Source organism: Camelina sativa, chromosome 5 (assembly GCF_030686135.1).
Source record: "Camelina sativa cultivar CO46 ecotype springtype chromosome 5, ASM3068613v1".
In the NCBI taxonomy this organism is placed as follows: domain Eukaryota; kingdom Viridiplantae; phylum Streptophyta; class Magnoliopsida; order Brassicales; family Brassicaceae; genus Camelina; species Camelina sativa.
In genome coordinates, this window is record NC_141884.1 from 26,675,204 (window position 1) to 26,777,397 (window position 102,194).

Here is a 102,194-nt window from a genome sequence, read left to right on the forward strand (position 1 = left end):
GAGTCCTTGGCTGATGGTTGTTTGAGATTCGAAGATGAATCTAGATTGGTGGGGGAGAATTGTAACATCCGTGAACCGAAATCCCGGTTTAGGGGATTGCATCGGTCGATGCATATAGTGCATCGGTCGATGCAGGTTCAATTTTCTGCGTTTTGACTTAAGTTAAACGCTGCGTTTTGGGTTAGGAAACCCTTAAGTCGATTCTTTTGTCTCATTAGTCGACTTTGGCTGCTTTTGAGAGAAACAAAAGAGAGAAAGAGTGTTCTTGGTGTTCTTGGTGATTTATGTGGATTTGTGGCGTTTCCTGGTGAAATCTGAGGCTTAGAACGTTGTTGGCAAAGGTAAGTGCAGGACCATGGCTTATCTAAGCTAGAGATTTCTTTGATCTGCTTGTTATGTGTTGTTAGGCTTGTTAGATCGTTATTCTGGACGTTAGGAAGCTTTCTTGTGGCTTGGGATCGAGTTTTGTGGTTTCAGGAACAAAGAACCGGCGAGAATCTTTGGGGAAACACGATGCTCGACATTGCATCGGTCGATGCACTCTGTGCATCGGTCGATGCACTCTGTGCATCGGTCGATGCAAGTCCGAGGACGGCGCGTGAAACCGTAGGGTTTTCGTGTTATGTCGAGCATGCGTCGGTCGATGCAGTTCGGGTGTTGGTCGATGCATGTGTAACTTGCATCGGTCGATGCATCTCTTGTGTCGGTCGATGCATCCCCAATGTGGTGTCGGTCGATGCATGTTGGTGTCGGTCGATGCAGAGTCCTGGTTTGTTATTGTTGATTGATTGTTTGTTGGTTGATGATTAGAGATGTCTCTATTACTTGTGTGTATAGTCCAGTAGATGGGATGATTGCCTTACTGAGTGTTTATAAAATACTCATGCATTGCCATTTGTGTTTGTGGTGCAGGTAAAGGCAAAGTGTGATCGTGGAATCATGGGCAATGAAGAGGAGGATGTTCTAGTGGTTCGCTTGGTTGTCTGGCTTCTGTTAGGTTGCCAGAGTTGAGTCCTAGAATATTGTTTAGAATTGTTGGTTCTCTGATTTATGCTGTTTGGATCATTAGTTTATGATTGGAATTAATACTGGTTATTACTTTATTGGTTATTGGATATTTATTGGTATTGCTATTTCCGTTGTTGGTTGTGATTGTGGTTAGGTGACTAGTGGGTATGGGACCACTAGTTGTAGTTATTTATTTATTATTATTTATTTAATATTAAAAAAAACAGGTCTGGTCGTTTCAGATACAAAAAGGGTGAGAAAGTCATATATTCCCGCTGCAAATGCACCATCAAGAGTTAAGGTCCGTATCAGAATGCCAACATAGGCCTGATTGGGGAAAATAGAAAGAGGCTATGCAACTTGAGTTGCTCTCCCTCAATAAAAGAAATGTCTTTGGACCTCTTGTCACTGCATCTAAAGATGTCAAACCTGTTGGTTACAAGTGAGTATTTGGGCGAAAGAGAAATGAGAAAGATGAAATCACACGATATAAAGCCCGACTTGTTGCACAAGGTTTTTCTCAAAGACCTGGAGTTGATTATGAAGAAACGTATTCTCCAGTCATGGATGCAATTACATTCAGATACTTAATGAGCCTAACGGCTTCTAAGAATTTAGAAATATACCTTATGGATGTAGTGACAGCATATTTATATAGATCATTGGATAATGATATATACATAAAATCCCAGAAGGATTTAAGATTCCTGAGGCATTAGGCTTTAAATCTAATGAAATTTGTGCGATAAAATTACAGCGATCACTTTGCGGGTTAAAACAATCTGGGCGCATGTGGTATAATCGCTTAAGTGAATACCTATTGGAGAAAGGGTATGTTAATAATGAAATATGCCCATGCGTCTTCATAATGAAATCTCCATCGTGATTTGTGATCATTGTTATATATGTTGATGATCTGAATATAATTGGAACTCAAAAGGAGATTGATGATGCAAGAACTCATATGAAAAAAGAGTTTGAAATGAAAGATCCTGGAAAGAGAAAATTCTGTCTCGGGCTTCAAATAGAGCATTTACAAGATGGAATATTTGTGCATCAATCAAATTATACGAAAAAGATTTTAAAGCGCTTTAATATGGACAAAGCGACTCCTTTGAGTACTCCGATGGTTAATAGATCTCTGAATATCGATAGTGATCCATTCAGACCTTGTGAAAACAACGAGAAAATACTTGGTCGTGAAGTACCTTATATGAGTGCTATCGGTGGACTCATGTATCTTGCAAATTGCACTAGACCGGACATTGCATTTGCTACAAATGTACTTGCAAGATACAACTCATCCCCTACTCGCAGACATTGGATAGGATAAAACATATTCTCCGTTATCTTCAAGGTACTATTGACTTGGGTTAGTCTAGTTGGTCTTGCAGATGCAAGATATTTATCAAATCCACATAAATCCCGATCCCAAACTGGATATGTTTTCACAATTGGAGGAACTGCTATCTCATGGCGCTCATAGAAACAGACTTTGGTCGCCACTTCCTCAAATCATGCAGAAATAATTGCTCTTCATGAAGCATCGAGGGAATGCGTATGGCTCAGATCAATGACTAACCACATACAAGAATCGAGTGGAATATTCACCAGTAAAGAGCCAACAACATTATTTGAAAACAATGCTGCTTGTGTCGCCCAAATCAAAGAAGGTTACATCAAGAGCGACAGAATAAAGCATATACCTCCAAGATTTTTCTCCTACACTCAAGAACTCGAGCAAAAGAAGGAAGTTGATATCCAACATATCTGCTCATGTGGCAATCCAGCAGATCAATTCACAAAGGCGCTTCCAACTAGCACATTGAGAAAGCATATATATTCATAATATTGGAATGCTGCATCTACGAGATCTGTGAAGTTTTTTCGAGGGGGAGTTTACACTACTGTACTCTTTTTCCCTTGTCATGGTTTTTATCCCACTAGGTTTTTCTATAATGAGGTTTTTAATAAGGCAGTGTGTAACCCATCACTAGTGATGGATACTCAAGGGGGAGTGTTGTAAAATATGTGTGTATCCATCATAACATGTGTCCCTCTTTATGCCATAATACTTTGAACACTTGTTCACCACTTGTTCTCAACTTCTCTTTGTCTCCTCCCTCTATAAATAAGAATTATATACAAGAGAAGAAGATATATGAGAAGTCATTTTATCTCTCTAGTTTCTCTTTAGTTCTTTCTCTATCTTCTCTCTAAATCCAAACTTATTTCTCTAGATCATTTCTCCTTTGATTCTTGTTGCCTCCAAACATTTATATAGTTTACAACAGGTTGTATATATTATCTTATAGACTTTTAGTCATTTACTTTCTTTAGATTATTCTAAAGAACTAATGAATTTTTATGGTCATATACTTTGATTTAAACCTCCTCACAGAAGTGATGCCAAATAATATAATAATTTTCAATTTATTCACCAAACAAGGTTGGATGACAGGATTTAAAATATTTCATCATGATATTATATCTAATTTTAATTAGATTTAAATTTGTGATTAAACAAATAAAGTAAATCACAAACATTATAAAAAATCATATAAATTATTGTTAAATAAATAGTAAGCATCATTTATATATATATATATATATATATAATATCTGTCTTTTAAAAAATGATATTTTTCTTTTTTTCACTAAAGATTTTATTATAAAATCTAAAGAATTTTACCCAAGAATATAATTATTTTATCATAATTACTTTATAATAAATTAATAATAAATTATATATTTATCATTTAAAAAAATGAAATTAAAGGAGTATATACAATACAGTGTACACTAACAATTATGCTTGTTTTTTTTTTCTTTTTAAAATCCACGATGAAACTATGGAACCATTAACTTATAATGGAACAAGCAATAATATGACGAGTGTGTATTCCATTACACAAAACGCACAATTTTATTTATTTATTCTAAAAGGTAAAACGATTTTGATGTTTAAATTCAAATTTTTTTTCAAATTTAGAATAATGTTTCAAAGAAGCATTAAATCTACATATTTATAAAAGTATGAAAGAATACTTATCTTTTAGCCGGAGAGATCATTGTAAGAGATCCAAAACAAAGTCGGTGGTGACAATCGCTTATTCGGCTGTCCATATCAAATTTTATCTCGATGAGGATGATGGTTACTCTTCTTTATATAAGATCTTCCGATGAAGTGACTTTAGTGCAGTGGCCAAAGATAAATCCTTAATGCACAAGGTACCATCACACCCGGGATCAAATCCCGTTTCTTACGAATGTAGGGATTAGGCTAATGGGCCGGCCTATTGTGACCCAATAGTTAACAAAAAAAAAAAAAGATCTTCCCCTTCAAAAGATTTAAAATATTTATATTTAGTCAATTACCGATTACGATTGAACACAAAACTTCATGTTTTAGTTAAATCAATTGTAACGAACCAATAATTAATCAAAATACTACTGTACATTCACAGCACACATACACGTGTGTATATATATATATATATATATATTCGTTTTTATTTAAATCAATTGTAACAAACCAAAAATTAATCAAAATACTACTATACATTCACAGCACACATACACGTATATATATATTCGGACACATGTATCCCTATATTAGTAAAAGAGAAGTACAACTTTAATATAGTCTGAAAATGCTCCTCTCGAAATCTAACTGAAGACAATTCATTAGGGCTAAAGCAGACTTTTAAACATGATGGATCGGGTTTAAAATTAGAAATTATCCGGAAATTGTGAATCGGATATCTTAACGGAATTATTGACAGAACTACTAACGCCTTCCGTCATGGAATAATGGGCTATTATGGCCTGCAGAAAAAGGGCTGCAAAATAGGACTTGACTTCGATTAGATTAGTCCTCTGTAGCGTTCCAAGCTTTTATCAAATAAAACAATTAAAGACATTGATTACGGTATTCAATCGTATTATTAAAAATTACTTAATTTACTTTTTTTTTTTTTTGTCGACCACATTTCATTAAAACCCAAACCGGGTAAAGATACAAGTGGTGAACAGAAATCTAACATAAGCCCATCAAACGTCCAACAATATAAGATAAGAAAGAAAAAAATTATTGAGCCTAAAAATGGACACGTGTAATACTACGTGGGTTGCGCAAGTTGAAAGGTGGAAGAGGCATCAAACTCGTCACCGACTCATCATTGACTCGTCACCGACTCGTCTTGGACTCGTCACCGCCATCACCACCATGGCTGACCGTCGATCGAATCCAAATTGGATTTTTTGAAATCAGCTGCTCATCTGAATCACCACCCTAACTCCTTTTGCAGAAATCTCCAGATGTGTATAAACAGAGATCCAAAAACCAACAAGGATTAAGCTCCAGAAAAGATGACAAGAGAAGAGGTTTTTGACTCAGTAACAAAACACGCTCTTCTGAATCTGTCTTCACCAGCCATCAAGTTTCCAAACATCCCGATTCACAAACAAATAAAAGGAACCTTCATTCTAAGCCAATTATGGCACCAATAGGGTATGAAGGATTTATCCTTTCATGCAAGGAAATCGAGCAGTTGATGATCTCTTGAACCTCTAATTTCCACAATCTGCGTTTGTCTCCTTCACTTGAAGAGATTTAGTTACTGCAAAAGGGAAAAGCCAAAACAAAAAAAACATAGCCAAAACGGCTAAGAGAAACTCGTACTAATACGAGAGAAACAATCCAGACTAAGCTGGAAAATATCTTACAACAAAAAACTAGATTAAAATCAAACAGAGTCCGATTTTAATCAGAAGAAAAAACTTTCTCTCTCTGAAAGATACGAGAGAGATAAGAGAGAGAAAGTTTCGGCTTAACACCAATTACTTAATTTACTTAAATTATTTAATTTGACAGATATCAATCTTTTAAAACTATTTCAAATTACTATGAGCCGCATTTTGAGTAATGTATTATATTCCTTAACTACACCTCCACTATATATCGTCATTGTTAAGAATATTCCTAATTCAAAATCTCATTCAACTTCTATCCTTAACTGCACCTCCAATATATATCGTCATTGTATAATACCTACTTAACTACTAAGATCACATTTCAAGAATACCCTAACTTATATTATCAAATCATACCTAATGAAGGATACATGACGACTTCCTGTAAATACGATGATACTAATTGAGGGTTGAATCATCATACCTTCTTCACTTTATCATTTACATATTCTTCCAAGCCTTCCAAGATGGCTGCCGCCATGGTACCTATCACAGATTTACAGTCCATTAAACCATTCAGAACAGGCTGGAGAATCCAAGTGAAAATAATTCACTCTTGAAAGCAATATATTGTCTTCTCCGGAGAGACAATCAAAATGGTTTTAGCGGATATTTCAGTAAGCTTACTGAACTCTTTACTACGTTTTTTTAATTCACATGTACTTTAAATGATTAGTGTTTGGAAGTTTAATACTTTTCCATTATACAATAGGGTACCCTTATTCATGCAACTGTTAAGAAACCACAGTTTAGAAAGTTCCAGAAAATGATTATCCCGGGACAATGGGTAATCATTGAAACATTCACATTGACTAAATCCGCGGGGAAATTCAGAGTTACGAACCATGCTTCATATTTAGCCACAAAGAGCACAAAGGTCGTCTTAGCCACACAAAAAAAACTTTTTCATTAAAAATATGACTAGGATGGAAAAGAAAAAAAATATGAAATATCCAGTACTTAAGGCTTGGTTCGATCTAAACCTTAATTGTGAAGTTGCAACACAAATCACTTTCAAGGAGATACATGGGTTTTTTATTTGGAATCCTAAAGGAAAATGCTTCGAAAGAGGAAAGAGATCATTCAACAGTCGGAGAACAACTTCTATTTCAAGTAAGTTTAATGGTAATTTATGCCTCAAACTTCTGTTCCAATTTCTTAAAGGACAATAAGTGACGAAGATCTGATGATTTATGATGGAGTTATATATCCATTATACAAGGAAGCATGTTTGGCAAGAGGATTGTAGAAAAATGAAGTATTAGTTTTTTAGGTTGATTAATAATTTCTGTTCGTTTCATTTAGTTTCTCTATTCCTATGTTTTGTCATTTCAAGTTTAAAATAAATGATAAAGATTAAGTTTGTATTGATTTAATTATAATTTAAATATATATTCACTAATCTTTCATTATCAAGCAATGAAAGGAAGAAGAAGTATAAGAAAACTATGATTAAGTAGGAAAAGTATGAAAAAGATTACGACATACCTTCAATCTTTTGTCTGCTAAAACTTATGCTCCCTTATCACTAACTATTCAGCCAATAAACGTTATACCATGTCCTGATATTGAGTCAAAATATTCGTATACCTGGTCAGTATATTTCAAATTTTTCTGAATTACATTGGCTAATTCTTTCAATTCAATTTGAAGCAAGACTTGAATGTCTAAGTGTATATTTTTGAGGAATATTTGCACATTAACTAAAGACTTCTATAGTAATGAAGAAATCACAATTCAGAAAGTTGCAATATTAAAACAAAAAAAAAGATTAGAAATTATCTTTCATGTTTCTCGCTTCAAGAACGTTTACTCTATTGTAATAAACTGGGCTGCAGTAAAGTACATCTCATTTGATATCCTGAAGTTAATTGGAAATGAAATTAAGCAATAAGTTTATATTCTTCCAAACAAAACAATCTAAAAGATTTTTTTTAAAACCACTACTTATCTTACGGATAGCATGATGTCTTCATATAGGGATGCTTCGGTTTGATTGTATAGGCTTGCACATGTACTGCCTACAATTTATAATATGTCAAGTCATCATTTAGGTATTGCCAATGATATATACTATTTTTACTAGGATCAACTATGCTTTCAAAAACTGAATTGGATACATAGAACAGTACAGAAAGAGTATAGATAAGTAGAATCGAAAAAAATATAAACAAAATAAATTCGTAATTACTAGCAACTTACCAACCCAATTGAATTGATAAATCGGTTTGCTAAACTCATGGCTCAAAACATAATCATCTTATTGATAGGACCATCAACCCCATAGACACACCGAATTGAGTAGACTAATCGCAGCTTCACTCCTTTTTGGATTTAATAGTTTTCTCTACAAGATTTGGTGGATTGAAGAAGTAACACTACAAGAAAACATGGATTTCCCGACTACAAAAGCAGTCACTAAACAGTCGCAAACTACTTAGTTACGACTGATTGGCGACTGACATACAGAGTCGCTAAATAGTGCGTAACTAAAATAATCAGTCGCCAAATAGTCGACACGGAGCTACTAATTGGCGACTGATAATTATGGTCGTTCTTCCGTCGCCAAACAGTCGCTAAAGTTGCGACTGAATTTGCAAATCTTTAGCGACTGATATGGTTACTCATTTGCGACTGTTTTGGTTATTCTCTTGTGTACGTTTCGGTAACTGTTTTACGACTGTTTAGTTATCATGCTTTTTAAAAAATTCTGGTAAAAACGAATTATTTGATTTTGTAATAACAAAACTGATTATGAAAACTATAACTAAAACATAACAAACATGAAATTAAACAAATACATAAGTTTAATTTTACATCCAAACATAACAAGAGTACAAGTCACAAATATTACAAAAGTTTTCATAATCATAAAGGAAGGAGGGATAGTGAAGGAACCTAACTTTGAACATCAAAAAGGTTTGGGTCATTGGTTTGAGACTCGAGGAAGGCGACATAGTTTTGGTTAGTCTTGAGGAAGCTCACCAAGCGTGAGATCTCTGCTTGTTGCTCAGATGCAACCCGTAAAGCCTCAGCTGCAACCCGTGAAGCCTCTGCGTCATGCTCTGCTTGTAGAGCTGCTTGTTGCTCGATTTTGCGGTTAGCTTCTTCAAGCTGTTGTTGCAGGCTTGTGAAAGTAGAAGACATTTCAGGGAACTTACGCTTGCCGTTGATGAAACTCCCTAGGCTTCCAACCCCAAAGTATATTCCTCTATCATTTATGAAAGTAGACTGCATAACAAAACAGAGAAAAAGTTAACATCATTACTTACCAATGAAAAACTTAAGTAATGATGCATATTAGAAAGAAGCAACATTACCTGAAGAAAGAGCTCATCATCCTCCTCGTGAGATAGCTCCGATCGACGTGATGTACCATCAGCTTGGTTGTCATTGTCCAAAGCAGCCAACTTAGCTTCCCTTTTTTGCTTATATGCCTCATGAACTGCTTGCGCCTTCTTATCCAAAAAAGTCCCATCTTTTTTGGTATGAGTCCTAATGAAAACTTCAGGAATATTTGGCGGTCTTCCCAATTCCACTTCCTGAAAAGTTAGACAATGAAAAAGTTAGATAATGAACCATCTGATGTAACTTATTAAACAATGAAAACGATAACTCACCATCTCTTGTTCGATTTGCAAGTAAGACTTCGGCCCTGATACATGCTTGTGAGGGCCAAGACCATTACGGTCAGACATTCGAGCTGCTGAAGTGGTTGCACTCTTTGCCATGGCTTCTTCTGTGTTCCAATAGTCACACATTTCTTTCCAAAGAGTTTTCTCAATCCAACTCGGTTTTGCTTGATCTCGCTGAGCTGCTGCCTTGGAAACCATGTCTTTCATTCGGTTTTGACAAATGGTATAGAACTTTTCTTGAATGACACTGGTTAGTGAGGGATCCCAGGTGTGTGTTTTCTACAAAATATGACTAGTGTTAGTGATACAAACAATCCAAAAAAAACAAACTATAAATATAGAAATCAAATTGAAAGGAGTAGAAGTTTACCATGAATTCCAAGAAGTAGTTTTCTCTTCTTGCAGTAGAAACACAACCCCAACAGTAATATGGCCCATCAAACTTGTTTGTAAACACTTTTGTAATCTTTCGGGTAATCTTACCGTTGTCCTTACCAAACCTTATAACACAAACAAATCGAAAGTTAAATTATAATCCACAACAAATCTACTAATCTAATCAACAACAAATCGACAACAACAACAAACCTACTAATCTAATCAACAACAAACCTACTAATCTACTCAACAACAAACCTACTAATATAATCAACAACAAATCAACAACAACAAACCTTCTAAACAAACCTTCTAATCCAATGAAACAAACCTACTAAAACAATCTTTTCAATTCTAATCACTCTAATCAATCTAATCTACACAAACAATCCTTACCAAGTAGTTCCACGCTCTAATGTGGGAGAGAGGACAGTGGTGTACAACTCACGGCCTGGCTGGACGAGCATGGCATGTAAAGAAGCGAGTACATCAGCTGGGAGTTGTGATTCCCTTGCACTGTCATCCTCAGAATCAGCTTGGTCTTCTTCTTCCTGATGTGATTTCTGCGCTTGAGAACCGTGGTGCGATCCAGAGCCAGCTTGAGGTTGAGAAGACGGTGGACGATGATTTGAGACGTGAGGAGACTGTCGAGGTAGCGGAGACTGTCGAGGTAGAGTCGAGACCTGAGGAGACTATCGAGGATGATTCGTGACTGAAGGTTGAGGAGACTGTCGAAGTGGACTCGAGAATTCTGGTGGATCCGTCGCAGAGGCGAGAGGCTGAGGAAATGGACGCCTGATTGGAGCTTCGCCGAAAGGGGATGCTCCTAGAAAGCTCCTCGAGTTCTGGAAAAGGTTTGTCGGAGGTGGATAGTCTTCGTAATGAGGCATTGGTCTCGCTGGAGGCTGGAGGATTGGGACATGAATTCCCTGAGAATCAGTCTCTGGGTCTCGCTGGTTTGCCGGCATGAAGGCATATTGGCTGGGAAGAGTCGCGGGTCTTTGATTCGCCGGTTGTGAAGTTCCAGCGGTTGGATTTGAGGGGTTTCCTCTTCCTTCTCCTCTTTTCTTTACTCTGGCCATCAACAACAAAAGAGAAACAAGGACGGGATGAAGATTTAGGGTTCTCAATTGAGAGCAATTGAGATCTAGGGTTTTCTCGGGGAAGAAGAGAAATGAGGGATTAGGGTTTTCTCGGGATGAATATGAGATCGAGTTGGGTTTGGGCCGTTTTCTTACGGACCAAATTTGTTTTAAGGCCCAAACTAAATAAATCGGTCGCTAAATAGTAGCTGCGTAGTCGCAACTTTTGGTGACTGCAAAACCGGTTGCCAAATTAGTCGCAAATTGGTGACTAAAATGCGATATTATAAATTAGTATCCAATTAGCGTCTATTTGACGACTGTTTTGTTTGTGTAGCTATTAAGTAGCAAAACAATCGCAATTCAGTCGCTAAATTTAGCGACTGGGTTTTAAGTCGCAAATTGCAGTAGGCAAATCCATGTTTTCTTGTAGTGTAATGAATTTAATTATACCCTGTTTTCTCTAAAATTGATCGAGTCGAAGATTGAGATGAAAAGATGGATCGAATTCAAGATGGAGATGGAACATGGAATATCTTTTCTTGGGTAGAAGAAACGTCAAAAGAAAGCTTTGATTTTTCAGATATCAAGACAGAGGTTAAAAAAAAACTTACCAAAAAGGCCACCGGAAATCAGATATCTCCAAAAAGTTAATAAGAGACCCAATTGTTTAGGTGTATCAATTTAAAATACAGCCCCCATCAATTACTCAAAAAATTGAATACATTTTTCAGAACCACATTTAAAAGTCATAAAAATTAACTATATATGGTCAGCACATTAGGGAATACATTTCCCATGTATGCGATGCGTAAAAAAAAAATACATATTAGTATTATGTACAAATTAGTATTAATAAACACAAACATAGAAATAATATTTAAGTACTCGTGTTTTGACAACTACGTCTTAGGTAAAATATTATTTCATTCTATTTATATCATATCTTATTATATATTTCACTCACATTTGTTCTTTTTAATTGTATACTATCTTTTTAGAAAAATAGTGTACAAAATCTAAAATACTTAAAAAGAAATTTTTTTTTTTTTTTAAACTGTAGTAACAAATACACGAACATAGACAGTATAATACAAATACTATAACATCTTATATATTGTTATTCCATTTTAACAATACCAATTTATTTTTCCACGCTGTAGCATGAATCCGGTCTTAGTCTGTATACATATAGTGTACATACATAGAAGTTCTCAATTAAACCACGTTACCAAACTGATGTAATATATTATATATGCACCAATTTAGTAAAGAAAAAACAGAATACCAAATCAACGAATAGTATAATAAGGTATGCCTATACATGTATATTAAATAAGCATCATGAATCGATCATATAAAACATAGAAATCGACCCTAACTCATGCAACACAAGTTCGATCAAATCATTACTTATTTGTTATCACTCAAAACAGAAGATTAACTTAGATCTTAGAAGCCAACGATTTACTAAACAACAATATAATGATACCTCCAATTCGTGAGAATATTAAGCAAACCAACATAATGATATCGACCAGCAATAATATAATAATATTCTAGCGAGAACATCGATCCCAGCAAGATAATAAAGTACACAAATCAAATGATATAAGCATGACCGATTGATGAATATAAAGCATAGAGTTACTTATCTCTATAATAAATTTGTTGCTTTGACGTGTTTGGAGGATAAGAACCACGAAAGAACGAAGACACCTCGGTTTTCCTTGTATGTGGCTGGGTTTTTTTTTTTTTTTTTTAAGACGGCTAGGATTAGAGATTCGTGCTGATAACATGTTAAGAACAAAAGTTTAAGGAATTATTCTCTTGTATTATTATCTATCATATGATATAACATATATATAATGATACAACATTAAGATTTTAGGTTATACACTAAGTCTACTAATGTGCTGATAATGGGCATTTACATAATACTCCCTCCGTTTCATAATATAGGATGCTTTAGAGGGTTTTATTTGTTTCATAATATAAGATGTCCTCAACTTTCTAAGCAACTTTTAGATTACTTTTATATTTTCTTATTATTTATTTTATGCAGTCTTATTTATGATTGGTTAAACTTTTTTAAAGTGGTCATTTCTTAATCTGCGTGCTTTCACTCAAAACATCTTATATTTTGAAATGGAGGGAGTATAATATATTTATAACAGAGATTTGGATTTCTGTATTTTTAACTACACAAATCCTCTCGAATATTGCAGACTCCCTAAAAATAATTAAAATCCAAATCCACAAATTATTTTGAATAACAGTGGATTTTAAAATATATTTTTAAATCATCAGTTCAATAACAGTGTATTTTTTAAAAAAAATTAAAATCTATAACTGAATAACATAAAATTTGTGAATTTTATACAAATCAATTAAAATGTCAAGTTGAATAAAACCCCTAAGTTATTCAGTTTGTTTACATACTTGTTCACATTTCACAATTACAGTTGGTTTATAGAAAACACAGTCACCTTAGTACAGTGCTCTAATACAACAACAAAACACATACCTTTCGTCATCTACAGTCTTATTAGATACATAATTAGATACATAATACAATATATATATATATGCAAGCGTAAAAAGCCTATATTATTAGGCAAATAAGGAAAACCTAAGACAATACAATATTTACAAATCCACCCCTTAGTACCCCCTCCCCTCAAGTTGGCGCATGAAGATCGCATATGCCTAACTTGCCACAAAGATACTCAAACGCTTGTGTTCCAAAGGCTTTAGTAAATATATATGTTCTGAATCTTGTCGCATAGACCATTTTTATCAAATCATTCTGAATCTTATCGCGTATGTAATGACAATCACGTTCAATGTGTTTGGTACGCTCGTGAAAGACGGGATTCACTGCAATGTGGAAAGTTGCTTGGTTGTCACAATGTATTTTAAGAGAGCCTACCAACGAGACACCAACCTCGGATAGAAGACTGGAAATCCACTTGAGCTCCAAGGTGGTGAAAGACATAGCCCTATACTCTGTTTCCGCTGGAGATTGAGAGACAACACCTTGTTTCTTGGTCTTCCATGCTATGGGAGAGCCACCCAATAAAACAAAATATCCTAAAAGAGACCGACGTGATATCGGACAAGTAGAAAAATCAGAGTCGTAATATGCAAAGATAGACAAGTCACCATTAGCCGTGAATAAGATCCCTTACCCCAAGTTGTTCTTGAGGTAACAAACAATACGCAACGCAGCCCACCAATATTTCAGCCGAGGCTTATGCAAAAATTGAGCAAGAACGTGTACAACATACATAAGCTTTTGACCGTGTAATCGTTAAATATACCAACCTCCCAACAAAACGCCGATATTGTTCCAGCGTCTCGAAGTACTCCCCCTTATCTTTTTTCGATTCGTGATTTTGAAGCATAGGTGTACAAACTGGTATCCCACTTAATAAACCATACTCGTTAATAATATCTAAGGCATATTTCCACTGAGATATGTAAATTCCCTGAGAAGACCTTGCTACTTGAATTCCCAAGAAAACATTGGCTCAATGTTGGTCAAAGTAGAAAGAATTCCACCAAATCTCACATCATCTGAACCCATCAAAAACTGATGAATACGTTCCTCATATCTATCTTGTTCCAGCTGAGCTGCAAGTTCTCCACACGAACATTTGTGCAAAGGCTTATAAACATCCAATATGTGTGCATCATCCACCATCGATATTGTCGTTCTCAACGTTGGCTCAACTGTATTCATAAGCCACGGTACAATCATTGCATTAACAACCTCCCACTGTTCAATCTCGTCCGTCTTTGCCGGTTTCTCCAAGGTTCCATCAATAAAACCCAACTTTCTCTTGGTATGCAAGGCATTCGGCACATGCTTAGACCAATCTTCATAGTTATCTCCTTTTAATTGGACCGTTGTAATCAAACTTTCTGGCCCTTCCGATGGATGCAAGTACAGCGGCAAGGATGTTGGATTCTCTTGCACCTTCACGATCTCTTTACCCTTTCGTTCACTCATTAAAGTTTTCTCTATCTCAGTCATGATCTAAACCGTTGACACAAACTTTTAGAATTTAGGATCTAGCATGGCTCTGATACCATGTGAAGATGGGAATAGAACGGCCTGAGTTTTTTTAGATACATAATACAATATATATACAAGCGTGAGAGGCCTAGGTGTAACTCCGATTGGAGCTTCCCCTTTCGCGCATTGCATTCACAGCCAAATCTTTCCACTTCTTCAAACTTTCTCAATCAAACCTTAAGAAATGATTTTCAATTCTTGTTACGAATGAAACACAGAGAAGACAAAACCTAGTTGTATTTTCTTCAAGTTGTAACTTTAACTTTTGGGTCAGTTTTCTTCAAAGTGACTGTCATTTTATAAAATTAGTGACGTTTTTGAAGTCATTGAAATTATTAACGATTTCGAAGATTCTCTTATAAAAGATTTTTCTCTTAAGTTTTCAATATTTCGTCAGAAATTGTCGGATGTATATTATATTTTATAAATTTTAACGTAGTTAAATTTATTTTGACATGAATGAAAATTATTACTTATTGTGGCATATAGAAAATTATTAAAATAATATTGGTTTATGTATTTTTTATTTTATTTTATGTAGATTATATCTTAAAAAGTGTACGGTAATTCAAAATTCAAATATTTTCATTAACAATTTATTTTCTATTTTAAAATTTTGCGTAATTACGCAAAGCTTATCTAACTAACTATGTATTTGATGTACTCAAAGAAACAAAAAAAAAAATTGTACAGATAATCGGGTGTGAGAAGGATACGAGGCCATATTCGTCATTTCATAGAGTATGATATTTTCTACAGAAATGAATCAGTTTGTGGTTAACGGCTCTTCTCATGTCCAAATAGTGTAAATAATTTCTTTTGCTTATAATAATTATCTTCCAAGACCTGGATCACCCTTTGGTTTCTCTTCAATCAAAATGGCACATTTCGCTGTGAGACCTAAACTTCTCTCTAGCAACGATGGATTATCCTCGAGAGACCAATTCCGGCAGAGCCTTTTTTACATGGCCGGTGGTGGCTCTCCCTTGGTTCCGGTTCATAATAGGAGCCGATTAAAGTTTGGTGCGAGAATTTTCTCGTCTTACTCTTTTCCTTCTAAGAGAAAGAAAACCAGAGATTTCGATAACACCGAGAAAAATCTTGGTATTGACGAAGACAACGATGAGTGGGATTTTGATGATGGTTTAGAGACTGATGATCTGTCTTGCTTCAGAGGCTTGGTTCTTGACATTTCATACAGGTCTGAATCTTTTGTGTTTGGTTACCGATTACCATCTTATTATGATTTTTTACTTCACTCGATTCTTCGTTTTTTTTGTTATTAATATTGATGATTGAAATTAAAGAAAGCATTAATTAATTCTTGCAAATTTTGAATTATTGGCTGCTTCTAAAATTTGGTAGCTAGGGATTGTGACACTTTTAGGCCGGTAAATGGGGTTAATCTGTTATTTTTTGTCTATCAACTTTGGAGTAATTATCCTTTTATAGGCCGGTAAATGTGGTTTGCTGGAAGCGCGCAATCTGTCTCGAGTACATGGATAAGGTTAGACCAAAAACTTCAAACCCATCTTGATAACTATATATTTTGATACATAAGAATCCTTAATTCAGGTATTTGTATATTCGATACTGCCTTGTCTAGGCCGATGTTCTGGAGTATTATGATCAGACTGTTAGTTCTCCTACTGGTTCATTCTATATACCTGCTGTGTTAAGGGTATGTAGAGTACATGAGTTTAGTTTTTTTTTTTTTAATCTCCTTTTACCAGTTTGAAGCTTGCTTCATTCATCGCTTGGTGCAGGTTCCACATTTGCTTCAGGTTGTCAAAAGAAGAAGAGTGAAAAACTCACTTAGTCGTAAAAGCATTTTACTGCGAGACGATTACACTTGTCAGTGAGTAGTTTGTCTGTGTCCAGTCACAAGACGTACGTTTTCTCTTTTCTGCTGAATCAGACTATTCTTGCTGACAGAAATTTTGTTTGGATATAGATATTGTTCTTCCCGTGAAAACTTGACCATTGATAATGTTATACCAATCTCTCGAGGTGGAGAATGGACTTGGCAAAACCTGGTATGTGGTTGATTCTGCTAACTTAGTAGAATCAATTGCCGATCGATGGGTAAAAATAAACAATTTAATTTGTTAAGGTAACATAGGTAACTGCATGTTCAAGATGCAACTCAAGGAAAGGTCAGAAGACAGTAGAAGAAGCACAGATGAAGTTACTCAAGGTCCCAAAGGTATTTCTCATATATAGTTTCCAATTACCAGTCCATAAGCAACAAAACCTTTGTTTTCGTGTAAATCAAGACATTTTGTTGGTAATGGCAGGAACCAAAAGACTATGACATTGTTGCAATACCATTAACCAATGCAGCTATAAGGATGCTGAGATCGAATAAAGGAATGCCAGAAGAATGGCGTCAGTATCTGGCGAAACCTTTGTCCGAGCCATAGCAGTTTCTCTCTCAGGAATCGAGGAACAAAAAAGGTCGTTCCATCTCGTATATATAGAATCGTGGCTCGATCGCATATGTAGATTCATCTAGCTTAACTTCAAACTGTTCACAGTTTGTCGTGGACTTGTTATATTGTATGTATATATAGTACGTAAATAATGTCAACCATAAACTAACAATCATGATTTGAACTCAGAATTCATGACTTCTGCACGAGGATCTGGTTAACCTCTCTGAACAACTTAATGTATTCGTGTTGCTACTGTCCTAGATAAGCTTTACTCGAATACAGTTGATACAATCCCCACATCACCAACTTTCGAAATTGCTTAAAACGGCACCAATATATCCTAACAATCTCAAAATACGTATACTATTTTGCTTACATTTTTATGGAATTATATTTGTCCACCTATAGAGAATGTAATCTCGAAATACTTATATTTTGTTTTCTTTAATGAGAATCAGGAAAAGTAAGATATCGCACCCTAAACCTCTTTGTGTCTACTAGTCCTACGGAACCAAACTAATCGAAGCATCTCAAGATCGTATCAAATAGTTGCACGTAGAGAGGTCAATGGATACCTAAGCAAACCAAATGGATTGGACGTAAATAACAAAACCATCAAAATTTGATTAAGCAACAATGTTTTAACACAAAAAGAACACCTCAAAACTTTCTCCTTCTCTGGGCACTACTTAACATTTGCCGTTTCATGAGCAGCAAGCCAAGAATCAAACATTATGCACACCTTCGAGAGAGATACCTTTGTGGATCATCTTCATTGTCATGCCAAATTCCCAAAAAGAATATAAGAGATCTAAGAGGAGAAGATGGACTGTAGTGCAAGCTGTTGCTGTGGTTGCAGAGATGACCATGTCGATGCGAGAGCTGATGGAGACAATGTCTGTTGAAGCTGTCTTAAGATATTTATCATCCTGCTCACTGTTTGCTCCGTTGCCAGAGCACCGCCTGCACATAAGACCTACACAAACCAGAATATTTACAAACAAACATACAAAAACTGATATCAATTCATGGTGTTGCAACTTGGTACGGAGTGTAGTTATACCTCAGCAAACACTGCAACTATTTTTGGAAGGTGCTGGTGATTGGGTCCTAATAGATCTGGGTCAGACCTGCACAGGGAGTCCAGGTTTCAATAACAACCCTAAAGTAGTAACACAAAAAAAAAAAAAAACATGTAATTTTACCTCTCCACCATTGAGCAAAGCTGGTCATGGACAATTTTAGCCTCAATTGTATCTCCTTTTATCGGCAAGCAGTTTAACCAGGCAGGAACAATCTGGTAAGAGTGAAAAATCTCTCGTCAAAAGCTATGTTCAATGATAAGCTGTTACACTCATGTTAATTAATCACCAGGCAAAAAAAATGCAAAAACCCATCATAAGCGGGCAAGATTTGACGGAAAGAATAAACATTAGATATCACTGTGAAGAAGAATGTAGTAGAGGAAGCCTAGATATTTTTACCTTTCCAGCATCAATACTGCTTCGGTAGAACTGACATATTTTTCCGAGAGCGGAAACAGCATTATCATAGGCCATGGCATTCTCAGACTGCTGAGCATTAGGATGTCTAATGACAACATCTAATCTGGAGAGTGCCTCTACAGATAAAACATGATATGCATTTACACCAATGTAACAAGAACCTCATAGACATGGAGAAACGGAATCGTATGTATGAAGCTACCTCCAACAAGAGGTCTGAAAACAGAACCGCCGAACTCAGCACAAATTCCAATTCCATACACAGCAGCCTGAATTGAGAAAAAAAAGAAGCTAAATGATCCCGAACTCTGTCAAACTGAAGAAGATTATTGTGGGACATACCTGCCGAACATCAGCATTCTCGTCATTGCATGCTTCCAAAAGAAAAGGAACGAATGTATCATAGTATCTGCATAGCAGTACATATATCAGACAGTTGCTGAAACATCTAATAGTCAGAGAAGAACAGGGAAAAAGATAATAGAACAACATACTTAAGAGCTGCTTCACGACAATGCTCAGCAACATCATCAAATATACAAATAGCTATTCTTCTCTCCTCTGTCGTTCTATCACTACCCTGCATAGAACAAACCATAGAAATTCACAATCACATTTGGTGAACAAATTATAGCACTCGTTCTTCGGTTAATATCTTTTTATAAAAAAAAATGTCCAACAAACATTTAGAGATAGAAAGTCTAGAGAGCATATAGAAAAAACTTACCAACATGGGAGTTATGTAAGATGAAAGCTCATCAAACATGGGCAGGAAAGAGGTCTTGAATGTTTTTATTAACGTACCCAGTAAATCACCAATCTTCACGAAAAGGGAGACAGAGTTAAATCAATATATCCTGGAATCATCTGTTAGAACTGATGCCTTACTAACACAAACAATAAGGCTCATACCTGATCAAAAACTTCTTCTTCTTGTTCATTTTCTTCTTTAAGGATCTCGCTTTCTTCTGCATCAAAGTCCTCTGCCCTAGTTCTCTCTTCTCTCTCTGTCCGTCTGGTTGAACTAGCTATTATTGCCTCCTTAGTCTCATCTACAATGCCCCTTACCTGGCTTTCATCTAGAATGGGTCCAGAAATCTGAAACAATTACTTAGGTTATATTATTTTCTAAAACAAGCTACCATACAATGGAAAAAAAATACTTTCCAAGATTCTATCAATTGAGTGAAGAGGAAAAAGAGAAGAGGGCAATGAATATTCTGTATTTGGAATACATTTGGCCCCTTAGAAAAAGAAAGCAAAGCTGTTCTTCATTTCCACCCTCGTTGGAAGTCCTAATTGAGCTAATTGCTAATGCAAAAAGACAGGGTCAGAAACTACAAGCCTGTACACACTCGTTTAATGACTCCAGCATGCTTGCGCAAATCTCCACCTCAGGCTCCTTTGGTTATGTTGAAGAAAAATGAACAAGTATAATAAATAGGTTATTCTTCATATAAAAACTAAAAGTGAAGACATCATTCTTTAGGCCAAAGCACAATATGTAAAGCCAATTTAACCTTGTGCAAAGCCTCCAACAATGCTGGTATTATATAATCGCTCAAGTGCTTTATATAGGATTCATTACGACCCTGAGATTTCCCTTTCTCCACAGCAAGTTTGGCTGAGCGTAACAGCTCCGGCATACCTAGCCGCCACAAAATTCGATAATGTGACTGAAGCCCTCATTGTAGTAACACAGAGAAGGATAACTGAAACCCAAGAAAACATAGACAACAAAGATGCTCGAGAATCACACCTGATACTGCAGCCTTCCTAACTTCTTCATGGAAATAAAACTTGAGAAGAGGAACTAAAATAGGAGCAACCTGTTTTTCCATAACAGTATAAGAACCATGGAAGCCAATGAAACTCCGTACTATGAAAGTTAGCAAAGTACAGGGGCCATACCTGATCAATCCAAGGGAAAAACCCTTCTTTTAGCTCATCAGCATAGCAACACAGCATGTTACAGGCAGTAGCTTTCTCCTCTAACACACTAGTTTTGATCCCTATCCTCTTGTCACCAAGAGTAATGGTCTCAATGCTGAAATAGGAAATAAAACCACATCAAAGTGAATACCACAAACAGCTATCCAACTCGAGTAAAATTCTTTTAACTGAAAATGCGAACACAGTCAAAAGGTTGCTTGCATACCATATCAAGTTCCATTTACCAAACGTTGACATTTAATCTAAAATGGGCAACGAAACAGGGGAAAAAGGTAGAATGCAAAAAAAGGAAACAAGGAAAGTTCCAGCAGGGATAAAGAGGGAAAATAAAACGAAAAGCTAATGAACTGATAATTGATTAGCAGGTCTGTCAGTTAAATGGATAGAGTGGGTACTTATAACCTTGAAATTAAAAATTATACTTCTGCAACGTCTTCCACAATATATACATATTCTTGAGGTATACAATAGGAAAATATTTCTTAAACAGCACTGGGATGTAACCATGTCATACCTATCATCGTCGTCATCAATATCTGCATCTGAATCTGCAGATGAAATGATAACATCTGGCTTGAGCTGGGCTGATTGAAGCAAAGGGGGCATAACAACACTCATGTAAGGAATAAAATCTTGTCCAAGGCATTTGCAGAGTCTAGCCCAAGCCTGCATATGTATTAATTAGATCAATCAGAACAAATTTCAATTTACGTTCCCTCTAAGCTTCTAATGGATGAACAACAAAAAAAAGATAATAAATATTTAATTCAGGTTTGAAGTTCGGAAACTTGCCTGTAACATGTAGCTTGTCGTTGGATCGTCCGCTTCCAATTGCGAACCTTGTAAGGACATCAGCACGTCCATGACCTTTCCACAAAAAATCAACTTTAAGGCTACTGTTTGATTCGGTAATTACTTCCGGTACTAATAAGATAGGATTGATTTAGGAAGAGACGAAAAGGAATTTCCTTAATGAAAATTAATCGTATTTGTCCAAGTAGTGGAAGTAGAGATCTAAATCACCATTTGGCACAAGGATTTAAAAGAATATGAAACATCCATATTTTTACCTGCTTTGCATCGTCCTTAAATTTTTCCTTTCCAACAGCCATTCCAACCAAACTAATGCACTCCATTGACTTAGCGCGAAGCATACGATTAGCTTTATCATTTGCATTGACCAAGATAGCTTTCAAGTAAGGCATAACAGTATCATAGTACTTTTGGAATAGCTCCTGTTAAAAAACAAGTTAGATCAGTGACCATCAAATTATACTATAAAAAAAACCTTTACGGAGGAGCATATAAACACCTGTGAAGAATCAGCAACTGACGCCAAAGCAGTCAAAGCACCCTCTTGCACCATTTGTTTTTGATTCTGCATTATACCCAGATATAATAAGGTAAGAAAGCTACCTACAAACCCTCATCTAGTAAAGATCTGCACTTTAAAACTGTGAGATGATTTGCCAGTGAAGAAATTGGATTTTAAATATACTAGTTTGATGATTATTAGGTATCCAAAACACTTCAATGACAAATGTAATACTCAAGTATGTAAAAATAGACTTGACGTGAAAAATGTGAGAGAGTTGACAGTCTTCAGAAATGTAAGAAGAAATCTTGGCAAGGCTAAAACAAACTCCAACAAACACTAACCCTTTTGTACTAGTCTATCAGCGTGACCCCATGTTAGGTTTCACATATTTATTAACTTCCAAAAAGTAGTATTTATTCTAGACAAATAAAAATTAGCAATTCGGTTCAAGGAATTTCATCAACGACAAAGAAACACATGAATTAAATGAGCATTTATGACACGTACCTGAAGCAGTACAAGAAGCTTGCTAATAACTCCATCCAGATAAGGGGTTAAAATTTCTGGCGTGCAATTCTCACTGAAGTTAAGAACAGCGGAAGCAGCATGGGCCTGTACCACGAAAGGGATACCTCATTACAGAAACTCACGCTAAAGGATAAGCAGAATGAAAAATGAAAATCAATGAGAATATCCTAGTTTCAATGTTTAAAACAAAAATTATCAGCTTCTACTTCTCAGTCTTGGTAATAAATTTAAATGATGAGCAAGATAAAAGAAATCATGAGCAAGATAGAAAGAAAGCAGGTCAATAAGAAACTTAAACTTTCAGTGCAGGATACATTTTGTAATGATTCTCTTATTTGCTTTTACTTCTAACTTTGGGACACTGGTATGAGATTAAGTGAGACTTTTCAACAACTAAAAGCCCTATTAAAATGCCTAAAAGACAACTAGGTTTGCTTTTGTTAACTTTTGATATCGCTGCTGCATATTTTGAAAATCTAGGTATTAGCTTTTGTTAACCAGAGACAATACATAGTGATGAGTCACATTTTCGCTCACAGAATGGCCAAAGCAGCAATTTACAAAACCAACCTGGACTCGAGGGTTCTGAAAGTCATCCATGGCTCCAACAAGCGCAGGCAGAACAGACTGATTATATTTAGTTTGTAACTCAGGTCCTACATCTGTAGAAAACTGTCCAATTGCATTAATTGCTGCCCATCGGACACGAGGATGGGGATGCTGAAAAGAGTTCAGAACCATAGAAACCACCTGTTCCAGGTTTTTCATCATAACCTACACCGATACCAAGATAATGTCAGAGACGAAAGTCGTTTTCTACATATGAGAGAAATGATAACCACCAGTCAGGTATAAACATAGTTTGTACATCAACAATGAACTCGTTAAAAGTACAAGAAAAAGTACGACGGTGACATTTAAATATAAGAAAAATATAGAAGAGAATACAAAGGAACATTTTGCCAATTACCATAAAATAGAAGGGAAAGGCTAGATATAAGAGATACATTCTCATTTGACACATGTGGAAGTGGAAGGTAGTAGAGGATAAAACAATGTTATTACTAAATCTACCAGTTGTATATTCTCTCCTGAAGAAATTCAACCAAAATCAACAAAGACTACTTTACAGGATAGTATACCACCAAAGTCATTTTGAATAAGGAAGACATTTAAACGAGAAGAGAAACAAGCCTCACCTTTGAGCAACCTTCAGCAATTTGGGCAAGAGCAATGAGAGCAGCATGGTGCTTCTGCCACTCAGAAGCAGCGAAGAAAGCAGAGAAAACTTGAGAGGCAACAGGAAGAATAGTATTCCCACCCAAAGAAATAGCAAGCCTGTCGAGACATTCTTGTGCAAACCCATAGTTAGTGGTCTCGCCAGCATCTTCATCCTCAATCTCGGCAGTGTGCCATGCCGGGTCATCCTCAATGTCCAAAAGCATGTGCATCAACACGCTAAAGAGTTTGGTAATGAAGTGTGGCAATTTCCTAATCATGCCGGGAGCTCTTTCTCGTGCCTCAGCCAATGTAATGACAAATTCTATAGCCAAGTGCCTCGTTCCTTCTTCTAAACTCTCGGCTTCGGCAATCTGAAGCATTGAACCAACAACCTCGAGAAGCTGTCTCCTCAGAAACCTCGGTTCGGTACCAGCCAGTTCAATGAGAAGCTCCAGAGCTTCCTGTGCTGTAGCTTCTTGCCCAGAATTCAATGCCTCAGTCAGAGTCTGCATCATCAAGGGCAACAAATCTTGAAAAATATCCCTATCGGAAGCCTCTGACAAACACTGGATAAAATTAATGGCAGCACCCAAAGCCGCGATTCTAACATGAGCAGATGTGGAGTGTCTTAAAGACTGAGAAAACACAGAATGAAGAGTAGTCAGATGAGGAACCAACGTTTCACCAATGTACTGAGCCAATCTAGAGAAAATCAACAAAGCGTACTCCTGGAGATTCGGATTATCAGCAACAACGCACTGGAACATGAACGGAAGTAACTCCGGCCATCCATTCTCCGGTAAAATCGCAGACGCAAGTTCAGAGATAGTATCGCAAACCTTCTTAGCTATAGATTTAGCAGCACTCTCCTGCTGCAGAGACGCGAGGAGAAGAGACTTGAGAGTCGAACGAGTGGATTCAGCAATACGAGGGTAGATAAAAGCGGAATCGTCTCCACCAGAACGGGTGAGTTGTTTCCGAAGCAAAACAGCGGACATAGCACGAAGCTCGAGATTGGGAGATGATGAGTTGAGAGATTGAACGAGCTTCAAAGCGAGCGAGTCGGGTTGTGTTTGCTTGCAGAGATTGAAGAGAGACTCGGCGTGGGAGCGCTCTTCGTTTGATGAAGACATGAGGTGAGAAATTAGGGTTTCGAAATGGGAAGAATCGGGCCCGAGGATGAAGGACAGTTGAATCTGAGTTTGTTGATCGACCGCCATGGTTGTGCTTGTGCTTGTGCGTTGAGGAGAAACCAATGGCTGCGGCTGCGGCTGCGGCTGCGGCTGCGGGGGGTTTAACGAAACGAAACGAAACGAAACGAAAGGGTTTTGTTTCCGTGGGGGTAGGGGGCAGAGATTATTATTACGAGGGTTGCTTTCTTTATTTCTTTCTTTCTTTCTTTCTCCCCAGTTGTGAGATGTGATTAGATACGGTCCAAATACGCGTCGCAGGCGTTCCTTTTTTTTATGACTAAAGATTTTCTTTTTTGATGCAGATTTTTTAACAAGATGATGGCTTTTCGTAAAGAGTAATTGGCACAAGTGACCAAACAAAATCTTTAATTAAATGACTAACCATATCCTAGAATACTAGATAAGAACTCGCCCGATGTGCGGGTTTAAAGTTTTGTATAATAAAATTAAATATAACAAAAATATATTAAAATTTGTTGTATGGTATTTATAAGTTTTATTTTTGTTATAATATAATGATTTATATCTATTTACAAAGCTTTTATGTATGTTACAATTACCATTAAAACCGTATTTTTTACACCTAAATACATTATATGTTATAAATATATTCTTTACCACACCACCTAGATAATGTTTGTATGAACATATTAAGCCAACTATTATTGGCTCAAAAAACATTTCAAAAAAATATAGATTACATAGTATACTAATCAATGATATATCATCACAATAGTTTATGACCAACCATGGAGAGAACCTTGGCTCCGCTCTCCTCCCTTATGAAGAGAATCTTGCGTCCAACCTCCTCTACTATAGAAATAACTTTGGCCCCACTTTCCTCCCTTGGGGAGATAACCTTGCGTCCAGCCTCTTCCACCATAGAGAGAACCTCGGTTCTGCCTTCCTCATGTGTGGAGACAACATGTTCACGTCTTTTAGCTATCTCAAAATGGCTTGTTCGGACAACCAATGAAACTAAAGACCCTTTTCCCACAAAATCTTTTGATAATAACTAATGTTAAAATTTCCATTGTATTTGTGGAAGTGTCTTTGACACACTATGATGTAGTCTTTGTCTCTGGAACGCCCCGACTGCCACCTTGATTGGTGAGCCCCATGCCGACTCCCAATTCATGGGCCACCTTCCTCAGTGGACCCCACATCTACTCCTGGCCAAACCATATCCGACGGCCGGTTTGTTACGTCCGAGAGGTTTTAAATAATTGTTTACCAATCCTACAAATCGCCATATGATATTTCCCTGTGTTTTGTCCTCACTCGCACAATTCCGACAAATCACTTCTCGAAAGGTCACCCTAGCCAAGCACACTTAACTCTGGACTTCTCTCAGAACCCTTGATCGAAAAGATAAGTGCACTTTGGTGACATAGATTGTCAAATCAATTCTTTTAAACCTATCCGCAAACCAGGGTGTCACAGTCTTCCTACTCTTATGGATCTATCAACAAATAATTTATGTTTTTTCAATCTATCTATCTATGTTTATTGTAACCTTGTGTTTGATTAGCCTATTTTATCTAACCATTAGGTTGATGAGCTTCTACTGCTTATCTCTCTTTTAGGATTGAATGAATGATATTAATTATGTTTGCACAAAAAGGGTCTATGACCACCCAATCAAGGTTGAAAAATTAGAAGAAAATAAATTTGACATAAATAATGAAATAGGAGAAAATTATAGGCACGATAATATATGAATCCCAAATAATTCAAAGGTGATAAGATAAATTACATAATACAATCTAAAAATACTACATTAAATTTTAAAATACATTATTAGAAAAGGAAGACACATATATTAATCTTTTTTTTAGGTCAACATATTAATCTTACCTGTTCCAAACTGAAAAAGGAGAAAGTAGGAAAAAAAATTTGTTTAAAAAAATAAGAAAATTTACCTTTCCATTAAAAAAGTTTTACCAATTGAACAAAGTTGAAAGCAATATTTATGAATAAATTATTTTGTTACATGAAAAATATGAGATCATCTATGTTTATATAGAAGTGAGTATTTACAAAATATAGAATTAATAATTAACTGTATATTTTTCTTAATCCCATTTCTATTTTTTTTTGTAGAATTAATAATTTAAAATTAAAATAAGTAAATAATGTTATAATTTCGAATTTATGAAATATATATATATATATAATCTCCTTATAATTATTTTAATTTTTGTAATTTTTTATAATTATTTTTTATATTATTAATATTGTTTTTAAAAAAAAAATTGTTTTTTTGTAATCTCAAAATCTTAGATTGATATAAACTTGACACATGTCAAAATCTTGTTAATGGCTAATTTTCAAAACCTAACTTTATATAATAAGATTCTACTCTTTCCATGTCATAATAGAAGATGTTTTAGAGGAGATTTTTTTTATTTCATAATTTATAAATATTTTCAAGTTTCTATCCAATTTTTAGATTAATTTACTATTTATATTATGCAGTATTGTTTCTGATTGGTTGAACTTTTTAAATTGTAAAAATGTATCTTTTACAAACAGACTTTCTTTTTGATACATAAAATGTTTACATAATTTTTATAAGATGATGACTCAAAATAATATGAAATCCAATCTTCAATATCATTTTTACTCTCTAACTTATTTATCAAAACATATACATCATTTTAAATTTAATAACTAAAGGTTTTAAAAATGATTATAATTTATAATAATATATGATTTTTTTGCCAACTTTAAATAAAAATCTTATGAACATGTTTATCAATTTTTTTTGAAGTTGAATTGTAGAATTTTCTGAACCAATCGAACTCTTTTTACAAGCTGGTCGAGATGCACTGTTACTTGCTTTTCATCTTAATTTATTCACTCATTTCATTGCTTCTCCCTCTTTATTTCCGACTTAGGGTCTGAATGGTGACTGCGGTCGGGATGACCAAATCCATCAGCGGTTTAATCCATCCAAAAATAGGGCGGACAGTAGACCGCCGCAGATCAATTTTATTTGTACACAAAAATAGTCCGTAATTGATCCGCAGCGGTTTTCTTTTTTTTTTTGGGCCCCAACACTGCGGACTAAACTTGTGAATAGTAAATAAAAAACACTTTAATCCGCTGATGAATTTGTCCATCCTAACCGATGTCACCATTTAAACCTTTAGTTAGATTTGTTTTTAAATTGAGAGACAAAACATGATTATGAGGTTAAATTGTCCGTTGGCATTTTCTGTCTAATCAAAATGATCAATGTCGACTATTTTATCGGTCGTTTTTACCTTTCTACTTATGTTCGCTTCATCGAGATCATACGAGAACCAAGAAGTCAATATTTTAATTGTGAAGTCAAAGAAAACTTAGACATTTAAACGATATTTTGAAAATTGAAGATTTAGATGTCTACAAATCGAGTTAAGGGTTTTTTAAAACTTTTTGTCTATTTAAAATATTTTTGGTAAATTTTTTTTTGTTAAACTTCAACCACAAATAATGTCACACCCATTTCCAACCGTTTAACCGGTTAAATAAATGGCAAACTTATATCCGCAACCACAGCATTTATCTTAATCTCATCATGACTGTTCACTGTTTTTTTTTTTTGACAGCAAGATACAAGATCAGCTCAAACGAGCCAATTGCTAGGAAAAACGTTTACAAAGGTAACTTGATGTGACTCGATTCTAGCACGCTGTGCCAGCTTGTCAGCATTACCATTCTGCGTTCGGGGAACTTGGACTATTGAAAAGGATAAGAACTCCTTCTTGTCTGCCTCAATCTCGTCCAAATATGTCTTGAATGCAGGCCACTCAGACGGCGAAGACACCATCTTCACCAAATCAGAACAATCTGTGAGAAAAACAACATTCTCATTATCCGCACCGATCATGCAACACATTGTCCAAATTAAAGCTTCGTGGAGAGGTGACAGGCTGCAGCGAAGGTTAGATGCACCCATAGTGGGAGATTCCCCCTCAGGAGAAATGCAATACCATCCTCGGCCTGTATACTGATCAATCACCTTCCAAGATCCGTCCACAAAGCATCGGAAGCAACTCCCATATCTGTTGGCTGAAAACAGCCCAGAAATTGTAGGACAAGTATTGGGGTGAGGCCCAATCTGGTGAGGCAGTTCTACTGTGTCCGCTTGGGCCGAAGACCAAAGTTTTGCTTCCTCCTCTGCTAACTGTAAAATTGCTAGCGGGTTGGAATCCAGATTGTTAAAAATCTTATCATTCCTGGCCTTCCAAATATACCAAAGAATCCATGGGAAGATATCCGCTGAAAGATTCCGTCGGGATCTCCAAGATAGATAGTCTATGTTTGTATAGACAGATTCTGTGGGAAAAAGGTCCGGGGATGTCGGGAAGGAGGACAGAGCCCACACCTACTAAGCCAGAGGGCATAAAAATAGGGCATGAATAATCGTTTCCTCAGGACAACCGCACCGGCCGCACTCAGGATCACAGGTCATACCACACCGCCTCAAATTAGCCGTTGTTGCCATCATAGGTTAGACTGTTCACTGTTCTTTGTGTTTTTTTTTTTGTTTGTATGAAATATCGTATGCAAGCTTTTAGTATTGTTAATTTGGCGATAAGGAAATAGTAAAAAAAAAATAAAAAAAATTATGAATAGTAGAATGGTAACGTAGATGAACGTTTTCTTACTGCATTATACCCTATATCATATTCAATCATAGTTTTCGTACTCTCATGGTCTTCTCCTTTACTAATATCTTGCCACATTTATACACATTGTTTAACTCAACAGATTTTCATACGAAACAAAATGAGAACAAGTAGAAGAATATTCAAAATCTTGTACAGAGTTCATAACAAACAACCAACACGTTGATAAGTAAACTACACTAGGATTAAAGTAAACAGAGGTAAATCATGTGGGAACAGTGTAGTAACCAACATCATCATCTTGATTCACCATAAAGACCACGGTTGTAAAGAGAGCCACAACAACAAAAGATATGACAATAACAAATTTGGCATAGCTCATATTCTTTTTACTACCTGTTATCATATGAGTTTGAGGTGTGTCTTCACTAAATGTGCCAGTTGATGACATTGTTTCCGCGGTTGGAAATCGCCTTCTAAGTTTAGGAGTCTTGCTAGATTCTATGGTTTTCTCTCTGATCTCACTTCCCAATGTTGGACTTTGGATGTCTGAATGATCTAAGTCAACATCATCAAAATATTGAAGAGAACTGATGAGCTTCCTTGGAGTGGTGAAGATGTTGAAATATTCAGCATTGATGCGTGGTGGAAGCTGTCTCTGTGCATCAAAAAAGTCAGAAATGTTTAACACAACCGAAACTAGTAATCATATAACAAATATGGATTGATGCTGACCTGAGGACTAGAAGTGGTGTTTTGCAGCTGGTTGTTTCTCAAACTTTGCATTGGAAACCCTTCAAATTCATCTCCATTTTCACAAGTATCATACGGTACAAGAGGTGAATCAGAGACAGTGGTGTTTCCTTTAGTTAAACCGGAGAAAAGACCATCCTTCAAAGAGATATCAACCCCTCCTCCATTCTGATTAGGCCTCCAAAGCTTGCGATTCACACTCCGCCGATCATATTCAGAGTTACAAGAAGTATGAGAAATAGGCGAGGACTCAACCGGAGAATCATATCCGCTGAACGAACCTACAGTTTGTGATTCAGGTGATAAGGAGTCATCAGGAAAATGACCGTTGACATTGGACGGACAGTGTCTTCGACCGAAGTTCGAACCGGTAGCAGAACGACAACCATTGTCCATCTTGGACTCGAGCTCTCCAGCTATTCTTTTTGAAGTCATCATTGCTTCATAAGCAGCTCCTCTGACGTAAGCCATTTGGTCAGATTGGCACCTCTCCATTTCTTTGATTATCAACTCAACTTCAGAGTATATGCTTCTCGGGTCCAAGCACTTCATTAGGAAGTTCAACATTTGGACTGCTGATAACCGCTTCTGTGAGTTTCCTTCAGAAACCCCGAAACTCAGAATTCGCAATCCTGTGTGTATCAACAACCTTGCATAGGCTTCAACGATCAAAGGATTATGTTTGGCAAGTGACATAACCAGACCCATCTGAACATGTGTTTGGTTGGAGTTTGAGTCCAATGCAACTACAACGTTTTGGCAAACCCTGTTCACCAACTCGTCCGAAGCAAATCGCCAGTTGTCACAATCCACAAGAGCCTTAAGACACAGAGCAGACCCTGAAGTGAGGCTCTCCTGAGAACCCAATAGAGAATCCGTAAGAGGCTTACACAAGGAGTGGATTATAAGTTGTTTCTTATCTTCTTTGGTTGTCGGATCAATCCCGTATCGAGCAATTGCCGGAATAACTTTAGAACAAGCTTGTTGAAGAGGGAAAGAACCAGCACTTGAAGCCAAAGTCTTGACAATGGTGGACATGATTGTATCAATCTGGGGAACAATGTTGGGTCCATGAACACGAGCAAGTATCTCATAGAGCGAAATGGTGTATTCACCAGACAAAGAGTTAGTTTCTTTAGTCTCAAAGACTTGTGCTAGAAAACCAGAAATGGCCTTTGAATCCAAGTCCTTCACATAAGACTTAAGAGCTTTCATTGCTGATTTACGACTCTCTGTGTCTTTGTCAAGATTAGCCAATTCTTGTCGCAAAACTGGATTCAGATTCAAACCCATTACTCCAACTGCACCAGAAAAGACAAAATCACACCAAGGCAACAACATCAGACTTCTTCAAAGTCATAAACTTTAGCTAACATTTTCAAAATATCATCCTTCCATACTCGAGTCAGACCAGAATTAAAGACCATATACAAGGAATATGAGAGAACCAAACAACTTCACGAGAAAAGAACAAAAATTCAAGACAAACCCATTACTCCAACTGCACCACACAAGAAAAAAATCAAACCAACAACACAAGATTTGCCCTTTTAAGTCATAAATAAACAAACTTTTAACCAACATTTTCAAATCTCATCACTTTCCGCCCAAAGGAAAAAAAAAATAAAACAAAAGGACCATAGAACCGTGAATCTCGGACACAGACAGAGGTAATTGGGAAATCAGACAACTTCCAGAGAAAATAGCAAACATTAAAGAAGATGAATCTCGGAAACAGATCCGTACCTGTTTCTTCTACTTGAGCTACTTCTTTGCTTCAACCGTACAAAGATGAAACCTTCGAAGATTTTCTTAGAATCCAAAAGCAAAAGAAATCGACGTAGAAGCAAAATGAAATCTCAGACTGAAAACAAAACAAATCAAAAGTGTGAGAGTTTGGCGGACACTGCGAAATCTACAAAAGAAAAATCTCGCGGTTCAACAGATAACACATTTTTCAAAATATGTTTTGGGGTTTTTAGGTTTTTATTTGTCTGTCCGCTTCTTTATTTTGTTGAAGCTGTGTCTTGTCTTTTTCAATGATATTTGTCGCCATCTGTAATATGAATCTCTTTATTAATTTGAGAAACGAAAAAAATAGATCGTAGATTGAAAATTCAAATTTCTTGACTCGAAAATCTCACCGCTCTTTATTAGTTGCAATTGGGTCCCATTCTCTCTCTCTCTCTAGATCTAGTGATCTGCGTTTCAAATCATTTTTATACAGTATAGTTGAGAGTTGAACTGTGTGAATAATATCCGTGAACAAATAAATGTCATTTTGGTCTTATTAGATTTGAATTTTGAGGCTATTTTATACTACTTTATATTTTTTTTACTATATAGGATGGCCGTATATACTACGAACAAGGCAACGACTACTGAAAAAGAATACGTACTTCTATTTATAATTGAAAAAAGGTGAATGTATTTGACTCTTGCAAAGATGCAGATAAATGATTTTCAGGCTAAGGCGGACTAATCCATTGTTGACATATATGTTTAGGATTCGATTTTGGCCTTGTAGAAGTTAAACATCTCGTAGGAATCACTGAGATTTTAAACTACCTTTTGGGGTAAACAAAACAAGTCATTTGATCAAATTTCAAAGGCGCATCAACAGCCCAAACTACAATCATGTACAAGAAAAATATAAGCTCCAAGAATTAACCCGAGGTGTACAAAAAAACATGATGTTTTGTCATTCTAGAAGTTTACTTCTACTTGCATTTACTACATGTTTTAGTAGCAACAAAGATGAGATTGGTCATGAACGAAGGTGCCAAAGATGATACCATTGGCACGTATGAGAATTAATCTCGTAACTTCTTGCAAATCTCCATACATATGTATGTCTTATATTAGCTACGCATGCATGGAAATTGCTGAAGGAGACCTTTGTTCTGATGATTGAAGCAATACCTTTTTAACAGGCACAAATGATATTAATGCGACTGTGGTAGGAGTCTGCAGGTGGGGCAATACCATTTCCCTTTGAACCTGGTCTCAGGTGTGAGGCCAACACATGTATAGTGAAACCATTCACCTCCCTGGCACTGTCGAAACAAGAAACGACCACATTGTTATGGTTATAAAAAAGAAAAAAGAAAATAAGATACTAACAGAACAGAACTGACATTCTCATTGTCACAGGCAATCATGTCTCCAAAAGACACCTGAAAAAACATTAACAAAAGTGTTAACCAAAGATCGAAAGAGGATCAAACAACCCACATATTTTATGTATTCAAGACCTGATGGCAAACACAGTATGTTGGTTCGTTAGGATCAATTGGCTGCTCGTCAATAGGGGTGAGGTCTTTCCGATTGCTTCCTGGAGGAGGCATGAGCTCAAAATCCCTGTCACGATCCCACTCTCTATCTCTGTAATCAATCTTCTTGGACTGAGGTGTGCTATAGAATGACTTACGCTTTTCCTGTTTAGGAACTATAGGTAGCGGCGGAAGAACAGAGGGCTCGTCCTGTGGAATTTTTCCCTCTGACAGAGAAGTGTAACGAAAGAATAAATATACGATAAACATAGTAGACACCATTATTAAACAACTTTAACTACTTCATGCAAAGCACCAGTTAAAAGTTTTCACATAATGACCACTAGAGAAAAATGAAAATAAGGCCACCTATGATTTGACAAGATGGAAGATGATAATTTCTGTTTCTCTGAAGCTTATCACTAATCGATTGTGCACTGACTGATGTTTATACAGGTGGAAAGCATGTTTTTGCTAACCCTTAGGGGGGGTTGTCCTAGAGGAAGTTATACAAGAGATACAAGCAAGTGTGACATTTTTATTGACAAAACAAGACGAACACCCACAAGAGATTTACTCTAGCGTCCAACAGGGTGTAGAACCCCTGTCCTCTCACACAAGACAATAATTTTGAAACATAACTCCCTATCTCATATGCTTCTCATCAAACCTTTTAGTAAAGAAAAGGATTATAAATTATGTCCCTAACATGGCATGCTCAATCAATTACCAACCGATTAATCTCAATCAATCAACAGACCCATGTCTTTACATGATTCTTGGACTAGATAGTGAGAAAAGCGATTAGATAGTAAAGACATAATTCTAACCAATCTCCTTAAAGATGACAGTAGTAATTAGAAAGCTCCTGGGTTGATATCACATACCTTGCTTTAAATCTTCTGCAAAGTTATTCAGATCTTCATCAAGTCGTTTTACATGACTGTCTATCTACAACCGGAATAAACATAGTAATTACCACCACAATACAATTGGCTAAAACAACCAACCAAAGGAGCTTATATTCAACTTTTTAAGCAACAAACAAGGCTCTATTGTTATACACTGCATACACATGCTAGCAAAATCATAATCAAGCCATTAAGCTAAATTCTCAAGGAGCCAACTGCAGCAAAAAAACAAAAACTTAAATAGCAAAAGAAAGGACTTACAAGATCATAAGCCTGTCGGGCCAATAAGACCTTCTCGGTACACAAACTTAACGCATTTTCCTGACTAGACTCAATCTCTTTACGCATTTTCTCAATTGTTTCCTCTTCATCAAGCCCATTATTGTAATGACTGCCATTATTACCCTTCTTAGAACTCTGTGAGGCAAGCCCTAAGCAATACTTGGTTTGCTGCCTTGTCTGATTTATAAGCGCTTCCAACAACAAAAACACAACATCATAATCAATTCCGCAAAGAAACAAAACGCAAGAGAGAACAAATGTAGTAATAAGGATCTCACATTGAGATCTCTCGTCTAGTTCACGAACTGTATTAAGAAGTCTTTGAAGCTCTGCAGGGAAAGTGCTGGCATCTACAAGAATTCGAATTTACGATTCCAGAATTGATTTAAAAAAAAAAAAAAAAAAAAAAAAAACTGAGAGTTTCGAGTTATGCAAATTTTACGAAATTGTGGATCTTATACTCAAGGTAATCATCAACGTAAACTCCAGTTCGTGCAATAGCCATCTTTTGATCTCTGGTGAAATTATGGTGCTAGCTAGGGTTTAGAATTGGGGATTACGAACGAAGCTTAGGAGGCTTAAGAAAATGGTGGGATCCGGATAAAAGGGCGTTTAAACGGCAGCGTTTCATGGATGCCATCTGTGATTTATGCTTTCTTCTGGCTGGGAAAAATTACCCAACGGTTTACCATACCGATCCGAAATTCACTAAACAATCAGACCAATCCAAACGGTATAGAAATTTTGTGTCTCAATTTATCTTAACCGAACTTTGACTTTACTCGAATTTTATGAAGCCGGAATGAAAAAAAAAAAAAAAAAAAAAAAAAGAATGAAGCCGGAATGTTTCATAGAATTTCACTATTTCAAAAAATTTTATCAACACAAAATTTTCAATATATAAATATACTAGATTTTGCTCCGAAGAAGACCGAGATAAAGGCTTTGTCTGTAATTCGAAGAAAATGTGAATATTCATTCAAATCTTAAAACAGGCAAAATAATGGGAAATATTTTGCTTCGATTATCGATCAAAAAAGCATTATTTTTATTCATTTTAGGCATGATTACGGTAGAGATCATGCAATATATGTTTTTGATGAACAAAAAAACCATTTATTTCGGGGATCGAATCGAATACAAACAAGACAACCTTTTTGTCCAAACAAAAGAAGAACAAGACAAATTATTGTCTCTATTACCAAAATTAACGTGGAAATTTCTGGCAGCCAAAAATTCACTAGAAAAGAGAAAACAACATCAAAACCATATAGAATTCGGAAGAAAACCCTAACTAAACTTGATTTGAAGAACACGTGGTGAAAACACAAAAGTGTGGTCTAACTCCCAAAACGATAATAAGCGCAATATTTAAAAAAGAGAATGTTGAATCTGAAATTCACACGATGAATTTGTTTGAGTGGGGAACAAATTCACTTAAGATCTCTCTCTTAAGCTAGAAAATAAAGAGGGTTATGATTTTTTGAGAAATAAGTTAGGGTTTCACTCAAGAACAATGAAGAACGAGGTTTTTTGTATTAATTGCTGGATACTTTACAAGGAAGAGGTATCCCTCTATTTATATGAATGCATTGATTACAAGATAAGTTTATTTTCCTTAAATATCGGATTGAAGATATGGTAAACTTCCTTTTTTGATGACCAGGTCGGGCTCATGGAGGCGGTTGAGTGACTTCGTCGGGCTTCTGCTTATAGGCCCGTTTAGCTGTCCCAAAAGAGGGGGTTCTTCGGTTTAGTTGATGTGCAGAGTTACTCGGTTTACCTTCGGTTTAGGTCGGTATGTCGTGGGTGCTAAATCCTGCACCAACAATTAGTCCCCCCAGTTCGGTAGATTCGATTATCCATTCGAGTTTCCGAACTATAGAAAAAAAAAATTCGATCTAAACTTTAGGAAAACTGAATTCTGAACACGCAAACTGATGTGAGCGCGGGTCGCGATCGTTTACGGAGTCGCTCGGGAAGGATCTAGAAAAGTTCAAAACGCAAAGACAAAATAGGCCACGTCCTTAGGCTGAACGCGGGAACAACGTCATTGGCTTCAAAACGCGGCATTGTGCGTTAGGACTCGTCGCCTCGTTAAAACCTTCTACGGTAAGCCTCATGGGAAAAACCCAAAGTAAGGAAAAAGAGTACGAGTCATGATCCTAACGTCTTTGGCGCCCTCGTCCTTGGGTAAGGACGAAAGCTGTACGGACGGTCATGCCGATGGTTGCCTTGGCTGAGTCGATCTCTCGGTCCTCTTGGACGAATGCTTGGACGAAGTGAATGATCTTGTGTCTTGAAGTCCTGGATGAGCTCTTGGTCCGAGTTGTCTCGCGGGTGATATGAGTGTCCGAGAGGTGTCTGGGTCCAGCTCGAGCGTTTCTGGACGCGTGTCCGATCCCGAGCTCACATCACACACCGTTGCAGTTGCAAATCCAAGTTGAGACGTGTCGTAGATCATAATGACTTTTTGTAAGTTGGTTGCTCTCTTCATTGCTGACCAGCTAGCTTGCAATTCCAGACTGGAATCTCGGAGGTCGGAAGAAAAAGCTCAGTCTTTGCAGGCCATTAGGTTTGTGATCTCTGAAACGAATGATGAACTGGAAGTGAGGTGTCTGAGGACAACCTGACACTGAGACGTCAGAGGACGACCTCAAACTGAAGTTGTCTGAAGACGAACTGAAAAATTGTCCGAAGGCAAACTGAAAAGTTGTCTGAAGGAAGAACTGAGAAGTTTTCCGAAGACGAACAGAGAAGTTGTCTGAAGAAAGAACTGAGAAGTTTTCCGAAGACGAACTGAGAAATTGTCTGAAGGAAGAACTGAGAAGTTTTCCAAAGACGAACTGAGAAGTTTTCCGAAGACAAACTGAGAAGTTGTCTGAAGGAAGAACTGAGAAGTTTTCCGAAGACGAACTGAAAAGTTGTCTGAAGGAAGAACTGAGAAGTTTTCCGAAGACAAACTGAGAAGTTGTCTGAAGGAAGAACTGAGAAGTTTTCCAAAGACGAATTGAGAAGTTGTCTGAAGGAAGAATCCGAGAAGTTTTCCGAAGACGAACTGAGAAGTTGTCTGAAAGAAGAATCTGAGAAGTTTTCCGAAGACGAACTGAGAAGTTGTCTGAAGGAAGAATCTGAGAAGTTTTCCGAAGACGAACTGAGAAGTTGTCTGAAGGAAGAACTGAGAAGTTTTCCGAAGAAGAACTGAGAAGTTTTCCGAAGAAGAACTGAGAAGTTGTCCAAAGGAAGAACTGAAAAGTTTTCTGAAGACAAACTAAGAAGTTGTCTGAAGACAAACTGAAAAGTTGTCTGAACGACGAACTGAAAGTCAAGTTGTCTGAAGGAAGAACTGAAAAGTGTTCTGAAGACGAACTAAGAAGTTGTCTGAAGACGAACTGAAAAGTTGTCTGAAGACGAACTGAGAAGTTGTCTGAACGACGAACTGAAACTCAAGTTGTCCGAAGACAAACTGAGGAGTTGTGTGAAGACGAACTGAGAAGTTGTCTGAAGGAAGAACTGAGAAGTTTTCCGAAGACGAACTGAGAAGTTGTCTGAAGGAAGAACTGAGAAGTTTTCCGAAGATGAACTGTGAAGTTGTCTGAAGAAAAAACTGAGATGTTTTCCGAAGACGAACTGGGAAGTTGTCTGAAGGAAGAATCTGAGAAGTTTTCCGAAGACGAACTGAGAAGTTGTCTGAAGGAAGAATCAGAGAAGTTTTCCGAAGATGAACTGAGAAGTTTTCTGAAGGAAGAACTGAGAAGTTTTCCAAAGATGAACTGAGAAGTTGTCCAAAGGAAGAACTGAAAAGTTTTCTGAAAACGAACTAAGAAGTAGTCTGAAGACGAACTAAAAAGTTGTCTGAATGATGAACTGAAACTCAAGTTTTCCGAAGGAAGAACATAAAAGTTTTCTGAAGACGAACTGAAAAGTTGCCTGAAGACGAACTGAGAAGTTGTCTGAACGACGAACTGAAATTCAAGTTGTCCGAAGACAAACTAAGAAGTTGTCTGAAGACGAACTGAGAAGTTGTCTAAAGGAAGAACTGAGAAGTTTTCCAAAGACGAAATGAGAAGTTTTCTGAAGACGAACTGAAAAGTTGTCTGAACGACAAACTGAAACTCAAGTTGTCCGAAGACAAACTGAGAAGTTGTCTGAAGGCGAACTGATAAGTTATCCGGAGACAAACTGAGAAGTTGTCCGAAGACAAACTGAGAAGTTGTCATTGTTGGAAAAATTGCTTTTGCGAGAAATAAAATTTTAACTCTATTCGAAATTTTTCACGAGGCGGGACGTCTCCCGGCATACATCGAGTAACCCTTATTGGGTAATTTAACCCAAGCGTACATGCACTTTGGCAGAGGGCGAAGTATGGGACTTCGGCTTACCTCATTTGTTCCAGTTTGGAAGTCGGACGATGAAATTTAAAACTCTGGGTTCGGCTTACATATCCGTCCAAACCGGAACTTGCGAAACAATTCAAAAAATAATTCTCTGGGTTCGGTTTATCTCTCATCAGAGAGTTTGAGGTGCAAAAACAAAAACTCTGGGTTCGGCTTATTCCTCGATTAAAAGTTTGAGGGGAGCGAGATACTGGGCTCGGCTTATTCCCCTTTTAAAAGTTTGAGGGGAGCGAGATACTGGGCTCGGCTTATTCCTCTTTTGCGGTTTGACATGAGTCGAGCATCTGGCCATGATGTCGAAAGATTCTGTATGACTCACAAAGATTCAAACAGAACTGAAGCTATTTGATGATGAACTGAAATCGAAGCTGTATGCAGACGAGCTGAAACTGAACTTATCTGAAGACAAACTGAAACTGAATTATCTGAGTACGAGTTGAGTCTGATGACGAACTGAAACTGAAACTGTCTGAAGACAAACTAAAACTGAAGCTATCTGAAGACAAACTAAGCTGAAGTTGTGATGATGAACTAAAGCTGAAGCCATCTGAAGACGGACTGAAACTGAGGTGTCTGAAACTGAGGCGTCAGAAGATGACCTAACACTGAGGCGTCTGAAGATGACCTGAAACTGAGGCGTCAGAAGATGACCTAACACTGAGGCGTCAGTGGATGACCTAACACTGAGGTGTCTGAGAACGACCTGACACTGAGAAGTTTTCCGAAGACGAACTGAAAAGTTGTCCGAAAGACGAACAGAGAAGTTGTCCAAAGATGAATTGAAAAGTTGTCTGAAGGACGAACTGAGAAGTTGTCCAAAAATGAACTGAAAAGTTATCTGAAGGACGAACTGAAAAGTTGTTCGAAGGACGAACTGAGAAGTTGTCCAAAGACAAACTGAAAAGTTGTCTGAAGGACGAAATGAAAAGTTGTCCAAAGGACGAACTAAGATTCAAGTTGCCTGAAGGACGAACTAAGAAGTTGTCCAAAGATGAACTGAAAAGTTGTTTGAAGGACGAACTGAGAAGCTGTCCAAAAACGAACTGAAAAGTTGTCTGAAGGACGAACTTGATACACATTCGTGTATACGTAGTAGTAGTTTTTTTTTTATCCACACTGAATATATATGCCATCATTTTGAAGAGATCCCTCACAATAACAATTTATGCAACAATAGAGCTCAAATCTATCGTGGAATAAATAATCAAGAATTCTAGGCAAGTGATAAAGGGGATAGCAAATCAAATGCATATGATCAAGTGATAATGATTTTCAAGTTCATGTGTTTCGATGATTCTATATGTCTTGAGGATATCTAGCGCGATCTGATTTGAGTAAATTAACATATATAAATGTATAGAAAACTTATTTCGATGAATGTGTTGGACAAAATGTGTCTGCTTCAGAAACATGGTGATAGGTTTTGGCAGGAAAAGCTGATTGACATGAAATTGGTCTTGTTAGATAAATAAGCTTCGGGGCTTCAAATTGATATGTTGATCGGCGTCTTGCGCTTTTTAGAGTGGCAGGAAATTGCTTCCAAAGTCGGCTCTTGGGACAAGTCAGATATGTCATGTAGAGTTTTGACAGATCACAACTGTTGAGGGAAATTGGTGATAAATTTTTTGAAACAGCTCGGCTTCAGGCGAGGTCGAACTCGTAAGAAGATGAGACTCGGGGCTTCAAGCTGATATGTAGATTGACTACATATTTTATATGGATAGCTGGGAATATCGTCATGATGTAAGGCGATCCGACAATTGCGGACAGGCTGCATCTGATCAAGATAACTGGTCATAAGTTGAGATGTTGAGCACCAATGAAGATATGGTCGATCTCGTTAGGAAGATAAGCCTAGGGATTCAAATTGACATGTATATCGCCGTCCGGTTCCTCCTAGAACGACAGAAAGTTGTCTTCAAAGTTTGACTTTCTTGACAGATCAGATATGATATTTAGAATTTTAACAGATTATCTCAGGTTTAGAGAAATCGATAATAAATTTCTGCAGACAGTTCAGATTGAGACGAAGTAGATCTCGTTAAGAAGACAAGCCTCGGGGCTTCAGATTGATATGTAGTACGGCGACTGGTTCTTCCTATAACGCCAGAAAATTGCCTTCAAAGTTTGATTTTCTTGACAGATCGGATCAAGGATTTAGGATTTTGACAGATCGCACCAGTCGAGGAAAATCTGTGGTATGTTTCTTAAAATAACTCAGATTGAGGCGAGGTTGGTCTCGTTAGAATCATAAGTGTCGGGGCTTCAGATTTATATGTAATACGACGCCTGGTGCTTTCTAGATCGATGGGAAACGTCGTTAAAAGTCGGCTTACTTTTACAAGTCGGTTATACGATATAGAGGTCTGACAGATTAGACCAGTTGAGGCAGATTGGTGATAAATTTCTTGAAACAGCTCGGCTTCAGGCGAGGTCGGTCTCGTAAGAGAGATGAGACTCGGGACTTCACACTGATATGCAGATAGCCTAAAGGTCTATCTGGATCGCTGGGAATATTGTCATGATATGAGACGACCTGGCAATTGCGGACAAGCTGCATCTGCTCCGGAAAGTTAGTCATAAGTTTAGATAGAGAGCACTGATTGAGACGTGGACAATCTGGCTTAAGATTGATATGTAGATCGCCGTCTTGGTTCATCGGTGGCGAACTACTCTTCAAGTCATGATGGCGAGCTGATAGCTAGACTTTCGACCAGGATATGTCAGTTCGGAAGTAGGGTGATAACTTTTGGTAGACACTTCGGACTGAGTTGAGATCGGCTTTTCTGGGAAGATAAACCTCTGTGCTTCAGAATGATATGTATACCGGCTCTAGGTTCCATCTAGATCGATGGCAACCCGCTCTCCAAGTCGGGACGGCGAGCTGTTATCTTGGTGCTAGAGCATCATTGGAAGCTAAACGATCTAGGAGAAAAGCTAGGCAGTTGGGCGACCTGGAGAGGTAGTTGACAAGCTTGGCAACCTAGAGAGGTAGGTGACAAGCTGGATGACCTGACGAGGTCGGTGACAAGCTAGACGACCTGACGAGTTCGGTAACAAGCTAGACGACCTGGCGAGTTAGGCGACAAGTTGGGCGACATGACAAGTTGGGCGACTTGTTAGATAGGCGACAAGTTGGGCGACCTGGTAGGTAGGCATACCGCTCTGAAATTTCAGCTAGGTAATCTGTTGACGAGCTTGTTCCCTTTGGTTTGCTCAAAAATGGCTTCCAAAGTAGGTTGGTCTGCGTTTTAGGGTTCTAGACACGCTGCACAGAACAGGCAATAAATCCTAGTTCAGAACTCGGACTGAACCAGGGTTGGTTTTTCCGGAAAGATGACGATAAGGGCTATTAGTGGATAGGTTATGCGTAATCTGGGTCATAGTACTTTGTCGGGAAATCGATCCCGAAGCTGACTGATGCGACAGATCCTTGTTTTAACAAATTGTGTATGCTGCAAAGAAACAGTGATATCTCTCGGTAGACCAGTCCGATCGACATGAAACCGGATTCTATGGAAAGCTTATTCTCTGGTCAATCCATAGGTAGGTTATTAATAACCTAGTTCGGCGGAATCGGCTGGTAAATCGGCCCCGAGGTCGACTGGTCGGGACCCATCAGATCTATATTAATTTCGACAGATTGAATATGCGGCAGTGAGAAGGCGATATATCTCTGAAGAAAACTCCGATTGAAACGAAATCGAGTTCTATGGAAAGCTTATTTTCAGGGCAATCCATAGACAGGTTATTTACGACCTAATTCGTTGTACTCATCCGGGAAATCGATCCCGAGGCTGACTGGTCGAAAACAGACAGATTTTTATTTAAAGGATAGAGTATGTTGCAGAGAAACTACGATATTTTTCAGAAGAGAGCTCGGATTGGAACGAAATCGGGTTCCACGTGTGAGAAATGAAACCAGAACTCTCCTTCCACGGTGGAACCCGATTTCGTTCCAATCCCAGGCAATCATTACTTCTCGGTTCTGTGTATAAAGGTAAATTACCCGTCTTCTCTCTTTTACTCTTAAATTTTAGTTTGTCCTCTGTTGTGTTTTGCGTTTTTCTCTCGTTTCCTTTGTTCCTTGCTATTCGCCGGATAGTTCTTCAACTCTCTTTTCCCTAGATCAATTCTCTTCACTTTTACCCAGAAAGCATGTCGCCTCCAAAATCTACGCCGGGTAAAGCCGCAAAGCCTATGATTCCAGGTGTTTACGGTCCCCATCAGCCGTCGATTCTATCTACAGAGAACATGGCAGAGATTAGGGGATCCACCGGGATTCCGCCGGAGATCGAGATCAGATTCCCAAAAGCTCATGAGTCTCCGGAGAATCCTCCTACTGTTGCGCGTTTGAAATATTTTTCTCTGCGTGTGGACGGTCATTCCCCCTTCCCAAACTTATCGTAAAGATGATGTTCAAGTTGGGCTTCGCACTTCCCCAGATGTGCCCAAATTTTGTTCGGACCGTCCTGTGTCTTCAGACTCTGGGAGAGGAGTTCGATTACATGCTGTCCTTGGCCGACTTCCTTCAAGTTTACACAGTGAAAACGGGTCGCACCAAGGGCACTCTTTACGTAAGTCCGCTCTCTGGACTGAAGGTCTTTGATGACCTCTCCGAGAAGGACGAGAAATGGCGAAAGTCTTATTTCTTTTTCCCGGTTAACGAGCTCACCTTCGGACACCTCCCGAGTTCGCATGTTTCAAAGTGGACTTCGAAAATTGGTAGAATGGTGTTCCTTGTTAGGTACCGACTAAGTTCGTGTTTTTTGCTTCTTACCTCTTTATTGTTTCTTTTTCAGCTCACTTCAAGCGCGGTTTGCTTTGCCCCACGTTCGCGGAGTTCTTCTTGCGGTTCTGTAGCCGAGGTCAGATTGCCTGGTATTCCTTTTCGTGTGAAAGGATCAGAGAGTCTAGAGTCAGACTCAGAGGACGTTCTCTCGTTTGCTCTGACCCTCTAAGCACTTCGGATATGAACTACAGGGAATAAAGAGCTTGCAAGGCTGCTGAGAAGGAAGCGAAGAGGCAAATGGCTACTGCTCTTGCTGAAGGCAAAGCTCGCATCCTTGCCAAGAACTCTGGCTTTTCAGCTTCTGAGGTGAGCGAGATTTCTGCGTCCCAAGCTGGCCCTTCCGAACTCCCTGCTGATTCTTCCGAACCCTCAGTCGGTCCATCCGAACCTCCTATGATTGTCATTGCTGACTCTAGCGACGAACTGCGGGAGGTCGAGGTTCCCACTCCACCGATAAGAAAAACCTCCACCGAGGTGAGCTCCCAGCGGGTCGATTCATCTAAGAAGAGGAAGGAACCTAAGACTTCCTCCTCTTCTCGCGAGAAGAGCCGTGCCCAGACTGGTTCATCGGGAGACGAGCGAAGTCGATCCAGTTCGAAAGATGGGGCTCCCTCCTCGGAGAAGAGATCTAGGGAGTTCCCTCCCACGAAAGAATCTGGGGGTTCCTCCGGGAAGCAACCTCCGAAGGAACAACGTCATTCTCCCCGGGGTAAGAACGACCTGAGGTGCTTTCACTTCGTGTTTTTATTATTTAAAATATTTAGAATAGACTAACATTGCTCATACCGTGCAGCTCCCCCCGCTTCTCCAACTGATCTGATGATGAGCTACACACGACCTGGAGTTCGGATTCCAGCGTTCGCCGACATGTCTGAGGTCAACCGTGCAAACTTTTTCCGCTTCGCGGATAAAATTGGCGAGGTTAGTGATATATGCATCTTTGTTTTTCTTTATTTTAATTTTATTATTCTTGTTTTTAACAAGCCAACTTTCCTAGCTGATGATCGAGTTTAACACCTCGGTGGCATCCTACGAGGACCAGCTGTTTGCTTCCCCCTCGTCCTCCGAGGTGAGCCTTCTCAGGGAGAGAGTAGCTGACCTAGAAGCCCAAGTTGTAGAATACTCTAGGCTGGAGGCCAAAAATGCCAAAACTGTGGAGAAAGCCGAACAGATCCGAGCCCAGATGAAGAAAGCTGAGGTAGAGGTGCTTGACCTCGGGGTTGCCAATGAGGACCTCCGAAACAAATTGAAGAAAGCGGGCCACAGAGAACGAGAAGGTGACAAAGAATAAGTTGCACGAGGTTGAGCTCCGCAATCTGCTTCTGGAAGCCGCTAACAGCTGCGAGATCGAGATGGTGCGGAGGGAGGAGAGACAAGCAATGAGGCGAACTCTCCGTCCGTTGATTGAGGAGGTGAAAGTTCATTTTGAGGAAAGGTAGAAGTTAGCTCCAGCCAAGATTCGGGCTGCCGAGATTAGGGCTAATCAGATGTTGATTGAAGAAATTTCATGGGGGAGATTCAGGATATCGAAACTGAACTCAGACTTTTGCGAGCTGATGAAGAGAAAGCCGACGAGGAGGTCTCCAAGGTAACCCTCCGCGATTTTGACCCCTATGCATTTTCTGACCTTTTGGTAGATACGCCCGAGCTGTTATGCATCGAGCACCCCTTGAGTATTACCATTGATGAGTCCGAAACTAACTTTGGACAAATGTCGAACCAGGGGATAGACACCTTTCAAACGATACCAGATCGGAAGTGGAGATCGCAGAGATGAGCTTGGTCCTTCCCGAAGCAGCATCAGATCCTTCCCTCCCTTCTGATACTCAGTACAACTTTCTCGGGGTTGTTTTGGCACTAGCTGCCCCCAGTTGTTGTTTTTGTTTTTTCTTTTTGAACCTAATTCGGAGTTTTTTGGTCCCGGTGACCACTCCACACGCGAATATTTTCCTTGAAATCGAAAAGCTCTTTTATCTTTATATCTTCTCGACTCCGAACTACTAATCCGCAACTTTGTTTAAACTCGCGGAGGGAAACCCCTTAGTTTTGATTTAAGGTAAAAAACTGAGGTAGTGCGAAGTGGGATTAAACCCCGAACTTTAATCCAGATTTTCGTGATACGAAGTAAGACTTCGGTTTAATTGATTACGAAGTAGGACTTCGGTTTTATTTGAAATTTGCGAAGTTAGACTTCGGCTTAAATTGAAATTTACAAAGCTAAACTTCGGCCCTTTCTTTTTAAATAGGAAGTAAAGAACTTTTTAGTTACTGAATACGAAGTGAAACTTTGGTTTTAATTGAAATTCGCGAAGTTAGACTTCGGCTTTTTAGTAATTTGCGAAGTTAGACTTTGGCTTTTTAGTAATTTGCGAAGTTAGACTTTGGCTTGTTTGTGCATAATGTGGGCTGCCTACGTACCCTTATCAGGATAAAGCCAACCGTAGTTCGATACAAGTAAATTAACTATAAAAAAGTTTGAGATGCAAGGAGTTCCAGGACCTCGGGACTGGTTTCCCCTTTGAATCTTCCTGCTGGTAAACTCCATTACGCACTTCGCGAGTGATTCTGTACGGTCCTTCCCAGTAAATTCCAAGCTTCCCTGCATTGAGCTCCTCGGTGTTCTCATAGACTTTTCGCAAGACCAAGTCCCCACCTGCAAGCGGTCTACCTCGGACTTTTGAATTATAGTAGCAAGCTACAGCATTGTGATAATTCTGAATCCTAACCATGCTTGATCCCGGCGTTCATTAATGACATCCAGTGTATCTTGCATAATTTCTTCGTTCTCCACAACCCGGAGAGGATTCAATGTCATGCGGACTCTGGGTACTTCGAGGTCGGCTAGGACTACAGCGTCAACTCCATTAACTAAGGAAAACGGTGTTTCGTTTGTAGCTCGTCGAGTCATGGTTCAGATTGCCCAAAGTACTCCTTGGAGTTCATCTGGCCAGCGCCCTTTACGAGAATCCAACCATTTTTTCAAATTCGCCAATATAACCTTGTTCATTGCCTCAGCTTGTCCATTCTCTTGCGGGTAACGAGGAGTTGACTTGTTAAGCCGTATTTTCCACTTTGCACAGAATCCTTCAAACTTTGAAGAGATGAACTGCGGGCCATTTTCCCTGATGATTTCGCGTGGAATGCCGTACCGGTAGATTATGCTCTTTAGTACGAACTGCTCTACTTCCTCACTTGTCACCTTAGCATAAGCCGCTGCCTCAACCCACTTAGAAAAGTAATCAGTAAGAGCAAGTACGTACTGAACTCCTCCTGGTCCCCGATGTAATGGGCCAATGATATGCATAGACCATCTCATGAACGGGTAAGGTGCGGACACCGAAGACAGGAGTTTGGTAGGCTGATGGATTGAAGGAGCATGCTTTTGACACTTCTCGCAGGTTCGGGAATATTTCTCGCAGTCGGTGATCATAGTAGGCCAAAAATATCCTTGTCTTTTGATTTTGAAGGCCAGAGTTCGCCCTCCAGAGTAGTTTCCATTGGGACCATCATGAACAACTCACATCAATGCCGCAGGCTCCTCACCAGCAACACATGTCAGATAGGGACCTGCTGTACTCCGACGCAAGAGTATTCCGTTATAGATGCAATATCGTGCACTGACAATTTTAAGTTTTCTTGCCGCCCATTTGTCAGCTGGGAGTTCACCTTGCTCCAAGTAAGCCCAGATCGGACTCCGCCAGTCTCCTGCCCCCTAATTGTTAGTGTTCGTATTGCCTGGAGGTTTGTCGGGTAGGACAATTTTAACCGGGCTCGGAGGCCTAGGTATTACTAGAGGTTGTACATCCGAACTGGTTTCCTGCTTGTCAGAAACATGTGTGACTACCGCGGCTGCAGGAATTTCCACGGGTGAGGAGCTGGAAGTAGTCGCGTGAGCTGCTTCTTCGACAACCGTCTTCTTTTTCATTGCTCTACTGACGACGTTTGAGCTCTCCAACCGTATGCTCCGGTATTCGATAACTTGGACCTGGATAATTATTGTCGTTGTTGGGTCCGAGGTTGTTGATGCCAGGGCGTCTGCGGCTGAGTTTTCACCTCGCGGCATCTTAGTGATTTCGAACTCGTCGAACTTTGCTGCTAATTCTTTGGTCGCGGCTAAGTATGCTTCCATGCGCCCATCTTTAGTTTCGTATTCCCCCAGAAATTGATTGGTAACTAACTGTGAATCGCAAAAAGTTTGCAGTCTCCGTACCCCAATTCCTATAGCGAGTCTGAGTCTGGCTAAAAAAGACTCGTACTCGGCTTCATTGTTGGATGCATTGAAGGCCAGACAGAATGATTGCTCAAATATTTCGCCGGTAGGAGAAACGAGACGAACTCCAATTCCAGCGCCTGTTTAGGATGAAGCACCGTCCACGTGTAGAGTCCATGGGACATCCACACTATTTTCAACCGAACTAGCAAGTGGGAGTTCTATCAAGAAATCTGTAAGGACATGTGCCTTTGCACAAGTTCGAGTTCGGAACTCGATGTCGTACTCCACTGACCATTTCACCAATCTGCCAGATTGGCTCGGACTTTGAAGCACTGTCCGAAGTGGCTGCGTCGTTAGGACAACAATCAAATGCGAGTGGAAGTACGGTCGTAACTTCCTCGTAGAAATCACTACGGCTAAAGATAATTTTTCCATCATCGGGTACCTCGATTCGGCTCCTATGAAAGACTTACTGATGTAGAAAATTGGCTTCTGCTCCCCCCCTTTCTTCCCAAACTAAAACTCTGCTCACTGCGCTTGGCGACACTGCTACGTAGAGGAAAAGTGGTTCGCCGAGCTCGGGCTTTGCTATAACTGGTGGCTCAGACAAATAGGTTTTTAGCTGGGAGAACGCTACTTCGCACTTATCGTCCCATGTGAATTGCCTCCCTCCTTTTCTTAATAACTGGTAGAACGGGAGACATTTATCAGTTGACCGAGAAATTAAGCGGTTGAGTGCAGCTATCAGTCCGTTTAGGCGTTGAACTTCTCGCAAAGTCTTCGGGGAACTCATGGACAAGAAAGCATTGATCTGCCTTGGGTTCACTTTGATTCCTCTTTCAGTTACAATATAACCCAGGAACTCCCTTGGCGTATCGGCGAATGTACATTTTGTGGGATTGAGCTTCATCCCGAACTGGTTCAGGATCTCAAAACACTCTTTCAGATCCGCGAGGTTCGAGCTAGATTCCATGGATTTTACCAACATGTCGTCAATTTAGACTTCCATAGTTCTCCCAAGCTGTTTCTCAAACATCCGATTTACCAGCCGCTGGTAGGTTGCTCCGGCATTCTTCAGGCCGAATGGCATCACCTTGTAACAATAGGTTCCGCGGTCCGTGATAAATGCGGTATTCTCTTGATCGTCAGGGTTCATGAGGATCTGATTGTACCCGGAGAAAGCATCCATAAAGGACATCAGCTCATGTCCGGAAGTGGATTTGACTGACCTATCGATGTGAGGAAGAGGAAAGCTATCCTTAGGGCAAGCCTTGTTCAGGTCGGTGAAGTCAACGTAGACTCGTGATTTCCCATTTTTTTTTTTAACAACAACGGTATTGGTGAGCCACTCTAGATATTTCACCTCGCGTATCTGCCCGGCCTTCAGTAGTCGCTCTACCTCTTTTTGATAATTTCAGCCCGCTCGGGGCCAAGCTTCCGTCGTTCTGCTTCACAGGTCTAAATGTTTGATATATGTTAAGTTCGTGCGAGATGATATCGGGTTTTATCCCCTGCATTTTATCGACTGACCAAGCAAAAGTAATAATGTTTTCCTTGAGAAAAGAGATCAGACTGGTCCGGAGCTCGCTTCTCAAACCTGCCCCTATCTTGATTTCATGATCCAGAAACCTTGGGTTAATGAATATAGCCTCTGTGAGGTCCCCTTGCAGCTATTTCCGAACTGGATTCTTGGCAACCTCCAGCTATGGTTGCTATTGGATCAGGAGCTTGTGGCTTGCGAGGTAACAGCTTCTCGCGACTCTTTGGCTTCCCAGGATTTCCCGAACTCCTTGAGGAGTTGGGAACTTGACGCACTGATGGTATGTAGATGGGACCGCCTTCATCTGAAACAGCCAAGGTGTCCCTACTATCACGTTTTAGGCAGCAGGTCGGTCGAAGACCGTGAACTCAGCCATTTTAGCTACACCTTGAGTAGAAACATGTAAAGTTATCGTTCCTAGTGACATCAAAGTTTCGCTGGTGAATGAGACCAGTGGGGATGGAGATCCTGCGATGTGCTCTCTTCCGATGCCCATCCTAGTGAGGGTTTCCAGAAAGATTAAATCGACCGAGCTCCTGGTGTCTACCAGAATTCGGCACACTTCATGGTTTGCTACGTCAAGTGAAATAACAAGTGCATCGTCGTGAGGAGTATCTAGATCTTCCGTCTCTTTCTCCGAAAATGTGATCTCAGGTAGATCGCTCGGAGCGAACTTTGGCCGTTTAGGTGCTGGAGTAGCGAGCTTGCGCTGATGGTCCTTGATTGCTGTTATCAAGTTGCAAAATAAGCGTGAACCTCCCATGATTACGTCTATTTGCTTTTTAGGACCTGCGTCCCCCTCAACTTGCTTTAGCTTTTTTGGTGGAGGGACATCCTCATCGAGTTTTGACACAATTTTTGGGTTCAGTTCGTCAATTGAAACACTTGGCATCTCGCCAGACACAAACTTTTCAGCAAGAAGATGCATCAACTTTTTACAGTCCCGAGTTGAGTGTCCATTTGTTTTGTGGAGTTCGCAATACGCGTTCTCGTCCCGGACCCATTTATTACTTGGGAACACTTCGCTCTTGGAGCGTGGTGAAAATGGTGGTTTAGAAGGTGAATTCTTCGGGGAACTTTTTTGAGGAGATTGGTTCACCGCGAATGTGCCAGGTCCGGACTTCGGGGTTGAAGGCGGAGTCTTTTTAGCTGGTGATTCGAACCGGGGTTTGGTTACGACCTTAAGCTTTTGAATTGCTGCTGCTTTTTCTTCTTCCGCGACTATCCGATTTGAAGCTCGGTGAAGTGCGTCCTGGATGGTAGCGAACCGGTTCACAGTTAGCTCTTCGCGTAAATGGGACTCGTGCCAGAGACCATTCTTCAGCGCCGCGAAGGTAGTTGAATCCGAAAGCCCCGAAATCTGAACTTGAATTTCCTTAAACTTAGTGATGTAGGATCGGAGTGACTCCCCAGCAACTTGGTTTAGATTCCATAGCTGAGCGTCGGTTGCTGCCGTTTCGATCAAACTAGAATATTGCTTGATGAAAGAAGTCGACAGCTCCATGAAGTTGTTAATGGAGCATGCTTTCAAGGATGTGAACCAGAGTAGAGCTGGTCCACTTAATGTTTCTGCGAACAACTTGCAGTACCCGGCGTCTGCTTCGTGAGGCTCGAGGTCCACACGGCTAGCTGTTAGCAAGAAGGTCTTGAGATGACTGGTCGAATCTCCTTTTCCTTCGTAGCTCGAGAATTTTATCTTGCCGGTGTCTTTGACACGGACTCGGGCTACTTGGTCAGAGAAAGGAGTTCGCTTGGACTCTTCGATCACCCGAGATATGTCTGGTGCCAAAGTGGTTGCACTGTGCATCATGGATCGCATGTCGCGGATCTCACTCTGCATCTTGTTGAACTCGGGTATGGAAGAATAACCCGGAGTCAGGTTTTCGTGACGAACACTTCTTCCCACATGAGGAGGGATCCAAACTGGAATCCCGGAGGACCCATCAACTTCATCTTGAACCGGAGTGTGGCTAACCCCAGCCAATGGTGGTGCTAAATGAGCAATTTCCTGTGGTGGGAAAGTGCTCCCTGGAGTTGCTGGTGTCGGTAAAGTCTAAAGCACGTCGTCGCGGGTTTTGATCGGAAGACAGGAGGTCGACCCGATCGGCATATGGCTGGTGAGAGGCGGAAAGATCAGCAATCGAACTTGAGACTGCTACTAGTTGGGTAGAGACCTGACCTTCCAAGCCATCGAAACGCTCGGACAGAGCAGCGGAAGCAGCTTGCTGGCGGTCGGACTTTTCCGTCAGATCCTGCAAAAGCTTTTGGATTGTTTCCAGAGTTACCTGATTTGCAGATACGTGGGCCATAACAGAATCTGTTCGATGAGGTTTTGCAAAAAAAAAAAGCGTCGGAACTATATGGAGTGTAGGTGATGACCCCCCTCCTTCTAGCGCCAAATGTGAGAACTGAAACCAAAACTCTCCTTCCGAAGTGTTTTACGAGTAGAGGAGCTCACCACCGTTAGAGTTCCGAACTAAACTGAGAGTTTTTGAGTGCTAAAAAGTGTATATTATCGCTTGAGTGTAAAAGTTTACCCTACCCAGTACAATGACCCCCTTATGTATTTATACTAGCTGATTACATACAATCAATGCCTAATTAATTCTCTACGTCAATCTCGCATCCTAATCAATCCGATTAAATGAGGGAATCTTTGACCGAGTCCGAACTGCGAACTGATTCGTGGGATGCCTCTCCGCATTCTAGCCTTTTCTTTGGGCTTGATGGGCCGATCAATGCAGCGTCCTTGGCCCGTTTAGCGTGTCCGGCCCAGGCCCCTTGCCTGTTATCCGAGATGATCAATCGTGGGTACAACACCACGGAAAGCTACTGTTTGGGGCAATCAGTAGATAGGTTACTCGTCTTCTGGTTCGTCGGGAGCTGCTGGGAATTTACCTTGCAAGGTGGCGATTCAGATAGTTGAACTTGATCTTCTGGTTTATTTTAGCTTTGGCGGTAGAGAGAAAAAACGTAGAACTTTGTGTAAGGGTCTCCACAGACGGCGCCAATTGTTGAATCTGAAATTCACACAATGAATTTGTTTGAGTGGGGAATAAATTCACTTAAGATCTCTCTCTAAATAACTAGATTAAAGCTAGAAAATAAAGAGGGGTTATGATTTCTCTAAGAAATAAGTTAGGGTTTCACTTAAGAACAATGAAGAACTAGGGTTTTTGTATCAATTGTTGGATCCTTTACAAGTAGGAGGTATCTGTAACGACCCGGAACCTCGGTAGGGGAGAGTCGAGAAATCCGAGTCGAGTTACCGAGGATTCTCTCGAGGATTCTCTCGAGGATTCTCTCGAGGATTCTCTCGAGGATTCTCTCGAGGATTCTCTCGAGGATTGTATCGAGGATTCTCTCGAGGATTCTCTCGAGGATTGTATCGAGGATTCTCTCGAGGATTCTCTCGAGGATTGTATCGAGGATTCTCTCGAGGATTCTCTCGAGGATTGTATCGAGGATCGAGGAATTGTATCGAGGATTTTCATCGAGGATCGAGGAATTATATCGAGGATTTTTATCGAAGATTTGCCGATAGAACGCGGTAACCAGCGACGATAGAGTCCGACGTTAGACTCGATAAATTATGGGGATTGGGCGACGGAAATGGAGAGTTCGAGACTACTGAAGTAGTGAGCAGATGTTTGAACTAAGGAAATGGAATCCCAAGTTTACAGTGATCAGATCATTCAGGCTTGCAAGTTTCTGGATGAAAATTGGTTCGGACGAACGGGTCTGTAAATTGCCAAGAAATGGGATGGGAGGTTTCGGTACTTAGTCTGAGAGACAGTCCGAGTAAAATAGGAATGAAAGTCCTAGTGATAGTGATAGTGATAGTGATAGTGTAGTGATAGTGGTAGTGAAGTGATAGTGATAGTGAAGTGCACTATCCGGAAATGGTTGCATCGGCGATCGATGGACCGGGCCGATGGACAAGGTGGCATGGTTTGGCCGATGGGCCGATAGTGGACTAAAAGGACTCGAAATCTCGCGGAGATTTAAGCCGACCTACGGGAAAGGAAACCCGAGAGAAATGGAAACTCGCGGTAATGGAAAGGTGATCGGATAAGGACAGATGCGAGAATTATGGGAAGTTATGGGCGGTGAGACTTATCGTTCCAAGGAAACTTAGGGCGATTCGTGGATCCTATATAAGGGATAAAACCCTTAAGAATTTCCCTAGTTCCGCATAAGAATCCGAGAGCCGCCGCGAGAGAGAAAGAGGAGAGTTTCGGTCGAGCGAGAGAGATCCTAAGTCTAGAGTCGAGAAGAACGGTAAGTGTTCTTCCACCTTGATCCGTCGATGGTTATGGTTATAGTTAGGGGATTTATCTCGGATATTAATGGTAGAAGCGGGGATCAGATCCGAGCATAGAAACCGAGAGATCAACACCTTAGGTCGATACCGAAGGTGAGTGCGTGACTGTGGCCGAGTTCCATGGTTGATTCTCTTGACCCGTGGTTTATTTAATCTTGTTAATTGCTTGTCTTATGGTTATGGTTTCTATTGCAATATGAATGATGGTTGGTCTAAGAGATTTAGGCGACTATCCATGGTATTTGATTGACTTGCGTGACTTGATTGGAATATTCTTTGTGTTAGATTGAGATTGTTGAACTGAGCCTAGTGAGACGGGATGACCGCTCCACTAAGTAAACTTTGTTTGCTTACGCCTCCTTTTTATGGACGCAGGAAAAGATAGGTCCGATGATCGGGACTTTAGTGGCTGACCAGCTCGTGTGACGGAGGCAAGGGAGGAGGAAGGATGGTGTGGCTTTGGGTAGAAATATTCATGGCGTTATTTTTATTTAGATTTCGTTATTTCCATGCATGGGACAAGTTGTTATTTTGTTGAATTGAACCTCTTAATATTTTAATAAATTCGCAAGTTTAAGTTAAGTTCACCTATTATTCATATCCGCTGTTGCATTTAGTTAATTATCGCATAGAATTCGTCGGCCCTAGAAAATTTTTATCGGCCAGTTTTGGTCCGAGTATGGGTTTTTAGGGTCGGGGTCTTACAGTATCCCTCTATTTATATGAATGCATTGATTACAAGATAAATTTATTTTCCTTAAATATCGGACTGAAGATATGGTAAACTTTCTCTTTTGATGACCAGGTCGGGTTCAGGGAGGCGGTTGAGTGACTTCGTCGGGCTTCTGTTTATAGTCCCGTTTAGCTGTCCCAAAAGAGGGAGTTCTTCGGTTTAGTTGATGTGCAGAGTTACACGGTTTACCTTCGGTTTAGGTCGGTATATCGTGGGTGCTAAATATCGCACCAACAGAGAACATGAAAAGAATAAAGAATCTCTAGAACCACATATATGAAGATTTGTGCACGTGAAGGAACACCAACTATATGAGATACAAGTACAACTAAATATTTATAAACTTCAGAGATAATTAAATTAAAAGAAATAAAGCAAATCTTTATGGGTAGTAAACGAATCATTTAATACATAGGAAATCCTGGAAGAGAAACTCCTTGCACGTAAAAACGAATATAAAAAGAAGTAATTATATGGGTCATCTTCACAATCATCAATCATTCATTCCCACCAAAATTAGAAACTAGAGAGAGATTCTTAGCAATATTTTGTTTGTTTCATTGACATTTTGGAAAGATATGGCACTAAATATGGAAGTTGGATCCATGCACTTCTACGATGAAATCGAACCATTTTGTCGATGGAAGAGAACAGAGGACATCGACATTCTTGAGCTACATCTTCCATCAGGTACATTAATCGTTCGTTCATAATTACTGTAAATTTAGCATTTCGATGATACATTCTGATTTTTATTTCACATGATTTGATAGAAAACTTTTAACATAATTTTTCTGATGGGAGAAAAAAAGAAGTAATTGTTATATATTCAACTCTACGAAAGAAAAAAACTTATATTATAGTTACTATATTGAAAAGCTGCATTGCAATTTGCTACATAAATCTCTTTTTCAACTTAAATTTCATAACATAAGATTTTTGTTTCAAAATATTTTCTCTGTTTTGATTCCACATTGCTATTTGTTTCTCACTTTCTCCAAAGATATTCTAATTATACTTTGCTTCCACATTGGTACACTGCTTCTCGTTTTCTTTGATTCCATGTAACTTATTTGGTTAGTTTTGCTGAATCTAGCTAGAAATGTAGACGAATCGTATATAAACTTTTGTTCGAAATTTTGATGGAGTACATAGTGTCAAAGGAAATTTAGGAAAGATTAATCGGATACTAGTTTTATTTTTTTAATGAAATTATTAATAAAATAAAAACATATAGTTTTAGATATATGTATAGTATTTTCAGTTTAGGACAGATTGACTATTTAATTCAATGTAGGGTGACCAAAAGAAAAAACCAAATACTATATTTTTTATTATTGAAAAATGAACTTGGGGTTTGTATAGGTTTGAAGAAAGACCATCTTAAAATACAGATCAACAACAGTGGTATACTTACAATAACAGGAGGCTGTCCGGTGGACCAAAACAAATCAATTAGGTTCAGGAAAGAAACAAAAGTTGCAAAAAATTGCAGAAGAAATGAGATTCGTGCAAAGTTCTCAAAGGGAGTTTTGTATGTGACAATGCCAAAGACAAACTCAATAGCAGCTGGTCCCTTGGCTGCTTTGAAGAGAACCACATCACACTCTAAAGTAGATGATGATATGAGAAATTCACCAAACTTTGCAGGTGAATTTCATAGTAAGTTTGGCTCATTGAGGCAAATATTATGGAGGAAGAGAGTAGTTGAGGGGGTGGCAGCCATGGTGGTTGTGGCTGGTGCAGTTGTAGGAGTGGTCAAAGCGTACCAATATTTTATGGCATCACCTGTGTGATCAAGATTCAATAAGATCATGGTACATTGTTTCCTGTTAGTATATTGTAATACAAACATATCTCAAGTTTCATTAAAAAAAAAAAGTTACTCTACATTAAAAATAAATTAAGTATATACAGTAGTATTCTTCTTATATGATTAATTAAATAAGTGACAAAAAAAAAATGAATATGTAAACTCGAATTTAACTGGCACAATGTTTCACACTTTGCTACGAACATGGTTTGACCTTCAATTTGCCAAAGACACTGATATATTAAGAACCCAATTTTTGGTGAAAGAGTTCGGGATTCAGAAGAGAGTGTTTCCTTCTGTCTTCAACACAACCACGTCTCTATATTGGTTGTTACAAATTAAATACCTTTCACAATGTTGTGTCATGCATTGAGATGGAGGATCAAAGTAGAGTTTGCCCGAGAATGAAGCATTTCCACAATTTTCTGTTCTCTTGGACATGAATCTACTCGGCGGAAGCTCCATCTATTCTCAGGAAGTGATAGCACACGCAGCGATATTGCACACATGGAAATAGATGAAGAACATTTACCATAAACTCACCGTCAATATATATCACCTTCTATCATCTTCAAGACATTGACTATGAAATCTATATAACACCATATTGTCTAAAACTTAGCGGTTTTGTAAATCTTATGCTATTATGGATTTGATGAGTATTTTGTGGAATATATAAGAAAAAGAAGCAGGCTCATTTACATCCATTGGTCCAACAAAGAATAAGTTTACTGGATAATTTTTGAATTGGGTTTCCATTCCCTTATTTTAATTAGACCATTCAACTAGGATTAGATTCTTTTTTTTTTCTTTTTTTTTTTTTTTTTTTTTTTCTGTTATCATATGTTATCTGGACTGTATTTTTTTTAAAAAATATATGTTTCCCTTGTTTGGGCTTAAGACCCTCTTCCTCAGTTAGTGTCTTCGACTACACTTGAAGAGAGAGCTTTGTGAGTTATAACACGTTTATTTTTGCGAATCAAATCAATTATTGACCAAAAAAGAGGTTTTTGCTCAATCCGAATAAAATATCTAGGGTTTCATTCAAGTTTTTCAACCAGTTGTCGAGAGTGAGATTTTCCGGGTTTTGCAAAGATGTCGTCGGTTATGGATAAAACTCTGATGGCGATGTCCTTAGAAGAGGAAGAAGAAGTTCTGTTTGATATGCCAGATTTGCCGGAGTACTCCTCGTCAGTGCGGAATGCTTTGAGTCTGGTGGGTAGAGTTCTAAATCTGACATGTCAACCAATGACTCGTTTGTTGCGAAACATGCCTAGGAAATGGCAGAAAGAGGGTCGGGTAAGAGGAGTAGCGCTTACGAATGAAAAGTTTCAGTTCATATTCGATTCGGAGTATGATTTGGAAGATGTTTTGAGTAAAGGAGCCCATACGTTCAATGAGTGCTTGTTAGCAGTGGATATATGGTATGAAGAGCCTCCGGCTAACTATTTGCTTACTATTCCGATTTGGGTCCAGATCTGGAATATACCCATAAATTTCTACACCAAAAAAGCGATTACAGCTTTGGGTGAGTTGATTGGGCAGGTGGTGGAGGTAGCTTTTGATCTGGATAAACCGCAACTTCAGGAGTTTGTGAGGGTCAAAGTTATATTTGATGTAGCTAGGCCTTTAAGAAGGACAAAAGTGATAAACCTTCCAAAAGGAGGAACAGCGACGGTGAGGTTCCAATATGAGCGGATTCAGAAGAGGTGTTATCATTGTCAGAGGTTAACACACGAGAAGGATGTTTGTCCTTTGCTCTTAAAAGAAAAAGAGGAAGCAGTGAGGGAGAAGAAGCAGGGTAAACCAGGAGAAAAGCCTCAGTAGTCTCTGGTAATTATAGAATCTGATCCTTTATTTGGAGTGCTGAGAGAAGATCAAGTGGGAGTAGATGCTTCAATGGGTAGACCAAAGATAGCACCGGACGTTCTCGAGGGGATGAGGCAGTATCTGATGGTGGCTGAGGATTCAGAGAAAAAGCTTCGGATCGAAAAGGTCAAAAAATCAGTCAAGGATGTGGAGAAGGATCCTATGTTGCAGAAATCAATTCTTCATCTAGAACCTATGCCTCTGGTGCACCAAGACATCAATAAAGACAAAGGTCTAGTCTTTAATTATGAGGAGGCAGGGATTAACTTGGAACAACAAGCATGAGAGAGTAGTGAGCCAAACCGAGAGGGGTTTCGGTTCATGGGGGATGCGAGGAAGTCGAGGAGGATGGAGCTGAAGGTTATCTCATCCTTTGAAGACTCAAGGAATTTCCTAGCTTTATCTCAGCCGTTTAAGGTTAATCCGACGGTTTCTGGACCTGGTCTTTTTGAGATAGGGTCTGGTTATACTGGGATTAAGCCTAAGCAGTCGAAACCAAGAAAAAGACCGTCCAAAAGTTATAGGAAAGCCAAGCCTTTAGACTTGGTAATGTGTGATACTTCTCAAACAAGGCAGGGTGGTCTAATGATTGGAGTAAAGGAGAAACGAAAAGCAGTCAATGAGGGTCTAAGCGCTGCGAAGTCTACCAAGCTTAACCCCTTAGAGGTAATCCCGGATGAGGCATTGCCCAACGCGCAATGAGCATAGTCAGCTGGAATTGCCAAGGATTGGGACGGTCTCAAGACTTGGCAATTCACCGTCTCAAGGAAATGCGTAAAAAAATTTTCTCTGAGATGTTGTTCGTCATGGAAACAATGCACGGTAGTGACGTTCTAGTAGATGTACATGAGTGGCTTGGTTATGATAGAGTGTTCACGGTGGAACCAGTTGGTAAGAGTGGCGGTCTGGCTTTGTTTATAAAAAAGGAGGTTGAGGTAGATTTTAAGCTTGTGGTTAAGAATCTGATGGATATGCAAGTCCAGTGGGGTGCCTTGTCGTTTTTTGTGTCATGTGTGTATGGGGACCCGGTGTATAAAAATAGAAAAGAAAACTGGGAAAGGATTTGTAGGATTGGGGTAGGACGTAAGGATAGTTGGTGTATGGTGGGCGATTTTAATGACATTTTGTACAATGGGGAAAAGATTGGAAGGCCTAGGCGATGTGAAACCACTTTCAAACAGTTTGCAGATATGATCGAAACTTGTGATATGATAGAGTTGTCAAGTAAAGGGAATGGTTTTACTTTGGCAGGTAAACGGTATGATATGTGGATACAGAGTCGATTAGATAGGGCTTCTGGGAACAAAGAGTGGTTTGTTCAATTTCCTGCAGCTAATCAAGCTTTTATCGACTTCAGAGGATCAGATCACCGACCTTTGCTGATTAAGTTGATGGACTCCCAAGAGGAGTACAGAGGTCAGTTCAGATTTGATAAAAGATTTATGTACAAAGCTAAGGTGAAGGAGGCTATTGAACAAGCTTGGGGAAATGGAGTAGTTTCAAATGAAAGTAGTGCATCACAAAGGCTCAGATGGTGTAGAAAAGCTTTAAGTGGGTGGAAGAAGACTAATACACTTAATGCTAAAGAGACAATTCATCAGATCGAAAACGCCTTAGAAAATGAGCAATCATCGGTTTTCCCAAGGCGTATGTTGGTGCACAGTTTAAAACGGGAATTGGCGGTGGCATACAGAGAAGAAGAGATATTTTGGAGGCAAAGAAGTAGATTCAAATGGTTGAAAAGTGGAGATAGAAACTCTAGATATTTCCAGGCTGCAGTGAGAAATAACCGAACAAGGCTGAGAATTGAATTCTTATTGGCTAAGAATGGAATTCAACAGAGGTCAGAAGCAGCCAAAGGGGGAGTTGCGATAGATTACTTTCAGTTGTTGTTTACTTCATCGAATCCAACTCCTTATGCGACTTGGTTTGCTGGATTGCACTCGAGAGTGTCTGAAGAAATGAATGAAAGGTTGATTAGAGAAGTCTCTGCAGACGAAATAAAAGAAGCTCTATTTGCTATTAATCTAGAAAAGGCTCCAGGACCAGATGGAATGTCAGCACTTTTTTTTCAACACTATTGGGAGATAGTGGGAAACCAAGTAGTAAAAGAAGTGTCTCTGTTTTTTGAGGAAGGAATTTTTCCACTTGAATGGAACTTTACTCATTTGTGTCTTCTTCCAAAGATTCCTCACCCGTTCTTAATGAAGGATCTCAGACCAATAAGCTTATGTTCGGTGCTTTACAAGATAATATCCAAAGTTATGGTGAAGAGACTTCGGCCAATGTTGCCCACGGTCATTTCAGAGACTCAAACTGCTTTTGTTCCTGAACGGTTAATTTCTGATAACATTTTGGTGGCAGACGAGATAGTTCACAACCTTCATGTTACACTGGGAGTGGCGGAAGGGTATATGGCCATTAAAACGGACATGTCGAAGGCTTACGATAGAGTCGAATGGAGTTATCTTAGGGCTTTACTGTTAGCAATGGGTTTTCATATCAAATAGGTGGACTGGGTGATGTTTTGTGTGACATCGGTAACTTTTTCAGTGGTTATTAACAATCAACCACATGGTCTGATCAAACCACAAAGAGGGTTAAGGCAGGGGGACCCCCTCTCCCCATTTCTGTTTGTGTTGTGCACAGAAGGGTTAAAGCATATGCTAAATGTAGCACAATGGGAAGGAAGGCTATCCGGCATTCAATTACATGAAGAAGGTCCTTCAATTCATCACCTTCTATTTGCTGATGATAGTCTGTTTATGTGTAAGGCTAATTCGGAGCAAGCAGCGGTTTTGTTAGCAATTCTAGAAGCTTATGGAAAGGCAACATGACAAGTGATCAATCCGGCTAAGTCTGCCATTACTTTTGGCTCTTGTTTTAGCTAGGCTTGGAATCTTTATAGCTAGCTAATAGGACTGGTTTTGAAAGAAATAAGTGGTTAGAATGTTGATTTGGGTTCAAGTTTGGGAACAAGAGAGAATAAGAAGGGAAATAAAGGTTTACTTGGTCAAAAGAAAAAAAAAATCTCTAAGGTTAAGTTAATTATAAGCTCTAAGTCTCAAAGAAAAGGGATAGAAAGTATTGTTATAGTCTCCTAGAATCAAAATGAAAAGAGAAAAGAAAAATCAAACAAGATTGGGAGTATAGCAAAGAATGAATAAGAAAGAAAATGAGCTAGTGTTTAAAGCAAGAACAGCCTTAGAGATTCAATAAAAATAAATGTATAAGACCATAAGTAAAGAAGAAAAAGGGATTAAGTTGAATAAGGTTGAGTTTTTGGGTTTAAAAGGAAGATAAGAAAGATGAGAATAAGGGGTAGAAAAGCTTTTAGGTGGGTAGAACATCAAGAGCTAAGCTTTGTAGCCCAAATTATTCTTGGTCTTAGATAGATTTCATGACTGTCTAGCATTCCTCTTTGTTTGGGAGTTAACCACCCAAAAACACCAATATCCAACCACTTTATAAACAGCCTTTCCCTTAAACCAATTGAGCTTGATTTATTTTCCATTTGCAAGATCACACCAAACACTTTAATGAATGTGAAAGAGATGTTCAATAGGATTGCAAGTCTTTGCCAATAGATAGAAGATGAACTAGAGTGATGCATTGTGTTAAGCTTAGAAAAATATTTGTAAGGACTTTGATTGATCTTAGCACCATTGAACTGCATCTAAGGACTTTGGTTTGAATTCTTTGTCTCATGCCTTTAGGTTCTGAGTCCCATTTTTAAACCTCTCTCCCTTGTTTTCTACTTGGTTTTTGCTAGAGGACTAGCAAAATATAAGTTTGGGGGAGTTGATATCTTGTGTTTTTATGAGTTTTTAAAGCTTATTTCCTCATTGTTTTGTGCATATTCTTGAGCATTTAGGTTGTTTAGGCTGCATTTTGCATCAAGTCTGGTATTTCAGGTGTTGGAGTGGAGATATGCAAGGAAAGTGTGCTTTGGAGCCAAATAAGTCAAAGAGTTGCAAGGAAATGGAAATGAAGGCAAGAAGGCCAAACAATCGACCAGCCAATCGACCATTTGGTCGATCAACACATCATTGGATTCGCAGACTTTAGACGATCGAGCAAACGATCGACCATTTGGTCGATCAAACCACTCTCGGACTTCTCGGACTGGACGCAGGACAAAACGATCGACCAATGCAATCGACCAAATGGTCGATCGTGACGCGAGCCGAGACTTCGAAGACCAAAACGATCGACCAATGCAATCGACCAAATGGTCGATCGTGACGCGAGCCGAGACTTCGGAGACTTGGCCGATCAACCGAGCAATCGACAAAATGGTCGATCGTGACGCGAGCCGAGACTTTGGAGACTTGGTCGATCGACCGAGCAATCGACCAAATGGTCGATCGTGACGCGAGCCGAGACTTCGGAGACTTGGACGATCGACCAGGCAATCGACCAAATGGTCGATCGAGACGCAAGCTGGACTTCGAACTTCAAGAGTCGAGACTTCGGGAACTTAAGCGATCGACCAACCGATCGACCAAATGGTCGATCACGACGGAGGACCAATCGACCAAATGGTCGATCAAAACCCATTTTGGAAACCCCGGTTTGTTCCGGTTTTCTTTGATTTGTTTAATTTCAATCCGGTTTGTTCCGGTTTAGTTTATGTTTTCCTATAAATACTCAAACCCTAATTGTGGAGACTTATCTCTTATCTTATCTATCATCTCTTGTATTAGCTTTTGTTAAGTAGCCACTTAGGGTTCTTAAGCTTTTTCAAACTTGGTTTTGTTGAATCTTTGGTGGATTTTCCAGTTTTAATAGTAGTTTGTCTTTCAAATCTCTTAATCTACAAACCTTTATTATGATTTCACAAAGACAAAACTCTTTCCTTTGTGTGATCATGATGATTAGTGAGTAGATCTTTTAGGACTTTGGGCTTGGTAGATTAGGGAGATAGATGGTTGATCTTTGATGTCTAGGGCTTTATTTATGCATTTCCTATCTTGATTAGTGATAATAATGCTAGATAGCTTTGATCAAGCTTGAATTTAGACTTTAGGATTTTCATGCCCACAAGGTGTTTGATGAAATTCCTGAACCAAACTTTTCAAGAGCTTTGCATTCCTAGCCAATGGAAATTGATGATTAGGGTGCTTAGTGGTATTTGAACTTGTTCTTATTGCATGTTTGTCTTGTGATTACCTTTGGAAATTGTTGATTATCACTTGATTAGTATGGGATCTCTATCATGGAAATGAATTGATTTGCATAAGTGTTCTAGCCATATGATTGTTCTTGATTGTTACTTAGACATCTAGGATTGATTAGCTATCTCCCAAGTCAATTACCCTGCCCAAGGTTCTCTTGTTAATTCTTGATTTTCAGTATTATTGCTAATTGTGTTTGTTTGCCTTGAGTTTGCATTGTCTTGTTTTCCTTTGTTTGAATCATTTTGTTAGCTAAAATTGTGATAAAAGAACTTTTCCTTGATTAAGAATAGATTAAGCATCTTTGTGTATTCCTAGTGTGTTGATTAATGCAAATTGTGGATTGATAATAATTGATACTAAACCTACTACATCAGAGCCAACGTCCAACCTTCACTCAATCTGCTAAAAATTCAAATATGGAAGTTACAAACTGACCCTAAGCTTAAAGTGTTTTTGTGGAAGGTTTTGAGTGGAGCGATACCAGTGTTATCAAAGCTGAACCAGAGGGGGATGAGATTAGATGAGAGATGCCATTCTTGTGGAAAAGAAGGTGAATCAATCAACCATGTGCTATTTGAATGTAATGGAGCAAGGCAAATTTGGGCTCTTTCGGATTATCCATCACCTGAAAATGGTTTTGATAAAGGGTCAGTTTACTCAAATATGCATCATTTGATGGTGAATAGAGACAATAAGCAGTGGCCCATTCCGTTGAGAAAGAGTTTCCCTTGAATCATATGGACGATATGGAAAAATAGAAATGCTTTTTGTTTTGAAGGGAAACAGTTTCATCCTTTACATTCAGTGGAAAAGATAAGAGAGGATGTTGAGGAGTGGTTTACGGCACAGAGTTTGGATGCCAATGGTGAAGAACGGAGAGTGGAGGAGATATACGGGAGTCAAAGGAAAACCCGGGATGAGGGACTGGAGGAGTCTAGAGTGGATGTATCTGAGAAGTGGAGTCCACCAAAGAGATTATGGGTAAAATGCAATGTAGGGTTGTGTTGGTCGCGAAGAAACTTACTTGCAGGGAGTGCTTGGGTGTTGAGAGACGACAAAGGAATAGTACTGTTACAAAGTCGCAGAGCTTTTTCAAACGTCCAAACCAAGGAGCAGGCCAGTTTTTTAGTTACCAATGGGCGATGGAAAGTATGGTCAGTCATAGATACGTAAAAGTTACAATTGCGGTAGAAGACACGTTGATGGTGAATTACGTGTTAAGACCAAGAGCTTGGCCATCTTTCTATTATAAATCAGGTGAATTGGGAAGATTGGTGAGGTTTTTTGTGCAGGGGAAATTGGAAGTGGAGTGCCCAAAAGCTAATAGAGGAGCTCATCTCTTAGCAAAAAGTGTTACAAGTGAAGATCGGATGCAATCGTATGTAGCACTTAGCCATCCCTCATGGCTAAATCAAGTGTTTGCTGATGAGAGAGTTTTATCCTTTGAGTAGCATTTAGGTGGGGGAGTTTGGTATCGAAGAAAAGTTTTTTTTGTAAATGTCAGGTTATCTTAACTGATCAGGGTAGTCGTATAGACAGTAGATTAACTTAGCATGTAGAATTTTTTGGATGAGAGTGAAGTATAAGGTGTATGCTTGTATGAACTGTCCAACAAATCAGTAACTCATATATCTTAATACTATTAAAAGAGGAGTACAAAATTAAGAATGTCCAAAATTATGGTTTTATTTACTTCAATTGCCATTCAATTTATGCATTTAGAAAACACTAATTAAAATCAAAAAGGACAATTAGGGAATAAATCAGAAATTGAATTCAATTCAATCCAAATAGTATAGGGTCCGCGTGTTTTTGTTTGGGTAAATGGGTTAAATAGTTGAACCCAACTGTTTAAACGTATGATTACGGGTTAGTTAGTATATATGGTAACTATAATATTTTGTGAAATCTTAACACATGCACAAAGCTAAATAATCCAAATAATAGTCAGCATCTAATGTTGTAAATCCACAAAGCTAAATGTAATTATACGCATATGCTACAATAATTTCGGATTTTCTTTTGAATTCTATTAGAGAGTTTAGAGATATGAAGAATTCAAATTTAACATATTAAATCTTAATTACTTAACATCAGTAGAAATCATAAATCTATACCAAATTATATATATTAAGATTTCAGCAATTGTATAGTTGCATTTTTTTTGTCAACAGCATAAAAGATTAAACTGTTAAACTAATGTAAGTAAGATTTTCTTTTTAGTTGCATTCATATATAAATTATATTTACAATATATCGGTTAAAATGTAAAACTATGATTGCCGGTTAAAATTTGAACGGGTAAGAGTTTACATAATTTCATAATATTGTAGGCCATGTGATGGAGCGAATTAGATTTTACATAAATATGACTATAAGATGAGTTTACATATATCTGTTTTTCGTTTTTTTTTTCCCCGAGAACTCTCTCTCGACTTAACCTAAAAAACCAGCCGCCGCTCCAAGTTTTTTTCTCAGATCTGAGACCGGAGTGCGGTGGCTTCTTCTTGGCCATCGATTGGGGTTTTCTTTTTAGTTTAATCAGTTTGTGCTTTTGGGTGTTTTGGGGAAGCGGTAGAGCGTCTCAGATTTGCTTGGTTTTGTGGCTTAGGCGAGAAAGATGGTTCCGGATCTGAGATCTACGGAGACAAACCATTGTTTTTTGCTGTTCACAACCCAGATTTGGTTTCTCGCTCTTGTGCTTCTTGTTGTTTTGATGCCGCTGGGTTGGTTTGTGTGTGTTCTGTAGGAAGAATTCACTGGCCATGTTTTTCCCGCTCACTTTTAGCCTGGTTATACCTATTAGTTTCCCTTCTAGATTCGTTTCGGCTCTAAGAAGAGGTTGTTTGTGTGAAGTTTTTGCTTGGCTCTAGGCTTTAGATCCTTCTAGTCTTAGGTGGAAGTTTCCGGTGATGGTAACCTTTGTAGATGAGTGTCGCTTCTGGAATTTGAAGCTCATCGATTTGGTTGTGTTTCCCTCCTTGTCTTAAGCGTTTCCGAATCTGGAGGATGTCGGATTGCTTGTTTATGGCTTCTATCTAGGCGATCTTGACGCATCAGTAGTCTCGCCGCATCTAGAAGTGTATAGAGGTTCTTAATTGAGCTTTACTTGTTAGGTTGTGAAGTCTTGTTTGGAGAGATCATCTCTCATTGTGATAGGAGGAGGCAGCTGTTGTTTGATGTTTTGGCCGGGGGCAGCATTGATACAGCTCATTCGCAGAAGCTTCAGAAGATAAGGTTGATTTGGTGGTTTAGACTTAACATTTGCTTTAGCTATTATTGTTAGTATGCCTCTGTTCTTAGTTGTTGGATTCGTTCTCTTTCGATTTTGGTTTGTAACTTTCCTTCTAGTTGTTAGTTGTTTCCGGGGACTTATCCTGTGTCCGCCGGCTTAGACTCCCCTCTTTTGGGCTTTAGACTCCGGGGATATCTCTATTTTCCGCCGGCTTATGTATTTCTCAATGTAAACTTTTAAGAAGTATCAATAACATCAGATGACAAAAAAAAAGATGAGTTTACATATATATAATTATGTGCGGGTTCCCATCATTGTCAAGCTTGGTGGACCAATCCTTTCTTGTTTTCCCAACCGTCTTCTCGCTTTGATTTATCCAACAGCTATTCCATCCCCATTGTCCATTGAACCCGCTCGGAATAACCCCCCTTTTGCTGGATTATTACTAATATAATCATAAAAAGCTAATTTTTCAGGAATTTTAGCCGTGATTAACTGTTGGCACCAGTCCTACATTTTGTCTCTGTGGACCGAGAAGATACTTATTTAGAATTTAGAATCAACTTTTTTCTTCATCACTGTAGGAATTGGGTTCAAGCTTTCCCTAGCCCCTTCTCATCAATGGACTCCTATTAAAGAATTATTGTGCAAAATTTTTCAATACAAAAAAAAACCACTAATGTGGACTAATAAAAAATAGCACAATAGAAAAACAATACTTTTTGATAGGTAATAAAGTTTTAAATTTAATTATGTTAAATTTTATGACACGACAAATAAATTATGATACTAAATATGAAAAACCTAAAATATATTAAAAATATAATTTATAAAGAAAATCATCCCATGTACCACGGGTTCAAACCTAATATAAATATAAAATCAGTAGCTCATTTCTTTTTCTTTTTGTCGACCACTAGGAGGATGAGATCTAGTTACGACTTACGAGTAGCGACATTACATTACTACTCTTGAAAGAAAGTATTGATTTCTTTTTTTATTTAACTTCTTTTTGTTCTTAACATCGACTTCAATGATTTGATCAGTTGTTTGTTTATCAACAAGTTTAGATCTTCTTAAAATAAAATTTCTCAACAGGTTAGGATACATGGATTTATTAATTTAGACTTAGATAAGACACATGAGCATTATTTTCATGACAAGAAAGCAAAAACACAACAAACGAAGACAGATGCACGGTTCTCCTTTCTTTAAGCCTGTCTCTAAGAGGATAGGAACAGACTTAATCAATAATACTCAGAAGCAGATCTGTTTTATTTAAGCGATCCTCCTCACTTTCTCACCTACAAGTCAAAAATACATTTAATAAATACAACAATTATTTGAATATTTTTTAACAAAATAAATAAATAAATAAATATATTTATATATATAACACTATAAATAGAGTTATCAAGATCTAAAATTTTCCTTTTTCAAGATCCAAAAATTATTTCTTTCAAGATCCAAAGCTTATGAGTATATTTGTTCATGATTAACAACTCAGTACAAAATTCAACTTATTAGATCGACAACTAAATAATACGTAGTAGTTTTTCAAGATCCAAAACTTATTAGTAAATATTTGTTGAAGATGTATAATTAAAAAAAGTAGTGAAATTAAAGTAAAATAAACCTTAATCGCTGTCGCTGTCACTGCTGCTGCTGTGGTGACCATCGCCATGGTGTTTCTTCTCCTTCTTCTCCTTCTTCTTTTTCTTTTCACCGTCATGGCTTTTGCCTTCTTTGTCGTGGCTTTTGCCTTCTCCGTCGTGGCTTTTGCCTTCTCCACCGTGGATCTTGTCTTTGATCTTGTCAACGATACCTTCTTTGTGCTCGCCACTCTTGTGCTCGTCGACGTGTTTCTTGTGTTCCTCTTCGTGCTTCTTGTGCTCACCTTCCTTGTTGCCTCCTCCAATGTGGAGTGCATCTCCGATCTTGTTGATGAGTCCTGCCATATCTTTAAAAAAAAAATCTCTTTCTTTTGTATTAAATCTCTCTTTATGTGTTTGGTTGCTTTGACGATAAACTTGGATCTCAAAGGTCTCTATTTATAGCCCCACAATGGATAATTAATACTACTCTATCACCATCAAGGAGATATTTTACTTAGTGCTTACTATTAAGAAAATTAAAAAGATATATGGCGTGGCAAAGATAAAGAATAACTCCCAATGAGCTGTATTCTCTTATTGGAATGGAAGTAATAATATTACAATTAATTAGGCTAAGATTATATTCCTTTAATAAGAAAGAAGAGATTATATTCTCTTGGATATTTTCAACTATGTATGTGGTTGTAATTCTCTTTTATATCTTTTAAACGATTCTGAGTTTCTGACTATGGATAACATTATTATGACCATATATACACGTACCTATGCGTCTCTTTGAACATAAAAAGTCTTTTTGGTACACCGGTTGGACTGTAGACACTTGGACAAATTAGGAATCATATTACTTTGTATTAGAACTAATACAAACTAACAATTAACAACATGCACAAATAAGATAATGCTATCCGAATTAGTAAATCTATATATTTATATATAAACTAATCAAACAATTCTTGATACTAAGAGTCCGAATGATAACTGCGGATTTAGTAATGCGGGACAAAGAATTTGATAGTGCGGTACGGTTCAACTGCGGTACGTGCGGGACAAACGTATTTGCGGGACAAGTGCGGTTATTCTAAAATAAGCGGTACAAAATAATGTTTGATTGGTGAAAAATAATTTGCGGTACAGATTTCATGTTATTTTATTTTCTATATCATTAATAAATAAAATTTTAATATTTAGTATAGATCTAAATTATTATTTTTTTGTTTTTAATGAAGAAACATTTTCATAGAATTATGAACTTTAGATACCTAAATTATTATGAAAAATACATATTGCAAAATAAATTAAAAAATACAATCATAAAAAATAAAATACAATAAAATAATATCAAAATATATGGTAAAACCTAGTATTAACATGCTTCTATTGAAACTAAATTTATTAAGCATTAAAATTAGTCTTTATAATTTAATATCTATTAGATCATATAGAAAGTGTATTTTTGTATTAAACCATATGATAATATATTAAACAAAACTATTATGAAAGTGTTTAAAAATGTTACATGGTTAGTGAGAGAGTGAAAAGTACAGAGACCAGAGAGGAAAGATAAAAAAATGTTTTTTCTTTTTAATTTTATTTCTTTTATATTTGTATAACATATATATTATTTCTATTAGAAAAAAATTAAAAACTGTATTATTGGATGTTGTTTCAAAAACCGCAGGGTAAAAGGTGTGGATTTTTGTAAACGTGGCCCACCTTATAATCCCTTGGACAAAAACCGCAAAACTGCTTTTTTTTTTTTTTGAAAAACACTAGTTTGTCTTTAAAAGCTTGATTGGTGACGATAGTGCGTTTTTTATAAAAAAAAAATCGAATACCGCTTATTCATGGTCACCATTCACTACCTTAATATGTTGAAAAAGATTAAACAATATAAGGAGTGGGGGAGGGCATTCGTTTTTCGGTTTGGTTTCGGTTCAGTCTTTTCGTTTTATGATTTTTTTTGGTTTTATAAAATTGAAACCATATAGAAACCATATGTATATCGGTTTGGTTACGGTTCGGTTTCTACGATTTTACGGTTTATCGGTTTTGTAAAAAGTGAAAGCATAAAAACCATATGTATCTCGGTTCAATTTGGTTTCGATTTGGTTACGGGTTAATTAGATTATTATATTTTACACATAAAAAAAAAGTTTGTTGCATAAAATAAAAAATAGAAATAATATATCAATCAATAAGGTATACATAATTTTAAATAATAGAATCTAAATCTAGTTTTGGAAACTCAAATATTCCATGTAAAATCCAAAAAAAATAATTCAAATAGTTGGAACTCCAACAAAAAAATATTAAAGATATTATTAAATATAATATAAAGTGCACATATATAATAATTATATATAGATATTCTAAATATTCATCAAAACCAAAAAAACTATTCGGTTTTACGGTTTTTAACCAAACTAGACCTAAACCATTTGGTTAATAAATATGATAACCAAATGGATTTTTAGACTAAACCATAACCAAACCAAACCATTTATATCAGTTTGGCTCGGTTTGATTTTTTGGATTACGGTTTTTCTGCCCACCCCTAATAAAGAGTGTCAAAAAACAAAAAATTGGAACACCACAACGTGGCTGAAATGAATTCGATCGTATTTTTGCTGCATAATTTGTCTACCCTCTTTTTTTTTTTTTTTGTCAAACCATAGATTAAATTAACTTTAATCAGATACAAGGGAGAGAGACAAAAGTGCCTCTTTTGCTGCCTTATCAGCTCGATAGTTCTTCTCTCGTTTTACAAAAATAAAATCACAAACTACAAAATCTCTGGAGATAGAAAGGATGTCGTGGTGAATCCCATGGAGCTCCTTCAGCTGGAACTCCGAATTAAGTGCTTTGATCAACTGCTGTGAATCTGAAGCAAAGGAAAGTTTTTGAAAACCAAGCTCTCGAGCATGTCGAAGAGCATAAAGCAAGGCCAAAGCTTCCGCCACTAGGGGAGAGCTAACATTTGATTCCATTGCTTTTCCTTGTGTCTACCCTCTTAACATACTATCCTAACTAATATTTGAAAACTATCGGAGAATAACTTTCTTTTTGTTTGCACCGCATATTTTATCTACTTTCCAATATACCATCCCAATTATTTGAAAACAATTGGAAAATGACTTTTCCTCCCTTTTGTTTTCACAAATTGCAGGAGAATAACAATAACAAAATTTGCCACAGAGCATTGAAAAAAACGTATTTACTGAAATGGTTATTGCGGTACAGCTATATACTATTTTTAATAATAATTAAAGTAATAAAATATGTACCCACTGTGTTTTTCCTCCGACCGCTGGGTAATAACATGTTTGAATTGTTATTGCGGTCGAAGGCATTTTGCCTTCTCAAAAACCGCACACATCTCTCATTTTTTTATTATTGGCAAAACCACACATTTATAATAATAGTTGTGATTGGTGAATGTTATGCGTTATTCATAATTCTTTTCTCAATTCCGCAAATAACAAGTCTCCATTCATAGGCTAAATTTGAACAGAAATCAAAAGTGATAAATCCAACCATGTCCTGACTGATGGGTTAAATACGTGCCTATAGTTTGCCGTGTAGTAGACAATGAATAAATGAAAGACATGGCCGGCCACTTCCTTGTCATACTCGCAAAGGGTCCTTTGTTAAATATTGTTGTCGGCTGTCGGCAATAATATCAGTGGCTTTGAAAGTATTATACTAGTACTATTTTAACGAGTGTATTAAAATACTAACATTCGTAACACATATTAAAATATATATAGAATTCACAAAATAGAAATCTGTTTCTCGATTTTTAAAAAAAAATCCTCGAAGTTATATTTAAACGTATAATATTTTATGTTATAAATAATTTAATACATTAACTATTTTCTTTTTGAATATATGAATTTTATTTATTAGATTAGGCCACACTATGTGCGGATTTAAATTTTGTCTAATAAAATTAGATTTAGGATATAAAAATGGGACAAAATTACATGAGGTTAACTGATGCAGCCCATACTTGAAATTATTTCCATTTATTTATATTTTACTATTATTATTAATTATATGATTTATCTTTTAAAGTTTCTAGAATATTTCAGAGATTACTTAGGGTTTTTATGGGTTTCTTATAAATAGGCTATTCAGGCTTATTGTATTATGAAGTTGATTTGTGCTTTTGAGAGAAGAGTATTCTCGAATCCTTGTTTTCGGTTTCATGAAATCTCAACGAATCGAAAAAGACATTGATGTTAGGAATTCTCATTAAATAAGATCTTTGTATTATCTTAGCTTCCGCTACGTCAGTTTGGTATCAAAGCTGTGTTTCTTTGATTTCTCAGTCGAATAACGATTATGGTGACTATGTTGATTTGCATTTGCTATCTTATCCCTTGTTTACTTATTTTGGGATTTTATTGGTATGTTCTTGATAGTATCTTGCATAATACCACCTGAATTAAATACAGTTTTAGAGCTTGATTCATTACCTTTGTAACCAAAACCTTGGGGCTGATGTACCACTCTTCCAATAGTCAAAATGTGATCAAGGTTTGTTTTTTCGTGTTCCTACATCTTTACTCTTTTTCGGCCGGATTTGTTCAAGATCACGATACATAGAATTGAACTCTTCTCCCTTATTTTATAGTTGATTTTCCAAGTCTTCAATATGAACACTTAACTCCTTCTTTTCTAAATATGCAAAATATATAGAGTACAAGATGACCGGGGGAATACTACAATTTAAATATGCAAAATATATAGAGCACAAGATGACGTCTTCTTCGCATTAAGATCAACACATGTTTCTTTGTTTCCCGTTAAAACAAAGTAGAGGCTTAAGATTTCCTCTCATTTGGCTCAAGATCTCACTTGTGAACGTAACTCCATATATAACATCCACCGTATTTTAGTTTTCTTAATTTCCTCACAACAGCTCCACCTAGAACCAGAACTTCTGATTCACCCACCGTAATATCTGACTTGCTTGTGGAAATTTGGTCTTGAACCTTTAGAATAGTAAAGCCTGAGATATCAACCTCTCAGCACAAACCATCACAACATTTTTCATGGCTTCTGATAAGTACCACAGATCTGTTATCATGATTGTATATCATATGTATCCGTCTGCCACCTGATTCACTTGGTCGACCTTTGATTCCTCTCATGTGTACTGAGCTTGAACCAAACTCTCATGAATCCCATGCAGAACACATGAATCATACATGTTTCAAACCTGAAACAATCCCTGATTCATCCTGTAAATCAATGAAACAACCCGACCTTTTTTTTTTTTTAATAATTAAATACAATATATAATTAGGTATCCCATACTACTTCATTAAACAAACCAACCCACACCCGGTAACCAACCAATAATAAACCAACATCCAATTACATGCACAGCGGAAACATATCAATAATACAAAACCAATACAATAGCATTTCTATCCATTCTATCCAGCAACCTAACATATCTCTATCCAAGGTTCCATCCTAAACAATATAACAAAGACCAACAACACACAAACGAGACCCTAGTTCATCCTCCTCCTCATCGCCATGATTCCACGTCACATACCTGCACACCACAAACAACAATTGAGATGCATAAGTATTATCATAAATACTTAGTGAGGCCGTCCTCCCATCTACTGGGTTATACACACAAGCATATGAGACCCTCAAGTTTAAGCAAAACAAACAACACACAACAATACATCAAACCAGGAAAACAAGTCTCGACTGAGACCAGTGTCGACCGATGCCTCACGGTGTCGATCGATGCTACAACCAATGGTGTCGACCGATGCTAAACAGTGTCGACCGATGCCACTCCAAATGGTGTCGACCGATGCTTCCTAGTGTCGATCGATGCCTCCTCTGCAGACACGATCTGCGCGAAACCGAACATCGAACTCTCCTTCCCAATCATCTCGAATCCGTCTCAAACTCACCCAATTACCTCAGAAATCACTGGGAATCACAAAAGCAACGAACCCAAGCAACAAAACAACACAAACAGCAAAGAAAACACAAAAACAAGAGAGATCTCATGCTTAGATCAACCATGGTCAAGCACTCACCTCAAGAACAGGAAGATTGGATTGAGAAACGTGGAAAACAACACCTCCAGAAGCTCCCCCTTCGTTTCCAGCAACAACTAACCCTCCTACAGCCTCAGATCTCTCCAAAATCTCCAAGAACAAGCCCAGAAAAATCTCAAGAACGTTTTCTCTCTGTCTCTCTCTTTTTCTCACTAAGCGGCGACCAAAAAGAACTCCCCAAAACCCTCAAATTCGTCCTTAGACACTTATAACACGATTTAGGGATTTAATTGAACCAAACCAAACCAATTCGGTAATTAATCAAACCGGCCGAACCCAGAAATTAGTGGTGTCGATCGATGCCACTAGGGTGTCGATCGACACTCCTTTCAAAATCACAAAATCCGGTTCGCGGATGTTACAATTCTCCCCCACCAAAATGGATTCGTCCTCGAATCCCGCAAAACCGTCCAACTGTCAAGGACCTCCGTGCCACCGTCAACACGGCCCGCACGTCCCCGACCGGACTAAATACCGTCAGCCAAGGTTTCCCGTGCACTGTCGCAACAGCCCGCACACCTCCGACTGAACCACGAGGTCTCCCTCTAGTCAATATACTCACATCAAAGACACTATTTGCTCACAACTCAGTGCTTCCCCCGTCCGCGGTCGCAACCAATGAATCATGCCGGCTCGCTATCAGGCCAACCGCCTTAAGCTACGGCATCCAGGAAGTCACTCACACACACACTCCCCCCGCTCTCAGGTCGCAACCTTCGAGTCATACCGGCTCACTGCCAGGCCACAGCCTACAGCTACGGTATCCAGGGAGTCTCACATGCCCACTCCCCCCGCTCTCGGGTCGCAACCCTCGAGACATACCGGCTCACTGCCAAGCCACGGCTCACAGCTATGGTATCCAGGGAGTCTCAAAATCCCGCTCTAAGGTCGTCACCCTAAAGCGCGCTCACAGATCGTCATCCGAAGCAAACATACCACTCCCACTCTCTGGCCACAAAGTCCATTGAGCTATCGGTATCACATGAGTTGGGTCCACACAATCCTGAGCAAATAAGTCCGATGTCAACGAGTATCTCCCGACTAGATCTACCTCAACACTTTCCATTTCTGGAAACTTCTATTTCTAGAAACTTTCCATTTATAGCAACCTTCTATTTATGGAAACTTTCCATTTATAGACTCCCGTGCTATTTCCTTTCCAGTGATTTTTCACAAATCCCAAAACTAAAGAACTCCAACTTTTATTAGAACCTCAAATGCAATAATCGTTTACAACTCCAAATGAGAATACATAATGAAAGAAAGAATACATATGCTAAAACTAAGCGCCGGAATGGACACCCGGTCCTCCCTTCGGCTGCGCCGCAACCTCCATCATCTGCCTCCTCTTAGGACAGAAAGGCCTGATATGCCCTTCCTCCCCGCAATGATAACACACTCGACGGTACTCCTGCGAATCACCTCCCCTGGCCCCGCTTGCCGACACGTGATCCATGCTCCCGCTCCCATAACCTCTCTGGCCACCTTGGTTCGTCACTGTCGTCTCTTCCCGCTTCCTTTTACGCCTTTGCTCCAACTGCCTATCCTTGTTTGGAATGCTCTGCTCCAATGTCTCCTCTGAACGAACCGCTGGACTGACCACCACTAACTGTGACCTCAAGTCATCCTCTATCCCAGCTGCAACCTCAACCAGGTCCGCCCTCGTGGCATAGCTCCTCACTCTGCACCGAGTCCTCTAATCATCTCGCAAAGCCAGCAAGAACCTCCGCACCTGAGCCGACTCTGGCTCCCAAGCCCGGCCTGCATACCCCACAAGCCGACTGAACTCTGCATCCAGTTCCCGCACTGTACGGTCCCCCTGAGTCAAACCCAAGAACCGTGCCTCCATACGATCAAGAGCCTCCTGAGGAAAGTACTTGGAGTTAAACTCCCCCACAAAATCTCCCCAAGACATACCCCTCTGCACCCTCCGTGCTGTCATCGACCTCCACCACACACGAGCATCTCCTGACAAGTAAAACACTGCCAGATCCACCCTGTACCGGTCGGGACACCTAAGCGAAAGGAAATATCCTCCATCCGCTCTCTCCACTCATCCGCTACACTCGGATCGGTACTTCTTGAGAAATACCCGGCTCCTACATGCCGCAGCTGCTCCATCATCCGCACATACTGTGCATCCACTACCTCGGCCCCCGGCTGCACACCTGCCTGCAAGCCCGCCACAGGCTGCACCGCTGGACCCTGCCCACCACCCACTGGCGGCACTACTGGACCCTGCCCACCAACCACTGGCGGCACTACTGGATCCTGCCCACCAACCACTGGCGGCACAACTGCTGGAAGTCGCTGCAAAACCTGAGCTAGCAAGTCCATCAAGACATCCTCCCTGCCTGGAGCACCTCCCGCTGCAACCCCCACACCCGGGGCAACACCATGACTGACACCGGGCCCATCCGCCCTGCCGTCACCCAAACCAGCCTGGTCTCCAGACACACTAGGATGAACCTGTGACTCCGCCACCTCCTCACTGGCCATGCTCTGGGCTACACTCACACTGGCCTCAAGAACCTGACCTCGTCCCCGACCACGACCACGACCACGCCCACGACCACGACCGCGACCAACAGCACCCTCTCTAGCCATCTGCACTACCCAGAACAGAAGGCTAAGCACACAATTCAAAAACCGCACATAGAGTACACATCTTACCGTGGAATCTCATTGAAGGCTCGAAGAGGATGATACTAGGACTCCATACCGCAAACAAATTGACTAACTACTCATAATCAATTCCATCACACAACATCATGCATCAAGCAAAAGGAAAATAATTCACCCAATTAAATTCCTAACCGCTCTAACCATCCATTTAACCATCCTAGAACCGTAAAGGCTCTGATACCAAAATGAAACAACCCGACCTTTTTTTTTTCTTTTTAATAATTAAATACAATATATAATTAGGTATCCCATACTACTTAATTAAACAAACCAACCCACACCCGGTAACCAACCAATAATAAACCAACATCCAATTACATGAACAGGGGAAACATATCAATAATACAAAACCAATACAATAGCATTTCTATCCATTCTATCCAGCAACCTAACATATCTCTATCCAAGGTTCCATCCTAAACAATATAACAAAGACCAACAACACACAAATGAGACCCTAGTTCATCCTCCTCCTCATCGCCATGATTCCACGTCACATACCTGCACACTACAAACAACAATTGAGATGCGTAAGTATTATCATAAATACTTAGTGAGGCCGTCCTCCCATCTACTGGGTTATACACACAAGCATATGAGACCCTCAAGTTTAAGCAAAACAAACAACACACAACAATACATCAAACCAGGAAAACAAGTCTCGACTGAGACCAGTGTCGACCGATGCCTCACGGTGTCGATCGATGCTACAACCAATGGTGTCGACCGATGATAAACAGTGTCGACCGATGCCACTCCAAATGGTGTCGACCGATGCTTCCTAGTGTTGATCGATGCCTCCTCTGCAGACACGATCTGCGCGAAACCGAACATCGAACTCTCCTTCCCAATCATCTCGAATCCGTCTCAAACTCACCCAATTACCTCAGAAATCACTGGGAATCACAAAAGAAACGAACCCAAGCAACAAAACAACACAAACAGCAAAGAAAACACACAAACAAGAGAGATCTCATGCTTAGATCAACCATGGTCAAGCACTCACCTCAAGAACAGGAAGATTGGATTGAGAAACGTGGAAAACAACACCTCCAGAAGCTCCCCCTTCGTTTCCAGCAACAACTAACCCTCCTACAGCCTCAGATCTCTCCAAAATCTCCAATAACAAGCCCAGAAAAATCTCAAGAACGTTTTCTCTCTGTCTCTCTCTTTTTCTCACTAAGCGGCGACCAAAAAGAACTCCCCAAAACCCTCAAATTCGTCCTTAGACACTTATAACACGATTTAGGGATTTAATTGAACCAAACCGAACTAATTCGGCAATTAATCAAACCGGCCGAACCCAGAAATTAGTGGTGTCGATCGATGCCACTAGGGTGTCGATCGACACTCCTTTCAAAATCACAAAATCCGGTTCGCGGATGTTACAATCAATCTCAACCCAATGCATTACTCCTGAGATTGAGTTTACATCCCATCTGTTTAACCAACTGACTTATGAACCCAGCTTGTACGATCTGACAATACAAACTCTTGTTCAACCTCATGTTAAAACGGATCTCCGACCAACAGCTTTTGAACCTCTGCTAGTCTCCATGTAACAACCTTTAGTGCTTTAATCTAGAATCTTTGAAGCCACACCTGTTGTAACATAGCCCCGCAATAGTTCTTCACAATTGCAGACCTTACCAAGAAGAACCTTGGTACCAGCATCATACCTTTTCTCACCATTCATCAATACAACTTGACATGTCTTCACCATTGATGAATTCCCACTTAACCTCCATGTAAGTGACTTGCCTGAGAAACTTAATGATGTTACTAGACCCACTAGTCTTCTACTAGTCTTGTCTATCATAACCTGCATCTTTAACAACCAGAGATCTACTTGAATCTTCCCCTTATACTCACATGCTTCCTTATTAAGTGCCAACAAAACACTTAAACTTCCTGCAAGTGATACCTTTAGAAGATTCATCCACCGGATCATCTCTATAGAAGCAAACAGGTGAACCAAAAAACTTTTCTAGTTTCTGATTCTCTTCTCAATGCAGAAACACATCTGTAAATTCTTGCACTTACTTGCCAACCCTTGCATAGTCTTGCAACGTCTACAGAAGTCTTCTATAGATTTTAAATCACCTTGAAGAACAAACTCCACCTTGATGAATAAAATCTCACTTGCTGCAACTTCAACCCTTGGTACTCTTCTGTATTCCCATTCACTATAAACCTAGTCCTTTCAAATCTCTAACAACCTGATCCATTATTCTGAGACTTAACCATTCACCCAACACTTCTCAAATCTGACCACTTCAACACAAATTGCCTGGTCCATCTTCATACTGAATCTAAATCTTCGACAGAACTTGTTGACCGAACAACCCTCTTACACACAGATTCACCTCTGAAGGCGTCTGTAAGACCCCGACCCTAAAAACCCATGCTCGGACCGAAACAGGCCGATAAAAATTTTCTTAGGGCCGACGAATTCTGTGTGATTATTAAACAAGTACAACAGCGAATATGAATAACAGGTGACATAACTTAAAAATACCCATTCATTAAAATATTAAGAGGTTCAATTCAAGCAAAATAACAACTGTATCATGCATGATAAATAACGACAACTAATAAAAATAACGCCATGAATATTTCTACCCAAAACCACCATCCTCCTTCCTCCCTTGCCTCCGTCACACGAGCTGGTCAGCCACTAAAATCCCGGTCATCGGACCTATCTTTTCCTGCGTCCATTAAAAGGAGGCGTAAGCAAACAAAGTTTACTTAGTGGAGCGGTCATCCTCACTAGGCTCAGTTCAACGATCTCAAACTAACACAGGGTATATTCCAATCAAGTCACGCAACCATAGGATAGTCGCCTAAATCGCTTAGACCAACCATCATTCATATTGCAATAGAACCCATAACCATATAGACAAGCAGTCAACAAGACTAAATAAACCACGGGTCAAGAGAATCAACCATGGAACTCGGCCACAGTCATGCACTCACCTTCGGTATCGACCTAAGGTGTTTAACTCTCGGTTTCTATGCTCGGATCTGATCCCCGCTTCTACACGGACAGATCGATACCATTAGTATCCAAGATATATTCCATAACCATCGACGGATCAAGGTGGAAGAACACTTACCGTTCGTCTCGACTCTGGACTTAGGATCTCTCTCTCTCTCGGTTTAAGCTCGACGAAAACTCTCCTCTTCCTCTCTTGTGGCGGCTCTCGGATACTTGTGCGAAACTAGAGAAATTCTAAGGGTTTTATCCCTTATATAGGATCCACGAACCGCCCTAAGTTGCCTTAGAACGATAAGTCTCACCGCCCATAACTTCCCATAATTCTCGCATCTATCCTTATCCGATCACCTTTCCATTACCGCGAGTTTCCATTTCTCTCGGGTTTACTTACCCTTGAGTCGGCTTAAATCTCCGCGAGATATCGAGTCCTTTAAGTCCTTCAGCATGCTTGTTTCTTCAACCCTAATTTTCGTTTTATAATGAAACCCTAGAGCTTATGTCGATTTACTATTACAGACCACACAACCCGAATCCTGTATGGACTTCACATCAATATAGGCCCAGTTCATGGTTCAGACCAAATAAACCCATATGAAGCAAATATTTACAACAGTTTGCAATTCATGATCCAAGAAATTCATCTACCTTTCATATTACCATATGAAGCTTACTTAGTAGTTGTTGACTTGCAGGGGCTTTGTGAATGGCGGGATCATATTGCACGTGTAGATGATGAGAGCATCGGTTATGTATTGCCAAATATAACTCTTTTTGACATAGGTAGATATATCTTACTATTTCATCTCCAGGTCCTTGGATATTTGTCGGTGGTTCCTAACTTGGTCTAACAAGTTTTATTATATAATAGTCAAGGATATGCCATTTACTGTTGGCCAGTTGCGCCGGTTGCTGACATCAAACCATCCTTACATCGAGCGTAACTTTGACGCTGTAATCAGTGTCATTAGGCAATCAATGCGAAATGCAGCGACATTTGAGCCAGTTGTTCAATCTTTAAAAGATCGGCATCCTGGAACAGTAAGATATGATGTTATGAATTGTTATTACAACTCCTTTTGGGTGTCTTTCTGTTTACATAAGGACTAAGAAAACTATGTGTTTTTAGTTGGGGGTATGTGCTTGGTGAAAAGCAATTAGCAGTGATCATATATGATGCCTGCTTGATTAGGTCACATATAGAACCAGGTTTATTAGGAACAAAATGTTGCACCCTTCAAAAGCATATGTGAACTTGCAAAAAATATAGCTAGAGAAGAGTTATTTGTAATACTGATTGCTAATCAAATTTCTAGTAGTTTGGTGATTTTTCTTTATAGCCATGAGTCATGACTGCTTAATTGCATGCACTTGGTAATTATTTAATGTGCTCTTTACTCTATGGCTTTTCTTAACTTAGGTTGTTGAGAAGAATATTGAGAAAACGGTCATCAAGGCTACGACTTCTTCTCTGAGTTTGAATAATTTTTGTGTGGATGATTCAAAGAAACTAAGCAGTGATGTTGGAGTTTTGCCGTCAAAGAGAAAGTTTGAAAGTGACAACAAGGTGAGTTTTCATATAGTGTGAGAAGTAAGAGATTTGTGTAGAAAATTGTATCAATTGACTGGGTAATATTACTAATCTGCTGATAAACAAGTTACAGGCAAAAGAAGTTGTCAAAGTATCCAAGTCCAAGCCAGATGAGGTAATTGTAGTGCTGGATGATGGTGATGAGCCTGATGAACAGAGCTGGGAAATGGGTGATGCTTCAAATAGTGCTTTGGAAACGTCTTCTAAGGGATCACCATCGATGACTCAAACACCTTAGACAATTAGTGCTAGACGATGATGATGAGTCAGAGAATTGACTGGGAAAGCAGAGAAGCTGAAGATGTGATTAGGAGAAGTGGGAAGCATAGGAGATTCATGAGTCTAAAATGCGGCTTCCTAAACATTTACCCCTTTAGCTTTTGCGGTACGTACAGTGTGCAATGTTTTGTTCGTTGTTTTGTGTATTACTCAACCCGCAGACAATCTATCTTGACTTGTATGTCTATACAACAAGTAGACTTATGTATTTCTACATGTTTAATTGAATTTGGAATTAACCAAAAACAAAACATAGCACTTATCACTTCCGTTCACTCCTAGGGTGAACCTTGTTGTTCACTTCTTCCTTTCCAACCAATCAGAATCTTCTATAAATTATTTCATTAAAAAATTTAAATCAAAATTAAATTAAAAAAGCAAAACAAATTAAGAAAACAAATTCTGTATACTTTTAATTAAGGAAAGTTAAATATTAGCTTGGTGTAGATTTTACAATTAAAACAAAATTATATGTCGGTTTGGGTTTACAAATGAAGTGGTTAGTGTTTAGATTTTACAATTAAAACAAAATTATATGTTGGGTTGGGTTTACAAATGAGATTGTTAGGGTTTAGATTTTACAATTAAAACAGAATTATATGTCGGTTTGGGTTTACAAATAAGATTGTTAGGGTTTAGATTTTACAATTATAAGGGAATTATATGTCGGTTTGGATTTACAAATGAGACTATTAGGGTTTAGATTTTATAATTAGAACAGAATTATATGTCGGTTTGGGTTTACAAATGAGATGGTTAAGGTTTAGATTTTACAATTAGATTGAAATTATATACTGATTTGGATTTATAAAAGAGCGGTTTGAGTTTTTAATTTTATAATAATGTATCTAGATTTTGTTTCCTTATTTTATAAAGAAGTGAATAAATAAGTTTTAAATTGTATTCTGATATGTTACATTCTCATTGGTTTAATTAAAGAGAAGTGAACAAAGGGGTTCACCTTAGGGGTGAACCCAAGAATTGTTATTTTTAGGGAATACTATTTAAAGAGAATTGATATGCTCAAATTTACCCTAAAACTATTCTCTCAAATTAAGAGATAATTGTAGTTTTTAGGGATTTGAATCCACAAGGACTATAGACTCACACAATAGATTATTAACCTTTTAATTATGCTAAACCAACTAATTTGTATTAAAACAAAAAGAGCAAGAAAAGCAATAAAAACAAGAGTGAATTCAATAAGAGAGAAGATAGGTTTAGAGAAATCCTCATGAAATTCAGAAAATCAAATTAAATAATTTTTAAGATTTATTAATGATAACATCATTATTTTACTCATATTAGCTATAGTTTTCATATGCATTTAGGAAGAGTTTGATGAGATTTCAAGTATAAAAGATCTATTATCAAGTATTTCAGGTTTAAATAAGGTTTTACAGCATTTTGGACCAAAAGACAAGGAAAATACGTTTCAGGAAATATTCAGAGCTTTACAGTACGGGCAACTTTTGAAGAGCTTCCAAAACTCAAAATATATCATGCTTGTGTTTATGGAAAGCTGGAAGAGTCATCTTTCTCCTCGAAGTGGAATCAAGTCGATCCATTCATTCATCCGGAAGTTATTCCCGATTTACCGAAACGTGTTATAATCCGACGTGAAGAGAAGCAACCAGCCAATGGGCTTTTATGCAAGGCCTGACCAGCGAGCACCACTGCGGCCCAGTCCAAGCCTCCTCCACGGTCCAGAAGCCTTTTTCGCCGCCCCTTGTCCTCCACTTAAGAAGTGAAGACGTTTCTTCCCTTACAAAACCCTAACCCTAAACAAAACCATATAAATACTCTTAAGATCTAGGGTTTTGAGGTGTGCTTCATTTTTACATCCATTCACGCCTCCAGCAGCAGCCCTAGAGACGACCATAGACCCCTACACATCCGTCAAAGTTCGTCCTCTCTCAGCTCTTCTTGGAAGCCATTGTAGTTCATCTTTGAAGTCACCATCTCTCTTTCTACTCTTTCTAGATTCTTTCGTTTGTTCTCTACTTGTTTAAGGAAGAATAATCATCTACTTTGTATTCCAGAGAAGATCTCTAAACCCTTTTCTCATACTCTTAATATTTTATGCAATTATCTTATTCATATAACTTTAATTCATGATTATGTCTGAGTAGTTCTCTTGTTGGGTTTAAGGGGTTTTCAAAATGGGATTCATGGATTGTTGACTAGGGTGATTAGATTTGGGTCTGTTCGTTTATTGTTCTCCATCTAAATATATATTTGTTGCTTACTGCTAGATTGACGCCCTAGCTACTGCTTTTAGGATAAATTGAAATCGCCTAAAGTAATTTAGATGAGCAAAACGTCATAACCGACCGAAAGTTGAGTTATGGAGTTTTGTTTGTGAACTTATCAAACTTGGATTATTTATGTGTGTTTAGCTCTTATTTACCTGCGGAAATAGAGTAATCTAGGTTGTCTAGACATAGTGATTAGGTTCTATGGGAATAGGCCAGTTGCTTAGTCCACATTTGAGTTTTTGAACCTTAATAATCAAAAATTCTCTGTTTAGTTTATTAGTATGATTCGATCCATGGTACCCTGAGAATTCCTTATTGCCCAACACTTCGTTTATTGCTATTTACATTGCTTTACTCTTATTTTCTTTTTATTTTGGTTCGTAGGAAAACCCACAACAAACCCCTCTTTTATTTTGTCTTAGCCATATTTCTTCTTCCTAAAAATTGTCGCGTAACTTACTAGTCTCTGTGGGATCGATACCTTAAATACTACAGTCGATTTGCTGTGCACTTGCAGTTTTTTTGTTGTGTTATTCTAGGTTAAAACCTAACACACATCGATTAAGAACAATTCTAGAACTCAAATCACAGTGGTAAAATTTACCAGCTCTCGCTGCGAAGATTATCTATGTCTAAAATCGAGAATTCCAAATCTCTTTGCAAATCCTAATGATTAAACTAGCATTAAATTCAAACTTGATAAGTTCACAATATCCCTAAACCAAATCTCTTGGTGAATAGGAATTGTGCTCATCTAATATTATTTCAGGAAATCAATAACTCTCTCATGTCTATATTAACCTAAGATCAGATTCTAGGTTGCTCTCGCTACTCTAGAATAAACAATAACTAATCTAGATGAAGAAATCTATAGATATTATCCTAACAATCCGATAACCTAACAATTCATGAATTCCTTTGAAAACCCTAAACCTAACAAGAGATCTACTCAGACATGGTGAATGAAACAAACATCATGAATAAAATAGATATCATTGAGAAATAAATAGAAGGAGTAAAAGAGTTCTGAATCTTCTCTGAGTAGTCTTGATTCTTCCCTCCAAACTCTCTCTACAAATCTCTCTCTCTCAAAAATGGTAAGGAAAAATAAAGCATAGGTCTAAACAATGACTTAAAATCCTATATATAGTGTAAAACACGACTTAGGCCTTAATTGCAAATAAGGAGTATTTCTAAGCCGAATTTGAAAATCTTCAAAACTTCAAATAGATGTGAAATTTAATTGCCTTCAGATTGATGTTGAAACACCTGCAAACCAAAAGGCCGGTTTTGGGGTGGGTATCAATCGACACCTTAGGGGTGTCGGTCGACACTAACAATTTTTGGTTCAGCCGATTTAGTTTAAATCGTCGGTTTGAAGCGTTTTAGGATTTGGAAAGCCCTAGATCGTGGTATCTAAGGTGAAGGTCAACTTTGGGGGTTTGGTTAGCCTCCTTATCGTTCCTGAGAGTTGAGAGGATAGGAGAAGATCCCTGAAATGATATGGTGATATATCTTTATGATTTATTGGACTGATATGGTGTTGATGATTTATTGGAGATGGTTATGATATATTTTGGTTGTTGTTTTATGGTTTGAGTGTAATTAAATATTATGTATTTAATTATATTATATTATATTATTAAAGAAATGGGTCGAATTAATTTTGATGTGTCGCTCGACATAGGGGTTGCATCGATCGATGCTCTACACCAATTTTGGTCTCCGAGTTTGATTCTTCGGCATAGCTCTTCTCCTAAATGCTCCAAATCACTCCTAAATACTCCATTCCATGCCAAATAGCTCATAGTCCTAAAAAGACTCAAAAAGACCCTAAAAAGCAAATGAAAAGACTCTAAAAGTACATTTATACCATGGTTAATGTGAAAACATGATATATCAACTCCCCCAGACTTAGCTTTTGCTTGCACTTAAGCAAAACAATAGCTTCACCTGTGAGAGAGGTTTAAAAACGTGGGAACTCCCTCAACCGCAAGTAACTGTTCTTCGCACTCTTCATCGTCTTGACCATCAGAACTTCATATACTATGTCAATGAGACGCATCAACATACCTTACTCAAATCACACAATCCTTTGGTATCTCTGGTCTTACCATTGTTGTCTCATTACATAAGTTTAAACAAATAAAGGCGAGTTTTACCACAAGGATATCGATTAGTGGCATATTGACTCTCTTCTTGCCAAGACATTCTTCATACATCCCCTTTCCTCTCTCTTTTCTCACTTTCAAGAGGTTAATTTATCCCTAATTTTCTAGGGTATCACTTTTTTTTATCAACCCCTTGCTCTTTTTTTTTTTGCAATGCAGATTTCCATGAGATTCAAAGTATGCAATGGTTTATGCGACATCCCTCGGCTCACTTATATCCTCATATATTTTCTGATCTTTTTTTTTTGTTTTTTGTTTTTAGAGTACTGAAGGGAAGATAGAGGGGAGACATACTTTGTGAAGAAGTACAATGTCTTGTTTGCTCGAAGAAGAAGTCTAGTACATTGTATTCCAACTCCCAAGGAAGAGATTAAATCCAATTAAAATCTTGATAAAAGTCGAGATAACATTAGTTCAACCAGAAATATATTGAAGAAGGGCTTTTGAGATTGTTGATACAGCTCATCGTCTTTCCAAACTTCAGTTTCGATGTCAAGGTTAATCAAGATTCCTTAGAATGTTAGCCAAAGAACAAAAACTGTGAGTTAGAGATCATAATTCCCAAAAGATTTTATTTTTAAATTTGACTCAAAAATACGGTTTTGACTGACACAACTGACACTCAAAAACAAAAATGTAGTTAGTAATTGCCTCTCCCAGACTTAAACAACATTGTCCCTAGTATTATCAAGCCTAAGATTGGCGAAGAAAAAGAGACAAAAAAATGAATTAAGTATTGAAATTGTGAACCAAAATCGTGTTACCAGTCTTGATGTTCAGTGTCAACCAATGTAAACAGTAGCATCGGTCGATGCTCTCTGCGGATGCAGATAGTTCAAACATAACTCCTTAGTTAGCTGCCATTAAATTGTGTTCCTCAAAATCCTTGGATATTAGCACTACTAAGATTCACTCAAACACAAGATTAAGCGCAACATTATAGATATAAGTTCATAATTCAATACAAATTCAAACTGAAACAAATGATAGACTGACTCAAAGCAAGAATAAAAATGACTCAAAAGGGAAAAAGAAAAACCTATGAGTGGGTTGGCTGCCACTAAGCGCTTTTTTCAATCATTAGCTTGACTGTGTTGGACCTCGGGCATCCACTGGATCAGAAAGTGGCAATGTATGACTCCGCGAAGAATGTCTCATCATCCATGGTGGTGTATTAGTAGGTGCATGAGATCTGCCAAGGATGCGGGGAACATGAGTAGGGTGGGACTTAAGTATGGGCGGGTTTCTTTTACTTATGCAAAATCATCAACAGAAGAAACAAGCGCTCTACGATAATCTCGTGGTTTGGTTTATTGTAAACCAGTTTTTATACCTTTGAAAATCTTGTGGATGATAGGAGAAGGTTTGGGTGAAGGACATGTGTAGCTTTGCTTTACATGCGGTGTCTGGAGGAGGGGATACAAAGCCTTCTGTTTTACAACAACTTTTGGATATGCTACACTTAGAACATCTTGCAATCCATCAGTTTTGGCCAAATCTGGGTTGACTCGTGGAGGAGTATCGACCGATACCAAGGTAGCATCGATCGACACTGAGCCTGATGCTCGTGTTTCTTCGACGATTCCACAATTGATCTTTAATTTCTCCAATCCTTTGACATACCCAGCAGTAATGTCTTCAGTAACCTTTACTGATATCTTGTGTTTTTATGAGTTTTTAAAGCTTATTTCCTCATTGTTTTGTGCATATTCTTGAGCATTTAGGTTGTTTAGGCTGCATTTTGCATCAAGTATGGTATTTCAGGTGTTGGAGTGGAGATATGCAAGGAAAGCAAGCTTTGGAGCCAAATAAGTCAAGGATTTGCAAGGAAATGAAATGAGGACAAGGAGGCCAAACAATCGACCAGCCGATCGACCAAATGGTCTATCAACACATTGACGGATTCGCGGACTTCAAGCAATCGAGCAACCAATCGACCATTTGGTCGATCAAAGCACTATCAGGATTCCTCGGACTGGACACAGGACAAAACGATCGACCAAATCAATCGACCAAATGGTCGATCGTGACGCGAGCCGAGACTTCAGAGAGTTGGCCGATCGACCGAGCAATCGACCATATGGTCGATCGTGACGCAAAGCGAGACTTCGGAGACTTGGACGATCGACCGAGCAATCGTCCAAATGGTCGATCGTGATGCAAAGCGAGACTTCGGAGACTTGGACGATCGACCGAGCAATCGACCAAATGGTTGATCGTATCGCAAAGCTGGACTTTGGACTTCGCGGATCGAGACTTCGGGACTTCAGCCGATCGACCAACCGATCGACCAAATGGTCGATCACGACGGAGGACCAATCGACCAAATGGTCGATCAAGTGGTCGATCGTGTGCCATTTTGAGACCAAAACCCGGTTTGTTCCGGTTTTCTCTGAATTGTTTAATTGTAATCCGGTTTGTTCCGGTTTAGTTTATGTTTTCCTATGACCAGACTGCGCTACACCTCTGGTCGGATGAATGGAGGACCGCCCGACCCGGGTTTCAAACCCTAATTGTGGAGACCTATTATCTTATCTTTTATCTCTTGTATTAGCTTTTGTTAAGTAGCCACCTAGGGTTCTTAAGCTTTTCCATACTTGGTTTTGTTGAATCTTTGGTGGATTTTCCAGTTTTAATAGTAGTTTGTCTTTCAAATCTCTTAATCTACAAGCTTTTATTATGATTTCACAAAGACAAAACTCTTTCCTTTGTGTTATCATAACCATGAGTGAGTAGATCTTTTAGGACTTTGGGCTTGGTAGATTAGGGAGATAGATGGTTGATCTTTGATGTTTAGGGCTTTATTTATGCATTTCCTATCTTGATTAGTGATAATAATGCTAGATAGCTTTGATCAAGCTTGAATCTAGACTTTAGAATTTCCATGCCCACAAGGTGTTTGATGAAATTCCTGAACCAATCTTTTCAAGAGCTTTGCATTCCTAGCCAATGGAAATTGATGATTAAGGTGCTTAGTGGTATTTGAACTTGTTCTTAATGCATGTTTGTCTTGTGATTACCTTTGGAAATTGTTGATTATCACTTGATTAGCATAGGATCTCTATCATGGAAATGAATTGATTTGCATAAGTGTTCTAGCCATAGGATTGTTCTTGATTGTTGCTTAGACATCTAGGATTGATTAGCTATCTCCCAAGTCAATTACCTTGCCCAGGGTTCACTTGTTTATTCTTGATTTTCAGTATTGTTGCTAGCTGTGTTCTATTGCCTTGAGTTTGCATTGTCTTGTTTCCTTTCTTTGAATCATTTTGTTAGTTAAGATTGTGACAAAAGAACCTTTCATGTTCAAGAATAGATTAAGCATCCTTGTGTATTCTTGGTGTGTTGGTTAATGCAAATTGTGGATTGATAATAATTGATACTGAAAGTTACTACATCAATTTGGCGCCGTTGCCCGTTTGCATTAGAATTGACCATTAGGATTTCATCTTTGCTTGAGACTATTCATTTACTTTACACTGTTTGTTACTTGGGTTGCATTGGTGTTTTGTTTTCTCTTTTGCAGGGAGAAAGGAGATGTCTTCCTACATGAAAGGTTCAAGAGTTATTGAGACAACACATGTGGAGTCTATCCAAACCAAGCCAACACAGTGGATTAAGGAACAAGAAGAAGAATCCATCCCTCTTTGCGAATTCACGACAAAAGTGGTAAGTCCCAATTATATTGGAGGAATTTTGAGGAGAATGTTCAAATCAAGGATGCATTCCTCCAACAAGCCGAAGAGTCTATAAAAGAATTTGAATTACTTCTTGGATGCACGGTTGATGAGAAGCTTGTGGTAAGATATGAAGAACAATTTGAACCCATGGAAATCATCATAAGCTATTCAAGCAAGAGCAATGAAGATATAATAGGTGTTGTTGGAAAAAAATTTGAAGATCATTGTGAAGGTGATTTGGTTGTTGAATATATGGTCAAACAACTTCTTAGTATACTCTCCACCAAAGATGTGAGCTTTGATGAACCGAGGAAGATACTCTTTGCGGAGATTAGGATGAGAGAGTTTAGGGGTTGGTTCTACGATGAATATGATCTAGGTGATACATGGATTCATCTCACTCATTCCGATACACTCTTCAGGCCTCCTTCATTACTACGGGTATCACTCCTTCCTTATACATATCATTTCGTTTTTGTTTTGTTGGTCTTTCTATTCCACTTTTCTCACACAGGGACTGTGTGAATTAAGTTTGGGGGAGAGACTAGCCATTTAACATTGTGTTCTGTTTTGATTTTCATGTTTTGTCTGATTCATTGTTAATAGCTATGTTTTGAGAAAAATCAAAAAAAAAAATTTGAAAATTTTAAAAAACCAAAAACAAATGCATGTAGCTTTGCATATTCATTCTTGTGTTTATGATTGAGTCTAGAAGCATTTAGTATGCATTTTCATTTGCATTTGGGATAATAATGAAATTTCCTTGTAAAGGTTGAGTTTTAGGATTGAACCCACATCCCTCATTTATAGTTCATTGGTGCTTGTTTAATCTTTGGGAAAAAATGAAGAATCTAGGCTTAAAAGCATTGTGTCACTTGAAAGCATTTTCTTCTAGTGTAAAGCTTGCTTGATAATTGCTGCATCTCTATATTATTTGGACTTTAATTTGATCTTTAAATTATCTTGCATATGGACTATGAATGCTTGCTCATGGAATTTTCATTTGGGTTAACTATCTCTATTTGAGACTCTATTTAGTTTAACCCAATCTCTTGCCACACCTTTGAACCCCATCCTTTTCTTTCAAGCCTTGTATTGATTTGTTGAGTGAGGCCTTTTCTTGATAATGCTATAGGTTGTGAAATCTTGAGAGTATTGAGAATGACAAAGAACTGGCTCTTGTTTTTAGCTAGGCATGGAATCTTTATAGCTGGCTAATAGCACTGGTTTTGAAAGAAATAGGTGGCTAGAATGTTGATTTGGGTTCAAGTTTGGGAACAAAAGAGAATAAGAAGGGAAATAAAGGTTTACTTGGTCAAAGAAAAGAAAAGTCTCTAAGGTTAAGTTGGTTATAAGCTCTAAGTCTCAAAGAAAAGGGATAGAAAGTATTGTTATAATCTCCTAGGTTCAAAATGAAAAGAGTAAAGGAAAATCAAACAAGATTGGGAGTATAGCAAAGAATGAATACGAAAGAAAAAGAGCTAGTGTTTAAAGCAAGAACAGCCTTAGAGATACAATAAAAATAAAGGAATAAGACCATAAGTAAAGAAGAAAAAAAGGGGTTAAGTTGAATAAGGTTGAGTTTTTGGGTTTGAAAGGAAGATAAGAAAGATGAGAAAAAGGGTAGAAAAGCTTCTAGGTGGGTAGAACATCAAGAGCTAAGCTTTGTATGCCCAAATTATTCTCAGTATTAGATAGATTTCATGACTGTCTAGCATTCCTCTTTGTTTGAGAGTTAACCACCCAAAAACACCATTTCCAACCACTTAATAAACAGCCTTTCCCTTAAACCAATTGAGCTTGATTTATTTTCCATTTGCAAGATCACACCAAACACTTTAATGAATGTGAAAGAGTTATTCAATAGGATTGCAAGTCTTTACCAATAGATAGAAGATGAACTAGAGTGATGCATTGTGTTAAGCATAGAAAAATATTTGTAAGGACTTTGATTGATCTTAGCACCATTGAACTGCAGCATCTAAGGACTTTGGTTTGAATCCTTTGTCTCATGTCTTCAGGTTCTGAGTCCCATTTTTAAACCTCTCTCCCTTGTTTTCTACTTGGTTTTTGCTAGAGGACTAGCAAAATATAAGTTTGGGGGAGTTGATATCTTGTGTTTTTATGAGTTTTTAAAGCTTATTTCCTCATTGTTTTGTGCATATTCTTGAGCATTTAGGTTGTTTAGGCTGCATTTTGCATCAAGTCTGGTATTTCAGGTGTTGGAGTGGAGATATGCAAGGAAAGCAAGCTTTGGAGCCAAATAAGTCAAGGATTTGCAAGGAAATGAAATGAGAACAAGGAAGCTGAACAATCGACCAGCCGATCGACCAAATGGTCGATCAACACATTGACGGATTCGCGGACTTCAAGCAATCGAGCAACCAATCGACCATTTGGTCGATCAAAGCACTATCAGGATTCCTCGGACTGGACACAGGACAAAACGATCGACCAAAGCAATCGACCAAATGGTCGATCGTGACGCGAGCCGAGACTTTGGAGAGTTGGCCGATCGACCGAGCAATCGACCATATGGTCGATCGTGAGGCAAAGCGAGATTTCGGAGACTTGGACGATCGACCGAGCAATCGTTCAAATGGTCGATCATGACGCAAAGCGAGACTTCGGAGACTTGGACGATCGACCGAGCAATCGACCAAATGGTCGATCGTATCGCAAAGCTGGACTTCGGACTTCGGGGATCGAGACTTCGGGACTTCAGCCGATCGACCAACCGATCGACCAAATGGTCGATCACGACGGAGGACCAATCGACCAAATGGTCGATCAAGTGGTCGATCATGTGCCATTTTGAGACCAAAACTCGGTTTGTTCCGGTTTTCTCTGAATTGTTTAATTGTAATCCGGTTTGTTCCGGTTTAGTTTATGTTTTCCTATAAATACTCAAACCCTAATTGTGGAGACCTATTATCTTATCTTTTATCTCTTGTATTAGCTTTTGTTAAGTAGCCACCTAGGGTTCTTAAGCTTTTCCATACTTGGTTTTGTTGAATCTTTGGTGGATTTTCCAGTTTTAATAGTAGTTTGTCTTTCAAATCTCTTAATCTACAAGCTTTTATTATGATTTCACAAAGACAAAACTCTTTCCTTTGTGTGATCATAACCATGAGTGAGTAGATCTTTTAGGACTTTGGGCTTGGTAGATTAGGGAGATAGATGGTTGATCTTTGATGTCTAGGGCTTTATTTATGCATTTCCTATCTTGATTAGTGATAATAATGCTAGAAGCTTTGATCAAGCTTGAATCTAGACTTTAGAATTTCCATGCCCACAAGGTGTTTGATGAAATTCCTGAACCAAACTTTTCAAGAGCTTTGCATTACTAGCCAATGGAAATTGATGATTAGGGTGCTTAGTGGTATTTGAACTTGTTCTTAATGCATGTTTGTCTTGTGATTACCTTTGGAAATTGTTGATTATCACTTGATTAGCATAGGATCTCTATCATGGAAATGAATTGATTTACATAAGTGTTCTAGCCATAGGATTGTTCTTGATTGTTGCTTAGACATCTAAGATTGATTAGCTATCTCCCAAGTCAATTACCTTGCCCAGGGTTTACTTGTTTATTCTTGATTTTAAAACTGTTGCTAGTTGTGTGTTTGCTTGCTTTTAGTTTGTTTGTTTGCTTTATTTAAAGTTGCTTCTAGCTAGTTGATACATAAAACAAACCCCTTTCTTATTAGTTTAGATTAAGCATTCATGTGTATTCCTAGTGTGTTGATCATTGCAAACTGAGGTTCGATAATTTAATTGAGAAAAGTACTACAACATTTACGATCGAATCATCCTCAGAAGCAACCTCCACCGAAAATGTATGCCCATCAATAGTAGGAGCCCTCCTCAGCTTGTCTATCTCAAAGAAAATAATCAAATCTTCGACATTCAGGGCTATGTGTCCCTTCTTAACATCAATGATGACACCAGCTGTAGCCAAGAATGAACATCCTAAGATGAGAGGATCACTAGGCTCTTTGTCATACTCCAACACCATAAAGTCAGTGGGAATCATGCAATCTCCAATCTTGATTGGAATATCTTCTAAGAAACCTTCGAGAATCCTTTGGGACCGATCAGCTAAGATGAGTGAGACCTTAGTTTGCTTGAATTATGTCATCCCAAGTCTTACAGCAACAAAATGTGGCATCAAGTTGATACTAGAGCCAAGATCGCAAAGAGAGTGAGGAAACCTTCATGTAGATATTGAACAAATAAGCACAAAACTTCCAAGATATGGTAACTTCTCTACATCCTACTATGAATCATTGCACTCACTTATTTAGAGGCAACCACTTCCTATTTATTCTCTTTCTTCTTTCGTGGCATCTCATTCTAGAGAATCACGCTGACATCCTTGGTAAGCAGTGCTCCTTCCTCGGGGCTCAAACCGGTTGATACCTTTCTCTTAACATACCGCTTAAGCGGTGATGAAAGCTTTATTGCATCTAGTAAAGGTAACTCAATCATTAACTTATCCATCATTGCCTTGCATCTAGCTTCCTTCATATTTTGTTTAGACCTCTAGGCTTTAAAAAAGGAACCTTAGGCGTATAGACTTTTTCTGCAACAGGTGGTGGAATCTTTAGAAGAAATGGTGTTTTTTATGGGGGATGTCGATCGACGCCCAGGTGGTGTCGGTCGATGCAGATGTCGTGCCCGTGTTGAACTTCTTTGATATTTTCTGGTTGTGTTGATCGACACCCTTGGTAGGTCTCGATCGATGCTGGCGTTGCAACCGTAATATCATTGCTATCTCCTTCCTTCATTTAAATCGCATTGCAAGCATGCTCTGGGTTCAGATAATTTCTTCTAGGAGGAAAACTGTAATGACCATCTCCCAATATCTCTGATGGTACCTCGAATACCAAAATCTAACGTACGTGATCCATACATGATCTGGTACATGGGCGGTACATGATCCGGTACGTAGATGGTACCGTATACGGGACGTGGAAAAGTTGAAGTGTCGAGAACTGATACGAGTCTCTACCAAAGTATTACAATGGGAGATTTTATTTGATGGAAAGGGGTCATTTTGGGAAAAGGAAACGAATGGTCGAGACAAAAATGGAAATGATGGTGTGACAAACGAAAATGGGCAGAAGGCTATCGAGTGATATGGAAGTATCATAACTGTTATCCGAGAGGCTAACGATAGCCTATCAGTGATATGATGGTCCATGGGCTAGCTGTAGGCCCAATGGTTGATCCGCAAGTGTTTGCTCGGGCGGTTATCGACGGAAAAGGAAAGTATCAAGCGCTATCAATAAAAATGAAATTATCGAGTGGGCTAGCGATGGGCCATATTGGAAGGATCGAGGCTTTACGAAGGTTTAGACCGAATTAGAGAAAAGGAAGTTCCCAAAGGATAAGGAAACTTGTGACGTGATAGCGGTATGATGCGGTAAGGTACCGAGAGCGATGGCAATACAAGGATGGTATGTGCGGCGGCATGAGGATGATACGATAGGTGGTACGACTATCTATGATGGACAGTATGGGAGCGATGAAATACCGTAAGCGATAGCGGTACAAGAGCTGTTCAAGAATAGGCGACAAGGACTCAGAGTTTACCGAGGCTTAGCGCAATGGATTGGTGGAGCAGTCATTCCGCGGCTGGACATAATATAGTATTCCAGCCCATCTTTTGTTGTCACTTGGTCACTTAAGGATGGTTGGTTGTGTGACTAAAGAGAAATAAAGGGTGGTTCACTATGGTGATCGTACATGGACCTAGTGGCTGGATCTAGTGGAACGCAGTATGGTTGGATGACATACGATCCAGAGACTACAAACTTATAAGGTACATTTCAAGGTAAGATATGTTTATATTATTGTGGTAATATGATTAAATGGGTTTAAATCATGTTAAGCTTCGGATTATGGTTGCGTTTAGAATGTTTGAGAAGGAAATTGAATCATCGCCGAAAGTCTCGCCAGCAATTTTATTTTCGGCAGGACCGTTTCACCATTCGGCCTGCAGCCGAAGGATTAGATTCTGGGACGGGGAGTTACAATTGGTATCAGAGCAGAATTGATTCTAGTACGAGTTTCTCGATAGAAAAGAGAAAAGTCTAGATTGATTTAACACGTAAACACGGATTGTGGTACTTGGTCTGATAGTGACTAAGTATGAAATCTTTCGGATATGGAAAACTTGATAGGGAAAAACTAGCTGGTCAGATATAGGAAATCTAAAAAAGGAATATTAGCTGGTCGAGTATAAGTGATTGGATATGGACAATCCAACAATGGTAGGTGAAACGATCTGACCCGTTCTTTTAATAAATAATAATAATAATAATAAAAAAAAAAAAATTATTAAATAATAACTAATAATAATAAATAACTCAAAAATATTTATTTAAATATGCATAACTCAAATCACCAAATAAACAGCGGAAATTCCAATAATAATAAACCAATAAATAACCATAATCATAAACCAAAAACTGGCAACTTAAACCATGGTTCTAACACCAACATTCCAATTCTAGCAGCCTAGCATAAACCAAAACATAACAACTAAGTCCCCAGAACATCCTCCTCTTCATTGCCATGATCCCATGGTCACACTTTGCCTCTACCTGCACCACAAACACAATTAGATGCGTGAGTATTACCAGAAATACCCAGTGAGGCGATCCTCCCACCTATGAGCTATACACACAAGCAAATCAAGAGTACAACTACAAATAAAAATATAACAAACCAACCATTAAACAGAACAACCAATAACACTTTCACCACACCTACACATCATCACACAAAACAAGTCATACAACCCAATCGCTTAGATAAGCTCATGGTCACGCACTCACCTTAACAAGTGATTCATGAAACTAACTACAACCAAATGAGAGGCTCTCCAATATCCAAGAACAACCAAACTCTCTCCTACAACCAATCACAACAACAAACAAACATTGAAAACAAACTGCCAGAAAAAAACAGAAAAGAACAACCTCACAGGTGAAACCACGAAATCAAAAAGAACCGTTAACTTTCTAATCTCTCCGGTGAAAAGCAAGGTCTATACGTCCAGAAGCTTCCCATAAAATGTCAGCACGATCAGTTCTCAGATGAAACCGCAATCGATCCCGAAACACCCGCTGGTCTCAATCCGCGAATGAGAAGAATCTCCCGACGAAACTGATAAAATCTCCTAGAATATTAACTAAAATTCACTTATGTAAAAAGGAGAGTGTACGAAAATCTCTTAGCTACAACCCTACCAATAATCAATATCTTTCAAAACGATTTGACCAGTCGGATCCTCCTTCTCTCAAACTCTGACAGTTCTGTTTCTCTCTTTACTCTAAGGAAAAAGCTTGATCTCCTTCTCTTTCTCCTTTACACCCAGTAATCAAGATTTATTTCTCTTTCTCTCCCTCTCTCTGATGACAATGTCGACAAAAGCACAAAAGAGAGAGAAGGCGTGACTTTATGAGAGATTAGGGGTTTTTGGTTTAATTAGATAGAACCAAGATTTAATTAAACCAAAATCAATTAAAATCCACCCCTTTGGTTTACTCTACACATCCCAAACTCTATTTCCGGAACACGGATGTTACAATTCTCCCCCACCAACATAGATTTGTCCTTGAATCTCTAACAACCGTCCGTCAAGAACTACAATGCAACCGTCTCCATGGTCCGCACTTCCTCCAACCGACCTACGAAGGTTACCTCTAGGCGATAAACTCACACTCCAGGCATTATTTGCTCTCGACTATTGGACTTTCCTTTACTCATAGGTCTCGACCTTGATTTTTTATTGGCTCCTCATCAGGCCGAAACCTGCATGCCATAATATTGGCTCCTCATCGGGCCTAAGCCCGCATGCCATAATATATAAAGGAAGTCCATATTCGTCTCTCGGGTTGCCACCCTACAGCGCGCCCCCGGATCTTCATCCGAAGTCGATATACCAACCATACTTTCTAGCCACAAAGTCTCAGAATATGGCAGTACTAGGAGAACTAAAGTCCCCCAAGAGTCACGAGCAAACAGTTCTGAACACGTTAGAGTCCTATCCCTAACTAGGTTTCCTTCCCATGGCTCGCGTAAAACATCACAATGTCTTACCAACCACATATCCCCTCACTGGAATACCTCATGACCGCACAAGGATCATATACATGCCATATGGGCCGCCACAAAGGCCAAACAAATGTCCTAAACAGGACCACCACAAAGGCCAAACAAAATGTCCTAAACAGGACCGCCACAAAGGCCAAAGAATTGTCCTAAACAGGACCATCACCAAGGCCACTTGTCCCGAAGGACCGTCATGAAGACCACTCGTCTCGAAGGACCGTCACAAAGACCACTTGTCCCAAAGGACCATCACGAAGACCACTTGTTGCGAAGGACCGTCACGAAGACCACTCATCCCGAAGGATCGCCTAAACAGGCCACATGTCCCGAAGGACCGTCACGAAGACCACATCCCGAAGGACCGCCTAAACAGGCACATTGGCTAAACAGCCCGCCACAAAGGCCACAAAATTGGCTAAACAGCCCGCCACAAAGGCCACACAATTGGCTAAACAGCCCGCCACAAAGGCCACACAATTGGCTAAACATACCGCCACAAAGGCCACACAACTGGCTAAACAGCCCACCACAAACGCCACACAATGTCTCAAAAGATCACCACACACGGGCACAATGACTCAAAAGTCCACCACGAAAGCCACACAATATCTCAAAAGGCCGTCACACACGGGCACAATGACTCAAAAGTCCGCCACGAAGGCCACACAAGCCCCTCCAAGGCTCACAACCACTAAAAATGGACAAATTCTAACTCCCATAAAACTTTCCATTTTTAGAACTTTCCACTTTTAAAAACTTCAATTTCATGAAACTTTCCTTCAAACCACCACAGTCCCAAAGGAATCTTCTTCTTCTGAAGTTCCTTGATCCTCCTCCCGAGAACCCTCACTGGTCTCGCCTCTAAAGTCATGTTGGGCAGAAGATCTTCAGGAATCTTAGCCAACAACCGATCATCCTCACGGAGACACTTCCGCAACATCGACACATGAAAAACCATGTGGAATGCACGCATAACCACAGGCAACTGCAGCCTATATGCCACTGGTCCCACCCGCTCAATCACTCTGAACGGACACATATACCTTGGACTCAACTTAGTCTCTATCAATGACCTGTTCGGACCGTGCAACATGACCATCTTGAGGTACACTCTGTCTCCTACCTGAAACTCAAGATCTCTTTTCCTCTTGTCGGCATAACTCCTCGGTCGATCCTGAGCTTCCTTCATGTTCAGCTTCAGAATCCAAATCTTCTCCGAGGTCTCCTGAACAAAACTAGCAACATACATACTCCTCTCCCCCACTTGAGTCCAGCATAACAGTCTTACAAGCGTATAAACGAACTTAATCTTAGACTAATATGGATCCTAAATGTCATAAAAACACACTCAAATGGGCAACGACGCCAAATTGAAACAAGCTTTCTTTGGTGGTGGTGAATGATGATGAATGTATGCAATGAGATATGAATGGATGGATGGTAAGGTGTTTCAATTCCCCTTATGCAGTTGCAGTATAAGAGGTGTCAATCCTAAATGAGTGTTTGTGAACAATTAAGATATGTATATGAATCTAAGTTAAGCCAAATGTAAAGATTGTTTGTCACTAACAATCCTAAGATGAAAAATGTAAAATGTAGAAAGTTAAACTACAAGAACTAAGATGCTAAATGTAAATGGAACAGAATGATTAAAACTAATATGAAACAAGAACAGAAATAGAAACTATTATAATGAACTAATGCAAGACAATAATGAACAGTACAATAAGTAAATGCAACTGGAATGCAAATAGAATGAGACTAGAGATAAGACAGGACAACTACAAATCATAAACCAAAGTTCTGGGGAAGAACTCGAGCAAGCACTCGATCGAGTGTAGATCGAGTGCAGGGTCGAGCTGGACTAAACGCAAAAACAGAGCAACACAATAAAAACAGAGCAATGCAAATACGAATCAAACAACAAGCAAGCAACAGGATTAAGACTTAAAAATCAATAAACAAAGAAGGCCTTGAGGAGGGATTCATGGGCTGGACTAATGAATGAGGTTATCACACTTTGGCCAACAAATCTCAAGCAAACTTTGAGCTAATCTCTAGACATATAAATCTAAGACAAGTTTCCTCCACTCTCATGACAAGAAACAATCAAACCTATGCATCTCTGGACTTGTTCTCACAAAGTAAAGAATCTACACAAGCAGGCATTAAGAAATACATCTCAAACCAAACAAGACCTCTAATCTCTTAGCAAGCCTAATGGTAAGCTCTAGATCTAGCCTTATCTATGCTTCTTAAACATTGGTGTGATGCTAAGATGCTTGAAATCAAACCCTAACCTCTCAGTTCAGGATCAGCATTAAGAACATCTAGCCTAGAAGAGATTCTACCACAATCAAGCTTGACCAAAGCAAACAAACCTCAAACACAGCCCAGCCTAACCCATCCTCAAGATCCTAAGCACGACTCACAAGAACACATGATAAACACAAAAATCATAAACCCAGAAAATATTGAAACTTGCATTATTAGAAAGATAAAACAGAGATCTACAATATTGATGAAGAAATAAAACTCGAAATCTTTATATCTTGAAAGTTATGAAACCAACAAAAAACAAGAATCTAGTCTTTTCTCTCTTAAAACAAGTACAAGTTCTAAGAAAAATAAAAGTACAAAAAGAATAATTCCCAAAAGGTTAAAAACTAGGTTTAGAGAATATCTAAAAAGCTGGACTCTTTTGGTGGCTGCAGGTACAAGGCTTTATATAGGAGAGGGAGTGGAAGCCCTAAAAATACTAAAAGACAAAATAGTCAACGGCTCGGTCAACTCGACCTGTGCTCGGTCGAGTGGCAGGTCGAGCTGGCTTCTCTCGTGCGTTCTCCACTCGATCGAGTCCTCCTCAGCACACGGTCGAGTGTCTGGTCGAGTGTGCGGTCGAGTTGGACTCCGGACCTTGTTGTTTCAGCCTTAATTCTCTTGCCTTTCCTTCATGATTGCTTCACTTCTCCTCAGCATTGCTTCCATGCTCCTTAAGCTCCAAAATCACCTGTCTATGCATGAAAAGATGCAAATGCAATGCAACTAAACTCTAATGCATGATTGGTCCTAAAGCTACACAATAATGGTCAAAATGGATAGCAAAAGATACAAAAGATGTGAATATATTAAGGGAAAACAAGGTAAAATATATGAACATCAACACCCCCAAACTTAGTCTTTGCTTGCCCTCAAGCAAATAAGCAAGACATAAGAAGGTAAGTGAGGTTTGAAAGTGGGATCTCAGCTCCTAAAGCTTGCAAATAGACCATCTAGAATCAATGTCCAAGTTACTAATACTATGATGCAAGTTGTATGAGCTGTACTTAAAGACTTTAGACAAGCATATCACAACCTTTACTGATTTGAGCCTTAGACATCCACATGCATTCAAATCAACCATTTCCTTTAACATTCATTAATCAAGAACATGAATCAATTCTATGCAATGCTTAAACTCATTTGGCTTGGAGGTAAAGGTTTTGAGACAATGATGGTCTCTTTTTAGAGTGGGGCTTATCAATATCAAGGTTCTCTCATGAAAATGGATTGAGCTTTAGAAGAATGCTAAAGGTAAGAACACCTAGACACATACAAGAATAAAACTTTGTCTACCCAAAGGCACCCAAAGTGTTTATCCTAGCAATCTAAACCCAAATGATCCTAGTGCTATCC

The 102,194-nt window shown here is 38.7% G+C and overlaps 9 protein-coding genes and 1 pseudogene across 26 annotated transcripts; 4 read left to right on the plus strand and 6 right to left on the minus strand.

Annotated features, from left to right (window-relative positions):
* Positions 1-620: 620 nt before the first annotated feature.
* LOC147944420 (uncharacterized) lies at positions 621-10,744 on the minus strand. Its single transcript, XM_087512578.1, has 7 exons — positions 10,490-10,744; positions 10,173-10,438; positions 9,769-9,898; positions 9,384-9,677; positions 9,084-9,305; positions 8,697-8,994; positions 621-670 (listed from the first exon to the last, which is right to left on the minus strand). Exons 1-7 carry the CDS (start codon positions 10,742-10,744, stop codon positions 621-623), a joined length of 1,515 nt encoding a protein of 504 aa, XP_087368704.1.
* Positions 10,745-15,657: 4,913 nt separating this feature from the next.
* LOC104787308 (uncharacterized) lies at positions 15,658-17,562 on the plus strand. Of its 10 annotated transcripts, none has more exons than XM_010512847.3 (7): positions 15,658-16,140; positions 16,392-16,446; positions 16,546-16,620; positions 16,706-16,797; positions 16,894-16,975; positions 17,062-17,145; positions 17,237-17,562. In XM_010512847.3, the coding sequence occupies exons 1-7, from the start codon at positions 15,818-15,820 to the stop codon at positions 17,360-17,362; spliced, it is 837 nt and encodes a 278-aa protein (XP_010511149.2). In that variant the 5' UTR covers positions 15,658-15,817; the 3' UTR covers positions 17,363-17,562. The 10 variants fall into 10 exon arrangements, 2 of the variants coding, with proteins under 2 accessions (XP_010511149.2, XP_010511150.2); XR_015557529.1 differs by having other exon boundaries at positions 15,662-16,140; positions 17,053-17,145; XR_015557531.1 differs by having other exon boundaries at positions 15,662-16,140; positions 16,706-16,793; positions 17,053-17,145.
* A 380-nt stretch (positions 17,563-17,942) lies between these two features.
* On the minus strand, positions 17,943-25,432 carry LOC109124471 (uncharacterized). Of its 4 annotated transcripts, none has more exons than XR_015557528.1 (21): positions 24,626-25,335; positions 23,878-24,534; positions 23,249-23,452; positions 22,658-22,762; positions 22,145-22,210; positions 21,903-22,067; positions 21,625-21,699; positions 21,347-21,498; positions 20,791-20,926; positions 20,639-20,708; positions 20,400-20,527; positions 20,235-20,281; positions 19,792-19,977; positions 19,607-19,699; positions 19,374-19,459; positions 19,222-19,288; positions 19,082-19,148; positions 18,859-18,995; positions 18,580-18,671; positions 18,438-18,504; positions 17,943-18,350 (listed from the first exon to the last, which is right to left on the minus strand). XR_015557528.1 is itself a non-coding variant. In XM_087450800.1 (21 exons), exons 2-21 carry the CDS (start codon positions 24,412-24,414, stop codon positions 18,186-18,188), a joined length of 2,655 nt encoding a protein of 884 aa, XP_087306926.1. In that variant the 5' UTR covers positions 24,415-24,534; positions 24,626-25,392; the 3' UTR covers positions 17,943-18,185. The 4 variants fall into 4 exon arrangements, 2 of the variants coding, with proteins under 2 accessions (XP_087306926.1, XP_010511151.1); XM_087450800.1 differs by having other exon boundaries at positions 20,225-20,281; positions 24,626-25,392; XR_015557527.1 differs by having other exon boundaries at positions 23,878-25,386.
* Positions 25,433-29,840: 4,408 nt separating this feature from the next.
* Positions 29,841-32,590, minus strand: LOC104787310 (protein SINE1). Its single transcript, XM_010512850.3, has 3 exons — positions 32,211-32,590; positions 30,447-31,765; positions 29,841-30,369 (listed from the first exon to the last, which is right to left on the minus strand). Exons 2-3 carry the CDS (start codon positions 31,755-31,757, stop codon positions 29,977-29,979), a joined length of 1,704 nt encoding a protein of 567 aa, XP_010511152.2. The 5' UTR covers positions 31,758-31,765; positions 32,211-32,590; the 3' UTR covers positions 29,841-29,976.
* Positions 32,591-33,033: 443 nt separating this feature from the next.
* LOC104787311 (PHD finger protein ING2-like) lies at positions 33,034-35,550 on the minus strand. 5 transcript variants are annotated; one of them, XM_087450803.1, is made up of 8 exons: positions 35,391-35,533; positions 35,208-35,279; positions 34,909-35,120; positions 34,624-34,687; positions 33,895-33,963; positions 33,719-33,798; positions 33,602-33,640; positions 33,034-33,520 (listed from the first exon to the last, which is right to left on the minus strand). In XM_087450803.1, exons 1-8 carry the CDS (start codon positions 35,401-35,403, stop codon positions 33,410-33,412), a joined length of 660 nt encoding a protein of 219 aa, XP_087306929.1. In that variant the 5' UTR covers positions 35,404-35,533; the 3' UTR covers positions 33,034-33,409. The 5 variants fall into 5 exon arrangements, with proteins under 5 accessions (XP_087306929.1, XP_087306930.1, XP_087306928.1 ...); XM_087450804.1 differs by having other exon boundaries at positions 35,372-35,509; XM_087450802.1 differs by having other exon boundaries at positions 33,719-33,963; positions 35,391-35,550.
* Positions 35,551-40,725: 5,175 nt separating this feature from the next.
* LOC147944421 (uncharacterized) lies at positions 40,726-46,218 on the plus strand. Its single transcript, XM_087450807.1, has 2 exons — positions 40,726-44,827; positions 44,912-46,218. The coding sequence occupies exons 1-2, from the start codon at positions 44,356-44,358 to the stop codon at positions 45,130-45,132; spliced, it is 693 nt and encodes a 230-aa protein (XP_087306933.1). The 5' UTR covers positions 40,726-44,355; the 3' UTR covers positions 45,133-46,218.
* Positions 46,219-50,208: 3,990 nt separating this feature from the next.
* On the minus strand, positions 50,209-52,180 carry LOC147944422 (uncharacterized). The gene is made up of 2 exons (XM_087512579.1): positions 52,046-52,180; positions 50,209-51,924 (listed from the first exon to the last, which is right to left on the minus strand). Exons 1-2 carry the CDS (start codon positions 52,178-52,180, stop codon positions 50,209-50,211), a joined length of 1,851 nt encoding a protein of 616 aa, XP_087368705.1.
* A 3,161-nt stretch (positions 52,181-55,341) lies between these two features.
* On the plus strand, positions 55,342-56,831 carry LOC104787312 (inactive protein RESTRICTED TEV MOVEMENT 2-like). The gene is made up of 2 exons (XM_010512855.3): positions 55,342-55,618; positions 56,294-56,831. The coding sequence occupies exons 1-2, from the start codon at positions 55,507-55,509 to the stop codon at positions 56,722-56,724; spliced, it is 543 nt and encodes a 180-aa protein (XP_010511157.2). The 5' UTR covers positions 55,342-55,506; the 3' UTR covers positions 56,725-56,831.
* Positions 56,832-57,836: 1,005 nt separating this feature from the next.
* On the plus strand, positions 57,837-58,568 carry LOC147944423 (uncharacterized protein At4g02000-like). Its single transcript, XM_087512580.1, has one exon. The coding sequence runs from the start codon at positions 57,837-57,839 to the stop codon at positions 58,566-58,568; it is 732 nt and encodes a 243-aa protein (XP_087368706.1).
* Positions 58,569-68,074: 9,506 nt separating this feature from the next.
* On the minus strand, positions 68,075-69,048 carry LOC104787313 (dehydrin HIRD11 pseudogene; annotated as a pseudogene). The gene is made up of 2 exons (XR_015557537.1): positions 68,662-69,048; positions 68,075-68,329 (listed from the first exon to the last, which is right to left on the minus strand). The product of XR_015557537.1 is annotated as a dehydrin HIRD11 pseudogene (transcript).
* Between the last annotated feature and the right edge of the window lie 33,146 nt (positions 69,049-102,194).

What these genes read in the sequence shown, in the direction of transcription:
- LOC147944420 (XM_087512578.1), bottom strand. Translation starts at nt 10,744, where the DNA reads ATGCCGGCAAACCAGCGAGACCCAGAGACTGATTCTCAGGGAATTCAT. An exon ending in ACTACTTCTTGGAATTCATG is followed by an intron (nt 9,678 to 9,768) that starts GTAAACTTCTAC and finishes CATATTTTGTAG; the next exon opens with AAAACACACACCTGGGATCC. An exon ending in CGCCTTCCTCGAGTCTCAAA is followed by an intron (nt 671 to 8,696) that starts CCAATGACCCAA and finishes TGCAAGTTACAC; the next exon opens with ATGCATCGACCAACACCCGA.
- LOC104787308 (XM_010512847.3), top strand. Translation starts at nt 15,818, where the DNA reads ATGGCACATTTCGCTGTGAGACCTAAACTTCTCTCTAGCAACGATGGA. An exon ending in ATATACCTGCTGTGTTAAGG is followed by an intron (nt 16,621 to 16,705) that starts GTATGTAGAGTA and finishes CGCTTGGTGCAG; the next exon opens with GTTCCACATTTGCTTCAGGT. An exon ending in AATGGACTTGGCAAAACCTG is followed by an intron (nt 16,976 to 17,061) that starts GTATGTGGTTGA and finishes AAGGTAACATAG; the next exon opens with GTAACTGCATGTTCAAGATG.
- LOC109124471 (XM_010512849.3), bottom strand. Translation starts at nt 25,119, where the DNA reads ATGGCGGTCGATCAACAAACTCAGATTCAACTGTCCTTCATCCTCGGG. An exon ending in TTCAGAACCCTCGAGTCCAG is followed by an intron (nt 22,763 to 23,248) that starts GTTGGTTTTGTA and finishes TTCGTGGTACAG; the next exon opens with GCCCATGCTGCTTCCGCTGT. An exon ending in CAGTTGCTGATTCTTCACAG is followed by an intron (nt 22,068 to 22,144) that starts GTGTTTATATGC and finishes GTTTTTTAACAG; the next exon opens with GAGCTATTCCAAAAGTACTA.
- LOC104787310 (XM_010512850.3), bottom strand. Translation starts at nt 31,757, where the DNA reads ATGGGTTTGAATCTGAATCCAGTTTTGCGACAAGAATTGGCTAATCTT. An exon ending in ACACCACTTCTAGTCCTCAG is followed by an intron (nt 30,370 to 30,446) that starts GTCAGCATCAAT and finishes TTTGATGCACAG; the next exon opens with AGACAGCTTCCACCACGCAT.
- LOC104787311 (XM_087450802.1), bottom strand. An exon ending in ACTAGACGAGAGATCTCAAT is followed by an intron (nt 35,121 to 35,207) that starts GTGAGATCCTTA and finishes TGTTGTTGGAAG; the next exon opens with CGCTTATAAATCAGACAAGG. An exon ending in TGCAGAAGATTTAAAGCAAG is followed by an intron (nt 33,964 to 34,623) that starts GTATGTGATATC and finishes CTTCTCTGTCAG; the next exon opens with AGGGAAAAATTCCACAGGAC.
- LOC147944421 (XM_087450807.1), top strand. Translation starts at nt 44,356, where the DNA reads ATGGCTACTGCTCTTGCTGAAGGCAAAGCTCGCATCCTTGCCAAGAAC. An exon ending in ACAACGTCATTCTCCCCGGG is followed by an intron (nt 44,828 to 44,911) that starts GTAAGAACGACC and finishes CATACCGTGCAG; the next exon opens with CTCCCCCCGCTTCTCCAACT.
- LOC147944422 (XM_087512579.1), bottom strand. Translation starts at nt 52,180, where the DNA reads ATGGCCCACGTATCTGCAAATCAGGTAACTCTGGAAACAATCCAAAAG. An exon ending in TCGATGGCTTGGAAGGTCAG is followed by an intron (nt 51,925 to 52,045) that starts GTCTCTACCCAA and finishes GACGTGCTTTAG; the next exon opens with ACTTTACCGACACCAGCAAC.
- LOC104787312 (XM_010512855.3), top strand. Translation starts at nt 55,507, where the DNA reads ATGGCACTAAATATGGAAGTTGGATCCATGCACTTCTACGATGAAATC. An exon ending in TGAGCTACATCTTCCATCAG is followed by an intron (nt 55,619 to 56,293) that starts GTACATTAATCG and finishes GGGTTTGTATAG; the next exon opens with GTTTGAAGAAAGACCATCTT.
- LOC147944423 (XM_087512580.1), top strand. Translation starts at nt 57,837, where the DNA reads ATGTCGTCGGTTATGGATAAAACTCTGATGGCGATGTCCTTAGAAGAG.